The sequence below is a fragment of the Leptodactylus fuscus genome, chromosome 4 (assembly GCF_031893055.1).
Source record: "Leptodactylus fuscus isolate aLepFus1 chromosome 4, aLepFus1.hap2, whole genome shotgun sequence".
NCBI lineage: Eukaryota > Metazoa > Chordata > Amphibia > Anura > Leptodactylidae > Leptodactylus > Leptodactylus fuscus.
This window is the reverse complement of record NC_134268.1, coordinates 39,279,275-39,423,453: the sequence shown is the minus strand read 5'-3', so window position 1 is coordinate 39,423,453 and position 144,179 is coordinate 39,279,275. Positions and strand designations below refer to the sequence as shown.

The window sequence follows — 144,179 nt, the reverse complement described above, 5'->3', positions numbered from 1 at the left end:
GCTGTTTAGAGGCTCCCTCCACCATGAATTGGTCCAAACTGGGGTTTTTAGAGGCTCCCTCCACCATGAATTGGTCCAAACTGGGCTGGTTAGAGGCTCCCTCCACCATGAATTGGTCCAAACTGGGGTTTTTAGAGGCTCCTTCCACCATGAATTTGCCAAAACTGGGCTGTTTAGAGGCTCCCTCCACCATGAATTGGTCCAAATTGGGGTTTTTAGAGGCTCCCTCCACCATGAATTTGCCCAAACTGGGCTGGTTAGAGGCTCCCTCCACCATGAATTGGTCCAAACTGGGCTGGTTAGAGGCTCCCTCCACCATGAATTGGTCCAAATTGGGGTTTTTAGAGGCTCCCTCCACCATGAATTGGTCCAAACTGGGCTGTTTAGAGGCTCCCTCCACCATGAATTGGTCCAAACTGGGGTTTTTAGAGGCTCCCTCCACCATGAATTGGTCCAAACTGGGCTGGTTAGAGGCTCCCTCCACCATGAATTGGTCCAAACTGGGTTTTTTAGAGGCTCCCTCCACCATGAATTGGTCCAAACTGGGGTTTTTAGAGGCTCCCTCCACCATGAATTGGTCCAAACTGCGGTTTTTAGAGGCTCCCTCCACCATGAATTGGTCCAAACTGGGGTTTTTAGAGGCTCCCTCCACCATGAATTGGTCCAAACTGGGGTTTTTAGAGGCTCCCTCCACCATGAATTGGTCCAAACTGGGGTTTTTAGAGGCTCCCTCCACCATGAATTGGTCCAAACTGGGCTGGTTAGAGGCTCCCTCCACCATGAATTTGCCCAAACTGGGCTGTTTAGAGGCTCCCTCCACCATGAATTGGTCCAAACGGGGGTTTTTAGAGGCTCCCTCCACCATGAATTTGCCCAAACTGGGCTGGTTAGAGGCTCCCTCCACCATGAATTTGCCCAAACTGGGCTGTTTAGAGGCTCCCTCCACCATGAATTGGTCCAAACTGGGCTGTTTAGAGGCTCCCTCCACCATGAATTGGTCCAAACTGGGTTTTTTAGAGGCTCCCTCCACCATGAATTGGTCCAAACTGGGGTTTTTAGAGGCTCCCTCCACCATGAATTGGTCCAAACTGGGGTTTTTAGAGGCTCCCTCCACCATGAATTGGTCCAAACTGGGCTGGTTAGAGGCTCCCTCCACCATGAATTTGCCCAAACTGGGCTGTTTAGAGGCTCCCTCCACCATGAATTGGTCCAAACTGGGCTGGTTAGAGGCTCCCTCCACCATGAATTGGTCCAAACTGGGGTTTTTAGAGGCTCCCTCCACCATGAATTGGTCCAAACTGGGGTTTTTAGAGGCTCCCTCCACCATGAATTGGTCCAAACTGGGGTTTTCAGAGGCTCCCTCCACCATGAATTGGTTCAAACTGGGGTTTTTAGAGGCTCCCTCCACCATGAATTGGTCCAAACTGGGGTTTTTAGAGGCTCCCTCCACCATGAATTTGCCCAAACTCTGCTGGTTAGAGGCTCAATCCACCCTGATTTTCAAAACAAATGTTGGTGCCAACCTCAACTTACTACAAGGGCCAAATTCACTGCTGGTGACAAGCTCTCCTCACTGCAAGTGCCAAATACACATGTTTCAAGGTGTTTTCCTACTGTCAGAGAGGTGGTATTGAGTGTGTAAAGTGTGTAGTTGTTAGGCTGTGATGTTGGGGTAATAGAGGGTCTTTGGTGTGTTAGATGCCCCCAGACATGCTTCCCCTGCTGTCCCAGTGTCATTCCAGAGGTGTTGGCATCATTTCCTGGGGTGTCATAGTGGACTTGGTGACCCTCCAGACACGGATTTGGGTTTCCCCCTTAACGAGTATATGTTCCCCATAGACTATAATGGGGTTCGAAACCCGTTCGAACACACGAACAGTGAGCGGCTGTTCGATTCGAATTTCGAACCTCGAACATTTTAGTGTTCGCTCATCTCTATTGCCTACCCCTGAAACGAGCATTCCCCCCCCCCCCATAGACTATAATAGGGTTCGATATTCGATTTGAGTAGTCGAACATTGAGGGGCTACTCGAAACGAATATCGAATCTCGAACATTTTACTGTTCGCTCATCTCTAGTGGCTAGCACTACTGCACCCACTATAGCCACATCATTGATCCCAAATCACTGATACCATCTACACCATTGTGTTTCATGATTTGCCATCCATTTCAATTATAATCTACTAATTTTACTGAAACAATAATATTACCAAGAAATTTTAACAGTCTCGGCTCAGTCTGAGACGGCAGAGAACGCGGACAGTTGCGTGAGCACTCGGCAGAGGTCTGACAGATCTGATTAAAGAGTTGAGACTCAGTTCAGATGAAAGGTGAAGTAAATGATTTAAGGAAAGTGCGAGATTACAACAATATTACTTTAGTCTCATTCCTTTTCATGTGCTTTGAAGTAGTGAGGTGCACTGTGGAGAGATGAATCTGGAGACGCAGATCTCATTTATTTGTTGGTTTACCTCACACAAGGACACGGATCTGAGTCACGCTAACAGACGGCGCCGCTCGCTGTCAGAGAATTAGCTGACAATATTTGGCTCACGTTTACATAAAAGACACCCTTCTGGACTAAACAAATGGGGAAAGGAATGAGGCATTACCAACGTGAATATCACAGCAGATGTATTTATTGTAATGGTGTCTCAGGAACCGCAAGGTATCTAGACATCCACTTCCATCTGTATATTAGGATGTGTAATCCTGACATGCCACAGGACAAGGTACGCCACATTGCTATGTACAGTATATAGTAAATGGTCAGTGCAGTACACCTAGTTCTTGTATTTATTAGGGAAAACCCTTCAAGGCTAAGGCTACACGTTTTATGTTTGTATAGGGGACATCATACAACAGGCCGCACTACTTACACTAGGACAACATGAACGATGTAGTAGGGTTCTGTTCACAATATGGATTACCGTATATACTCGAGTATAAGCCGGATTTTTAAGCACGGTTTTTGTGCTGAAAAAGCCCCCCTCGGCTTATACTCGAGTCAAGCAAAAAAAAGAAAAAAAATTGTTTTGGGTTTTTTTTCAATGAACAGCCACAATAGTAATGTATAGAATCTCCCATAAAATAGTGAAAAAAAGAAGCTTTAAAAAATATAATAAAAAAATAAAATAAAAGTTGTAAATCCCTCCTTTCCCTAAATACATATAAAAGTAGAAAATGACTGTGACCCACATACACATTAGGTATCCCTGTGTCTGACAGTGCCTGGTCTACTGAATATAGGGTAGCTGCAGTGCTCCTGTTCCGTCGGGAAGGGGTTAATAGGAGCACTGCAGATCCCCTATATTCAGCCAGGCTGAATACCAAGTGGGGGGGAAAAAACTCAGTCCTCAAGCTCAGGGAAGGGGCAGACAGACAACCAAAACACCCCCTCCCCTTCCCCAGCACCCAGCAACTACTGCACCCAAAAACTCCAACCATTTTAATTTTTGAAATTTTACAGTAGCTGCTGCATTTCCCCCCTCGGCTTATACTCGAGTCAGTAGGTTTTCCCAGTTTTTTGTGGTAAAATTAGGGGCCTCGGCTTATATTCGGGTCGGCTTATACTCGAGTATATACGGATTAGTATCATGAGTTTTTAGATTTAACAGTGAAGTCCAGACATTTTAGAAGCGCAGAGAAGGTCCCTCTTGCTTTCTATGTCCGATGGAGTGAAATGAAGGTGAGAAAGCTTTTAGGCATAGCGACGGAAAGGTTATCTTAGAACAGCAGGACGGACTGTGTGGCATCAGGGTCATTCATCCATTTCCAGCCGGCCCATCACTCACCGAAGATAAATAAAATCCTACTGTAAAAAAAAGGTCATTGAAAGATAATGAGAATAAAACTGTGAAAATGTAGATACTTCCCTACTGCAAATCTCCCTGAGCAAGACTCCGGCTAGAAATACATCTGGTGCAACAAGATATTAGGAATATTTCCTTAACGCATTTTCACCGCCCTTCAGTCCGTGAAAAATATGAAAACCATTTCCTAGTAGCAATATATTTTGGAAAAGTCTTCAATTTACATAATCTACCATAGAGGGGATCCTTGAGATTAGAGATGAGCGAACACTGTTCGGATCAGCCGATCTGAACAGCACGCACCCATAGAAATGAATGGAAGCACCTGTGACGCCGGTCGGCCGCCGGCAAAGTCAGCGTCACAGGTGCTTCCATTCATTTCTATGGGTGCGTGCTGTTCGGATCGGCTGATCCGAACAGTGTTCGCTCATCTCTACTTGAGATGGGACGGCCCCTTTAAAAATGGGAGCAGGACTTAATGTGACACAAAAAGGAACAAAAATGTTGTTGTATTTTTTGTTGGAACCAAAGTCAAATAATAATTAGCTTAAAGTGAAGACGATACTTTCTTAAAGAGTGTCATATATTACATATTTTATAACAACATACACTTTGAGAAATCTGGCAGAGTTTAAGGCTGTCTAGTCAAGCTTGCACCATCTAAAACTTATAGTATTAGTCTATCTGCCCCATTGTGAGGATTTATACCATTATCTACATTCAGGGAGATTAAAAGGTTAAACATGGGGCAGGGAAAGGTGAAAAAAATAAGTAAAAAAAACCCAATATTCACCTCTCCCCGGTGCTCCCGTGTCTTCACGGTCCAGTCCTGCTGCTTTGGTGTGTTCTCCCAAAGGAAGTCCCCGCTGCACTTGACACTGAGGCCATGCAGCATCCTAAGGAAAGGAACAAGGACATCACCTGTCATGTCACCTTTCTTTATGGTATTACACATGGCTGCCTCTTCATCTCAGCTGGATAGATTCAATGAATAGCTAAAGAAAACACATGCACAATAATTATACAAACTATTCACACGCATACCTATAGGGGGCGCAGCGGTAGGAGTCACTACTGGGACATGGCTGGACTCCATTACAGATTTTGTACCAGGGCTCAGGAGAGGGATTTGCTAGCTTGTTGTGATATGTATTGAATCAGCTTTATGAGATATTGGAATCCTTAACCAACACTACGGATTGTTTCCCCATGTCCTGTACTGAATATCTGACACAGCAGTCTAAGAAAACTTCCATTGAGTTATTACTTTTATATATTGTCATTTCCCACATAGATCCACATTCACTCAGTGTGCTATTTTTTCATCTTCCTATTCTGTTTACAGCATGGTAGTTCAGTTATATAGCAAAAAATATAATATTCACAAAGCGCAATCCTACAGTACAATGTGTTGAGAACATGATTCGATAAAGGTGGTGTACATTGCATCATGGTGGGAGTCAAAGGGTGCAACATGGTGGCAGGTATCAATGGGCCCCACAACTATGAAGGCCAATATCGACTCACGCATACAAAGTATGTATTTTTTCACTTATATACTTGAGTATAAGCCAAATTTTTTAGCACAGTTTTTGTGCTGAAAAATCCCCCCTCGACTTATACTCGAGTCAAGCAAAAAAAAAAAAAAAGTGGGGTTTTTTTGGGGGAGGGGAAGTCTATGACCAGCTGCAATAGTAATGTATAGAATCTCCCATAAAATAGTGAAAAAAAAATATATAAAAAAATAAAGTAAATAAAAGTTGTAAATCCCTCCTTTCCCTAGAATACATATAAAAGTAGAAAATGACTGTGAAACACAAACACATTAGGTATCCCTGTGTCTGACAGTGCCCGGTCTACTGAATATAGGGGATCTGCAGTGCTCCTGTTCTGTCAGGAAGGGGTTAATAGGAGCACTATAGATACCCTATATTCAGCCAGGCTGAATTCCAAGTGGGGGAAAAAAAACCCAGTCCTCAAGCTCAGGGAAGGGGCAGACAGACAACCAAAACACCCCCTCCCCTTCTCCAGCACCCAGCAACTACTGCACCCAAAAACTCCGACCATTTTAATTTTTGAAATTGTCCAGTAGCTGCTGCATTTTCCCCCCTCGGCTTATACTCGAGTCAATAAGTTTTCCCAGTTTTTTGTGGTAAAATTAGGGGGGTTGGCTTATATTTAGGTCAGCTTATACTCGAGTATATACGGTACATAGAGAAAAGACTCACGATTCCACAGTTAAAAATTGATATACTGCATTTTTCAAAAACATACGTGTTTTTGAAGACGCAGCTTCTCTGCAACCTTTTTTTTCTACAATGTGCAAATGAGATTAAGCAAAATGCTGGTAGGATGTTTTATCATTAGGTCAGATCATCAGTTGAGGATCGGTGGGTGTCCTGCCATGACGCCAGCAATTCCTGGCCATGACGCCACTTTGCAGGTACTGTAAAATTGGCATTTCCGCCGCAGCCAAAACGCTACATTTTCACAACAAGGATCCCCGGCCTTAAACAACTAATCCATGGGGGTCATGTGTGTCGAGCCCTTGCTGATCTTTAAGCCCCATGTAGCACATGGACCCAGTTTGGCGTAATGTGGAGCCATCGACCTTCCATCTTCCACTGGATGGAATCCAGAGATATTCTTCCCTTGAAGTAAATGCACTTGATAAACTTTGATGAACATTTCTTACTTAGCAACTTCCATTACTTTCCTGCCCATTAATAAATATTTCACAGGGCATGAATTGATAACCGCCGAAACCCAATGCAAACCTCAGCGTAATACACAATAGAGACACGAGAAGAATTTATAAATGAACGCACAAATTAGTTCCCGGTATCGACTCCGCAAGCAGCTAGGCCCCCAGAGCAAACACATTGGCAAATTGCTGACATTTTGGTGATTTATAGAATCTTCCATATTGTTCAGGGTAATTCTGAGACAAAGATTTCCTTTTCCAGGAGGAAATAATATGAGTAATTAACATTTTCAGGCTGACTTGCTTTCCCATTTTTCTCCGGTTTCCTAAATGACTTTTTGTGTGGCTGTGGTTGCAATTTTTACCTTTCTCCTGAAAGACAGATATACTTTTGTGAAATGTCAGTGGAGTTAAATGGCATCATTTATTCCATCTGATAAGGATAATTCATTCCGTAGCGTCGGCTTTCTTTAAGTTTGATTGCTGTCGCAGTTAAATGTGCTGAACCAGTAAATCATTCGCCGGAGCAAATACTTCGTTTGCATTCTTGATTATTTCACTTCAAAAATAGCAACTGGAAGTAGAAAAGCCATTATGAGGTAATCAAATCATGATTGCCGGTGATTAAGATCCACTAAACGGACAAGTTCCCGGCATTTATCACTCTTTCTAAACTTTCCAACGCTTCTTCGTAATTGTCGGTGTATTATACGCGCCGCCATGTCGCTGTAACTATAGGCTGAGCGGTTTAACGACAGCTCTGCTCGTGGTTCCCAATCTGCAGAAGAGACTAGCTTAGGCCAAAAGACAAAATGAGTTTCTCCCTGTAAAAAATAGAAGTGCTCATTTGGGGACACTAAGAAAATGCTGAAAGGAAGACAAGAAAGAAGTAAACAAAATCGGGTAAAAGAAAGTCGTGGCAATGAAAAATGGGCAGAATTAAAATAGTGGAAGACCCCTGCACACGACTGTATGAATGGTCAGTGTGCTATCTGGGTTTTTACCGGATAGACCCATTCATTGGTATGGGCCCGTACATAGGACTGTGTATTACACGGTGCCATGTGCGGGCCAACAGTCCGGGACACAAAATATAGAACAGGGCCTATTCCTGTCCAATCTTGCGGCCATGGCGCCAATAGTGACATCTCTGTGTCCCCCGTACGCAGCTCATACTGTTTCAACAGTTTCCAGTTATCACTGGGGTTGAGCCGATCTTGACTTTTCAGGATCGATGTTAAAATCCAATTTCCGATCATTTTTCATTCAAACCTGATCTCGATCCCAATTCCGATCCCAATGCAAGTCAATGGGATTTTTTTATTAATCGGAGATCGGATTTTAAAAGCAATCCTATTCACTATACAGCATGGAATCTAACAATTGAACTCTTTAATTGTTAGAATCCACGCTATGTAGTGAATCACTAAGTAGCCAGAGGATTTTTTTTTAATCCTCTGGCTACTTAGTCCCCCCTGGTGTCCACTTACCTCCAGAGATGGCTGCTCCGGTGTTCTTCTTCGCCTCACTGCCGCTCCACACTGCTCTTCTCGCCTCGCTGCCCCCTGCCTCCCAGATTAGGAGAGTGTGGGCGGGTTAGGAGAGTGTGGGCGGGTACTGGGCGGTGAGACGTCACGTCTCCCCGCCCTGTACCCACCCACACTCTCCTAAGCCACAAGCCCCGCCTTCCTAGCTCTTTAAACATTAACCTGGGAGGCGGTGGCAGCGAGGCGAGAAGAGCAGCGTGGAGCGGCAGCGAGGCGAAGATGAAGGAGTACACCGGGCACCGGAGCAGCCATCTCTGGAGGTAAGTAGCTACTAGAGATGTTAGTTTAGTCTCCCATTAGAATGAATGGAGGCAGTCGGTGAGCAGGGGGTTAAGGCTGTGTGCCGGCTGCTTCCATTCATTCCTGTGGAACCGCCTTCACACTGAGTATACACTCCACTCAGAATGAGCAGAGCATATACTCAGTGTGAAGGCTAAGCAAAGCATTGTGGGAAATAGTACCGATCTCGATCCCACCTAAAAAGATCGTGTTCGGAATTCCGATCGCGATTGTGAAATTTTCTCGATCGCCGATTGGAATCCGATCTTTTCCTAACACGATCGCTCAACCCTAGTTAACACATGGTTGTGTGCATCCGGCTTTAGGCTTTTTCCCTATAGATTTATTAGAGGAAGAGAAAAACCAGCAAGAAACACAACAAAAACTCCATGAAAAATATTGCAGGAGAAACACACCATGTTTTCGTTATGTTTTTTTCCACTACGTTTCACCTTTAGCCTTAAACAAATTTAGTAATGTAGTACAATATACACGAGGGACATTTCTGAGTATACAACAACTGCTTCATCTATTCACCAGAGAGAAGCTCACATCTCCGGGAGAGATTATTTCTCCTAAGAACCTGTTATTACAAAAATCCAAAAATTCTTTGCCAGCCGCTCAGACTTGCACGTTCCCAGGCATTCCAGGACACCTACGTCAGCAGATGGCATATTGAGGGATGTGGAGTTGGAGCCGGACAGTTTTGGGTGGAACTGGATTTTGTTTGACCTGAAACAAATCTTGGTCCCAAAGCAAAAAAAAAAAAAACCTTGAGAAGTTTGCCCATTTTTTATGAAACAGTGGTCCCTGAAGTTCCCATAAATTAAAGAGAATCTATTAGGTCCCAAATGTTCCCCAGTGCTGAGACAACTATCTTTTTATGGACATGTCTGCAAGTGCATCAGAGGTGGGGCCTGATTTACCAGATTTTCTTAGACACAGCGGTAAGTGCCCTAGTTCTCCTCCCAAATCACCGCCTAACACTGCCCCTTTAGCTATAAGGGAAATTTTCAGCCATAGCCTGAGTTACTTCTGTCTGAAAAGAAATCTGGTAAATCCGGTCCCACCCCCAGTGCACTTGCAGGATTATCTCTGCAACACTTTCTCGCTTATGGCCACAGAGATATGTTTCTGCTCCTATTAAAGGCCCCTACTTGGCACTCTTATTAATTTGGGGGGCATTGCAGATATCATAGATTTCTTTTAATGTATTTTGGACGACCATTGTAAGTTACAAAAATATTGTAACTTGCAACTATAACTCTATGGAAAATCAATAACTGGTTCCAAAGTTGCTAAAATATCGACCCAAAATAAGATAAAAGACAAAGAGACAACTAATACAGGAAAAACTCTGCGCGAAAACCCACAATACATTGCCACCGTGGTTTTCCCCACAATACATTTTCGCTGTGGCTCGTTACAGGGGGCCTTATCCTAAATTACTTTCTGTGTTGAGGAGAGGAGGTTCTTCATGGTCATGTACAGTACATATAGTACACATATCTGCCTATTCAATGCATCAGGAAAGTGCTGGAAAGTAGAGATGAGCGAACAGTAAAATGTTCGAGGTTCGATATTCGTTTCGAGTAGCCCCTCAATATTTGACTACTCGAATCGAATATCGAATCCTATTACAGTCTATGGGAGGAAAATGCTCGTTTCAGGGGTAGGCAACATTCGATCAAATTATACTTACCAAGTCCACGAGTGAGGGTCGGGCTGGATCCTCCGAGAAGTCTTCTCCTTGCAGCGTCCCCACGGCGTCTTCCGGCTCTTCATTCACTCTGCCAGGCATCGGGCCTGGGCAGAGCCGACTGCGCATACCCGCACTACAAGCGGACATGCGCAATTGGCTCTGCCCAGGCCCGATGCCTGGCAGAGTGAATGAAGAGCCGGAAGACGCCACGGGGAAGCTGCACGGAGAAGACTTCTAAAGGTAGGAGAAGAACCAGCATTGACTGGCCGACTGTATAGCATTCGGCCAATCAATGCTGGTTCTGCATCGAACTTTTACATTCGAACAGTGAGTGGTACTCGATCGAGTACGAGTATTTCGAATACTGTAGTATTCGATCGAATACCTACTCGATCGAGTACTACTCGCTCATCTCTACTGGAAAGGACCAATTGGGGGATACCACGCGGTGGTTTAGGCCATCTTCTTCTGCCACCTCTAGGATCTATCTCTGTCCCCGCCATCTCTTCTTTCCTTTCCATGATCATTTTATACCGCACTTTAAGACCTTGTGTTTGCTTTTTTTTGCTTTTCCTTTTCTGCCAGTTCATTGCACACCGCACATTATCATCATTTCCTTCTTTATTGCAGAACGATATGAGCTATCCACACAATTACATTCAGTTTTCTTTTTCGGATGAGATTTCACGTCTTTAGGATAACTTTCCCTTTTTTTGCTTTTATTCTTTTAACTAGGCTGCAAAATTCTTCTGCAAACCCAATGTCTCTGTAATAGGCATATTAGATCTAAATCTTAGGACTTCTGTTCTATAAATGCAATTCTGGAACGTTGGCTCAAAGATGGCAAAATTTCCTAAGCAGTTTAGGTCTCTTTTTGTTCTAGTATCAGGAACAGTGCTGTCAAAACTATTGTCACCAGTCCTTGCCCTAGTGCAAGATGTTATGTGCTAGTAACAAAGCTGTTGTATCCCAGCTTTGTGTTTTCTCCAGGCAAGATCCTCCAGACCATGACTGACAATTATGGAGAAGTTCCTGCTACGGTTCTGTTTGCTGATTATTTTGGATTGTGCCTCAAGCCGCCTTGTTCCAAGTCATTGTTCCTAGATCCTTGTAGTACTACCTGCCTGGTTTCCATATATCTTATCTGTTCCTAGTATTCATGTTCTTCTTCCATGCTCCATGTCTTGACTTTTGCTGGTCCTATCATTGCTACTATGTCCACCAGCCAAATGGTTTTCATTCTGTTGATCTTTTTGCAACAAATTCCATTCATCTTTATGGGGGATAAGACCAGGACAACTCTTAGACTATACCTCAGTCTTGCCAGAATAAAAACCTGTTGAAGCTACACAGATCCATTATCTTGAGAACAGAACATCTAGTTCTTCCTATTATGGAAGCCAGATGTTGACTTAGCTTCTTCCATAAACTTGCATGGGTGTTGGAAAAATGGGAGCTTACTTTTGGCATTGAAATGTATCTCTGTCTGCATTCCTTGAGACACATGATTTAAAAGGGTTGTCCATTATTTTTTATTTATGGCCTATTTTTAGAATAGGCCCTAAATATTCGATGGAGCAGGTTCCACATGATTCAGCTCTGTGCCCTGTATAGTGCCCTGGTGCTGGTTCTGCAACTAAGCTTCCATTGAAATCAACTGCTTCTGACTCTGTGTACTGTATATCAGTAATAAATAACTCTGATGATCAAACATGTTGCAAATCAGTGAAGAATTATTATTGAAAATCCATAAATGGTCTTTCAAGACCATCCTCAAACATCAGATTGCCTCAAGAGCTTAGAATGGAGGCCAGGATGTAAAAGTGGCAAGTAGTTGGTGGTAGCACCTCTAGGTAGGTAGTGCTTTCATGTGCTGTTTCATTAGAAGCTACTATGTAAGGGGGCATTCACACGGAGTAACGCCGGGCGTGTATTACAGCCATACATGCCGGCACTACAGCAGACTGCCGAATACTTCCCATTCACTTCAATGGGAGCGCTCGTAAACGCCGCTGTGTACCCCCAAACAGATGATCCAAACAGGGACTGGCTATCTACTCTCTACTGATTAGATATTCATGGCCTATCCAATACATAAGTCATAAATAGAAAAAATATGGACAATCCCTTTAATTTCCATTCCCAGAATTAGCTTTAGGTAAAGAATGGTTCACGTTCCGTGCCACATTATGGCAATGGGGAGTCTTTTCAAAGGCTTATCTTGAAACTGGGCCTCAATGCAAAATCTATAATGAAGCCCCCACTTACCATGTGCTATATGTAACTAGTGAGGCCATTGGGCCCCCTCAGGCTCCAGGGTCCAGTAGTGCTGCCCCCTATTTCTCAGCCACAAGGACATAGGTAGAACACTTGTCGGGATCAGAACAACGACAGGTCAGAACCCTATCCTGAATAACTCATATCCATATGTTTCATCCTTAGTTACATATAACAGGTCGCGTATTCACCATACTGTCTTATACAGCAGTAAAATGACTAAGACTCCTGTATGAGTTGGCTGTAAAAAAACGCCAGTCTGGGAAGTGTCTTTGCTTATGTGTCAAATGCATTCTTGGAAAGCATATCACTTTCTGCACAATGTGCACATCTCTTCTGTGATATTGGTATACTGTGGATAATTTAGTATGCACACATCATATAGTAAGATAATTTAGTCACATAAATCACATAGGAAACATCTTTAAATTAGCAAGCGTGAACCAGGCTGCTGCACTATATCACGGTTTATTTTAGCTTTGCCCCAGGAGAGATATTTCTAGTGAACCAATTACAAATGAGAAATCTAATCGGAGCGAATGCTGCAGTCTTTACCACAGTATATACAGTCGCCAGCAGGTGCAAGGAGTGCGGAGTAAGGGAATATGTCAGCTTTCATATCTGTAAAATATGCAGCTAACCTCCGAATTGTGCATTGTATACTGTATATACACTATATACAATAACTCAGTGTTATAAGAAGGCACAGTGCATTGTATCAGCCTCAGCGAGGCAACAGCTACACAATCTCCCCAACTCTGGCTTTGGGAATTTCATCAGCTGATTCAAGGAATGGACCTCCTTGTCAGATGCCGCATCCTCCACCATCACTTGTAAATGCCAAAGGAGATCGCAGATCTTTCTTTATGAGATTCCAGTCACCTTATAAAGCTTTGTTGCAATTATTCTCAAGTTACTTTCTGCCCCAGTACCATAAGGGTACCATCCAAACTCTACGGGATATAACACATAACTAGTTTCCTATACTTGCCAATTCTCCCAAAACTCCTGAGAGGCCTCTAAAAAAAAGACTAGACCTCCTGGACTTCCCGGATCTCCCAAGTCAAAAAGGTCGCTCCCATATTTGTTGTCACGAATCATCAAAATATAGGATATAGGTAATGCTTCATTTTTGGCTGATTTCATAGATACTGTCCATACACTAAAATGTATGGGGGATCCATGAAAATGGGTGCCCCTTGGGTGCAAGACGACCATAAAAAATGGCCAATTTTCATGGCCATTTTGCACTTATTTCCTCTGACGCTAGGTTCACACTAGCATTCAGTCTCCGTTCTGTGGTTTCCACCTTCTGCATACAGAGGACGGAAACCTGTCAGATCGGGTCCGGCCGTGAGCGCCGGTGAGCGTTTTATGCTCTCCGCCGCGAAACCGTTTCTTTTAAACCGGACACAGAGTACTGCATGTCCGACTCTGTGTCCGATTTTTAAAAAAAACGGTTTCGCGGCAGAGAGCATAAAAGGCTCACCACCGCTCACGGCCGGACATCTTTCAAACCCATTCAAATTAATGAGTGAGAAAGAGTCCTGCAGGTTTCCGTCTCCTGCCTCTGTTTTGTGCAGGAAACGGAAACCTGCAGAACGGAGACCGGGCGCAGATGTGAACGAGCCCTGAATCTATCCTAATTTACCCCACGTGGCATCCCACAGCAAAAAATTGCTGTGGGAAAAACAATGGCGACAGCACATCGTGGCTCTTTAGACCTAAAGTTCGCATTAGTTTCCTCTGCTGGCTTTCTGTTTCAATTATACCTATGGGGAAACTGCCGGCATTTCCGTTGATATAATTGACATGCTATGATTTCCAAAACCCGCCGGTTTTGGAAATCTTCACATGTCTGCATCACGGTTTTTAACACAAGGGATTCGCTAGTCACTTTGCTCTGACTGTAAAATGCTGCAATATTTTACGCAGCATTACTGCTGCGGACAAATCGCGGCATTTACACAATGTGGGGCCCCAGCCTTAATGTGGGGGTCTTGTTCTGAAAGGGGTGTGGTGAACACATTACTTGCTAACATCTCCAAAAAGAATGGGTGTGACACTGAACACTAGGGACAGGGACAGGGCCATGGCCAAAATTCTCCCGCAATCCACCACCAAATGTTGGCAAATATGCTGTCATATGATGTGACCTATAGTGGTTTTATTATAGAAGTAGTTTTTGTCATGTATATAAGCCCTACATAGCGTGATGATATCATATAAGGGAATATGGGTCCACTGCCTGTAGTACGCCCAGGAGCAAACTTTCCCCTTAGGCCCCAAAGCTCCAAGCCATCCCTCTGTTGTGGTATCACAGCGCCGAGTTTTCCTTTACTCTTTATTTCACTGTGACCTTTAGATACCTTGGTTTCTTGTGATCCATGAATGCCCAAAGGAAATTTTGAAAGCAGAAATAAAGGATCTACTTTCCAAAGTTTATGTAGCATGCCAAATCCAAACAGACAGATATGTGTAAAGCAAAAAAACTATTCAGGTTCATTAAGCAATGCAAGAAGTAGCCAATTCCAATATGAAACCTCGGCTCCTGCAATCCCAATATGTGCTATGATTCACTTGTTCTGCAATGGAGCTGTAGCAGCCATCAGTGGAAGGCAATGTAGCAGACGCCGGAACATTTACTTTCCATTGAAACGTGTCAGCAAAAATAAAATACTCTCATTGCATGCCAAAGATAAAAGACCTACTACGTTTTATATAGGACACATGACATTGCAAATTCCGTAAAATTGAATTCTTTCTGAACGGATTAGTCATTTACTTTTCACGACCCATGTCATGCTGTATATGCTGGCTTTGTGAAAAATGAAATACCCGCATAGAAGCGTTACGGGGAATAAATTGTTCCGATGGAGTAAGGAGATGTACCTCTGTCCTCTGGAGCAGAGCACATTGTTTCTTTGCAGTTATTTTAACTTGCGCTCGGCCAAAAGTTCTTTGGCAGGAAGGGTAAGATGTGGAAGTGCCAAGTACAGCAATGTTTTATCAGTTGCTGCCACCTAGGGATTTATAGACATCGAGGTGATTAGTAAAATATCTGACTTTGCAAAATGTTTTATAGTATGTAAGATTAGGACATGAATTTTCTGGTTATGTCCATGGCACGGCCTATTTAAAGAACAAAAGCTCTTGGGAACATTTAAATACCGCTGAATTATTGCAGAGTAGAGATAAAAGACCTGACAATGGCCGCTGCTCGGATGTTGGAGACAGCAGGATGTCTAGCTCCAGTTTCACTGCCCTTGTCAAAAGGAGTGCGTCAAGGAGTGTATACACTGGTTGGACATAGGGTACCTCGGGGGTGTGGTCATGTCACTTAGACATGTATCATAGGGCCAACCCATGAGGTTACTATGGGACTAGAGGGAACCAAATTAGGCTAGGCTTACTGAACCTAAATTTTCTTCTGGGTGTGTTCACCTGTAGGGCAATCCCTCTCTACAGCTATATAGAAAAATTAAAAAACTATGAGAGGGGTAAGAAGCCAATAAAGGGAATCAGTCAGGTCGATTTGGGACACTAAACCGCCCACAGGTCCTTATGAACCAGGGGTTTAGTGTCCCAAATAACCCTTTGTAAAGCTGTCCACACCAGCATTGAAAAAAAATTCTTTATACTTACCTAGTGTCTGTACTTCCAGCGCCTGCGCAGTGGTTCCGTGAATCTAGGGAAACAGCAGCTTTCGAAATTGCCATAGACGTGACTGAATCACATAATGCACTTGGATTTCACGCTGAGTGTTATACGACTGCAACCCCTTATTCAGATGTAGATTACACTCAGTCGTGTGCCCAGACACTTGATATTGGTCCTCAGCATGGTCCCCCTCCTTGACCCAACATAACTACCCCTCTCATTACTGACTCCCCTCTCATTCTTAAACCCCAGCATGGCTCCCATTTGTTTCACTGCTAGTCTTGACCATACTTGCTGACATTTCAAAGGCCATAATCTGAATTTTAAAGCACCAATGAGAACATCCCAAGAATGCGTTATTTGTGGCATCCCTTTTGTGGCCCAGTTCTCTCTCCTCCAGGATGACACTGGTGTTTCTGTCCCTTACTCCCTGCTGTCCGGTGATGCGGTACAGCTCAATGTTGCATCCATATTGGTCTCGCATTGTAAGTAGATTTAAAGGGAGCCTTCTTAAAGGGTTTCAACTTAAAAAAATGTGAAAAAAAATGTCTTTGGCTGGAAAAGGTTAAAGTGTAACTTCCATAGAGTATACCGGGAGCAAATTAGTCACTGAAAAAAATCGGTCTTTAATGGGGGAGGGTCTTCCCAATGGAGGTTCTTCCATGTAAATGGGGTTGAGCTGATCTTGAGATTTCAGGATCGATTTTAAAATCTGATTTCCGATCATTTTACAGCCGATCCCGATCGTGAAATTTGCTCGATCGCTGATCGGGATCCGATATTTCCTGATCGCTCAACCCTAATTGTACATTATATATATAGTAGGGTTGGCCAATCTTGAGATTTCAAAATCCGATTTTCAATCATTTTCCTGCCAATCCTGATCCCGATTGTGAAATTTGCTCAATCGCCGATCGGGATCCGATCTTTCCCGATCGCTCAACCCAACCTGTAAATGAATGAACAATATAGACAGATAATGGCATGTATCATCACCCTCCTTTATTCTACTCTATGTCCATCCTTGTTGTAATGACAGCTGATATCGCTAATCTCACCACCGGGCCCCCATGAAAAAGTGCTGCAGAGTACCCAGCAAAAACGGGCAGTAGCTAGTAATCCTTATGGGCTCCTGATTTTAGCCAAGCAACGGCACTCCTGGGAAGAGGTGCGGAGAAAGGGGCTCAACCCGTTCTTCAAGTACGCAATGAATCTCGCACACTAATGATGGATTAAATGGACATATTAATATGCAGCAACGATGTGACATTTCGATCATTGACCTCAGTGAGGAACAGATTCTTCAGGGCTCTCAGACACATAAGAAGAGAAGGGTTTCCACTTTCCACTGTGACTTTGCCGCCTTCTCCTCTTATGTGTCCGAGATTCCCGCAGTATCTGTTCCAGACTAAGGTCGATGACCGAAACGTCACATCTTTGCTGTCTATTAACATAATAAATTAATATCAAATTAAAGTAATCCATCACAAATGTGTGAGATTCTTTCCTTTTTGGTTCTATAAGATTCCTTACTTGTGGCTCCATTTATCAGCCCTGTACAAAGTTTTTCCCAAGCAGCCGACGCCTCTAGGACCCTATAAGAATTTCTTTGCTGTATTGCGCTGTATTCAGTTAAAAATGATTCCGTCTCGTATCATTCCTGGCAGCTATTACCTGTAAGCTGCTGTGCTGTGCGCTGATCATCAGTCAGCCATGTTTGCCATATCTCATATATTATTAATTATGTTCAGAACGGATTTCTTCTAGATTATAATTCTACGTGTCGGCACCTCTGCCGTTCCCGCAGTGCCCCCTTGGAGACAGGAGAGGAATGACTTAGCTAATAATTCAACATAAGTTATCATCATACACCTGTATAAATGATAAATGCAACATCTAAACCATCCTAGTCCCCAGTTGTGTCCTCGCACATTTTTAATTTGCATCTGCCAGATGTAGCAGTGCTGAGTTTGTCATATATCATCCAGATCTAGAAATGTGCTTGCCTTTCACATATAGGATTTTACAGAAAATGCAGGGTTTTCTCCATTTCTTAAATCCAGAAGGGGATCCAGGCGGTTCCTTTGCAGTATTGTGCAAAGATTTTAGGCAGATGTGGAAAAAGTTTGCCAAACTAACAACAAATAAAAATTGATGACTGTGAGGATACAATGCGTTGCCACTGGCTGCAGAACACTGCGGCTTTATGGAACGCTTTCGGGACTTTTCCATCCAAAGATACAGACCCTGAGAGCATGAACTCCGGTATACACTCGCCACGTTGGCAGCATATGGACTGCAGTTGTATGATGTACTGATGGATGCCTATGTCTATAAATGGACTGCGGACAGGAAATCTCGCACACTTGTAGTGAGTTAAGAGTTATTAATAATAATAATAATAATAATAATAATAATAATAATAATTCTTAATAATAATTAATCAATTAATTAATATTAATAATAACAATTAATTATGATAATAATAATAACAACTGTATATTACAACATATTCCGCAAAGGAAACATGAACAGACAGTATTTGACATTACAATGTGACAAAGAATTAACATATGAAACAATAGGAGTGAGGGTCCTGCTCACAAGAGCTTACAATCTATGAGGAAGTAGGGGGATACCAGAGGTCAGAGGGCTTGTTCAGTACAATGGTCCAGTTATGTATTAATAAATAAGGTCATATAACTGAAGCTGTATGAGCCATCACCAGCCAATATCTGCAAATATACAGATACGAAGTGTATGGAGTGCAGAGTAACTCCTAGAGATGGAGGGGTCAGGATCTGAGGAATAGAGGAAGAAGGATGGTATAGGATAAGAAATGTTAGAGTAGTGTGATACAATGTGATCAGGTCACGTGATAAGCCTACCTAAATGAATGTAATGTTAGGGCAATTCTGAAGCTGCTGTAGTTGGGGATTAATCGGATTGTCCGGGGTAAAGCATTCCAGAGCAGCGGTGCATCTCAAGAAAAGTCTTGGAGATGGGAGTGGGATATTCAGATAACAGAGGATGCATTTTTAAGTTCACTGGCAGAACAAAGAGGACGGTTAGGGCACTAGACAGTGATGATAGAGGACATATAGACAGGTGCAGCACTATGGCAGGATTTGTTGGGGTGTGTGATAATTGTATATAGTATACTGTGATGGATAGGCAACTAGTGCAGCGACTGACACAAGGTATATACATCTGTGTACCTGAGTGACAGAAACATCTGGCGGCTGCAGTCAGGACAGATTGTGGAGGGGAGAATTTAGTAAGAGGAAGCCTAATAAGAAGAGAATTGTAATAGACAAAACAATAGTGTTTTTGATGTTTCCGCAGTGAGAAAACATTGCATTCTAGAGATGTTTTTGAGGTGCAGGTGGCAAGAGCATGCAAGTGTCTGAATATGTGGGGTAAAGGTAAGATCCGAGTCAAATACAACCCCCAGACAGCGGGGTATACTGCCTGGTGTAATAGAAAGGTCACAGACAGAAAGGGAGACATCTAGGTCCCTTTGGAGGACAAGTCCTGGAAGTGATGATATGGCCCCTGCAGAGCCCTAATCTCAACATCATCCAGTCTGGCTGAGATTACATGAAGAGACAGTAGGATTTGAACAAGGCTACATCATAGATGTTTGGAACTGGGGTGAGGGTCAGTATTCGGCACACCCAGGCAGATGGCGGAGCCACAAAGAACTAAAAATATCAGTTTAATTAACATAATAGTTATGGCAGTCTCTTTCCTTCCCATCTTTGCTGTCATCTGTCTGCCCCCCATCCCGTCAGCCCCATGTCTCTCTCTCTCTCTCTCTCTCTCTCTCTCTATATATATATATATATATGGTCTGCTAATTGTTTGCTGATCAGGGCTGAGACAGAGAGTCCATTACCTCTGTATGTAACACAGACCTAAAGTGGAGTTTATTGCAAGCTGACCCTTGGTCCTGTAGCACGTAAATTTGGGGTTCTCATCACCTAGCAAATCCAGCTCTGCTACATCGGCTTTATATTGTGCATCTTCCAGTGATACTGCACTAATTTATTTGGTAGTAGCTATTCTAACGGGAATGCAGACAGGATACACAACGTACCGCTGCTTCATATGTGAATGGGACAGCAGAGATAGGAAGCAACACTACATGAAGAAGAATTGGCCAACCAGAGACAGAATGCAGCCAGGAAATAATAACGTTCTTCATCCACCGTTGGTTGATCATGACGAGATTCCCATGCCACCGCTACATCAATGATTTGGATATTCAAAATCAGCATGTTCAAATTGACTAAGATCGATTATTGTATACCAAGATATCCGCGGAAAGTTTTTTTTTTGTTGCCCAGTGTAAGGGCTAGTTCACACGGAGTTAACGCGCGCGCATTCTGGCACGTATACACGTGTCAGAATGTGAGTGCTCAAAACATATCCCATTCATTTCAATGTGTCGGCTTATGGGCATATAATGTGCGTAATTTTGCTCCCACACGTGTAAATTGTGGCAAAATGCGTGGAGCGTTACTCCGTGTGAAGGCTAAAAGCCTCCCATTGATTTCAATGTCTAGTGCCCGTAAGACAAGGTGTGATTTCCTTAGTCCTTCATGTTGATTTGCTTTGTCCAGCTGACCAGGCCCTTCTCCTTAGGCCTAACTCTCATCTGCGTTGGTAATTCATTCGGGGAGTCCGCATGGGGATACCCCCCGAATGGACTACCGAACGCTTTGGTAAGCGGTGTGCAGTGAAAGCACACAGACCCCATAGACTATAATGGGGTCCGTGTGCTCTCTGCATGGTCTCCGCACGTGTCATGCAGACAGGAAAGTAGATCTTCTTTTCTGTCCGCATGTTCTGTGCGGAGATCATGGCGAAAGCACACGGACCTCATTATAGGATGGAAACCCGGCGGAGTGACACAGGATGCACAGGGACGCAAGTGTGAACACCCCCATGAATTCCTGTGCTGAAATTCACTGTCTGTCACTTCTGTGTTTCTCTGTCGCCAGCAGGAATCCTCTTACTGGATTTCGGGTGGGCGAGCTCATTAATAATTCAGGGGACCTGCGGCTGAAGCTTTATACAGTTATATCTCCACCGTTATAAAACCTAGAACAGTGTTTCTGGTGTCATATGAAAGAGGAGATTGAAGTTGAAGACACAGCATGGATACGGAAAGTGGAGAATCTTATCTTTCATAGGACACCAAACAACTGTTCTAGGTTTTGTAATTCCTAAGATAAAACAGTTTGAAGACGTTTTTTTCCTTTCATTATAAAATCTTCTGCAACAAATCCCAAAAATAGGGAAGGACGAAGCAAACACTTTATAATGGACATGTGACAGAAATACCGATAATTGTGACGTATGTGCACATCAGAGTTTAAGAAACAAATATTTTCAAAAAAGTTGGTGTAAAGACGCAAACTGTAACCCATCCCCCTGTGATCTATATATCTACAGCGTGAGAATGATTCCCTGCCATCTGCAAGCAGTATACAGAGGAAATCTCTCATGGTTGTCGGATTAGTATTGCCTGAGTTTTTATTAATGTCTAGTACAAACAAATGTTTTGGTAAATTGCTTTCCCAATGTGGCTCCGTCTAAGGAAACAATTAAGGAAATAGCGGGACATAGATTTTGATATATTTCACAGTGGGAAATATTATATTTATCACAATGAAGAAATGAAGGAAAAAGAGGCAGAATAATTCAGAATAAGACACTGCATGTCACGTGTGTATGTATCAATCTGCTCATCTCATGCTGCTCTATAACATGCTGACTGCAGATCCCTGATAACAGATTACCTATATAGGCATCTGTATAGTGCATGTATATTAGCACAGTCTCCAAGGAAAAGATATCATATGGCAAGGTGATATTACTAAGAAATTAATATTAAGATTTGTCACTGTTCTGTTCCAACAGCGTCCCTCTGCTCTTTGATCAGTTGCCAAATATATAGACTACAAGAATTCATTTTTATAAGATAGAGAGATATGCAATACACTGTCTACCAAGAAGTATTAGGACACCCATGGAAATGAAGATATCTGTGGCTGTGATGTACGTCGCACCTTCTGCCATTACATAGGAAACAGCATTGGCATTAGTCGCATGCAAGATGCCACAAAGTGCAGAGCTGTCCGACTTCGAGAAAGGGGTAATTGTGGGGTACCACAGAAATGGTCAATCCTTAAGGGACATAGCAAGTGAACTGAATTACCCAAAATCAACAGTGGCCTATGTAATTACGAAGGGGAACAGTGATTGTTGGAATGTGCCCCGAGTCGGCAGACCCCCGAAACTGGGAGATAGAGACTGACGAGTGCTGGCCAGAGAGACCGCACCCAACCGATGGCTCACATACACCAGGAGTGTCACCAGGCATCCGGGAGTATTGTGTCGCTCAATCCCATCCATAAGGAAGCGTCTGCTGGGGTCTAACAACTATTGGATAGGAATAAATGTTGTTTTTCTATTCTACCGCAGGCGTCCAAATACTTATTGGTAGACAATGTATACAGATTAAAGGTAATCTGCCACTGGAAATCTGCTGTGCAATCGCAGTCAGCATGTTATAGAGCAGGATAAGATAAGCAAATTGATGTATAGATTTGAGGGAAGATAGTCTGCATAATTTATATTTTTTCATTGAAATCTTTGCTGTAATGCCATAAAGATGGACCATTCAGTGATTGACAATCATCTCTGTACGCACAGTTGTAGAGGGGAGGCTATCAGTCACTGATCGGTCCGTCCCCTTGACTTCTCAGCAGACAAAGCAGAGATCTCAATAAATACATGACAAGAATATTTTCCCTGCACACCTATATATTAGGGGTTACAGCTCCTTCTGCTGCCTGTAGGTTACACTGGATATAGTGCAGGTTCTCGAAACCACCTACAGGTCTGTGAAACTGGTGGATAATTGTCCCAAATGTTTATATAGAAAGCCTGTCTTTATTGGGGGGTTTTCTTTTTAATGCCTTTATACTTACTCAGTACTAGGGTTGAGCGATCGTGTTCGGAAAAGATCGGACTCCGATCGGTCATCGAGACAATTTCATGATCGCGATCGGAATTCCGAACACGATCTTTTTATGTGGGATCGAGATTGGTGATCTTTTCCCACAATGCTTTACTTAGCCTTCACACTGAGTATACACTGTATACTCAGTGTGAAGGCTCCGCTGCAGTTCCATAGGAATGAATGGAAGCAGCCGACACACAGCCTTAACCCCCTGCACGCCAGCTGCCTCCATTCATTCGAATGGGAGGCTAAACTAAACATCTCTAGCAGCTACTTACCTCTAGAGATGGCTGCTCCGGTGCCCTCCTTCTTCTTGCCTCGCTGCCCCGCCTCTCAGGTTAGTGTTTAAAGCGCTAGGTAGGCGGGGCTTGTGGCTTAGGAGAGTGTGGGCGGGTACAGGGCGGGGAGACGTGACGTCTCCCCTCCCAGTACCCGCCCACCCTCTCCTAACCTGCCCACACTCTCCTAACCTGGCAGCGAGGGGGCAGCGAAGGGAGAAGACTGCAGCATGGAGTGGCAGCGAGGACAAGAAGGAAGGCACCGGAGCAGCCATCTCTGGAGGTAAGTGGACACCAGGGGGGACTAAGTAGCCAGAGGATTTTTTTAGTGATTCACTACACAGCGTGGATTCTAACATTTGTTAGATTCCATGCTGTATAGTGAATAGGATTGCTTTTAAAATCCGATCTCCCATTAATAAAAAAATCCCATTGACTTGCATTGGGATCGGAATTGGGATTGAGATCGGGTTCGAATGAAAAATGATGGGAAATCGGATTTTAAAATCGATCCTGAAAAGTCAAGATCGACTCAACCCTACTCAGTACACATTAGCTTCACTATGCATGCACCAGAGGTCAGGTGTATTGCCTCTGCTTCATTGCAGAATTGTACCAGCAACAGGATTAGTTATCATTAGGTAAGTATAGCTTGTTTTTGTAGGGTTTTTTTTATTAATCTGGGCCTCGACAGACTTCCTATAGAGATATTTAGGACACCAAACCTCTAGCCCATAAACCGAAGCTGAAATCTATACTACCGGGACCCGCTGGTGGTTTAGTGTCCCAGATTCACCTGACCTCCTTAACACCGACACAGTTCAGCAAACTTTAACTTAACTTTTTGAAAGCCTTTTGGTTCTGTCTGGTATGGTGTGTGTTACTGTCCATCCTTATCAATAAGATGGGACTATTTTACATGTTTATTTGGAATGCGTCAAGTGTACAAAAAAAACCACAATATCACAACTTCGGCATTGAATGAGGCAAAGACTGGCGTGTAGTATTCCAGTCTTCAAAAGTGAGACTCATAGTCTTAATAATTCTGCACCTCTTGGGTGGTCCGTGCACCTGAAGCTAAAGATCTACACATGCTAGTGTACTGTATATTTCAGCCATTATAGGCACCAGTTTTCACGTATTTTGCCTACAACTTGTCCACATCTTAGAAAAGTGGTGAGCATGGAGCAAACAACCAAAATTTTTGGAGCAGATACAACTGGGTGCCAAAAATGGTGCTACTTATCATACACTGGCATAAAATGTGTGATAAAGTTCCCCCAATATCTCTGCATTGAGCTTAGCCGGCATTCACACATACAGTACATGTGATAAAAGACCATTTTTGAGGTGACATATGCTTTATTAACTCTACCATATCCTTAGCCTAATAAATGGCGGTTCAGGACATAAACTCTGCAAATGACGCCAACTCTCTGCTGAATTCAGGCGGTTACAGAAAGTCTACTGATGGAGGGAAAACGTAGCCATGTTTGTTTCTAAAACAAACAAATGAGATCCTGCAAATCACCAGCCCCATATCATTTACTTTTATTGGTCGTTTCTGATGAGATTATGGAGCAGTAATGTTCTGCCTTTTATCAGAAGTCTCAAGACTTCCCACAAATGCGATATCTACTAAAGACGCACCAATAGTTAAAGCAGCCTGAGGAATAGAGCGTATCCTCCGAGCATTCAGACGAGAGAAAATGAACAAAAAGCAAATAACTACTGAGCCCACAGGGTGGTATGAATCTTACAAAGTACGTGTGTTCAGCACTTTCCGCAATGAGTTGTCATTCCTCTAATTAAACCAAGATTGTGCGCACTTATGCCAAGATTCATTAACATTTGCATGGACATTCTTCACGTGGCGTCTTCATGGACGCAAGAACGTCAATAGAAAGTGTAAGAAAGGACAGGAGATGAGAGTGTGGGAGAGATAGCAGGGAATGTGCACGGATGGATGGATTAGATAGATAGATAGATAGATAGATAGATAGATAGATAGATAGATAGATGATAGAGAGAGCGATAGATAGATAGATAGATAGATAGATAGATAGATAGATAGATAGATAGATAGATAGATAGATAGATAGGAGATAGAGAGAGATAGATAGATGATAGATAGATAGATAGATAGATAGATAGATAGATAGATAGATAGATAGATGATAGATAGATAGATGATAGAGAGAGCGATAGTTAGATAGATAGATAGATAGATAGATAGATATTAGATGATTGATAGATAGATAGATACAGTGGCGTAACTAGGAATGGCGGGGCCCCGTGGCGAACTTTTGACATGGGGCCCCCCCTCCCCAAAACCGATGCCAAAGACCTCGACTGACCCCCTCCTCTGCACTCTATTATGTCCCTTAGTAAGCCCTGCACACAGTATTATCCCCAATAGTGTCCCCTGCACACACAGTATTAACCCCCTATAGTGTCCCCTGCACACACAGTATTAACCCCTATAGTGTCCCCTGCACACACAGTATTAACCCCTATAGTGTCCCCTGCACACACAGTATTAACCCCTATAGTGTCCCCTGCACACACAGTATTAACCCCTATAGTGTCCCCTGCACACACAGTATTAACCCCTATAGTGTCCCCTGCACACACAGTATTAACCCCTATAGTGTCCCCTGCACACACAGTATTAACCCCTATAGTGTCCCCTGCACACACAGTATTAACCCCTATAGTGTCCAATGCACACACAGTATTAACCCCTATAGTGTCCAATGCACACACAGTATTATTAACCCCTATAGTGTCCAATGCACACAGTATTATCCCCCATAGTGTCCCCTGCACACACAGTATTATTAACCCCTATAGTGTCCAATGCACACACAGTATTAACCCCTATAGTGTCCAATGCACACAGTATTATCCCCCATAGTGTCCCCTGCACACACAGTATTATTAACCCCTATAGTGTCCAATGCACACACAGTATTAACCCCTATAGTGTCCAATGCACACACAGTATTATTAACCCCTATAGTGTCCCCTACACACAGTATTAACCCCTATAGTGTTCAATGCACACAGTATTATTAACCCCTATAGTGCCCCTGCACACACAGTATTATTAACCCCTATAGTGTCCCCTACACACAGTATTAACCCCTATAGTGTTCAATGCACACAGTATTATTAACCCCTATAGTGCCCCTGCACACACAGTATTATTAACCCCTATAGTGTCCCCTACACACAGTATTAACCCCTATAGTGTTCAATGCACACAGTATTATTAACCCCTATAGTGCCCCTGCACACACAGTATTATCCCCCATAGTGTCCCCTACACACACAGTATTAACCCCTATAGTGTCCCCATATGTCCCACTGTGGACACCTATAAACATTTATTATACTCTGGGGTCTGAAAAGACCCCAGAGTATAATAATCGGAGACCCGGGGGATTAAAACCATTAAAAGAACAGAGACAGTTGCTTACCTGTTTCTGTCGGCTGTCCTGTCCGCTCTTGTCCAGCTTTAATGACGTCAGACGTCACATGACCCGGGAAGCTGGCCTGGGTCATGTGACGTCAGAGACGTCAGACACAAATGACGGAGGCCTGGCAGGATCGTGGAGAGGTAAGTAACACTGTTTTTTATGTTACCTTACCCCTCCCGGTGCGCCGATCATTATACTCGGGGGTCTGCAAAGACCCCCGAGTATAATGATAGCCTCTGTGGGCCCCGCGGTGTCACTTGCCGATCCCGGCCCAGCCAGGATCGGCAAGTGAATGGGGCCCGTAACGGACTTTTAAAAAAAAAAAACGCAGCGGTAGCGGCTGTCACCGGGCCCCCTAATGGCCCGGGCCCTGTGGCAGCTGCTACTGCTGCTACCACGGTAGTTACGCCCCTGGATAGATAGATAGATAGATAGATAGATAGATAGATAGATAGATAGATATTAGATGATTGATAGATAGATAGATAGATAGATAGATAGATAGATAGACAGACAGACAGATAGATAGATATTAGATGATTGATAGATAGATAGATAGATAGATAGATAGATAGATAGATAGACAGACAGACAGACAGACAGACAGACAGACAGATAGATAGATAGATAGATAGATAGATAGGAGATAGATATGAAAAGTAAATGATATACTGTAAATAATATAGATACAAATTACAGATAACTATGATTTAGATATAAATAGACAGGCGTAGGTGGATATGGAGGTAGCTAAATAGATGGAAAGATACATAATTAGATATGAATTCAATTAAATTCAATATATGAAATGAAATTAGAGAAATTATATAGAAATAGAAAGAGCAGATGTCATAGATATAAATATTAGATAGCTATGAAGTTATATAATGATATATAGATAAAGCAGATACTGTAGTGTTAGAAAAACCTCCTCTCCCCCCCCCCCCCCCCAGCATGATGCTGCCCCCTATGTGTCACAGCGGGGATGGTGTGCTCAGGGTGATCAGCAGTGTTACCTTTCTACCACACATAACACTTTGCATTTAGGCCAAAAAGCTCAACTTTGGTCTCATCTGACAGAGCACCTTCTCCCACATGTATGCTGTGTCTATTATATGACTTGTTGTGGCAAACTGCAAACAGCACTTCTTATGTCTCTCTTTCAACAATGGCTTTCTTCTTGCCACTATTCCATAAAGGCCAGATTTGTGGAGTGCACGACTTATAGTTGTCCTGTGGACGGATTCCCCTCCTAAGCTGTGGAGTTCTGCAGCTCCTCCGGAGTGACCTTGGACCTCTTGGCTCCTTCTCTGACCAGTGCTCTCCTTCCTCAGTCTGTAGTTTATATGTAGTTTATGTTTTCAGATTTTTTTGATTACACTTTTGAAGACCATGTATGATTTTAGTTCCATTTCACAATTATCTGCTACTTTGTGTTGGTCGATCACTTAAAATCTCAAACGATATGTCCAGGTAGGTAGATATGAAATGATATCTAGATACAGTAGCTATAAATGAGATGGCCATGAATTAGATATAAAATTATGGGCACAACTTGAGGGTGCCGGAGGCTTAAGAGGCTCCTAAGGTGTCTCATCCTAATATAAGGAGACCAGTCCTATAAACTATACATTATAGTGGAGGTGGCCTGATATAGGTGGTGCATTGGGACCCTGGAGCAGATAACACACCTAGGTAAACTTGTTGGACAGCTGATTCTACAATCCTGGGTTTAATACAGAGTTGGGCCCCTTGTGAGGCTATGACAGTCTCTATTCTTCTGTGACGCTTTTTTACAAGGAAATGGCCTTCCAAAAACAGTTGATGCAAACCTGGAAGTATACAATCATCTGCAATGTGAGTATACAATCATCTGCAATGTGAGTATACAATCATCTACAATGTGAGTATACAATCATCTACAATGTGAGTATACAATCATCTACAATGTGAGTATACAATCATCTACAAAGTGAGTATACAATCATCTACAATGTGAGTATACAATCATCTACAATGTGAGTATACAATGTTACCTTACCCCTCCCGGTGCGCCGATCATTATACTCGGGGGTCTGCAAAGACCCCCGAGTATAATGATAGCCTCTGTGGGCCCCGCGGTGTCACTTGCCGATCCCGGCCCAGCCAGGATCGGCAAGTGAATGGGGCCCGTAACGGACTTTTAAAAAAAAAAAACGCAGCGGTAGCGGCTGTCACCGGGCCCCCTAATGGCCCGGGCCCTGTGGCAGCTGCTACTGCTGCTACCACGGTAGTTACGCCCCTGGATAGATAGATAGATAGATAGATAGATAGATAGATAGATAGATAGATAGATATTAGATGATTGATAGATAGATAGATAGATAGATAGATAGATAGACAGACAGACAGATAGATAGATATTAGATGATTGATAGATAGATAGATAGATAGATAGATAGATAGATAGATAGATAGACAGACAGACAGACAGACAGACAGATAGATAGATAGATAGATAGATAGATAGATAGGAGATAGATATGAAAAGTAAATGATATACTGTAAATAATATAGATACAAATTACAGATAACTATGATTTAGATATAAATAGACAGGCGTAGGTGGATATGGAGGTAGCTAAATAGATGGAAAGATACATAATTAGATATGAATTCAATTAAATTCAATATATGAAATGAAATTAGAGAAATTATATAGAAATAGAAAGAGCAGATGTCATAGATATAAATATTAGATAGCTATGAAGTTATATAATGATATATAGATAAAGCAGATACTGTAGTGTTAGAAAAACCTCCTCTCCCCCCCCCCCCCCCAGCATGATGCTGCCCCCTATGTGTCACAGCGGGGATGGTGTGCTCAGGGTGATCAGCAGTGTTACCTTTCTACCACACATAACACTTTGCATTTAGGCCAAAAAGCTCAACTTTGGTCTCATCTGACAGAGCACCTTCTCCCACATGTATGCTGTGTCTATTATATGACTTGTTGTGGCAAACTGCAAACAGCACTTCTTATGTCTCTCTTTCAACAATGGCTTTCTTCTTGCCACTATTCCATAAAGGCCAGATTTGTGGAGTGCACGACTTATAGTTGTCCTGTGGACGGATTCCCCTCCTAAGCTGTGGAGTTCTGCAGCTCCTCCGGAGTGACCTTGGACCTCTTGGCTCCTTCTCTGACCAGTGCTCTCCTTCCTCAGTCTGTAGTTTATATGTAGTTTATGTTTTCAGATTTTTTTGATTACACTTTTGAAGACCATGTATGATTTTAGTTCCATTTCACAATTATCTGCTACTTTGTGTTGGTCGATCACTTAAAATCTCAAACGATATGTCCAGGTAGGTAGATATGAAATGATATCTAGATACAGTAGCTATAAATGAGATGGCCATGAATTAGATATAAAATTATGGGCACAACTTGAGGGTGCCGGAGGCTTAAGAGGCTCCTAAGGTGTCTCATCCTAATATAAGGAGACCAGTCCTATAAACTATACATTATAGTGGAGGTGGCCTGATATAGGTGGTGCATTGGGACCCTGGAGCAGATAACACACCTAGGTAAACTTGTTGGACAGCTGATTCTACAATCCTGGGTTTAATACAGAGTTGGGCCCCTTGTGAGGCTATGACAGTCTCTATTCTTCTGTGACGCTTTTTTACAAGGAAATGGCCTTCCAAAAACAGTTGATGCAAACCTGGAAGTATACAATCATCTGCAATGTGAGTATACAATCATCTGCAATGTGAGTATACAATCATCTACAATGTGAGTATACAATCATCTACAATGTGAGTATACAATCATCTACAATGTGAGTATACAATCATCTACAAAGTGAGTATACAATCATCTACAATGTGAGTATACAATCATCTACAATGTGAGTATACAATCATCTACAATGTGAGTATACAATCATCTACAATGTGAGTATACAATCATCTACAATGTGAGTATACAATCATCTACAATGTGAGTATACAATCATCTACAATGTGAGTATACAATCATCTGCAATGTGAGTATACAATCGTCTGCAATGTGAGTATACAATCGTCTACAATGTGAGTATACAATCGTCTACAATGTGAGTATACAATCGTTTACAATGTGAGTATACAATCGTCTACAATGTGAGTATACAATCGTCTACAATGTGAGTATACAATCGTCTACAATGTGAGTATACAATCGTCTACAATGTGAGTATACAATCGTCTACAATGTGAGTATACAATCGTCTACAATGTGAGTATACAATCGTCTACAATGTGAGTATACAATCGTCTACAATGTGAGTATACAATCGTCTACAATGTGAGTATACAATCGTCTACAATGTGAGTATACAATTGTCTACAATGTGAGTATACAATCGTCTACAATGTGAGTATACAATCGTCTACAATGTGAGTATACAATCGTCTACAATGTGAGTATACAATCGTCTACAATGTGAGTATACAATCATCTACAATGTGAGTATACAATCATCTACAATGTGAGTATACAATCATCTACAATGTGAGTATACAATCATCTACAATGTGCTCGATTAATTGTAACTTTACCTTAGCTCAAATTTTGGTAAGGGATTCAAAAGTCATCAAGACAGGTCATCAATCGAAGATCCTTGGGTGTCAAACACCCAGGAGCCCGGTGGATCAGCTGTTTGAAGCATCGGTACTCTGAGAGCTGCTCCCCTTTACAAGCCATGTGATATCATATTTACTGGTTACATGGCCTGATCGCAGCTCAGTCCCATTCAAGTGAATAAGTTAAACTGCAACACTTTTCAGACTCCAGAGTATAATGATTAGAGGACTAGGAGAGGTGAAGGAACATAAAAAACACCGTTACTTACCTCTCCTGCGCTCCGGCAGCCTCCGGGCCTGTTTGATGACATCACAACCGTCACGTGGCAAAGCTGGTGTCATTATGTGCCATGACGCAGGCCTGGCTCACATAACGTCTGGTCCAATATTGAAGATGGCCGAAAGTAGCAGGGAGTGCGCCGGAGCCAGGGAGAGGTAAGTAGCATTGTTTTTATGTTTGTTTCTTCCCCTTGGTCTCTGATCATTATAATCTGGGGTCTGAAAAGGTAATAATTGTTGATGGGTGGGCCACAATGAGGCATAATACTTTGTGCAGGGGCCACTATGGGGCATAATAAGGTGTTCAGAGGCCACTATGGGGTATAATACTGTGTGCAGGGGCCACTATGGAGCATAATAGTGTGTGTAGGGGCCACTATGGAGCATAATACTGTGTGCAGGGGCCACTAAGGGACATAATACTGTGTACAGGGACCACTATAGGGCATAATACTGTGTGCAGGGGCCACTATGGAGCATAATACTGTGTGCAGGAGCCACTATGGGGCATAATACTGTGTGCAGGAGCCACTATGGGGCATAATACTGTGTGCAGGGGCCACTATGGGGCATAATACTGTGTGCAGGGGCCACTAAGGGACATAATACTGTGTACAGGGACCACTATAGGGCATAATACTGTGTGCAGGGGGCACTATGGAGCATAATACTGTGTGCAGGAGCCACTATGGGGCATAATACTGTGTGCAGGGGCCACTATGGGACATAATACTGTGTGCAGGGACCACTATGGGACATAATACTATGTTCAGGGACCACTATGGGGGATAATACTGTGTGCAGGGGCCACTATGGGGCATAATAGTGTGTGAGGGACCACTATAGGGCATACTCTGCAGACCCCAGAGTATGATGATCGCAGCCCAGGGGAGGTGAGCGAACATAATAAACAGTGTTACTTACCTCTGCTCTGATACGACCTCATACTATCTTCGGCCTTCTTCAATGACCTCATGTAAGTCAGGCCATCATTGTGACGTATAACGACACCAGCGTGACCCACATCTTTTCCATCATCGAAGAGGACTGAAGACTGAACAGGGAGTGATGCTAGAGCTCGGGAAAGGTAAGTGGTGGTTTTTTTTGTTTGTCACCTCCTCTGGGCTGCCGATCATTATATTCTGGGGTCTGAACAGGCCCCCAGAGTATAATAATACTTTGTGGGTTGTGAATCCCAAAAAATTATGGTCCTGAAAAAACTGAAATGTTTCCATTATTTGCAACGAACACCCTAGGGGACACTACAGGACATAATACTTTGTAGACGGGCCACTCTAGGACATTATTCCTTGTAAAGGGGCTGCAATGGGCCATTGTACCTTCTGAAGGGGCTGCTATAGGATATTATACTGTGTGGAGGCCACATAGTGTGATTAAATGGAGCATTAAATACTATGTGGTGGCCAGAAAAGGGGGAGCTATGCTATGGGGATCTACTTTTATAGAATGGACTGTATTACACTCCACTTCAGTAGGCATCAGCAAAAGGTGCCTAATTTCAGTAGAATTTCCCAATATAAAAATTCAATTTGTAATTTACATAAAACTATAAATATATTACATTGAGATCTAAATCTTTTTTTATTCTTTACAAATCTCACCAAACTGCATTTTGTAAAATTTCCACTAGATGGCAGTGGAAGACTAGAACATTGGTGAGTTATCGCTCTGGTCTAGTCCTCAGTGCAGGACTTTTCTCTTGGCGATTTTAAGCGCAATCTGCGGTGAAGTCGACTCCATCGTAGATGTGAACTTAGCCATAGGGGACTTGAACTTATGATCGCTTACATAATACATTGCATTACCTACATAGTACTATATATTATACTGTCTCATGCAATCTAACAATGGCGGTGTATTACTGATATATTCCCGGGTACCAGGTAAAGGCATTGGCATCCGGTGAGCGTGTTTATAGTGGTACCGATGCCTAGTGGAGGGAGCCCTTGCATCAAAAAACATTTAAAGGCCACAGTCGCTATTGACTGCAGCATCTAAAGGGTTAAGCACTCAAGGATTGTGCCAGGTTGTGAATACGCACAATGCAGGAGACATGTCAGGTTAAACGTTGCTTCATGTGTATCATGTAGGCTTACCTATGTATGTGTTAAAAGGGTTGTCCATGGTGTATTTCTCTTTAAAAACTTGTTGATAGATTGTATGTGATATTGCTTCATTCACTTCAATACAGCTGAGCTGCAATACCAGCCACAACCTATGCACAGGTGTGGCACTGTTTCTGGAAGACTTGTTATTTTGGACAACTTGTTTGGATATTGCAAAATTGTTTAACTTTCCATTATACACTGACCTTTAAGGATAGGGCTATAAGCTATGCATGTCGCGAGATAAAACGTTGCACAGAATTCTCACAATCGACCTGTAATTTGGCTGTGAAGACAAAGTCAAGTCATAGACATGGTTTGGATTTTCTGTGACTGTCGTGTCACAGCCGCATGATGTCAGATGTCGCAATCTGAAGCCATAGAGATACACTAAGATTATTATTGTGCGACTTTGTGTGTGACTACACATGTCACTGTGCAGTCCTAGGCTAATGATTTCAAAGATTGCGTGGTAATACCGTTTATAGTAAAAAGAATGAGCTGTATACATGCACCTATAAATATATTAGCTGCAAGAGATTATGAAGCAATGCAAAAAACCTGGGTGTAGTCAGGCAAGAAAATCCCAGGGGAACTACCTGGCAGACACTTATTTAATACTTTGTTTACTCTGAATAGCTGCAGGTCAGACAGGGCAGAACATGACGCAATGATAAGCACATTGTCATCCGTGGTATGTGCATATAGATATTAGTTGTTTCTCAGTCACTTCCAGCTATAAGTTTTATTACATGGACATGGAAGGAATGACTAAGATGAACCCTCAAAATACACTCTCCTAAAAATACACCGTACATGAAATACACCTCTGAAACTATACAGCTTGTGACCATGTTTGCGGATTCTCAGAAATCCCCTAGAAGTGAATAGGGACGGGTGTGATCTCTCCACTCTCTGTGGTCACAAGGTGGGGGGTCAAGTCCCATCTATAGGACATCCACAGAATCTGCCACTAAGGTCTCAGATGGGAAAACTTTTGCATTAAGCCACTAGCTGCTATAGTATCTATCTATCTATCTATCTATCTATCTATCTATCTATTATCTATCTATCTATCTATCTATCTATCTATCTATCTATTATCTATCTCCTATCTATCTGTCTATCAGCTATTTATCTATCTATCTATCTATCTATCTCTTATCTATCTATCTATCCATCTATCTCCTATCTATCTATCCATCTATCTCCTATCTATCTATCTATCTATCTATCTATCTATCTATCTCCTATCTATCTATCTATCTCTTATCTATCTATCTATCTATCTATCTATCTATCTCTTATCTATCTATCTATTATCTATCTGTCTATCTCATATCAATCTCCTATCTATCTATCTATCTATCTATCTATCTATCTATCTATCTGTCTATCTGTCTATCTGCTATCTATCTATCTATCTATCTATCTATCTCTTATCTATCTATCTATCTCCTATCTATCTATCTATCTATCTATCTGTCTGTCTATCTCATATCTATCTCCTATCTATCTATCTGTCTATCAGCTATCTATCAGCTATATATCTATCTCTTATCTATCTATCTATCTATCTATCTATCTATCTATTTATCTATCTCCTATCTATCTATCTATCTATCTATCTATCTGTCTATCATCTATCTATCTATCTATCTATCTATCTATCTCTTATCTATCTATCTATCTATCATCTATCTATATATCTATCTATCTACAGTATCTATCTAATATCTACTTATCTGTCTGTCTATCTATCTATCTACAGTATCTATCTATCTATCTATCTATCTATCTATCATCTATCTATCTATCTATCTATCTATCTATCTATCTATCTACAGTATCTATCTAATATCTATTTATCTGTCTGTCTATCTATCTACATTATCTATCTATCGTGGGGGAAGTTAGCTTGGTAGAAGTAGTGGTGCGGACCCAAACAATCAAGACATGGACACAAAAGGTGCAGCAAACTGGTTTATTTACAAAAAAAACCCTCCCAACGTATTATTATTTTCCTGTTTTTTTGTAAATAAACCAGTTTATTTATTTTATAAACCAGTACATATATATATATATATATATATATATATATATATATATATATATATATACCCATTTTATTGCCTACACCCCCCAATAACCCCCTCCCACAATAAGGGCAGCAGTGCACAGTGAAGTGCTGTGCCCCTTTGTTACTGGTCACAGTGCCAGTCATCCTGTAGTGGCTGTGCCTGGTACTTCACACAGTTTTGTCTGCTTCAATTGAAAGGAACAGAACTGTAGTAAGCTGCAGTACCGAGTATAGCAGCTACAGAGTGGATGGCGCTGTGCCTGGTAAACAGTAGGAATGCTGTGCGGCCACTCCAAACAGCTGATTGGTGGAGATGCAGAGAGCCAGACCCCCACCAACCTGACAATGATGACCTTTTCTTAAGATAGGTCACCAATATTACAGCCACTTCCACTGTAAGTGGTAGCACAAGCAGGAGATGGTAGGAGTCTGAGTGGCAAGAGCAGTGCTCCAGGGAGCTGAAGGCCCGCCCCCAGTGCACCAACTGCCTCATTTGCATAAGACTTCAAAGCTGTTTTTCTCTAATTCTACAAACATGACATGAATAACAGATGTATATCATGTATCACTGTAATGTTCTGTGTAACATGGTGGTGACAGCTGAATATGTTGGGGGAGGTGATAGACTTCCTTTAAAGGGATTCTACCATTAAAAAACTTTTTTTTCTAGGTAACACGTCGGAATAGCCTTTAGAAAGGCTATTCGTCTCCTACCTTTGGAAGTGATCTCCGTTCGTTCAAAATACCGGTTTGTACCGGTATGCTAATTAGTTCTCTCGCAGCGATGGGGGCGTCCCCATTGCTGCTCGAAAACCGACTCCAGCGCCGTCTCTGTCTTCTTCTGCATCCGCCCCTTCCTTCTTCGTCTTGACGTCGGCCGCCTGCGCAGTACGCTTTGTTCGGCGAACTTCGCCAAACGTACTGCGCATGCCCACGGACATAGTGCCGACACCGCAATTTCGCGCATGCGCAGTACGTTCGGTGAAGTTCGCCGAACAGAGCGTACTGCGCAGGTGTCCGACGGCGCAGCAGAGATCACTTTTCAAAGGTAGGAGACGAATAGCCTTTCTAAAGGCTATTCTGACGTGTTACCTAGAAAAAAAAGTTTTTTAATGGTAGAATCCCTTTAAGGATCCTGGGGACCCTGTTACACATTTTACATTGGACCCCAGAATCTCTGATGTCAGACAGATTTTATAGATTCTCTTTTTGTTTTTCCTATGACCACTTTATCAGGAACCAGTGGAAAGTTACTCAAACACTTTATGTCAGCCGTCCTACACAATCTGGGAACTTCCCAAATATTTAGCCTGGGCTATAACCTAGAGTAAGGGGATTACCTGACGGCCGCTCCCGCTGTGACATACTGCACTATAGGCCAGCAGTGAGTACCCTATATACTCCGCCGGACGCACACCTGACTACTATAGGTGCTATAAGATTAACCCTCTGAACTGAATGCACCGGGGGCTACAACTATCCTACTGAACCCTGGAATTATATGTCCTGGAGTTATTAGATGACTTGTTTGGTCAGTACGTGACCAGTGCACAACAGGAATTGCTGGTTTCTTTCACTTTCACCTTGTAGGCTGCTGTATTACTACGTGAGAGCTTGGGAGGGAGGGAACTAAAAAGCTTCCAGGAAGAAGAGCAGATTTATATGTAGACTACAGGACCTGAGACACCGGATTGTGGCCGGGAGCAGTAAGACCCCACAATGATAGGCAGCAGCGGCAGCAGCGCCAGCACCAGCAGCAGTCAGGAGCTGGGCCCTTTAAGTCCAGCACAATATACAGATGAGAACTTATATACCAGGACCTCATGTATCAGCAGCAACCTACAAGTCATACCCTATCACAAGCTTGTCGAGCTCAAGTTTATCAACAAGGGAGCCTATGGGACTGTGCACAGCGCCTTACATTCAGATTGGAGGACGCGGGTCGCTGTAAAGTTCTTCCCAACAGAGCGCCATCTAGTGGACAGGTGAGTGTCATGCAAGGCTTTATTATTTGACAATAAAAGCTCTAAACCAGGGGGTTCACTAACTTATGAAACTAGGCTTTAGCCTCTAAACCAGGAGTGTCAAACTCATTATCACCCAGGGCCACATCAGCCTTAGGGAGGTCTTCAAAGGCCTTTTCGTGATTCTGTGACTGTATAAATCTGGCTATGCCCATGAGGTGTGGTTGTATTTATAGCCCCTGGAAGGCAGCCATGAGGCTCGTGCTACCATATTGTTAATATACATAGGTAATATTGTCCTAATGATCTGCCCCTTGCAGGTAACTGTCCTCCATAGGTAATTGTGTCTTGATTATTCCCCCTACAAGTAACAGTCCCCATAGGTGACAGTCCCTCCATAGGAAATAGTGCCCTCATTAGGTAATAATGCCCAAATTATCTCCCTCTACAGATAACACAGATAAAAGTCCCCCCATAAATAATAGTCCACCCAATAGGTAATAGTGCCCTAATTATCTCCCTTTACGGATAACAGTCCTCCCATAGGTAGTAGTGTCCTATTTATTTCCTCCCTACAGATAACAGTCCCCCATAGGTAATAATGTCCCCATAGGTAATAGTGTCCAAATTATAGCCCCCCCCCCCTAACAGATGACAGTCCCCCCATAGGTAATAGCCCCCAACATAGATAATAGTGTCCTAAGTATCTCTCCCTACAGATAACTGTCCAGGCCAGCCATCGCTGTCACCACCAGAGCACGCTGTACATGACCTTGAAGAACGCCAGGACGTAAGGTCCCGGAGTTCTTCAGCGTCACAATGTAATGTGGAGCGCCACCTACAGGTGGCAGTGGAGGCCAGCCTGGATGGCAGCGTGGATGGAGTGAGCCGCTACCTGTTATAATAATCCAATAGATAGCAGCCTAACATAGCACTGCGTGCGGGCCAAATACAGTGTGAAGGCCAATCTAGAAAGTGTTAGTTGTACCCACCTATGCACAGGAACAACATATACAACAATACAGCGTTACAGGGAGTGTGGGACATAGCAAGTAGCTAAAAGATCCAAACGTGCATAGAAGGAAAAATGAAGTTTATAGAGCAGTAAATATAAATTGTGTACAGAGTTACAATGAGCATATAGCATAAGCAATGGAGATGAGCGAGTAGTATTCGATCGAGTAGGTATTCAAAGAAATACTACGGTATTCGAAATACTCGTACTTGTTCGAATACTATCGCTATTCGCAGTAAAGATTTTCTCATAGGAATGCACTGACCAGCGTTAATTGGCCAGTGTACAGCATTCAGCAGTCTCCATTGTGGTCTGATCTTAGACTCCACCTCCTCACAGATGAGCCTCCAGCAGAACCAGCATTGATTGGCCGAATGCTGTACACTGGCCAATCAACGCTGGTCAATGCATTCCTATGAGAAAAAGTCATCTCTCTCTTGTAACAGCAAGCTGCCAGCTCTCCCAACTAGCAAGGACGAGTAAGGGCCGGTTCACATTAGTGCTTGCCTCTCGTCCAGAAGGAGTCCGCAGGAGGACCCCCTGAAAGGAATATCAGTGCAACTGCAAGCGCTGTGCAGTTAAAGAGCACGGACCCCATAGACTATAATGGGATCCGTGCGATTTAACTGCACAGCGCTCCTCCTAAACACTCTCCTCCTGCTACTCGTGGACTTGGTGAATAGTAGTCGAATAGTGAGGCTCTACTCGAAACGAATATCGACTCTGGAATATTTCACTACTCACTCATCTCTAATAAGCAACTGTAGGAGTAAATATAGACAACACTGGCCCATATGTAGGATGCATTAGTAGCCTGCACATGGCCCCACATTTCTTGCTGGCACCTTGGAAGAGGCGTCTGCACTGGATGCATCTGTGTAATCTTAAAATCATGACATAATACAATAGATACTCTGGCACTTTGCTGAAGGTCTGCCAAGGTGAGCCTGTTCTACAAGTTCTGCCTGTTTTCACATAATGCTACAATGATATCGAATGTTATAATGCTTTGTAATGTTTGCAATGGCTTAGCTACATATGAGCACATAGAGAGAGATTCATTCATTCATTCTGGCAGTTACTTTCCTAGAATATACAACCAACCAGTTTTGTCCCATATTTTCCAAAAGTTTGACGTTTTTGTTGGTTTTTCACCCACAAACCACTATTACACTCTGGGTTCTTATAAGTAGGAGCCCGGGGAAGGTGTGGTAACATAATAAACACTTAGACTCTCCTTCCTTCGCTTATCCTGGGCATCCTTTAAGCATCCCATGCTCTCTTGGGGTCTTCTTCCTGCCTCTTCTGGTCACATGGGACATGCCGATGTCATGGACCTTAGGGTGCATGATATCACCCAAGAGGGAGTGTCAGACATTGCGCAGGAGTATAATTGTTTGTTATATTCCTGCATCTCCACTTTTTATGTTCTGTAGTACAATAATATACTTCCAGTTTGGACGGACAAACCTTGCAAGCTCCACCCATCGCTACTTACAATGTAAGAGGATATAGGGGTGACGCAAGATTAGAGGGCTTGTTTGGTACAAGGGTCCAGCCATCTTTTAATAAATAAGCAATATGAGCCGGTCACTAGTTGGTATCTACGAGTGTACATATATTAAGTGCATGGAGTGCGGATGTGGATATAGGGGTCGGGTTCTGGGGAATAATGTAGAAAGGATAGGTAGTATAGTATAGTATAGTATAGTATAAGATAATCTTGAAATGTGTTATCAATTAATAATCCAGCCCAGAAAATTGGGGCACATTTGAAACCGCAGATATTGGGTATTAATGTGATTGTCTCGGGTAGAGCATTCCAGAGCACTGGTGAAGCTTGAGAGAAGTCTTCTAATAATAATCTGCCATAGTCACCAATACTAGCTCAGTTTTTCAATCAGGCCATCTTTTTACAATAGATCAGAGTGCGTCAGAAATGTGTTGCAAGGATTTATCAATATGCTATGGATATCAAAGTACATCCGGTGATTGTATATTCTATAATAGCTTATATTTTTTTATATTGTTGAGTGACTTGGGCCATTTTATACTACCAAATTGCTATCTCTAACAAACATGTTTTTTGCCCGATTTCATCACATGGTAAGTGAATACATTATAGAATTTTTTCCAGGAAACATGAGTAAATGTGGTTAAAGATCAGGGAGGAAGAAGATGATGTGACGCAATCTGCGACTCCGTCAGACACAATCCTTAGTGTGCAGCTGGTCCTTTGTGGTCAATACAAAGGCGTTATGATATCTTTAATGCACTCGCTCATTCCATCTATATAGTGAAACCAGTCAGATGACAAAGCCTGATGATCAGGTTTACATTTCATTCATTCACTTTTTACTTTTTTCTTAACCCCTTCCTGTAGGTGTCATTTTCCGATTTTCGTTTTTACTCCCCGCCGCCCAAACCCAATAGCTTAGTTATTTTTTGCATGCACAGAGACATATGAGGCTTAATGGTTCTTCATAATGGTATCATTTATTATTCTGTACAATGTGCTGGGAAGCTGGAAAAAAATTCAGAATGGGGGGGAATTGGAGAAAAAGTGCATTTGTTCAACTTTCTTGCGGGCTATGTTTTTACGACATTTATTCTGAAGCCAAAATGACATGTCACCTGTATTATATGTTTCGGTACAATTACGGGGATACTAAATTTATATAGTTTTATTTACATTTTACCCATTTAACAAATCTAAAACTTTCCCCCAAATTTTTTTTTCGAAAACTCGCCATATTCTGATACCCGTAACTTTTTTATATTTCTGTGTACAGGGAAGCAGCATAGGGCATCTTATATCGTGGAAATGCAAATTTTGGGGGATACCTATTGCTTTGATCACCTTTTTTCCCATTTTTAGGCAGAACAGCAAATATACAGCAGTTCTGCAATTTGAATTTTTTTTCCCCGCTATGGTGGGGGAAGTGGTACGCATCCAAGAGGGGCCTGTATATTATCTGGGGAAGTCAGTAAAAGGGACATCACGCTATTTGGAGGCTAATAAAGGGGGGTGTATACAGTGTTTGGTTCAATAAAGGTGCAATATACTGTGTGGGGAGTCAGTAAAAGTGGCATTACACCAGTGGGGTCCAATAAAGGGGGCCATATGCAGTGTGGGGGACAATAAAGGGGTGATATGCTGTGTGGGGTACCAATAAAGAAGGAATCTACTATGTGGGGGCCAATATACCACGTGAAGGGTCAGTAAAGGGACCAATATATACCATACGGGGGCCAGAAAAGGGAACATTATACTGTGTAGCGGCCAGGAAATGGGATGTCATATCATGTGGGGAGTAGTAAAAGGTGGCATTACAGCACGTGGTAACCAGGGTATCCAGTCAAAAGCTTTCCTAGTTACACCCCTGAAAAACTCCATAGACTTCAATCAATGGAAATGCTAATAGATACAGAAATGTGCAAGCTAAAAGCCAAAATGGTGCAGTTCTAGGTAAAGAACAAGGGGCCGATGTTGAGATCCTAATAAAGCTCAATGGTTACTGACAGAAAGAATATAAAAAGGGAGCTACAGATAATCATGTGAAATGCTGCCCCTGGGCAAGTGTATTGTATGGTATACTGCGGCATGAGAACCTCTAGGCACTATATATACTGTATATACTCTGGTTAGATAATGTAATAACTAACAGTGTCGGAGTGTTGCAATCTGAAATCTGTAAGGGTTCTCAGGGTTCACAAAAATTATGCAAATCATTTATGACCCCTGACACTTCCTGAATTAAGTGCAGTAGTTCACCAATCCAGCAGGAGTGACAAAAACAATGGCTGAAATACAGGGCAAAGTGCAGACAAGTGAGGGAGGCCAGATAGAGACGATAATCTAGGAATGGTCATGGCTGACAATAATAACACTACAATGTAATAATTATACATAGAACTAATGCGTAATAAACTTTTATCATAGAGTTAGATCCTGTAAAATAATTCCACATGTACTCAAGATCTTGAAACTTATAGCTATGGATTAATGGAGTTGTCCAAGACTACATATTGACGTTCCATCCTTAGCATAGGTCATCCATATCATGATGGGGGACTCGAAAGACCCTGACCGCCCACTTAAAAAGTGGCTACCAGTGGAAATCCCTGAACCCCAATGGAAACTCCAACGCAGATGTGAATCCAGCTTTAGTATAGCAAGTGGTGCTGGTGTAGTTGCCCCATCTGGGTGAATAAGCTCTTACAGATGTATTGCTTGTTTCCTGCAGAGAAAGAAGTAAAATTCTAAAAGAAGCAGAAATTTTGCACAAAGCCAGATTCAGCTTTATACTTCCAATTTTGGGAATCTGTACTGAAGAAGAGAACATTGGCATTGTGACAGAATACATGCCGAGTGGATCCCTGAACCAGCTGTTACATGAGGTAGGTCTATGTGTACAGGATCCTGTGCTAACAAAGTATTATTATTTAGCTAATAAATTATTGCAGCCCCATCAAGATTACCGCTGTGCCGTGTATTAGAGGAGCACATGTGATGGTTGCATTCTTCCCGAAACAGCGCCACTCCTGTCCATGGGCTGTGTATGGTATTGCAGGTCAACTACATTGAAGGAAAGAAAACTACAATACCAGGTATGGCCTATGAATCAGAGTGGCACTGTATTGGGGAAAAAGTGACCCTCATTAGAATACCACTTAGTCTCAAACTAAATCCATTCCACTAAATGTTATATGCAATGTCCACTCCCATAGAGTATAACAAGTTTATGTATAAACCTTCATTGGATTTTCCAAAATCCTTATGTTTATGGGTAATTATCAACAGCAGATCATGGGAAATGGAGGCTCTGTACCCCTTCCAGTCAGCTGTTTTAAGGGACTACATTGGTTGCCCCCATAGTTCCTCCACACAGTATAATGTCCCCTTTAGTGTCCCAATACAGTAAAAAGCCATCTTAGTGCCCCATACAGTATGTTGTCCCCTCACTTCTCTCACCCATTGCTCCTTGTGGTCCCCACACAGTATAATGTCTCCTTGGTGCCCCCATAAAGTATAATGCCTCTTTGTGGCCCTCACATGATATAATGACTCCTTATACCCCACACAGTAAAATGAATAAAAAGTAATACTCACCTTACTCCATTCCCCTGGAGCTGTCTATCAGTCCACTCCTAGAACCTCTGCTCTCAATGGCTAGGAACAGCATGTACGAGGACTACATTGTGCCTGCCTGAATCTGCCAGCAGCAGTGATAGGGGGTGAATGGTGGAGCAGTTTGCAGACAGCTTCCTGCTTTACCATTCTATTCAACTCTTTCTGCATCCTGAGGACACACATATAGTTTAGGTAGGGACATATTGCCTGCAACCAGAACATTGGGACAACACCTGAAATCTGGGACTGTCCCACTGAAATTGAAGGATTGGGAGGTATGATCAGCAATGCAGGATATTGCAGTTTCATCGTTACAATATTCCGTACCTCCCCTATTAAGTAGTCAATATGAAGATAGACAGGTGGGTCTGTTGGACTCTAACCGCTATTTAAGTTGTCCGCCTATCCCTTGTTCTAGTCCTCTGACAGACCTGATGGATAGACCAACACTAGTGTGAACCTGCCGTCACAAGAAATTGAAAGAATTTTGCAATATTTGGCATAAATCTTCACCTTTCAGAGCATGCATAGATTTTAAATAACTTTGCACAGATCATTTCAATTATCATTTTGATAGTAATGGAAATCCAACATAACCCATTATAGCCACTGGGGTCTAATGGGAGCCATCAGTGTCCGATACATGACAGATCCAGCACTATCATCATTGTTGTTGGTCTGGTTCCATGAACAATGTGAATAGAGCCAAAATGCATTTGTTTGCTACTACTATTATACTATTGTATTGTATTTAGGGTTGAACAATCGGGATCAGAAAAGATCAGATTCCGATCAGTGATTGAGTAAATTTCACAATCACGATCGGAATTCCAACCCGATCTTTTCCAGCGGGATCAAGGTCAGAGATTATTTCAAGATCAGCTCAACCCTTAAGTGACTTTTCCCATAGAGAAGCATTGACTAGGGTTGAGGATCGGGATCGGAAAAGATTGGATCCCGATCGAGCAAATTTCACAATTGCAATCGGGATCGGCTGGAAAATGATCGGAAATTCGGATTTTGAAATCGATCCTGAAATCTCAAGATCGTCTCAACCCTAATTGTATTGTATATTATTATTTCAGGACAACCCCTTTCCAGAGATTGTGTGGCCCTTAAGATTTCGCATGCTTTACGAGATTGCATTGGGAGTTAATTTCCTACATAATATGAGCCCTCCCCTGCTCCACCATGACTTGAAGACGCCTAATATTCTGCTGGATAGCGAACTCCATGTCAAGGTAAATTTAATTACATCCTGAAGTCTCCCCGATGATTTCCAAAATGACGGCAAAAGAACACTAAAATTGCATACAAAACAAAAATTCTGCAATAAAAGGAGCCAAATGACAAATTTAAAGTGCAAAAAAAATCGGAATTTTTGTCCATTTCCCATAATTAATGCCAAAAAAAATTTCCATTTTGAAGCTATGAAAATTTTGGTAGACATGGGATTTACTTTAACAATGAATTATTCCAAAACTAAAAATTTACTCTTGGCACTGAAAGGGTAGATGATGAAAAATAAAAAATCCAAATTTAATATAGTGTATAAAGTGGAATTTCTTTATTAGCTGCACCGTCTGTATGGCGGTCTTATAGAGTGGTTTCCTTCCTTTAAGCAAAAAGGGGAAAGATTCGATGTTATTTCCCGGTGCCCACACAAAAGTGAGCGTTGGTGAAATTTTCTTTAGAAGTTTGTGGCAGTCATCTTCAGTGTTAGTCATAGTCACATGTAGAGAATATGGAAGTAGAGGCGACTCTGAATAGCCAGGGTATTAGCAGCGCAGCCAACTTCTGTATGCTCATGAAGCTGCCGGTAAGACCGTATTCACGCGTTGTATTTGCCTTACACTTGCATTTCAAATAATTCCAAAAAGAGATTTGTTCCCCGGTTCTCCATCAGGATTATTCTCATACAGATATACAATAGGGATTTTTGGGGAAGTTTCAAGATGGTTTTCTAGCGTTCGGTGATCCTGCAATAAAGCTTACGGGCAGCGATCCCAATTATGGCTTCACACACAGTTATGGATTGCTCTCAACTGGATAACAAAAAGAGATAAGACTTCAAGTTGTACATTCCTTAAGGTAATTATTAACAAGATGCTGAACTGTCGGTAAAATGAAAGTGTCACTGCCATGGGAGAATAGGACATCACAGGCCAGGTCCATCTTTACCACCCTCTGAAGTACTAGGTAAGGCCTCAGGCATACTGACAGATTTTTTGTTCATGTGCCGTCCATTTTTTTAATGGATAGCACAAAGACCCATTTATTTCTGTGACCCACGTAATTGTGATTTTCACAAGTCCTTATGTAGGCCATAGGATTGAGCCGAATAACTGAGCACAAGTCTTTTTCTTCTTTGTTTTCCACCTCGGTCTCTTATATATAAATGATAGAGAACATGAAAAAACACTCTATAGCTTTTAAAGAGGTCATGTCATGATTGGTGGTAGTCCAACCATGGAGACCCCCAACGATCCTGAGAATGGGGTGTTGTCCATTCTGAATGTAATATGAATTTAATAAAGTCAATAGCAAAGAAATGTCACAGCCCGAATTGGCCTGTTGATAAGTGTGATCTTAAATGTCCGAAAACATACTGATATCAGATTAAATACAATGTCCAAGATGTGTAGATCACTCACTCATCAGAAGCGTGTTGGGAAATCGCAGCGAAGCTCCTTGGTTCCTCCGGCTTGGAACACGGATACAAAGGACATGGAAAAAGACGTGGAGTCCAGCGAAATCCTCGTAGATAAAAACTATATGCTTTATTTAATCCATAATAAAAAATACATGCATCTCCATATTAAGTGCACGTCTCAAAGTGTATGGACGACTGAGACCACAGCAGATGTCAACGACAGACTTAGACTGACCAGCTGACGCGTTTCGAAACAAATCGTTTCTTAATCATAGCATGGTATGTCTAACAAACCTACACCCTTACATGGCGGAAGGGGCAGTACGTAATGTCAGGTGAAACCTAAACAGAGTAGATTACATGCCTCTGTTGATCAAAACCATACAAAGTCCAAGACAAACAAAACATAACAAAACACATTAAATACAAACACTAATGAAATAAAATGAGATAAAAACAAACAGTAAATCTGTTGTGACATAAGTAGCAGATGAAATGCTGTTGTGGCTAACAATGTATCATGATGCTGTATGCATGCATATATCCAACCATGTCACGAAACATTCCCAATGATGAAACACTAACTGTAATCATGATGAACTGACCACATACAGGCACATACAGGCATTTATACATGTATGTGGTCAGTTCATCATGATTACAGTTAGTGTTTCATCATTGGGAATGTTTCGTGACATGGTTGGATATATGCATGCATACAGCATCATGATACATTGTTAGCCACAACAGCATTTCATCTGCTACTTATGTCACAACAGATTTACTGTTTGTTTTTATCTCATTTTATTTCATTAGTGTTTGTATTTAATGTGTTTTGTTATGTTTTGTTTGTCTTGGACTTTGTATGGTTTTGATCAACAGAGGCATGTAATCTACTCTGTTTAGGTTTCACCTGACATTACGTACTGCCCCTTCCGCCATGTAAGGGTGTAGGTTTGTTAGACATACCATGCTATGATTAAGAAACAATTTGTTTCGAAACGCGTCAGCTGGTCAGTCTAAGTCTGTCGTTGACATCTGCTGTGGTCTCAGTCGTCCATACACTTTGAGACGTGCACTTAATATGGAGATGCATGTATTTTTTATTATGGATTAAATAAAGCATATAGTTTTTATCTACGAGGATTTCGCTGGACTCCACGTCTTTTTCCATGTCCATATGAATTTAATGGTGGTGCTCCATTCATTCCATTGGGAGTGCCGACTACAGCTATTTCCAGGGCTCCCAGTGATATATAAGCATATAAGATAAAATAATCCTTTATTAGTCCCACCATGGGGAAATTCAGTGTGTTATAGCAGCACAGATATACCAATAATAATATAAAATACAAAGTACGAGTACAAAAAGCTCCATGGTATAGGCGTTACAGGGACAGTAGCTACAGATAAAAAGATATATATTCACAGTGGGGGTAAATCTAACACCCATTCTTAGGATCATTGGGGTTCTCAGTGGTCAGACCCCACCAATCAGTAATTTCTGCTCTATCCTATGGATACAGGATATATTTTTTCCTGGCATAACCTTTTTAAAGGGGATTTATAACCTCCCCTCTATTCAGGTGCCATCACTATGTTACATTACAGTGATATGAACATTATACCCTTGCTATGTGTAACACGCTTTTAAATTGGGGAAAAATATATTTGAAGTCTTATGCAAATGAGGTCGTTGGTGCACTGGGGGCGGTCCTTCAGCTTCCTTAAGTATAGATCTTTTCACTCAGACCCCTACCATCTCCGGCCTGCACCACCCCATAAAGTGAGAGTTGATCCTCCGATGGCTATGACATCATCCATCCTACGTTAGCACCAAGAGCAGTGCCCCAGGGCTGAAGTCCCACCCCCGAAGTACCAAGTGCTTCAAAATTATCCTCCTCCAAATCTACAAAAGTGATATATATAACAAGTGTACAATGTTTACTATGAATACGCAATGCTCATATTTTAAGAATTTTTTTAGATGTTATAAAGTTCCATCTCGGTGATTACATCCATATAACCATATTACACACCAAGTTCTTTTTCTCTTCTCCTATTATAGATTGCTGACTTTGGTCTTTCCAAATGGCGCATGTTGTCACAGTCATTAAGTGACCAAAATCCCCCGGGGGGGACAATTATTTATATGCCTCCAGAGATGTATGAGCCGAGTATCAAAACCAGCAGAGGAAGTGTTAAGCATGATATGTACAGGTATGATCAGAATGAATATAGAATGTTATTTATAGCCAAAAAGAGGATCCATTCAGACGAAATGGAAGAAGTGAAAGGAGACTTAAGAAAATATACACACAATAATATTTCCATATGAAACTATACAATTTATTTTCTCTTTGGTAGCACGTTACATGACTGCAGGGACTAAACCAAGTTGTAGTTGAGGATGAGGTTTGCGCACATGTCAGGAGGTATTTTGGTCCGCACCTCTTAACAGATCATCTCTAAATCATTAAGATTTTGAGGCTGTTGTTTGGCCACTAGGAGTTTCAGCTCCCTCCATAGGTTTTCTATGGGATTAAGGTCTGGAGACTGGCTGGGCCACTCCATGATCTTAATGTGCTTCTTTTTTTTCTTAATATATATTATATAATATGGTGCTTATAAATATTCTACAACTGTGTTTGTTTTCCCTTCTAGCTATGCTATTATTATGTGGGAAGTTCTTTCAAGAAAGCAGCCATATGAAGGTAATAAACAAGCAGAACATGTCTAGTATGTAGGAGTAACACAAGTGCCAAGCCGCTGGTTGTCATACTGTACATGTCTGAAATATGGTTCATCCTAAGATTTGCACATTAAAGGGGACAGCGTCTTTCCTGGTAATGTTTACATCACGGGAGCCATGTTGCTCACTTGCTATACGATGTGTAGTGGCAGCTTTAGGTACTACAGCGCTGTTCCATAGACTTCGTTGGGGCAGAGCTGAAGTTCCTAAAATCACCACTACACTTTATATGGCAAGTGAGCAATGCTGTTCCCACTATGTAAACTTTACCAGGAGTCATGCTGTCCCCAAACAGCTTATCTGTGGGGGTTGTGGCTATTGGACCTTGCAGCTCTAATATTGATGGCCTATCCTAAGAATTGGCCATCAATATTACAAAGTAGATACCTCCCTTAATGGAGTATTCCATAACTTTTATATTCATGGTCTATATTTTGGATAGGTCATCAATAACACATTCGTGGGATTGTGGGACCTGACACCCCCCCCCCCCCCCCCAATGAGTTGAGGCCCCACATTGTAGCAATGTTGCTTTTTTTGTTGCAAATTTTGCTGCATTTTTTTGTGCCAAAGCCAGGGATGGATTTAACATAAGGAAACGTCTAAGAACTTCCTATATATTTTCCATTCCTTTTCAAGCCACTCCTGACTTTGGCTCAAAAAAACTGCAACAACATCTGCAACAAAAAAATGCTTCATTTCCACATTGTAGGGCCCCGGCCTTAAAGAGTTTAATACGTGAAAATGCAAGAGAAATCGAAATCCCATTCATCTGATCAGTTTGTAAAAATCCATGTACTGCACATGCTGCAAAAACAAAACCCTCAAATCTATTGAATTGAATTTCAGTCTCAGAAATTTCTGTGTTAAACCTGCTGCGTGTGAATGTAATCTAAGATTGCTCTATAGGTAGACCAGCACCTATAGTAAAAAAAAAGTCAGTAGAAACAGTCAGTAGAAACAGAAATCCCTTGCTATGCGGGGTGTGTACACAACTATGTAAACCTGGCAGCAATATCAGCAAACTAATTCACTTTGTATCAAGATAAAGCAGCACATGATGATAAGACACTGTTCACATTATGTTTATAGCTTAAATTTATGACACAGCATGTGTCTGGAAAAGCTCCTGATTTAGCCTAGAATCACACGACGAGCGAGTTTCACCTACTTAAAAAGATGAGAGGTGTCTGTAATTTACATCATAGGTAGACCTCAACTATGAGAGACAAAATGAGAAAACAAATCCAGAAAATCACATTGTCTGATTTTGTAAGAATTTATTTGTAAATTATGGTGGAAAATAAGTATTTGGTCAGTAACAAAATTTCATCCCAATACTTCGTTATATATCCTTTGTTGGCAGTGACAGAGGTCAAACGTTTTCTGTAAGTCTTCACAAGGTTGGCACACACTGTTGTTGGTATGTTGGCCCATTCCTCCATGCAGATCTCCTCTAGAGCAGTGATGTTTTGGGGCTGTCGCTTGGCAACACGGACTTTCAACTCCCTCCAAAGGTTTTCTATAGGGTTGAGATCTGGAGACTGGCTAGGCCACTCCAGGACCTTGAAATGCTTCTTACAAAGCCACTCCTTCGTTGCCCTGGCGGTGTGCTTTGGATCATTGTCATGTTGAAAGACCCAGCCACGTTTCATCTTCAATGCCCTTGCTGATGGAAGGAGGTTTGCACTCAAAATCTCACGATACATGGCCCCATTCATTCTTTCATGTACCCGGATCAGTTGTCCTGGCCCCTTTGCAGAGAAACAGCCCCAAAGCATGATGTTTCCACCCCCATGCTTTACAGTAGGTATGGTGTTTGATGGATGCAACTCAGTATTCTTTTTCCTCCAAACACGTAAAGTTGTGTTTCTACCAAACAGTTCCAGTTTGGTTTCATCAGACCATAGGACATTCTCCCAAAACTCTTCTGGATCATCCAAATGCTCCCTAGCAAACTTCAGAAGGGCCTGGACATGTACTGGCTTAAGCAGTGGGACACGTCTGGCACTGCAGGATCTGAGTCCCTGGCGGCGTACTGTGTTACTGATGGTAGGCTTTGTTACATTGGTCCCAGCTCTCTGCAGTTCATTCACTAGGTCCCCCCGCGTGGTTCTGGGTTTTTTGCTCACCGTTCTTGTGATCATTTTGACCCCATGGGGTGAGATTTTGCGTGGAGCCCCAGATCGAGGGAGATTATCAGTGGTCTTGTATGTCTTCCATTTTCTAATTATTGCTCCCACAGTTGATTTCTTCAATCCAAGCTGGTTGCCTATTGCAGATTCAGTCTTCCCAGCCTGGTGCAGGGCTACAATTTTGTTTCTGGTGTCCTTTGACAGCTCTTTGGTCTTCACCATAGTGGAGTTTGGAGTCTGGCTGTTTGAGGGCGTGCACAGGTGTCTTTTTATACTGATAACAAGTTTAAATAGGTGCCATTACTACAGGTAATGAGTGGAGGAAAGAGGAGACTCTTAAAGAAGAAGTTACAGGTCTGTGAGAGCCAAAAATCTTGATTGTTTGTAGGTGACCAAATACTTATTTTCCACCATAATTTGCAAATAAATTCTTACAAAATCAGACAATGTGATTTTCTGGATTTGTTTTCTCATTTTGTCTCTCATAGTTGAGGTCTACCTATGATGTAAATTACAGACGCCTCTCCTCTTTTTAAGTGGTGGAACTTGCATTATTGGTGACTGACTAAATACTTTTTTGCCCCACTGTATGTGTGTGTCGGATTTCCTGGCCTGAACAGTATGCTGGGAGAGGGACTGCTAGCAGCAGTGGCGTAACTACTGAGATAGCAGCGGTAGCAGCTGCCACAGGGCCCGGGACATTAGGGGCCCGGTGACAGCCGCTACCGCTGCGTGTTTTTTCTTTTCAGCCGGTAACAGGCCCTATTTACTGGGAATCTGGTAGGGGTCGGGATCGGTAATTGACGCCGCAGGCCCCACACACACTATTATTATACTCGGGGGTCTTTTCTGGCCCCCAAGTATAATGATCGGAGGCCCGGGAGAGGTAAGGGAACATAAAAAACATTGCTACTTACCTCTCCGGGCTCCAGACAGGCTTCGGGCCTACTTCTGTGATGTCCAGGACGTCACAAGATCAGGGCCTGCATCCCAGGTCATGTGACATCCCGGACGTCATTGAAGATGGCCGCCATCAGCCAGGAGTGCAGTGGAGCCAGGGATAGGTAAGGAACAGTGTTTTTTATGTTGGTATATCCCCCTCGGTCTCCGATTATTATACTCTAGGGTCTGAAGTTTTTATCCACAAAGCAAGACCTGCTCTGTCATAAACAGGAGGACAAAAAAAAGCCTTGGTGCTTCTTTGAGATAGGTCATTACCAAATAAATTGGTTGAGTCCGACACCCAGCATCACCACAAATTCATGTCTTGAATAGGATACGGCATATAAAGCACAAGGTATACAACGTACAGCTCAGGATGCAGGCCTTGAGCATCGCCTGTGTTGTCAGAGCTCAGACCTCATACATCTTATATCAATGACCTATCCTAAGGGTCATTCATCAAGATCATCATCCAAATGCAGCAAACTGGAATATATAATAACAACTATGAATGGTTATGTATTCTAGAGCGCTTAGTAACATCTTCTAGAGCATTCATGATCATTATTATATATAACTTATTGCATTCTTCACAGGGTCTTATATGAAGGACTGTCACCCTTTTGTTAATACATTTTCATGTGATTATCCCAACAGGTGCCACAAACCCAATGCAGATCATGTTCAGTGTGGCAAAAGGCAACAGACCAGACACGAGCGAGGAAAGTCTGCCCTCCGATATCCCCCACAGGGAATTATTTGTGGATTTAATGCAGAGTGGATGGGCCGCTGACCCCAATGATAGACCTGCATTTCAAAGTGAGTAGTATAACCCGGAGACCGGGCAGAGATAGGCAGCTTTTAGGTTAAGGCGGTTTCTTGAACCAAACCTAGGAGTGGCTACAAAAGGAAAGGGAAATATAAAGGAAGCTGAGCTGAGAATATTGATATGTGGTTTTGTGGGACCATAATTCCATAATTTGTCATTTATTAATTTCTATCTCTGCTCCTTCTGGGCCTAGGAGTCCATTGGGCAGACCAACTCAATGATTGACAGCCATCTCTGTAACCACTAGTCATACAGAGAAGGCTGTTAGTCACTGAAAGGGGTTGACTAGGCTCTGGGATATACTATATGACTGTTGTCTTCCAGAAAAAGCATCACGCCTGTCCACAGATTGTGTTGGTACAACATCTCAACACCAATCACTTCAATAGAGCTGAACTGCAATACCAGACACGAACAGGTTCTGGAAAAAGCAACCTTATCCTCCTAATCCTGGACATCCCTGACTTCACCTTTTGAAGGTGTTTTATGGGACTATTATATTGATACTTCATCTTTAGGACCCCCACCGATCAGCTGTGCTTGCGGCATTTGAGTGAGATCCATATAACATGACATTCATTGGTGGGGTCCATGAATACCAAGCACAACCACTATACAATGTATGGCGCTGTACTTGGTAAGCAGTATAGAGGCCACAGCACTTGTCCAAATACCACAGTCCCTTCATTCAGATGATCGGTGAGGGTTCCAGGTTTTGAACCCCCACTGATCTCATATTACTAATGTATCCAAAAGTCAGGTGATTAATCTCATAGTCATGGACAACCACTTTAATGCTTCATAAGTGAATGTTGTGTTATTTTTACCATTGTTTTATATTAGTATAAGTATTGCCCATTTTGGGGTCCATCACAAAGGGGAGTCTCACAAAGTTGGGACTGTTGGCAAGGAAGAAATTTTATTGTAAGGCTCTCGGATGTGACAAAATGCTAAAGTTACTCTGTGTGCGTTTCACTATCATGTTCTTAACACATTTTCTGCTGTTTTATTGTCTTGTATTTCAGAATGTCTCCTGGAGCTCGAGCCAGTGATTAGAAGATACGACGACATCTCAATGCTGGAAGGGTTACTGCAAATAAAAAGAGTAAGACACCACTTTATATTATAGTATATAGAGATATCTTGATGTTGTTCCTTTTATACCTATTTATCAGTGCCGCAAGCATACAGTATGCCAATAGGCATGAAAGGCCGAAATCTGACTTGGTTATGACTTACTGACATACTGTTGCCTAAGGCTGAGTATATATCTGCGTTGGGTGGGTTGACTGTATTCCAGCGGACAGAAATCCCAAACACAAAAGTCCTGCACGCCTGACTTTTTCAGGAGAAAAACCCGATAGACCCCATTATAGTCAATGGGATCTTTTCGTGACGGACCATTTTTACATAATGTTAACCCTGCAATGGAGCAGAGCACTGGACAAACCCTTTCCAGATTGTAACAAAATATATGATGTGCCATGCATGGTATAAAGAAATAACCCATAGTCCAGCACTGCCGCTCCAGTAGTCCCCACTAATCCTGCAGCAATGACATCACCGACCCACATAATCATTGCAGCCAATCACTGGCAAAGGCCATTGGAGTAGGCCGGGATTTAATGGATGAATATAGGTTATATGTCTTTTATATGATTCGCTGCTCATGGCCAGTCTTCCTAAAATCTTAACAAAGATTGATGGCGGACGATGCCATGCTGGGTTACCTGAACATGTATGAATATTACTATGTGAATATATAATCTTTTTTTCCCAGGCAAAAAACAATATCACCACTATCTCGACACCAAGTCAACCCATGGAAGACTATATACATCCAAGTAACCCCAGGCGGAGTATTGGTTCGGTAGGCGATAATGTGAATTTATTTTTCTGTGTAACGAAAATAGTTCCCTGGATTACAAAATTTTCGGGACTTCTTTCGCCATTAGAAATGTATTTATGGGATAATAATCCCATCAAGGTAATGATAAAATTCCTCCTACTACCACTAGAAGGAGCGACATAAGAATTTATCATTGAGTCTATAACAGCTGTACAAATCTCTATGTAGTAAGCACTCGGTATTGGAGTATTAATTCACTGGTGGTATCAATGGAATTGGATGGGAAATAAAAAAGCTATGAGGTCTGACCTGTGTATATGTGTAATAAAATTATAATATATTGCGGAGACAAAAGCCCTGCTTGCAGGAACGAGAGCGCTGGTGTGAATCCAGCCTTAGCTGTTAACCACCCAAATTTACCATCCAACGATACCACCATGTACCCCATCATCATTAAAGATATACCAGTTATTACTCCCTAGACTACTGTAAGACTACCAAGACTAAGAACACTAACCTGTAAGCTACCCTATACAAATATGTATGATATAATTCACATAGAACACCACCAAAGTCACTATGGCATTTGTTGCCCCATGTTACTTATCCAAAAATAGTCCAAAGTTTTCCCAAATTCCCATCACCCCGACACTAGACCTTATGGCTCCGATTCTAGCACTATACCTGGATGAGTATATCTGAGTTTTTCTACTTTCCACACTATACAGAACTTGACATTTTTATCACTTCCTGGAAAGAACTTTCTTTCGACACAAAAGGACAGGAAAAAACTACATGACAAATCCCCAAGAAATACGTGACCAAGAATTACACAACAAATCTCGTGAAGTTTTGTTTGACTAATAGAGCTAATAATAGTCAGATGGATGTAGTGAAAGGAAACATGGGGATGAGACTGGGTGGTCCAATGGTATGGAGATGACGGAATACATGGAAACCGGTGGTTGGGAATCGCATGTGAAAATCTTGGAACCAAGTTGATCTTTTCAAATGGGACATGTGATATATGTATCTTATAGAGATTTGGTGACAGGTTTTCCATTAAAGGGGTTATGTCATGAAAAAAAATTATCCTAAAGATAGAGAATGAATTACTGATCAGTGGCTGCCACCGATCCTAAGAACGGGGGGTGTTTTACCGCTATTGTGAATGTAGCCCAATGAATGCCGATAGATTCAGAGAATCCCCCACTCCTTTCACTTTAATGGAAGTGCCGGAGATATATGAAGTACAGTACTCGCCTGTCTCCAGCACTCCCCATGTAGTGATCGAAGTGGGGGTGGACATGCTTTCTCGGGATCTTGGCGGTCTCAGTGGTCAAACCCCCACGATCAGTAACTTACCTGTGGAAACAGGATAAATATCTTTCATACAACTCCTTAAATCATTTCAGTATAAAAACTATGAAATAACAAATCTTTCAAATGAATGTCTCAGATTTTTTTTTCTCTCTTGTTTGCATTAGGATACAAGCCATGATGGTGCTAGATTTACCTATAGTCCAGAAGGTATGTATTTCAGTATTTCATAGTAATTCCTATGTTCACTTTTAACGCCATCTTTAATACCAGCACAGTGTTCCTCATCCAGTGACTCAGGAGCCACACTTGGCTTTCGGGCCCCTTGCAGGTGGTTCCCCGGCTGTTGGTTTATTGTACACGAGGATTATCAAGGATGTCATAGCATTACTAAAATGTAGTTGTTACAAGAGCAGGAGCCATCACTTGATTCTAGCTTTCATAGACGTGTTCCTTTTTAATAGTCATATTTTAAGGTAGTCTAGTGGCCGTGCAGAGTGTGAGGCCCGTTGGAAGAAGAAGTTCAGGAGGAGAACCAAATTTCTGGGTTTGAAGAACATCATCCAGTTGTTGAGGACCATTATTACTATTTATTGCCCGCTGAAGGATAGGCCTCATGCATATAACCGAGTCTACAGCTGGAGGCTTTTCCAATGCTCCATTCTGTTCCAATACTCTATAGGACATGCTCTATAAATATCACAATGGAACAGAGCATTGAGCATAAGTCAGAAGAGCCTTGGACTGCACAATCGCTGTGCTTGAGGCCTAAGGAGGGCATTTAGAGGTCAAATGTGTGGAGGGTCTCACATCCATGTCAGTAGGGGACCACTGTTTCTAGTTTGTAGACAGGTTTCTGTTTGGTAAACCGAATCTTAGGCCCGGTTCACATCTACGTTTGCGATTCCGTTCGAGGGAGTCTGCTTGGGGACCCACCGAAAGCAAACCTATACACATAGAAAAGCAATGTAGGATGAAAGGAAGGGAAAGGTTTGCAACACTCCTTGGGTCTTTAAAAATCCACTTTAATTCAATCCATTAAAACCAGGGATAAACAATGAAAAAAGGTGCAAGAAAAACACAACAGGGAGGTGCGTTAAAAGAAACCGCTAACGCGTTTCGGAGACATCTCTGCCCCTTAGTCATAGCGAGGCTATCCCTGGTTTTCTTGCACCTTTTTTCATTGTTTATCCCTGGTTTTAATGGATTGAATTAAAGTGGATTTTTAAAGACCCAAGGAGTGTTGCAAACCTTTCCCTTCCTTTCATCCTACATTGTTGTGCAGCCCTCCATTAGTCCAGAGGACAGGTTTAGCACCTCCAAAGATACTACTCTCATTTTTGTCTACATATGCGGTAAGGAGACAATGTCAAACACTTTCTCTTTACATAGAAAAGCAGTTTCCTGGGAAAACACGCGGACACATGCTGCAAGCAGGAATTTTCGTGAGGAAATCAAATGGACCCCATTACAGTCGATGGTGTCCGTGTGTTTTCCCAGGAAACCACTTTTCTATGCATATAGGTTTCTGTTTGGGAGTCCTCAAATAGACTTCCCAAACGGAATCGCAAACGTAGATGTGAACCGGGCCTAAGCCATGTTGCCCTAGTATGACTCAGTTTAATAGTAGTGGGTGAATTAACTCCTCTCTTAGGCATCCTCGCAGGGTCCAATGTTCCCTCAGAGTCCTCTCCTGGGTGATGTCACATGCTCTGCGGTCAATGCTGAAGCCTGCAATTGAGCACAAGCCCTATGTCATTGGTGCGTTCTGTGATTGAGCCTCAGGGGTCACATTGGATGCGCTGACGTCATGACGCTTTAATAGAAGAGACCCCAGAGTATAATACTGGTTTAAGGGTGAAAATATGGCTCCATTAGAACCTGTTTGCCCACAATGGGACATCACTGCACCCCATGTGACTATAAAAGCTACTCAGCAGTCACATGTGGTTCACGGACATCATGTCACTTTAACAGAAGAGACTTCAGAATATAATATTGGTTCATGGTGACATACCTCCAAAGAGTCAGGTTTGGGTCGTACCTAAAAATTTTGGAAAATTCGGTTAAATCCAGTTTGATTCAAACCAGTTTGTTGATCTCAGTTTTACAGGCAAGTTTGGTTGCATTATTTCAGTATATGGTAGTAGTTTTGTGACACCAGTGCGCAATATGTACCTTTCCTGCGGTGTGGCTGTTTCGCGCGGCTAGCTGCGACGGGAGGCCGATGCAGAGCATTGGCATCCCATTGTGGCATCCCGCTCCTGATTTGCCCCAGATGAATGGGCCTAGTCAGGAGGGACTCCGCCTGCAAAAAACTCTGTGTGGACATACCCTTAGTGTAAGTTGTGTAAGCCGGGGAGCTGAATCTTTACCATCAATGTTTCACTGTTTGAACTGAAAAGCCCCAAACTGTAGGGACATAAGATTTTTACTCTTATAACTTTTTCTTTTCAACGATGACAAGTTTGTTTTTTGCTCTTTTCATGTTGTAGATAAAAAAAGTCCAAGCTGGGAACCAAAGGATGAGTACCAACCAGTAATAGAGTTCAAGCACAGTTGTATGTATATACGTGACTGGTGTATATAATATATAGTAATGGATTTATTCTAATACTTTGTAGAATATTATTCTGTAACATTTTTAAAATTTTAAATAGAATTTACTTGTGAAATTTATTTAGAAATCAGATTTTTTTTTCATAGAAACCAAAGTGCTGCCCTATAGCAACCACTGTAGGTGCAAAGCACTAAAAACACTGCGGCCAGATGTTACATAAAAGCCACTACACACAGTACATAAAGTTTTGGTGCGTGGAATTTGGGGGTTTAATGGCATAAGGCATCATGCTTCTCCCTCTATATAAAAAAAACAGATGAAAAATTATATATTATTATTTTAAAAATGTTTCTAACATTCTACAAAATTGCCATGGATAAGGCCTTATGCACATGGTCGTGCCGTTTTTCACGGATGTAATAACCATGATAATTGGTCATGTGTATCTGCGCAACTACATGGACTTCCCTTATTCACATGACTAGTGAATAATGGCCATGCGACGGTTGTATTTGAAACCGCCATCACGTGCCCATTATAGAACCCGTAATTTACAATGGGTCCATTCATATGCCACTATCTATATCTGATTTCACCGACAAAGATAGAGCATGTTCGATTTTTTGATGGTCATGATGGACATGTGAATAGGTCCATTGATTTCAGTGTATTTTCAAAACGAATGTGGAAAAACGTTGCCTAAACAGCTATCACGCACTGATTTTTTGCGACCATGTGAATAAGCCCTGACTCACTGACCTTTTTGAAAATTGAAGCCCATATTACTTTCTGGATTTTATGTGTTTTATTTGTGTTTTTTACTTTATTGGGGAGACTTTACTATTCCTTATAAGCCAGTTTTCTATTGTAGTAGGCATAAAAAGTGGCAATATTTCAGTGCGAATCAGGTTTTTGTGCAAAAATTTTCAACTTTTTACACTGTCCTTACCGTGGACAAACATGGCTAGAAACACAGGCCTCACCAGATTTGTGATCAGTTTATGACTAAAATCTACCAAAGCTCTGAGCTACTGTAGATTTACGTGAAGGCCTACACCCCATCCTAAATGAGGCGCCACATCCTCCCTCACCATATGAAGACTGATCTTGAACATACCAGTCTTTATAAATCTTCCTCATTGTGTCTTACATGATCATGTATGGTATATAGATTGCATTTCTCATCATAATGTGTCTTTGTAGATCCTGAACAGGAGTCACGTTCTACGGCGCTAATGTGGGTCCAGCAGAAGCGAAATCAAATCATAGAACAGATGACGGACGCCTGCCTGAACCAGTGCCTGGACGCCCTCATCTCACACATGATCATTTTCAAGGAAGATTATGAACTGATAAAGTCACAGAGTACGAGGAGCTCAAAAGTCCGAAGTCTTATCGACACCTGTGACTTGAAAGGAGAAATGTTTGCCAGAATTATTGTAAAAAAACTGGAAGACAATAGGCAAAGTGATCTCAAACCGTTTCCCGAAGTGTGAGGAAATTGTCGGATCCAGTTTTCTTTATTTAAATGTAAATGTCCTGTAAATAGAAACGTCAGAAGATATTACGGAGCAAGGAAAGTCTCTACTGGAAGGCAAAGGGTTTCCCCACCAAAAGACCGGAGCCCATTCCCTGAGTGTGGTGTAGTGCACCGTTACTCTCCATCAAACTGAGTAGGTGACACAGAGACACCCCGAGGTGTCCGAACTCAGAGGAGTAACATGCAAAATCCGTAACCGTACTGTACTGGTCTCCTCATATTGGGAAGAGACACCTTAAGGGCCCTGTAAGGCTCTGGGTATCCGGGTGCGACCACACCCTCTGTACCCCCTCAAGTTAAATCAAGTTAAACCCCTATTTGTATTAGAAGGACTCCAGGCAAGTTGATACACAATGATGACTTCTGACTTTGGCATTCCATGTCATGCAGCGCCCCCTAAGCCCTGTACTAAGCATTGCACAATGTCCATTTTAACCAGATTGTTTAATAAAGCTAGTTTTTTTTATTGGGTTTTATATTATACACAAGGAAGCTCGATATCTTATTTATTCACACGCTAGCTATTGTATGAACACCCATCACGCAACCCTCATAGACTTTAACACGACCATTGTTTGAACAGTCCATGTAAAAAATAGCACATGCCACACGTGTATGAGGGACCCGTGAAAACAGATTACCCTCAGGTGTACACTCAGCCGTGAATGAGGCCTTAACGTTGATGTTGGTGCCATTATACAGAGGACCATATGGATGTCATGGTTTATGGGGGAGTTTTAGAGCATCTGTAGGTCAACGGGGTAGAATATTGGTAGCCAGAAGTCATAGCTATATCTACATCCCTCTAATATTCTGACATTTGTGCTTATATAAGTCATGATACAGGGATAAGGCAAAGACAAGGAGAACTAGAAATACTAGATGTGCTGCATACTGCGGATACTTGTGCGAAACTTCAGTGACATCCACTCAACACTGTTTCGACAGGTAGATTTACATGATGGCAAAAAAAATGTGCTTTGTATTTGGGGAAATGTCCAAGATATCGATGCAGAGCTCTAATATGGAGTCTATGGAGCTATATCTACTGCCATAGACTTTCAATTGCATATGAAAGCAACAGGTTAAAAAAATCATGATATGTTGTAGTACTGATGTCTATAATACAGAGGTGTATGGTGGCAGTAGATGGCAGCACACAAATACTCTAGTTGTAAGGGAATTGCTAGGACAGCAATTCCTCAGTAACTGTTAAAACCCTGGGGCGGGGCACAAGAGACAGTGAGCCCTAAGCTGAAGCCCCCAACTTTCCCTTCCTATTGCCAGACCCTATTCTAGGTAATAGGCGACAACCACGAAGACAGTCCCTCCCTGAATATGTGAAACACAAAACGCAGACAAGACGAACAACAACAACGGAAGGTCAGCTAGCCAGGGTTCGGTAACAGTCGAGCGATGCAGTGCCAAATCGGAGTCAAGAGAATAGTCAATGAGGAAAGCCAAAGGTCAAGGATAACAGTGTAAGCAAAACAGGGACAGTAAAGAGCAAGTATTCACGCGGCAATAGCAAGCACTGGTGTGAATGGGAGCCAAGGCTAAATAGGGAGGAAGAACCCACCCATGGAGTTGACAGGAAGGCAGCTGTCAATCAACGGCAAGACAAATTGACCACTTAATGGACAGGTGTCACAGAAAACGGGTGTGGTGCAAATGCAATCACAGAACTAGAGCCGAGTTCACACAGTGCGACCAAAAACTTTAATCCAAGAACCAAACTGCACCCGCCTCCTGCGCCACAGCACGCGAGCAGAGGGTGGTGCAGTGACCCGAACAGGCAGAGATGTTACACTAGTGCATAGCATTAAAGACTATTTGCCATAGATAGATAGATAGATAGATAGATAGATAGATAGATAGATAGATAGCAAATGACAGACTGTGGCCTCATATGACCGTGAAGTCAGTAGTCGGACTGGAAATGGGTGGGACCGACTTGGGACTTGTTTTAAGCCAGTTGTTTTAGTAGACATATGCTAGCTTCTAGCCATGATGGAATGGCACAGGCGATATAAAGATGTCATCCATGTGCCGCTTATGTGCTTGCCATGCTTCCACGGCTCCATTCATTCAATGAATAGGAGCTACGGAAACACAGACGCAAAACCAGACAGATATAGGACCTGTGCTGAGTTTTGAGGCCCGGACAGAGACTTAGCTAGCACATAGATATGCCACAGTTGACTGCAAGAGGTCTAAATGTGATATGATATCTTGCTTTTATTCAATTTTTTCAATAAGTCTGACAACCCCTTATTCACTTTTACAGGAACTTTATAATTTTTTTGAGGTTTCATTGAAGTTGTCCAGCTAAAAACACAATGTAACAAATTTTCTGCTATATTTGCTTTGAAAAAATTGAAATTCTGGCTGAAACTCCAATTTTCTTTATTAGTAGTTGTCAGGAAAAGGAAGCGGAGATCTTCAGGATGCGTTCAGTGCTTACAAAAGGTGCTTTTGTAGAGATTCAGTATGTGTGTCGTACTCCACAAGATGGAGTATGCAATATGGATGCAATATGGTGCACGTTACATTGAAAAAACATCCAGAGTGCTGTACGCCAATAATGCTAACTGTGCCCCAATGGGCTAATGAAGCTTATGTACTAAGATGTACTGCCATTATTTCTTTACGGTAAAAATATATCATATGTATATAAATGAGTAAGCATTTCATAGTCATAGCTAGAAAGTAGGATGTAGGCAGTGGCGTAACTACCGGGGAAGCAGCGGAGGCAGCTGCCACAGGGCCCGGGACATTAGGGGGCCCGGCGACAGCCGCTACCGCTGCGTTTTTTTTGTTTTTTTTTAATAGACCCCCAAGTATAATATTCGAAGGCCCGGGAGAGGTAAGCGAACATAGCATACAGTTTTACTTACCTCTCCACGTTCCGCGAAGGCTTTGGGGCATACCTGTGTGACGTCTCAGACCTCACATGACGTCATTGAAGATAGCTGACAGCGGGGAGCGCAGGGATAGGTAAGGAACAGGTAAGTAACAGTGTTTATGTTTGTATCCCCCTCTCAGTCTACGATTATTATACTCTGGGGTCTGAAAAGACCACGGAGTATGATAATTGTTAATGGGTGTCCACTATGGGGCAACTATGGGGCATAATAGTGCGAGAAGGGGAATGCGGGGGGGGGGGGGGTTGGTTGGGGTCTTCAGCGTCGGTCGGGGAGGGGGCCCATGTCAAAGGTTCGCCACGGGGCCCCGCCATTCCTAGTTACACCACTGCATGCAGCTCATAGGATGGGAGTAGTAGTAGTAATTGTCAAATATGGCCAAGAGCCCTTAACCTTCCTCCAGTCCGCCTCCTGGTTGGGGCAGTGTTGGGTGCTGGTAGTTCCCCTGTGGGACTTCCATTTGTGAGGATTTTCTACTCTTACTTTGCACGGTGATGGTGGTTAGAAGGGCCCTGATGGTAAGTGCAGGAGGCAAGAATTTCGGTAGAACCAAATGATGAAACTTTACTGAGAGCGTAGCTTCCAGTTGGGTGCCCTAGTGGTATGGGTCTTCCACTATAGAACATGGTACTGAGCCCAGTAACAGTTTTTACAGGAAGGGGATACTCTATATTAGAAGTTAGTCTAGAGCCTAATACCTAATAATACTTCTGCCTCCTCACTGTATATGGGGCTGATGTAAGACCAAATGGCACTCCGACTGCTGACTGTGCTGCAGGGCCCGGGCCGGAGGCTCTGGTAAACCTCAACTTCTCCTTCAACTTGGCACTCTCTTTCCTCTCAGGATGCTGACAGCAGATTTCTTCCCTGTCTCAGGACTGCAGAAATCCTTAACCCCTTAAGGGCGAGGGGTAGTTTGGACACAAATCTTTTCATATTTTCCCTTCCCGCCTTCCAAAATTCATAAGTTTTTTTATTTTTCTGTCCACATAGGTATGTGAGGGCGTATTCTTTGTACTTTTATTTGCTGCCATTTTGGGGTACCTGTGATATTTTGACCAGGTTTTATTTAGGTTTTGGGGGTCCATGTGGAATAACACACAATTCTATCATCATTTTTTTGCAGGTGTTTTTACAATGTTCACTCTACATTATACATGTAAGTCATTACGATTACAGCAATACCATATTTATATTGGTTTTTATTACATTTTAACGCACATATGGGTATACGTAACATGTTTGTTTGTTTACTTTATGTAGGGTTTTTTTTAAAACTTTTTATTATTTGTTTATTTGTATCTTCTTTTTTTATTTTTTACTTGTCCCATAAGGGAACTTGAACCTGGGATCTCTGATCCTTATTGCAATGTACTGCAATACAATGCATTATAGCACATTCCACATAGGCTCCCTATACAGGGGATCTGGTGAGGGGTGATGATCATGCCATGATTGCTATTGATATCAGAATCCAAGGGGTTAATATACCGGAAATTACACGCTCAGTGCAATGTAACAGTACGGCGCAGAGCGGGAAGGGGTTAAGGGTTTTTACAAGATACTTCCCTCATCTGGGGTTTCTGAAGTTACAATGGGCTCTCTACCATTACTACTATCCAGTGGCGTAACAAGGAATGGCGGGGCCCCGTGGCCGACCCTGTGACCTCGACCGACCCCCCCTCCTCCGCACTGTATTATGTCCTTAGTAAGCCCTGCACACAGTATTATGTCCCATAGTGGCCCCTGCACACAGTATTATATCCATTAGTGTCTCCTGCACATAGTATTATGTCCCTTACTGGCCCCTGCACACAGTATTATGCCCCATAGTAGCCCCTGCACACAGTATTATGCCCCATAGTGGCCCCTGCACACAGTATTATCCCCCATAGTGGCCCCTGCACACAGTATTATCCCCAATAGTGGCCCCTGCACACAGTATTATCCCCCATAGTGGCCCCTGCACACAGTATTATCCCCAATAGTGGCCCCTGCACACAGTATTATCCCCCCATAGTGGCCCCTGCTCACAGTATTATCCCCCCATAGTGGCCCCTGCTCACAGTATTATCCCCCATAGTGTCCCCTGCACACAGTATTATCCCCCATAGTGGCCCCTGCACACAATATTATGCCCCATAGTGGCCCCTGCACACAGTATTATACCCCATAGTGGCCCCTGCACACAGTATTATACCCCATAGTGGCCCCTGCACACAGTATTATACCCCATAGTGGCCCCTGCACACAGTATTATGCCCCATAGTGGCCCTTGCACACAGTATTATGTCCCATAGTGGCCCCTGCACACAGTATTGTGTCCCTTACTGGCCCCTGCACACAGTATTATGCCCCATAGTGGCCCCTGCACACAGTATTATCCCCCATAGTGGCCCCTGCACACAGTATTATCCCCAATAGTGGCCCCTGCACACAGTATTATCCCCCATAGTGGCCCCTGCACACAGTATTATCCCCAATAGTGGCCCCTGCAAACAGTATTATCCCCCCATAGTGGCCCCTGCTCACAGAATTATCCCCCCATAGTGGCCCCTGCTCACAGTATTATCCCCCATAGTGTCCCCTGCACACAGTATTATCCCCCATACTGGCCCCTGCACACAGTATTATCCCCCATACTGGCCCCTGCACACAGTATTATCCCCCATACTGGCCCCTGCACACAATATTATGCTCCACTGTGGACACCCATAAACAATTATTATACTCTGGGGTCTTTTCAGACCCCAGAGTATAATAATCGGAGACCTGGGGGAATAAAAACATAAAAAAATTACTGTTGCTTACCTGTCTCTGGCTCCTACGCTGGCGTCCTTCTGAAATGACGTCAGACGTCACATGACTCGGGACGCAGGCCGGGTTCATGTGACGTCAGAGACGTCAGAAAGGAGGCCTGGCAAGATCGTGGAGAGGTAAGTAACACTGTTTATGTTCCCTTACCTCTCCCGGTCCGCCGATCATTATACTTGGGGTTTGCAAAGACCCCCGAGTATAATGATAGTATTTGTGGGGCCCACGGTGTCACTTGCCGATCCCGGCCCAGCCAGGATCGGCAAGTGAATAGGGCCCGTAACGGCCTATTTTTTTTAAAAACGCAGCGGTAGCGGCTGTTACCGGGCCCCCTAATGGCCCGGGCCCTGTGGCAGCCGCCTCCACTGCATATATGGTAGTTACACCCCTGCTACTATCCTACAATGCTACTTACAGAATACATTATAAGCGGGGTCCATTGGGATGTTGCACAGTCATAGCAAATATCGACGTGACTTAAACTTCCCTCTCCTTCATTCATTTTATTTCGCTGATTGACAAAAATAAACATCATTGGTCCACACCTGCCTAAAACATTTGCACAAAGCTGTATATATACTGTATATATACAGTCCTATGAAAAAGTTTGGGCACCCCTATTAATCTTAATCATTTTTAGTTCTAAATATTTTGGTGTTTGCAGCAGCCATTTCAGTTTGATATATCTAATAACTGATGGACACAGTAATATTTCAGGATTGAAATGAGGTTTATTGTACTAACAGAAAATGCGCAATATGCATTAAACCAAAATTTGACCGGTGCAAAAATATGGGCACCTCAACAGAAAAGTGACATTAATATTTAGTAGATCCTCCTTTTGCAAAGATAACAGCCTCTAGTCGCTTCCTGTAGCTTTTAATCAGTTCCTGGATCCTGGATGAAGGTATTTTGGACCATTTCTTTCTACAAAACAATTCAAGTTCAGTTAAGTTTGATGGTCGCCGAACATGGACAGCCCGCTCTCAAATGATCTGAAAACAAAGATTGTTCAACATAGTTGTTCAGGGGAAGGATACAAAACGTTGTCTCAGAGATTTAACCTGTCAGTTTCCACTGTGAGGAACATAGTAAGGAAATGGAAGACCACAGGGACAGTTCTTGTTAAGCCCAGAAGTGGCAGGCCAAGAAAAATATCAGAAAGGCAGAGAAGAAGAATGGTGAGAACAGTCAAGGACAATCCACAGACCACCTCCAAAGAGCTGCAGGATCATCTTGCTGCAGATGGTGTCACTGTGCATCGGTCAACTATACAGCGCACTTTGCACAAATAGAAGCTGTATGGGAGAGTGATGAGAAAGAAGCCGTTTCTGCACGTACGCCACAAATAGAGTTGCCTGAGGTATGAAAAAGCACATTTGGACAAGGCAGCTTCATTTTGGAAACAAAAATTGAGTTGTTTGGTTATAAAAAAAGGCGTTATGCATGGCGTCCAAAAAGAAACAGCATTCCAAGAAATACACATGCTACCCACTGTAAAATTTGGTGGAGGTTCCATCATGCTTTGGGGCTGTGTGGCCAATGCCGGCATCGGGAATCTTGTTAAAGTTGAGAGTCGCATGGATTCCACTCAGTATCAGCAGATTCTTGAGAATAATGTTCAAGAATCAGTGACGAAGTTGAAGTTACGCCGGGGATGGATATTTCAGCAAGACAATGATCCAAAACACCGCTCCAAATCCTCAGGCATTCATGCAGAGGAACAATTACAATATTCTGGAATGGCCATCCCAGTCCCCAGACCTGAATATCATTGAACATCTGTGGGATGATTTGAAGCGGGCTGTCCATGCTCGGCAACCATCTAACTTAACTGAACTTGAATTGTTTGTCCAAAATACCTTTATCCAGGATCCAGGAACTGATTAAAAGCTACAGGAAGCGACTAGAGGCTGTTATCTTTGCAAAAGGAGGATCTACTAAATATTAATGTCACTTTTCTGTTGAGGTGCCCATACTTTTGCACCGGTCAAATTTTGGTTTAATGCATATTGCACATTTTCTGTTAGTACAATAAACCTCATTTCAATCCTGAAATATTACTGTGTCCATCAGTTATTAGATATATCAAACTGAAATGGCTGTTGCAAACACCAAAATATTTAGAACTAAAAATGATTAAGATTAATAGGGGTGCCCAAACTTTTTCATAGGACTGTATATATATGTATTGCATAATAGGAGGTATGTCAGTATCATTCGCTGTGCTGTTGTTGGTCAGATCCCACAGTACACGCTGTACACTGAAAATAAACCTGAGAGCTTATGGCATCCTGACAAGACGCGACGCCGTATCATTTACCCTCAGCTGTTTGTCTCGGTTCATGATGCTTGTTATTCAAAAGCCAAACTTCCACCTCCTCTCCTCACACAGGGAGACGGCGTTGTTCTCACATAGAGCCACTAGAACAATGACCATTAAGGTAAGAAGTATCTCTATATCTCAGCTACTAGCAGTATATAGCCTCCTCCGAACACGTGACTGTGTAGACTTATACAAATTCGTAATATTTTTGTTGCAATAGATGTTCATGTTATTGAATTAATAGAAGGTAAAATTGACCGGTCATTGTTGCCACATTTTATGTTTGAGGGGTCCATATAAGGATAAGCCATATATGTGGAGCAAATTGGAATTGGAATTTAGCAAGTCATGGCAGTTGCTGGAGGAGGAAACTACTGTATCTAAAAGTTACATTGTTACAACATTACAGTCCCTCCTGCATTCATAAGTATATAATAGATGCGGAGTAGTAGAAGTATTGGAGGTAACTTGTAAATTTAGGGCCTTTCTATTGCTGATTGCTACTGTAAATGCGTAGTGTCCCCTTTGTCCCTGCTGAGTGGGCAGAGTCTTCCCGAGTGATGTCAGCGCTGTGCTTTACTGCTGAGTAGGCGGACTCTCCCTGCAGTGACATCAGCGCTGTGAACCAATCAGATATCTCCTTCCAGTAGCTTACCTTTATGCTAAGTTAGAATTTGCAGTTTTTTGGGGACTTAGGATATTTTCTAACATTTATAGAGAGCCTATGGACAGTGGAAGGGACAACTGACCTGTGCAATTATATTAGTAACTAGGAGGACCCGGCTTCACTCGGGTATATTTCATTTTTTGTTTGTGTAGTGGCCCCATAAGAATTGCCCAGTTTGCACTTGTGTATTTTGTATGTCATTTGTGTATGTGTCCATAAGCGTCATGTGATCATGTGTATGTCAGTTTGGATATCAGTTTAAAAAAAAACTGCAATTGGTTGTAATGGTTACCTGGAGTAAAACTGTGTGTATGTGACCTTGTGTAACAGTGTCATCCACAGAACCCTGCCCCCTTAAAGCTGACCTACACCCATGAAGAAATATGGGTGGGTTGTTAGGGAAATCTGGAGTAAAACTCTGATGTGTGGTAGTGTGTGCTGAGCTGTGTATCTAATCCCTTGATGTATGATGGTGAGTGCTGAGCTGTGTTTCTAATCCTCTGATGTGTAATACTGTGTCCTGAGCTGTGTATCTAATCCCCTTATTTGTGGTAGTGTGTGCTGAGATGTGCATCTAATCTCCTGATGTGTGAAGGTGTATGCTGAGCTGTGTATCTAATCCTATAGTATATATAAAAGATTACAATGCTGATATGAGATCAAGCTGTCAATCATTGATAGGACCGCACTCTGGACTCCTAAGCAAAGAATGAGCAGATGTATAAATAAGTGACATGCTATACTAAATATTTTCCCATAAACCTATATATCCATCTGCTCAGCTCCTCCTGCTCTATGGCATGCTGATGTCAGAGCAGATTGTTTTTTTTACTTGATATTTTCGCTTTAACATCGTTTGGACTGTTTGATAAGGAAATCTGGAAAAAGTACATACGTGCATTACAAGTGTATTACATAGGTTGTCCAGGAATATTTTTATGGCCTATCGATAGTGGGGTACAGAAGACGTCATGTCAATACTTGTAAATCTAACAAACCAGATGCGCCCCATTAGTGATATATGTGATTTTCTTTATACTGTGATTATTTTTCTGATATTTTTTATACGTAAACTTCAGCTGTTACAGTCAGGAATGTCCAGCACGTGGGTGTCTGCAGGATGACATTTACCAGCGAAACATCTGGCCTGTAGGGAACAATCACAGCCAGTCTCATGGATAAGAATGAATGCAGCCAATGACATTACACCTTACATTCTAGAAATCTGTTCTAAAAGAATGTCTGGAATCTGAATAGTTACTGCCGGAGACACAGACAGCTTGTGTCTGCACTGGGTGTAATGGCTGAGATTGTAGGGATTAAGTGGTGCAAATGGATAGAAATGGAAAGATAAAGATAAAATATGAAATAAATATGAATATGAAATCTACAAGGGGATTAAACAACATGGAGGAAAAGACACGGCCTGTAACTAAAGAAACATCAGTGGTAAATGGTCAGGGACTGACAGCGCTGCGGAATATGTTGGCGCTATATAAATAAAATTTATTATTATTATTATTATTATTAATCATAGCAACCAATCACATCTCATAGAAACTAATCACAGCCCATAGCATCCAATCACAAACCAAAGCAATCGATCACTTCCCATAGAAACCAATCACAGCCCATAGTAATCTTTCACATCTCATAGTTTACTAATCTCAGCCCATAGCAACCACTCACAGTAGAACTTCCATTTTTCAAGAGCCAAATGTGCTTACATAGTGTGAAATAAGAAGGTCACATTTTGCACGTTGACCTTTGCAAGAAAGGTGTTTGTTGTGACAGTAAAGTGAAACTTTCAAATTTGGTAAATGTGACCACATACAAATTGTATTTGACATTCTATGAAGCAATTGTAAACCACTGAGAGATTATGTCATGGGAAAAACCTGGGCCGCCCTAAAACTTCAGAAGAGACAGTAAACAGAATTCGAGCTGAAGCCAGATGACAGACAGACGTGCAGGACTTTTACAGTAACTTGTAGAGGCCTATTGGAAGAGGTTGATGTTATGCAACAAGAAGACCTTTCACCTCATTGGGAAGATCAATCACCACAATATTAGAATCTTCGGCTCAGAAAAATCATTATTGAGCACCTAAGGGCGGGTTCACACCTGCGCCCGGTCTTCCCTTTGCAGGTTTTGATCTTCTGCTCAAGAAACTGGACAGGAGATGGAAACCTGGCAGTCAGTTTTCAAACCCATTCACTTGAATGGGTTTGCAAAGTGAGGCCCCTCTTTTGCCTCTCCACGGCGAAATCGGGTTTTTTCAACCGGACACAAAGTCAGACATGCAGGACTTTGTGTCCGGTTAAAAAAAAAACGGTTTCGCTGAGGAGAGGCACAAGACGCTTTGCAAACCCATTCCAGTGAACGGGTTTCAAAAACTGACTGCCAGGTTTCCATCTCCTGTTCAGTTTCTTGGGCAAAAGACGGAAACTTGAAAAGCAGAGCAAAGCACAGGTTTGAACCCGTTGTAAGCGACACAACCAAAGTAAATGTGCTCTGTGCAATGAGCAGCCTACAGTCCTATGGCTGAGGATATTGTCACTACCTACTCCTATAAACAGAATGGTGGAACTACACATTTCCATTTGGATGTTCATTGATACTTAAGTGTAACTCTGCCAGAATATTGGATCAACAATTCCAGGAATAATAATTCACCAATGGTGTGCTGACCCCCGTGACCACTAGACCTAGCATGCTGCAACTTCTTTCTGTGGGGCAATATCAAGTATCTGTCCTCCAACAACAGGATCTGAATGAGACCTGCATCACATCTGTGTTCAGTATTCTGTTCGGGGAGTCTGCTTGGGTGACCCCCTGAACAGAATACTGAACGGATTAAAAAAAGGTTAGCAGAGAAACCACACGGATCCCATAAACTACAATGGGGTCCGTGTGTCATCTGTGCGGTGTCCGCAGGAATCATGTGGAGAGAAAAGTGATGCTTGAAGTGCACTAATAAACCTCATAAAATTCCCTTTTAATTCTGTTTTATCCTTTTGCCTATTTTGCATCATCATTTAATGTCTTAAGTGTATTCCAAGAACTGCTCACAGCTGCTACTAGAATTCAGAGCTGAGATCTTCTCCCTGTTCATCGAGGGTCATGTTGCTCGGGGCGTTCTGATAGACTCGTTCTGTTTACAGACACCTCTGTATGTGAATAATATTCTATTTTATCCTCTGCCAGGTAAAGCTGTGAAGATTTTCCACTATGGCATCTCCGTGGACTTTATTTTGCTCGAATAAAAATACTGAAAAAAAAGAAATAATGGAGGTAGATCCAAGTAAAAGAACTGTGGGAAATATGGACGACAAAATGAAGATGAAGCAAGAAATCACTCTGTTTAATGGAGTCACCTTAATAGTTGGAAACATGATTGGATCCGGGATCTTTGTGTCCCCCAAGGGTGTCTTAATGTACAGTGAGTCGTTCGGACTGTCTCTGATTATCTGGACGCTAGGTGGGATCTTCTCCACGTTCGGGGCTTTGTGTTACGCAGAACTTGGGACAGCTATTATAAAGTCTGGGGCGAGCTATGCTTATATACTGGAGGCCTTCGGAGGATTCATCGCCTTCATCAGACTTTGGTCTTCATTATTGATCATAGAGCCCACCGCACAGGCGGTCATTGCAATCACTTTCGCTAACTATATTGTACAGCCCATGTTCCCGTACTGTGAACCTCCATATGCAGCAGTCCGGCTCATTGCAGCAGCCTGTATATGTAAGTAGTAATGTCAGCAAATGCATGTGCGTCTTCAGAAATTGTGGTGAAAACACCGCGGTTTGGCTGCAGCGCAAACGCAGCAGCAAAAATTTAGACATTTTACAGTCACTACAAAGCGGATGGAATTCTAGAGACTCTCACCCACACATTGCAGAAAAATACCCATAACAAAAATACTGCGATTCCCAAAACTGTCACATTTTTGGAAATCGCAGCATGTCAATTATTCCTACGTAAATGCTGGAGGTTTCCCTATAGGTATAACAGAAGTAGAAAGTCCGCATAGGAAACCTCTGTGAGCTTTCTGTGAAAAGTGCTGCGGGAAAAAAACGTGTGTTTCCGCCACAATTTTTTTCTTTAAGTGCAAAAATACAGGGTGATCTGCAGAAATCAAAAAAGGACACCCCCTAGGTATGCACTAAAAAATTCTGGCTGAAAAAGATCCCATAAATGTGGAAGGGATCTCAGGTGCATGAGACAGATAAGTGTTCCCTCAACTATTTATTGCATAAATTGGTGTAGTAACATCCCCAAGGAGATGCGTCCTAAAAAGAGCAGACCGCCGTCTACTAGTCTAAAAAGAACTTAAAGGTTGGCTAGAGGTTGGTCAGAAGAACCACACGCATAAGAGTCTCAGCTATTCTCCATACAGGAGCTGTGATATAGTGACATCTCATTGGAGACGTGCCCTAACAAGGGTATAGCACAGTCCTATATATTAGCTGATGGCTAACAGATCTAAATAGAGCTAGTTGGAAGTTGAGCATGGAACCATAAATATAGGTTCCTGACGTGGATATGTTTCCCTGATCCTATATGAATCAAATCACCAAGGGAAGAGGAGAGAGCTGCAGCAAGTGCTGCTACTAGCAGTCAATGAGACAAGTGCTGGGGCCCTAAGCGACTGAAGGGGCCTACTCAGCAGTAGCGTAGGGTGTGGGACCCACAGCCAGCTGGAAATGGCCACCATTATAGTGGTTAGGGAAAATCTGGTTCTCCAAACACTATTCATACTGCTAATGGAGAGGACCCTGGTGATCATTCATAGATGCAATGCCAGGGAGATGATTAAAAATAAAAAAAATAATTATACTCACCTGTCCTGCGCTCAGTATCCCCTCCGGAGCCCTGCCGTGGTGACTGAGGTCCTGCTCCTCAGTCCTCATTTCTGGGGCCTGTGTTTGGGCCCTAGTGGTCATGTGGAGTATTCTGGCGTAATGACCACTGAGGCCCAATCACATGTCTTCTAAGGTTTTTTTTTAAGACTAGAAGACGGTGGTCTGCTCTTTTTAGAGCGTCTCCTTGGGGATGTTACTACGCCACCGCTCTTATGCAATAAATATTTGAGAGAACACTTATCTGTCTCATGTACCTGAGATCCCTTCCACAGTTATAAGATCTTTTTCAGCCAGCATTGTTTAGTGGATACCTAGGATTCCCTAAATTAGACATGGACATTATATTTCACAGTTCACGATACACAGATATTGTGTTATACCCTATGAGACTAATTATATTCAGTGAGAAGGGCTCCATACATATCTCTTACACTATATTATCTAGTGTTAGTGCATGATTATAAGAGGAACAGTATAATATTTGTGCCATATTATAATCCTTATATTACACTAGATTTATTGGTGTATGTCATGTAGGGGGTGCAGATGTATAACTTATAAGATAAGATAAGATATTCCTTTAATAGTCCCACAATGGGGAAATTTCAGTGATACAGTTTCATAGATGGTACAGTAGTATATAACAAGAGAGAAACACATAGAAGCTCATGGCAGATAGAGAAATCCTAGGAATCATAGCAACTAAAAAAGAAAGAAACACAGACACACTGCAGGATCATTTAGTTCTCTGTGCAGATTGATGTTAATAATAATAATTATAATAATAATAATAATAATAATAATACAGCCGAATGTGGTTGTAGGACACGAGGAGGGGGGTCACAGCATGTGGATATAACAAGCAGAAATTTTTGCAGAGGTGGGGGACATATGCAGCTATCATGATAACATGTGGCAGTTCCTTTGGTAGGTGGTGAGATCTCCTGCTCACAGCTGATAGTTCGGTATCTTGCATCAGCACTATTGTCCTTTTAACCACAAAAAATGCCCCAAATGTCCTTCATCACAAGCCCTCCTCCTCCTCCTTACCACAGTGTTCTACTGCCCCAAGGAAGTCAGAGACCATCTAGGTATACATGGTGCTGCTCTCTTGCCAAGCTTCCATAACTCCTTGGGTAGGTGGGTGATGGTAGGTTCCCAGGTTGTAACAGTGTTCCATGTGTCCACAGTAATAGAAAGAAATACCAGTCAGCTGTAGCATCTTCACACATCAGCAATTGACGCCAGAAATCATCTCCTTGAACGAAGAAGTCCGCATTTCCATGTAGGTTTCTCTTCCATGCCGCATGTTGAGCCATGCTGTCCTAGCTGGGGGGATGGTAACAGGCACATGTGGAAACCAGCTGAACCAGGTCTTGAGTCCATGCTTTACAATGGAAACAAAAGGAACAAAAAACTCCACAGGGTCTTCCATTCGATTTATAGTTGCTAAATTCATAGTGCTAGATTGCTTGGTTACCGGATTCTTGAAGATACAGAGAAAAAGAGTGAAAAAGGAAAGAAAAGTTTGCTCCCAGCTTGGAGCACTGCATCAAGGCAGCCAGCCTCTCAGGGGGCGGCGCCTAAAAAAAAAAAAAAAAAAAAAACACCAGTGGCATAACTAAAGTCTTGTGGGCCCCATTGCCATCTTTTTCTGCCCCCCCCCCTTCATCCCTACAGAGGATTCTTGATAGTGATGGTTACAGGTGCAAAGGAGTTATACAACCTTAGTCTGGATAGGGTAATCTGTGGGTCTCCTAGGCTTATGAGCCATATGGAAGCTGCAATCTCAATACCTATGCCAGTGCGTATGGCCCCCCTAAGGCTCCTGAGCCCCGGTGCGACTGCACCCTCTTCACCCCCTCAAGTTACGCCCCTAGGAAACCTATAATTATATACTTGTGGGTGTATATTGAAAACGTTACATGACCTATGATCGTATGTTCATTGCACAAACACTATATGCATTTATTGTGGATTATTGAAGCCTTTTTATTAGCATCTAAGAATAAAAGTTAGTTCTTGCTAGGTTGTGATTTTCTTCTTCTGTGATGACTCACGGTGAGACATTTCCATAGACTGCTCTCATGCAAGTGTATTCTTCATTAGTATTCTGTGTTTTGCATCCATAATATGAAGTTAAAGATGCAGAACAAGCAAAAAATGTCTCTGATACCTATTTGTAAATGAATCTGTGTGGTAATGAAGTTATGTGCTCCCCTCTGTAGAACTAGACTCCTCTCTGCTCTGCACAAAGCACATCCAGTATGAACGGTAGGTAAACTTGCATAGCAAGCATATGGGATCCTTGTCCCATAGCCCTACATTGATAGTTTGACCTTCTGTTCATGCAGGAAACACTGTGTGCATCAGAGAAGAAGACACGAGGTCAGAGAGGAGCACAATGCAATGCAGGCAGGTCTTGGCTGCTCAGAACCTAGGTTGCAACCCCAGAACAAGGCGCCAGAAAATAAATGCTCTTGATGGCTGAGGACCAAACCACAAATCCTATGGTGGGCCGACAGTGTAAGGCTGTGGTCAATTGTGGGGGGCTCTGTCCCCCATTCTGCTTAAAATATGCAAAATATGCCGATTTGGGGTGAAATCCAGGTGGACCCCTCAGGGGAGAGAGAGCATGATTTTTACAATACATAGGAATACTTGGTGCAGTGCTATATAGTTATAACAATCCAATAAAATAGAATCTCTTACTTCACCTGTAAATCATCTACTCTTAATAGTAAGCTAGTGGGTCACACTTAAAGGGATTTTAAGATCTCAGACATTTAAAGCATAACCACAGAATAGGTCATAAATGCTGGACAAACGTGGGTCCCGCATCCAACTTGATGCCATGATGGATGTGCCCCTCAGGTTTCATAGCTCTGTTCACAGATAGGAAACAGGGACCCCCTATCCATTAACACTATCCTGTGGATCCCACCGACTTGACTGTTCACTAGCATTGGGCACAAAAACTATTGACATTAATTGTGGGCAAATGGTGGAGACTAGAAGAAAAAGACAAAAATAGCATCTGCATCAGTAAAGATGTGGCTGGTATTGTCTGTAGCCAGATCGACATCTCCTAGGATGGGACAGGTTGTTAATTATATTATCAAGACTGTAGTAATGTGCAAAAATGGATTCACTCGAGTATAAGCCGAATTTCTCAGCACAGTTTTTGTGCTGAAAAAGCTCCCCTCAGTTTATACTTGAGTCAGCAAAAAAAAAATTATTTATTTATTTTTAGGAGGGGGGGGTCTATGACCAGCCGCAATATCAATGTATAGAATCTCCCATAAAATAGTGGGGGGGGGGGGAAAGAAGCTTGAAAAAAAATAAAAATAAATAAAAGTTGTAAATCCCTCCTTTCCCTAAAATACATATAAAAGTGGAAAATTACTATGAAACACATACACATTAGGTATTCGACAGTGCCTGGTCTACCGAATATAAGATCTTCAGTGCTCCTCTTCCGTCGGGAGGGGTTAATAGGAGCACTGCAGATCCCCTATATTCAGCCAGACTGAGTTCCAAGTGGGGAAAAAAAAATCAGTTCTCAAGCTCAGGGAAGGGGCAGACAGACAACCAAAACAACCCCTCCCCTTCCCCAGCACCCAGCAACTACTGCACCCAAAAACTCCGACCATTTTAATTTTTGAAATTTTTCAGTAGCTGCTGCATTCCCCTCCCCCCCTATACTTATAAGTCAATAAGTTTTCCAAGTTTTTTGTGGTAAAATTAGGGGCCTCGGCTTATATTCGGGTCGGCTTATACTCGAGTATATACGGTAATTTATTTTAATATAAATATTTATATATAGTATCTTATAAACTATACATCATTTATTTCATGTATCCATTTGGTTTCACATTTAGGCACTTTAACATTCATTAATTGTGTCGATGTGAAATGGGGAACAAGAGTTCAAGATGTCTTCACATATGCCAAGATCCTGGCTCTCATCATGGTCATCTCAGTAGGTCTTGTGAAGATCGGCCAAGGTACGGCTATTTGTTCTGTAAATAAATTCTTGATGTGAAATATGACTGGATGGCTTCATATGGTTATTAATGGTTGAACCTTCCGTTAACAAACTGGACCCCTCGTGAGTCTGGTGCCTTAGTAAAAGACAACTCTTGACCTGTGTATTTGCTATAGATTATTTGCTTCACCTTTAAAGCCGATCTTGTATGTTTATATGCTACCCTATATAAGGGCAGTATATTTTAACTACAGCCATAGTCCTGGTAGATAAAATGAGAGACAAAATAATGTTGTGTGGTCTGATAATATACTGGTCCCATAGCTTCAGTCCATAGCACTAAATTCAGCTCCCCCTCATATTAGAGAATATCAGGCTGGTGTGTATAAGATCATACATAGCACCCAGTCAGTCACTGACTGCCCACAAACAAGCACTGTGCTCATGAATATAGACAGACTCAAGCTATGAGACCAGTGTATTCTTAGAGGAAACCAAACCACACACCAACCTAAATTTCACAATACAAAACGTTGCAACATATTGTATATTTACTGTTGCCACAGAGATGACAAAGGGGACACATTCATATTCGCTGCTGTTTTCACAGGTGAAATTGGAAATATACAAGCTCCATTTCAAGGCTCCACCACTAATGTAGGATTTATGGCTCTGGCCCTCTATTCTGCTCTCTATTCTTATTCTGGATGGGACACGCTGAACTTTGTCACAGAGGAAATGAAGAATCCACAAAGGTTTGTTGATCTGTGCCTGTTGGTAGATAGTTTATTCAGTATTTATATATTATTTTGTTTTGTGTAATATTGTTACATTTTATACCACGTATGACTATGTTCACATCTGTGCCGGGGTCTCTTTTGGAGACTCTCTCGCAGTGGCCACCAAAAATTGTCTACCGGCTTCAGTTTGAAAGACAGACCCCCATTATAGTTAATAGGGTCCTTCGGACTCTCAACCATGTAGGGTACTGTTTATACATTGGGGTGAAATTTCACAAGTCAATATTCAAGTGTATAAAGAGGGTAGAGAACCCAGTTAAGATCTATGAAAATGCCATGCAAATATTGACATGATCAGATACAATAGGTACAGGTAATGCAGGCAAGACAACAATCTTAACCAATGAGAATCTACAATGACATGATCCCAATTTGTCATGAAGCCTAGTTAATAAAATATTGCTATGCACTAGTTTCAAAACAACCAATGGATGGCCACACAAAGACACATCTAGGATATCATATCACTTTGTGACGCAATATCACAAAACCCTATTATCTTGAAAAGCTGGTCATCTGGCAACACACATATCTATGTAGAAGGAAAGGTAAGAAAGGACAAATCTGTAATATAATTATGGGAAATTCTCAATTTACCCCAAATTGATACTATAAGATTGATACAGGTAAGCTAGGTTCACGACTGCGTCAGAGTATCTGTAGGAGAGAAAAGTCCTGTATGGCGGTAGTCTAGGAGTGTTCGTGGGTAACCGTATTTTTTAGCAGACAGACTCTCCATCTTTGGGTACCCATGTGGACCCAAATAACTAATGTGAACCTGGCGTAACAGTAAAAAAAACAATACTTACATTCACTGTTCCAGGCAACATCAGTAGAAGCCACTTAAGGTTAAGGTATTTTGTCATCTATCTTTAGCATACAGTTCATATTATATCTCATAAATATTCTCTGTAATTTTATTTCTTCCAGGAACCTCCCCCTTGCTATTGCCATTTCAATGCCGATCGTTACCATAATCTATCTGCTGACCAATCTTGCATACTATGTGGTTCTGGATATGGCAGCCGTTCTCACAAGTGATGCCGTGGCTGTGGTAATTCCTCATAAGCATAGTGGCAAAAAATAATTGTGATTCTTAACACTATTATCAGCAGGTAAATGCATTATGACTTATTATTATTGTTTCTACAGACATTTGGAAATGAAGTGCTCGGCCACGCCAAATGGCTTATCCCAATAGCAGTGGCCATGTCTTGTTATGGTGGATTAAACTCATCTATAATTGCCGCTTCAAGGTAAGAAGATATCAAGTGAAGTCATGAGTAATAGTTCTAGCTCTTAAGTCTTAAAGGGAATGTGTCAGCAGAACTCAGCATATCAATCCTGCCCAACAGATAGATAGGTTAGCTCACCTGAATGATAGTGTTTTCCCCATGTAAATTGCTGCCTCCAATGCCAAGATATCGCCATTTTTGTCAATGTGCAAACAAGTTCTTTAGAGCAATGGAAACGCATATGCATATTGGCAAAAATGGTGATATCTCAGCAATGGAAGCACCAATGGATTTGGGAAAGACACCAATTGACCCAGATGACTCTAACCTATCTATCTGCTGGCTGGGTTGATATGCTGGGTTTTGGTGACACTAACCTATCTATCTGTGGGATGGGTTAATATGCTGGGGTCTGGTGAACGTAACCTATCTATCTGAGGGATGGGTTGATATACTGAGGTCTGGAGACCCTATTCTATCTATCTGCTTGCTGGGGTGATATGCTGGTTCTGGTGATACTAACCTATCTATCTGCTTGCTGGGGTGATATGCTGGTTCTGGTGATACTAACCTATCTATCTGCTTGCTGGGGTGATATGCTGGTTCTGGTGATACTAACCTATCTATCTGCAGGACTGGGTTGATATGCTGGGTCTGGTGACAATAACCTATCTATCTGTAGGGCTGGGGTGATATGCTGGTTCTGGTGATACTAACCTATCTATCAGCAGGACCGGGTTGATATACTGGTTCTGGTGATAGTAACCTATCTATCTGCGGGATGGTAACCGACTCCTTTTAAAGAGGACCTTTCATCAGATCGGGCACAGGCAGTTCTATATACTGCTGGAAAGCTGACAGTGCTCTGAATTCAGCGCACTGTCGGCTTTCCCGATCTGTGCCCGGTGTAAAGCGCTATCAGTCCCGGTACCGTAGCGCTTTAGTGACAGAAGGGCGTTTATGACAGTTAGCCAGGGACGCCCTTCTGCCCAGCAGCGCCTATCGCGCTGTACAGTGTGAGCGGGGAGGAACGCCCCCTCCTCTGCTCACAGTGATCGTCCATAGAGGAGTATTATCAGGAGGGGAGGGGGAGTTCCTCCCCACTCCACAGTACAGCGCGATAGGCGCTGCTGGGCAGAAGGGCATCCCTGGCTAACTGTCAGAAACGCCCTTCTGACTGTAAAGCCCTACGGTACTGGGACCGATAGCGCTTTACACCGGGCAAAGATCGGGAAAGCCGACAGTGCGCTGAATTCAGCACAATGTCAGCTTTCCAGCAGTATATAGAACTGCCTGTGCCCAATCTGATGAAAGGTCCTCTTTAAGGGCTCAGTACCAAATTCCATTTGTACATAGAAGTAATAGAGCATACATGTGTACTGTAAGGGTGCATATGGCATTACTATACCATGTTATATCTCCAATCATATATACAGGCATACGGAAGTGTTTTCTTATGCTGGAATCCATACAGATTAGACAGAAATAACATGGTGACATTCTTCGAATGCTGAACTCTAGAGTCATTCTTTCCTAGACGTATGGTTTGTAATAGAGATTCCCCCTACGCCCAACAGCAGCACAACTGGGGTAATCCTGCCCCTATGAGCTGTTAGGACAGGTGGAATATTTAATTACCTAACAGCAATTAACCCCTATAAGAGGTCAGAGGACCAACTCCCCTTTGTGTTTTTTTCTGTCCTGTGGGACAGGACAGGTGGACGGGGGAGAGGTGCTTTGGCCTCCTATAGGGGTCCCCTCTCCCCCCCTAAAGATTGTACCTTGCTGCGTGGCTCTCTCCCTGCGCCGGTCCGGGTTCCCTGCTGGAGCAAGTGGGTGTCACCTGATGGTCCCCGGGATCTTCTGCTTCCAGTATCCTGGGTGATGACCATTGTATCTAATCCTCCGCTCTGCAGGCGGCATCGCGGACGTCCGGGCGCTGCAGGTTCCGGCAGGTAGGAACCTTTTGTCTGCCGGCGGGGGCTAGGAACTACTTCTCAGCTCCCAGGTTCCGTCCGAGCCGGGGACTGCTTCCGGGGAAACCACGCATGCGCAGGCCGCGCGACTAAGGTATGTGCCGCGGCAGGCTGCGCAGGATCATAGGAAACAATGAACAGCAGGTAAGCAACTGCTGTTAGTGTGTCTACCCTCCCCCCCCCCGCTTGCTCGAAGGGGGGGGCGAGTTGTTATGAAATTAGGTGGAGCTCGGACCCAGGTGAAGGGGGCGTGGCTCCTCCCCTGTCCCTCCCCCAGCCGACCTATTTAAACCCCCCCTCCACCACAGTATGGTACCTGTCGCTCCGGTTGCAGGTACTTCTGAAGCATTGCTGCCTCAGGAGAAGCTCAAGAGCTGGAAGTTCAACTGCGTGTTATCAAGGTTGGTGGTGGTGGTGCTGGGGGGAGGGGCTGCTGCTGTTGTGGCTACTGTTGTTGCTGAGGTCCGGATTTTCTGTTTTATGCTGCTTCTTTCCTCCTAGTATGTCCTCCTCATCCTCTTCGACCCTCCCTCGGAGGAAAACCACTGCGAAGAGGAGACATCTGTCTTGTGCCCGATGTAATATCCCCCTCCCTGACGCCTGTGAATACAGGTACTGCCAGGGATGTAGAGCACCTCCCTCCGAAGCTACCCCAATCAGAGAGATGGTCTCCTGGGTTAAGGACTTCGTGTCCCAGTCCATGAGGAAAGTGGATGAGACCATTTCCCACCTCGCCAAGAGGCCTCGGTTGGAGCCTTCTGAGCCCTCCCTCCCGCCCCTAGAACGCCTTCACATCGGGGAGGTTGAGTCTTCAGAGGAAGACCCGGTGGTGGTGGAGAAGGAGGTGTTTCCCCTCGAAAAGATGGGTAGAATTTTCAGAGTCCTCAGATCATGTGATCGGGAGGCAGGGGAAGGGCCAAGCAGGAGGGCAAAGTCCTTTAAAGCTAGTGCGGACCTGGTCCAGGTAATGGAAGGCGAGTGGAGGCGTCCCGAGAAAGCATTTACACCTTCCGCTAGGTTCAGGGCACTTTTTCCTATATCTGAGTCCCAGCAGGGGGCCTGGGGACCACCGCCAAAAGTAGACGTGGCAGTTGCCAAACTATCCCGCCGCACAGTCCTGCCAGCCGAGGACGGCTCAAGTCTGCAGGACCCGTTGGACCGCCGCGTAGAGGGGTCCCTGAGGCGGGCATACTCTGTCGCCTCGTCGCAGGCCTCCGTGGCCATATCGGCTAATGAGGTGGTCTCTGCCCTACAGGCCGAACTATCTTCCCTTGCTAGGGATATAGACACGGGGGTCCACCGGGACGACCTCCTATCGGCTATGTCCGATATTAATTTATTGGTGGACCACTTGGCTGAATCCTCCAGGTCGCAACTAAGACTCGCCTCCAAATCTATGGCCCTCACCACTGTGGCCAGGCGACCGTTGTGGGTTAAACCATGGAGGGTGGACAACTCCTCCAGACTAGGGCTTTGTACCCTGCCCTTTGAGCCCGGTAGGCTCTTTGGCAAAGCCCTGGACAAAATCATGGAGGATCTGGCGGACACTAAAACTAAAAATCTGCCGCAGCCGCCAGAAAGGAGAAGAACTGCCTTTCGAGGCCGAGGGTCCTCCACCAGAGGTTTCAGGGGGCGTGGACGCTCCGCTCCCCAGGGCCGAGGTAGAGGACGCGGTACTTTCCGTGACCGTAAGAAGGATCCCTGACCCATTAGTGGTCTGCCATCCTGGGAGAAAGCGGGCCCGTCCATCTAGGGCCCCGACGCAAAGGTCCCAGGGTCCTTGGCTACATCTAGGCTCCACCGGCCGAGAGAACATCTTGCCCTTTTTAGGGCCCCAAACAACTTCATCTTTGAGTACCCGTCCAGAAGGAGCTCCCTCCAGGCTTCGTGGTTTCCAGAATCTTGGGCGAAGGACTCAGGTTCATCTTCGACATAGACCGCTTCCGTCTCGGGATGCGGCTTCCTTAGGGAACCTTCAGGCCAGGTACACTCGCAGGATCTCTCATAGCTCGGCCCAGGACCTTAGATCAATGGGACGAACACCCAGATGGAAAACCTTGTCTTCAAGTTTCCACCCTCCCAGATGGCAGAATTTCAGCCCCCCCTATCTCCAGGGGAGTAGTATCCACGGGTCTTCCCCCAGCTCCCTAGTAGGGCTGGGGAGCCCTTTAGGGGGACAGAAGGCCTCTCAGAGCCAGGATCAAAGAAGACCCGTTAAGATTTTTCACGATTCCATCAAATCGAATCCAGTTCCGGGGATTCGCCAGGGACTCTCCTACCTGGAGGCACCTTCTCTATGTCAAGAAGCTGCGAGTCCGGAATCGCTGTCCCTAGGGACTAAAAGAGCCTATCCAGTGAACCATCAGTGCCCGGCCATGATTGGCCCGGCAGACCCATCTTCACGATGGCAGGTCCTCGGTCAGATTTACCTAGACCCTGTTGACCACAGATGCCTCCCGGTCCAGGGGAGCTCATCTGGGGGAGACCCTGGTACAGAGCACCTGGCGTTACCTGAAGAGAACGCGCTTACCCAGCTGGCAAGAAATTACCAGAGCTCAGGTGAAGCTTCTGACATGGACTCCACAAATTCGGGAGTAAAGAACCAGGACGGACAGCCTGTTCACAGCCGTTTACGGTCATCCCGGACAGAGGACGAGAACCCTCTCCACGTCACCAGACGCCAGGATCCTCATCTATTTGGATCTATGTATTCCCCAGCGGCCAGCGGTTCAAATTCCAGGTTACAGTCGGTGGGACTGACTCACCAAAATGCGGAGGACCTTAGCCAGGTCATCCCCAGACCAGGATGCTCTCCACTATCCTATCAAAGGATGAGGTCTCCCCGAGGTGGATCTGATGGCCACCTCAAACGGCGCTGCAATATAGGAACGTCGCTCCCCAGTTCGGGAAGACAATCCTCCAGCGCTGTATGCCCTGTCAATACCAGGGAGGATCAGACGGAAGTGCGTCTACCCTCGTCAACTGAGGATTCGGAAGGTATTGACAAAACGCAGGCAGAACCGGAACTTGGCAAGGAAATCGCCATTCTGGTTAAAAAGGGCATGGTTCACCGTCCTCACTCTCATGAGACGGAGGAACACCTGGAGGCTTCCACCAGTGTAAACTCTGGTAACCCGGAACAGCCGGCCCTATCAAGGCCTGAACAGATGCAACCTCACTGCCTGGAGGTCAGCCAGCCTTTAGCTGGCAGAAGAGGATTATCCCAGGGAGTGCTAAGAACTTTGGCGCACTCAAGAGCAGAGTCAACTAACCAGAGCTACCAGAGGGTCGCCCGAATCTTTCAGAACTGGTGTTCGAGTAACCAGCGCGACCCTGATAGGAATGCAGTCTTGGAGTTCCTACAAGACGGCCTGGAGAAGGGGCTAGCACCTGCTACCTTGAAAGTCCAAGTCTCAGCTCTGTCCGCACTCCTGGAGACCCGGGTAGCACTAGATCCTCTGATTAAGCAATTTTTAAGAGGGGCTACTAGACTCCGTCCTCAGGTGCAGCCACCGGTCCCGATCTGGGACCTGGCCGCAGTTTTGCAAGGGCTCTGTGCGCCCCCCTTTGAGCCCCTATCTGAGGTGGATTTGAAGTACCTAGCATACAAGATAACTTTCCTGTTGGCAATAACCTCCGCCAAGAGGGTCGGTGAGCTACAAGCCCTAGCGGCCTCTGAGCCATTTATAACCTTCTTTCCAGACAGAGTGCAACTGAGGTTTGTCCCAGGATTCTTGCCAAAGGTACCCACGCCTCAGAATGTTAACCAGGCAATCGTCTTACCAGCGTTTTTTCCCTCTCCCACCTCTGAGTGGGAGGAAAGGATGCACAAGTTGGACTTGGTGAGAGCATTGCAGATTTATCTAGAGCGGACTGCGTCCTTTCGGAAGTCAGAGAATTTGCTGATCAATGTGTTTGGCCACACCAAAGGGACCAAAGCATCCAAACCAACTCTATCAAGATGGATTAGAGAAGCCATTATCTGCTCCCTACGTGCTCAGGACCTCCCGGTACCAGACCTTATCCGTGCCCATGCCACCCGAGCAGTGGCGACATCATGGGCCGAGAGACGTTTTCTTTCCTTGGAACAGATATGTGCAGCGGCTTCTTGGAGTTCTCAGCTAACTTTCGCCAAACATTATAGACTTGAGTGGCGAACAAGGGAGTCCACAGCATTTGGACATTCGGTATTGGCATCAGCTTGCCAGAATCACCCGCCCTAAGGGAAAGCGATACTTGCTAAATCCCCAGTTGTGCTGCTGTTGGGCGTAGGGGGAACGAAAGATTGTGAATGACAATCTGTTTTCCCTTAGCCCAAACAGCAGCACAAGGCTCCCTCCCTATGCTGTAATTGTACTATTTGTTTGGATGTCATATTACTTCTGTTAAATAGATGTCTAAAACTTTACTTGCTACTAACACAAAGGGGAGTTGGTCCTCTGACCTCTTATAGGGGTTAATTGCTGTTAGGTAATTAAATATTCCACCTGTCCTAACAGCTCATAGGGGCAGGATTACCCCAGTTGTGCTGCTGTTTGGGCTAAGGGAAAACAGATTGTCATTCACAATCTTTCGATATCTCCTACATGTGGAACCTGGTGGTGCATGGTATAGCAGTTCACAGTCCCCGCCACTCTGTACTATGCTACCATGTGCATGAAACAGGACCTCTTACATTTGTCATCAAGGACCTCACCAGCAGGCCAAAAGAAGGCCATATAAATGTGCTGTGGTTACCGCTCCGTCATAGGTTGTGTTACACGATTCTATAAATTGGAAAAAATGTATATCGTTATACAAAACTTAAACCTAGCATTTGCTGTGTGAATCAGTATATTAGAGCATGCACTATTCTATTATACTAATCTGATATGTAGGACTATATTTTTATCCTCCTAGGCTTTTTTATGTTGGAGCACGTGAAGGTCACCTACCAACAAGCCTGAGCCTCATTCACCTGCAGAATTTTACTCCTGTACCTGCCCTTCTCTTCAATGTAAGTGACACCGAGCATTCTCCATGTTTAACCCCTTCCTGCTCTGCGCCATACTATTATATAGCTTTGAGCCTATAGTTAGCGCTCAGCGTCATAATAGCACGGCGCTGTAATGCCACAGGTGTTACACAACCAAGAACTGGGACCAGCCACCAGATTTAGAAAATACTCCAACTCCAGATTATTAGCGATAATGGTGCCTGGTGGCTTGAAGACAAGATCAGCCCCACGACCCCCAGGATCCCTCGTGATGAGATTGCCTTTCCCTACTTCACATAAGAAGCCTATATGTTAGGTATCCTCATCTGCCTATAAATCCACACTATCCAAAAATAGTATTTTTTTATCCCGTACTGGGGGGGGGGGGAGGAGAAATAAATGTATTTTGGTCACCTATTTGGTAATTTCCCCCAAAAAAATAGCAATAAAAATTGACCAAAAAGTCCTACAGTTCAAAAATTGACACCGATAAAAAAACTACTATTGCTCCGCAAATAAAGAGCCCTTAATTATCTCCATCAACAAAACAGTAAAAAAGTTATTCAGTGACCCCAGTAAAAAAAAAAATTCAATCATTCATTTTCAATAACTTACGTTTTATTAGTAAACGTAGTAAAACATAGAATAGTTTTTCTTTTAAATCTTAATTCATTTTCTTATATTAATATATAAAAATGTCCAATAGGACAAATATAGCATCATGAAGAACAATTTGTCCCAGGAAGGGGTTAAAGAAGTATTTTGCCCTCATCTCCTTTTTACTCAAGGTATTCACTCCTTCCTGTTCCAGATTGTTTTGAGCTGAAGTCGGCTCCTCCATTCCTGGAAGGGAAGACTGTAGACAATATTGCAATAATATACGTTTCGCTAACAGGAGGGTCACCACCACCATCAAGGATAGGGTACCCAATGGGGGGGCAATATAAAATAGTAATGGGCTGGGTCAAGGGGGATATCAATATTTTAGGTATCAATAATATATTTGAGTATAGATCGCCAAGACAGTTGCACAGTGCCGCAATCCCACATACAGTGTATCAAATCCGCCAGCACTTCAGGCAAGATATCAAACAAGAAGGCGCTTTATGATGAGGAGGAATTGGGTTTCCTTCATCGATCATTGATCACGGTTCACCTCACTCACAACATTCCCTCCATAACCTGAGTGGAAGGATCAGAGCACCGAAGAGACTGGCCAGAGAACGCAGAATCCGTAATACATAGCAAGTAAACCTGCATAAGCCCCTATACATCATATAGACTGATCCCTTACCACCCCACCCATCAAAAGCATTGCGGTATATTTTTGACCTGACATTCTATAGGGAGCCTTCACACGGAGTATACGCTCCGCTCATTCTGAACGTAAAAGTCGTTCAGAATGAGCACGTAAAAACCAACTCCCATTGATTTATATGGGTGCCGGCATGTGTGCTCCCCATTGAAATAAATGGGAGGCTTTTTTTCCCTATTGCTTTCAATGTGATACGCGCGTATCACATTGAAAGCAATAGGGAAAAAAGCCTCCCATTGATTTCAACGGGTAGCGCGCGTATGCCGGCACCCATTCAAGTCAATGGGAGCTGGTTTTTACGTGCTCATTCTGAACGAATTTTACGTTCAGAATGAGCGGAGCGTTTACTCCGTGTGAGGGCTCCCTTTACAGTTTCATTTACAAAAAGGACAGTACATAAGGCAGAAACATGTCCCAAATTTGTCCCAGAACTCAGTAACATTAACCATCTCCTTTCCTCCTATAGTCACAGGTCTCCTAGATTAATAACCCCTTTTTCCTTCCACTTATGTAAGAGTTTGTTTTCACCCCCTTTGGGAAACCACGATGACCCATTGTGGGGTTTTTTTTTTCACAAACACCCTCAAAAATGTTAATAAAAGCTAATCAAAACCTTATATGTAACCCAAAATGGTGAAACGACTCAACATGCAAAAAATAATCAAATGAAAAGATCCTCCGGCAACTCTCCGATTAATAATAAAATGTAACTTTCAATATAATATAATAAAATGACAAAAAAATGAAAAGAAAAAATCAAAAAGAAAAAATAATCCCCTTAAAAAACGCAGACACGTTTGGGATCCATCCTGTTCTTTCCTCAGAGCGTGTTGTTACTGGTCTACGCTGAAGTTATATATATAAACATATATAGAGACATATATATGCAAAAAATAAGCCCTCACATCATTATGTCAACCAAAAAATTTAAAAAAGTTATGAATTCTGGAAGAGGAAATGGAAAATATGAAAATAAGCCGAGCATAAACGTCCAAACTACCCTGCGTCATTGATGAGTTAAATCTAGAGGAAAGTCAATCCGTCACAACTAATATACCTGGAGGCTCAGCATTCTCCAGCCTCTCCTATATGTAACACTAACCTGTCTGGTCTGACCTGGATACAGAAGATGGTGCTTCATAGGGAAAGTCACAGGAGGCAGCGCCACCTACAGGATACACCTGATTTCACCCACTCCATTCTAGCATCTAGAAAGGAGATTGAGTAGATCTAGAACTGCTCCATTCTAGGCTCAAGCATGGACACTGCACTGATAATGCAAGGCTGGCATGATCAGTGGTGTTTCTGCTTTAGAGTCTTTGCCCGCACCTACTAGCAGCACCACTACAGTGCCCATAGGGGTTATAACTGATCTCCACCAAGCCCCGTGATATATAATCGTGCATAGTAACGCCAAGTGTTGTTCCACAACAACACTGAGTTATACATCAGAAAAGTTACTGTAGACTTTTGCATTCCAGGGATTGATGGCCCTATTATACCTGCTCGTAGAAGATATTTTCCAGCTGATCAACTACTACAGCTTCAGTTACTGGTTGTTTGTTGGACTATCTGTCGCTGGACTAATAGTACTGAGGATCACCCAACCACAGAGGTCACGTCCCGTGAAGGTAAGATTTTACTCATAGGGAATCAGAGCAGAAAGCCATAGAAATCTATCTACTGTATCTATCTATCTATCTATCTATCTATCTATCTATCTAATATCTATCTATCTAATATCTAACTATCTAATATCTATCTATCATCTACTGTATCTATCTATCTATCTATCTATCTATCTATCTACTGTATCTATCTATCTACTGTATCTATCTATCTGTCTATCTACAGTCCTATGAAAAAGTTTGTGCCCCCCTATTAATCTTAATCATTTTTAGTTCTAAATATTTTGGTGTTTGCAGCAGCCATGTCAGTTTGATATATCTAATAACTGATGGACACAGTAATATTTCAGGATTGAAATGAGGTTTATTGTACTAACAGAAAATGTGCAATATGCATTAAACCAAAATTTGACTGGTGCAAAAGTATGGGCACCTCAACAGAAAAGTGACATTAATATTTAGTAGATCCTCCTTTTGCCTCTAGTCGCTTCCTGTAGCTTTTAATCAGTTCCTGGATCCTGGATGAAGGGATTTTGGACCATTCCTCTTTACAAAACAATTCAAGTTCAGTTAAGTCTGATGGTCGCCGAGCATGGACAGCCCACTCTCAAATGGTCTGAAAACAAAGATTGTTCAACATAGTTGTTCAGGGGAAGGATACAAAAAGTTGTCTCAGAGATTTAACATGTCAGTTTCCACTGTGAGGAACATAGTAAGGAAATGGAAGACCACAGGGACAGTTCTTGTTAAGCCCAGAAGTGGCAGGCCAAGAAAAATATCAGAAAGGCAGAGAAGAAGAATGGTGAGAACAGTCAAGGACAATCCACAGACCACCTCCAAAGAGCTGCAGCATCATCTTGCTGCAGATGGTGTCACTGTGCATCGGTAACAATACAGCGCACTTTGCACAAGGAGAAGCTGTATGGGAGAGTGATGAGAAAGAAGCCGTTTCTGCAAGCACTCCACAAACAGTCGCCTGAGGTATGCAAAAGCACATTTGGATAAGCCAGCTTCATTTTGGAAGAAGGTCCTGTGGACTGATAAAACAAAGATTGAGTTGTTTGGTCATACAAAAAGGCGTTATGCATGGCGTCCAAAAAAAACAACATTCCAAGAAAAACACTTGCTACCCACTGTAAAATTTGGTGGAGGTTCCATCATGCTTTGGGGCTGTGTGGCCAATGTCGGCACTGGGAATCTTGTTAAAGTTGAGGGTCGCATGGATTCCACTCAGTATCAGCAGATTCTTGAGAATAATGTTCAAGAATCAGTGACAAAGTTGAAGTTACGCCGGGGATGGATATTTCAGCAAGACAATGATCCAAAACACCGCTCCAAATCCTCAGGCATTCATGCAGAGGAACAATTACAGTGTTCTGGAATGGCCATCCCAGTCCCCAGACCTGAATATCATTGAACATCTGTGGGATGATTTGAAGAGGCTGTCCATGCTCGGCGACCATCAAACTTAACTGAACTTGAATTGTTTTGTAAAGAGGAATGGTCCAAAATACCTTTCTTCCCGGATCCAGGAACTGATTAAAAGCTACAGGAAGTGACTAGAGGCAAAAGGAGGATCTACTAAATATTAATGTCACTTTTCTGTTGAGGTGCCCATACTTTTGCACCGGTCAAATTTTGGTTTAATGCATATTGCACATTTTCTGTTAGTACAGTAAACCTCATTTCAATCCTGAAATATTACTGTGTCCATCAGTTATTAGATATATCAGACTGACATGGCTGCTGCAAACACCAAAATATTTAGAACTAAAAATGATTAAGATTAATAGGGGGGCACAAACTTTTTCATAGGACTGTATCTATCTATCTTCAAGTGGCCGCGGCTAAAAACTGCCATGAGAAACAGGCAAATGTCCTATTTTTTCATGGTCATTTTGTATCCATCGGGGACCTGTTTTTATAGATCCATCATAAACTTGAGTCTATTGATGGATCCATGAAATAGACTTATTTTTTAAGAGAAAAATGGACCATCCAAAAAATAGATCCGTGAAAAGTTTTATAAAGACTCTGCTCCAGTGTAAAATGGCAAAAGAAGACGAGAATGGGGAATGTTTGGGACAAAAAATACACCAAATATGAGCAGAAAACTGGCATAGATGCGTTGATGTATTCACCCGCTGTCTTCTAAAAACATCCATTTTTGACATTCATGTAAATAAGGTCTAAGCTGATAGTCACGGAGGACCTTTCTAACAGAAAATTGTAAGAGGGGTTCCCTAGAATGACGCTTATGTTACAATGGAACAAATTGCTTTAGTAAGTGGCTCGACCCTTCGTAGCAGTCCATGAACCAAGATCTGTAAACTCAGTCCTGAAAGTTCCAACCTAGTCAGGAACTGATTCATTTCAGCTCCATTATGATTGACTACGGATCCATGATAGTGCGACCACCGCCGCTATTATCCTGCTAAGACAGAAGAACCACTGCAATAGCGGGACCACCGATGATAATAGCAGCAATGGTCCTGCTATCATCTACTCATGGCGGCTATTTTAGTTTTTACAAGATGAATCCTTATTTGTTCGGTTTGTTAAAAAAAAAACAAAGCTGTGTGTATGGAGCCATACGAAAGATTGTTCCAGTGTGATATCCATTAAAAAATAGCACACTGACCAAAAATATGGTCATGAGGCCTAAGATAAAGTACATTGTTTTATGTATATTCTGATACATGATGTATGGCTTGCTTACAGGTCAGTCTCTTCTTCCCGGTTGTGTATTGCCTCTGTAGCCTTTTCCTTGTTATCGTCCCACTCTATTGTGATGCCATTAATTCGCTGATCGGCGTAGGGATCGCACTGTCTGGAATTCCGGCCTACTTCTTAGGAGTTTACCTGCCCCTTCACAAGGGACAAAAGCTGCTTACATGTATTAGCGGTGAGTATGAACCCTACTGTGTGCATGGAGGTGACACTATCTCCCTCTAGTTATAAAAATGAATTTCTGTCTGTCTGTCTGTCTGTCTGTCTGTCTGTCTGTGCTCTAATGCGAACCAAACGACTGGACCGATCTTCACCAAATTTGGTACAGAGATACTTCAGATATCCGGGAAGGTTTAAGACGAGACTCCAACTCGCTTGGACATACCGTTGCTGAGATACAGCATTTCAAACACAATGCCCCCCCTTAGCCAATACAAACCTGCAAGTCATTCACTCATATTCCAACTGCAATACACATGGTCACTCCACATGCACAATACAACACTGATATCCAAACTGAGATACACGCATCAGAGGATTAGATACACAGATCAGCACACAGTATCACACACCAGAGGATTAGATACACGGGTCTGCACACAGTCCCACAAACCAGAGAATTAAATACGCACTTCTGCACACAGTTCCACACACTGAAGGATTTGATACACGCGTCTGCACACGGTTCCACATACCGAAGGATTAGATACAGGCGCTACACACAGTTCCACACTCCAGAGGATTAGATACGCGCGTCTTCACACATTTGTACACGCCATAGGATTAGATACACGCGTCTTCACACAGTTCCACACTCCAGAGGATTAGATACGCACGTCTGCACACAGTTGTACACGCCATAGGATTAGATACACGCATCTTCACACAGTACCACATGCAGTAGGATTAGATACGTGCGTCTACACACAGTTCCACACGCCGAAGGATTAGATACGCGCCTCTTCACACAATACCACACAGGGAAAGATTAGATACGTGTGTGTGCACACAGTACCACACTTTGGAGGATGAGATACATGCCTCTGCACACAGTACCACAAGCCAGAGAATTAGATACGCGTCTCAGCACACAATACCACACGGGGGAGGATTAGTTAGACACATCTGCACACAGTACCACACGCCATAAGATTAGATACGCGCGTCTGCACATAGTACCACATGCCGTAAGATTAGATATGCACGTCTGCACTCAGTTTAACTTACTGGAGGATTAGATACATGCCTCTTCACACAATACCACACAGGGAGGATTAGATACACACATCTGCACACAGCACCACACGCCAGAAGATTAGATACGTGCGTCTGCACATAGTACCACATTCCGTAAGATTAGATATGCACTTCTGCACTCAGTTTCACTTACCGGAGGATTAGATACATGCCTCTTCACACAATACCACACGGGGGAGGATTAGATACACACATCTGCACACAGTACCACACGCCAGAAGATTAGATATGTGCATCTGCACACAGTACCACACCAACAAGGATTAGATACTTGAGTCTAAACACAGTACTACACGGGGAAGGATTAGATACAGCTTTACTCCAGGTATCCATAACAACTGATCACAGGTTTTTCACTGATATCCAAAATGAGATACACATAATCACATGACGCTTATGGACATACACACAACAACATACAAAATACACCAGTGCAAAACTGGACAATTCTTATGGGGCCACTACACAAACATAAAATGTATTATACCCGTGCGAAGCCGGGTCCTCCCTCTAGTATCAAATATATCTTGGGGTGGTGACGGATTATCCATAGTCTTTTATATTTGTGATCCAATGAACATTACTATGTACTAAATGCTGGTAAGGGAAACAATATAAGGGAGCGTTCACACTACCGTCGGTGTCCGACAGCTAGTGTCCAATGCTAATGTCTGCGCAAAATCTTCCGAACAGCACGCTCCCATAGAAATGAATGGACGTAGCCGGCACGCGGGGGGTTAAGCGACCGGCCACCGGCAAAGTGTACGTGCCAGCTGCTTCCATTCATTTCTATGGGAGCGTGCTGTTCAGAACGGCTGATCCGAACAGTGTTCGTTCATCTCTAGTTAAGAGACTTTTGCCCATTCTTCATTGGGGATCCCATTAGTCTGACCTCCATTAGTCAGGCCAAGGGCCTGGGCCCTGTCACTGGCTGCCTGAGCCCTTTTCCATTAAATGCCAGCCCAGGGGAGGTGTGTGTATATATATATATATATATATATATATATATATATATACACTTATACTCATCTGTCCAGGGCTGAACATCCGCTCTGGGGCTCTTCTTGTGGTAGATGCTAAATCCTAGTGGGCTAAAGGTCCTGTTATGATGGTTTATCTACATACGTTATATAATGTTATATAATGGTAGATCTCAGGATGCAGCTTGTTACATGTATCCCCTATTTGTGTTAACTTTTTTAGCCTGGATGACGAAATACATACAGATTCTTTGTAACTGCTGCCTGACAGACCTGGATGAAGACAAGAAATGCTAAGGTCCAATGCTACCGAATCCCGATGTCCCGACCTGCTCCGGGCCATGGATTATTATAATGTTATGCACTGACGATTATTTTGTGTACAGATCTTATTGTAATTAGAAAATTATTTTATCATTTTTGTTTTGAATAAAATTTACTTATGCTATATTTCTGTATTACTTTTAGTCAGGGGTGAAACTGTATGAAGTAGTAGTCACACCTGGACCCTGGAATCTGAGAGGGGCCCAAATATGAGAGGGACCTGGTACAGATTTTACATTGGATCACAGAAGTTTCAATTTACACCTCTGATTTCATGTCTATTTATGATGTCATATGATTTCAGAGGGAACAGTAGAGGAAAAAAATTTTCCAAGGTCCATGGTCACAGATGACTATGAAAGGAGAGGTCTCCATCTGAAGCCTCCAGAACATGCCCTATGGTCCCTACATGAAGATAAGATAATCCTTTAACCCCTTCCCGCCGATGGCATTTTTTGATTTTTGTTTTTCGTTTTTGACCCCCCTCCCTCTAAACCCCATAACTTTTTTATTTCTCTGCTCCCAGAGCCATATGAGGTCTTAATTTTTGCGGGACAAATTTTTCTTCATGATGCTACCATTAATTATTCTATATAATGTACTGGGAAGCAGGAAAAAAATTCAGAATGGGGTGGATTTGAAGAAAAAATGCATTTCTGCGACTTTCTTACGGGCTTTGGTTTTACGGCGTTCACTGTGCAGCCAAAATGATATGTCCCCTATATTCTGTGTTTCGGTACGGTTCCAGGGATACCAAATTTATATGGTTTTATTTACATTTTGACCCCTAAGAAAAATTCCAAAACTGTGTTAAAAAATTTTTTTTCTAAAAGTCGCCATATTCCGACGGCCGTAACTTTTTTTATACGTAAGTGTACGGGGATGTATAGGGCGTCTTTTTTTGCTGGGCCGGGTGTACTTTTTAGTTCTACCATTTTCGGGAAATGTTATTGCTTTGATCACTTTTTATTCAAATTTTTATCAGAATCAAAACAGTGAGAAAACGGCGGTTTGGCACTTTCGACTATTTTTCCCGCTACGACGTTTACCGAACAGGAAAAATATTTTTATAGATTTGTAGAGCGGGCGATTTCAGACGCGGGGATACCTAACATGTGTATGTTTCACAGTTTTTAACTACTTTTATATGTGTTCTAGGGAAAGGGGGGTGATTTGAACTTTTAATTCTTTTTATATTTTTTTATATTTTTTTTAACTTTTTTTTTTATTTTTTTTTTGCATTTATTAGACCCCCTAGGGGTGTTGAACCCCAGGGGGTCTGATCACTAATGCAATGCATTACAATGCTAATGCATTGCAATGCATTGCAAAAAAGCATCCTTTCTTTTGCAGGCTGCATAGACCAGCCTGCAAAAGAGACACTTTGCAGACAAGCCTGGGAGCCTGTCCGGGGACCAATCGGAGGCATTAGAGCCGGTTGTCTACTGCTTAAAGCAGTAGACACCCGGCGACTATGGCGGCCGCCCGGCTCCCGGGTGGTCGCCATAGTTACAGACCCGACATGCGCCGTACTATTACGGCGCATGTCGGGAAGGGGTTAATAGTCCCAGCATGGGGAAATTCAGTGTGTTAAATAAATACAGTAATAGTACAAGAGAAAACACATACCAAGCTCAGACTAGAAGATAAAAAGATAGTAACAAAAAGAAACAAGACTTTAGGATCATTTAGTTCTCTGTGCGGAGTGATCTTCGCTTGGCCTGATGTTGATTATACAGCCTAATCGCGGTTGGGAGGAAGGGTCTCCGATAGCGCTCCTTCTCACACTTGGGGTGAAGTAGTCGGTATTGACAGTACTGCCCAGTGCTATCACGGTCTCATACATGGGATGGGAGTTGTTCTCCAGCATGGAGCTCCCCACGGACCGTATCCTTCTGTCACCCACAACCTGTACTGCGATGGAGAGAGATGGGTCCTGGTGGGTTAAGTCCGACACAAGGAGGTAACCTGTATTGGATGTCATGCTAGTAGAGGAGATCTATACTCATACCAGTGTGGAAATGCATTGCAGAGGGCTGTTGCATTCCCGACATGGGTGGAACCTAAGTAACAGATTTCAAGGGGATTTTTTTTTGCAAAAGGGTGAAAGGTGCAGCTCTAGTAGGAAGGAACAGACCTTTCACAAATGTCTGTATAGTAACAGCAGTAGACTAGGCTTTTGGCCATACATTGTGTCACAGACTTTTCTTCTGTAATTGATAGAGTTGCAGGGAACCAGGTACTCCATTACAGACATGACAATCTTTATAGGGCTAAGATCGCATGGTGGAATTTGGAAAGGGATTTGAGATGGTCTACCGCCTCAGGACCCTCTCCATTTTCTAGCTCTGTGGATCCCATGGCAGGTTGACCTGCTGATTAGCCTTAGACACAAGGGGACTGATCAGCAGTAGCACAAGGGGACTGATCAGCGGGACTACAAGGGGACTGATCAGCGGGACTACAAGGGGATTGATCAGCGGGACTACAAGGGGACTGATCAGCAGTAGCACAAGGGGACTGATCAGCGGGACTACAAGGGGACTGATCAGCGGGACTACAAGGGGATTGATCAGCGGGACTACAAGGGGACTGATCAGCAGGAGTACAAGGGAACTGATCAGCGGTAGTACAAGGGAACTGATCAGCAGTAGTACAAGGGGACTGATCAGCAGTAGTACAAGGGGACTGATAAGCAGTATTACAAGGGGATTGATCAGCGGGACTACAAGGGGACTGATCAGCAGTAGTACAAGGGGATTGATCAGCGGGACTACAAGGGGACTGATCAGCTGGAGTACAAGGGGACTGATCAGCAGGAGTACAAGGGGACTGATCAGCAGGAGTACAAGGGAACTGATCAGTGGTAGTACAAGGGGACTGATCAGCGGGACTACAAGGGGAATGACCAGCAGGAGTACAAGGGGATTGATCAGCAGGATTACAAGGGGACTGATCAGCGGGACTACAAGGGGACTGATCAGCTGGAGTACAAGGGGACTGATCAGCAGGAGTACAAGGGAACTGATCAGTGGTAGTACAAGGGGACTGATCAGCGGGACTACAAGGGGAATGACCAGCAGGAGTACAAGGGGATTGATCAGCAGGATTACAAGGGGACTGATCAGCGGGACTACAAGGGGACTGATCAGCTGGAGTACAAGGGGACTGATCAACGGGAGTCTCAAATCATGGGTTCTGAGACAAAATCAGAAGATCAAGCAAAATGTGTCTTTTTTTCAAAATCACGACCAAAAAAAAAAGAAGTGTACATTCCCGCTTCCCATAGGAATCCACCTCAAAATCAGTTTCAAATTACGCCTGTGAGCCTAGTCTAGTACTAGCTCGGATAGTGTTTACTTTCACTCATAAGCCAAGAATCTATCTCAATGTTTGGAAACAAGCAAACTTACCGCTAGAATTGCAAAATGTTCTTAGCCCCTAAAAACTATCGTTTATTTCAGAAATATTGCTTTCCTTTTTTTAATGAAAATACCAAGAAAAACATCAAAGCAAAAATATCAAAAGCATTTTATCAGTATAAACACAACTTTGGAATGAGCGGAGACAAGTATAGAATACTGCAGGACATGTGATAACATCTGATAACAGTAAGGAGATACATATACACCGGACTGTCATGGTAGTGTTTGCGCTTGCAGTATTGCTGCGGACTACAATCATTGTAAACCATTGCAAAAAACTAAAATTATACAGTGTGTTGTTGGTGTGTGACGCAGCACCATCATCATCCCAGGTGAATGTACCCTAAAGGTAATCTACACATAGCAGATATTATGAACTTTATTCACAAGCAGCTTGATAGTATGTTCTGGCAGATGAGACAAATTTCTATCAAATAAAATTTACGTATTGTGATTGTGAGGCAAAATCTGAAATGTAATTGTTCTACATTACCTAAGTGCATATACGATACAATATGGCGATTAGGATGTGTTTGGGATTAACGTTCCCTACAGCAGACTTGGAAGGGATGGGGGCTGAAGTTGAAGGTGAACACAGGATCGTGTCTGGGATACGGCTCATCATCTGGAATGTGGAACTCGAAACGTTGTAGTAATGATGTAAATAAGATGAAGAGATCCATTCTTGCCAGCTGCTCTCCCACACAGATTCGGCGGCCTAAACATAAATAAGAGGAATGTGATGACAACTACAGTTTAAAGGGGTTGTCCAGCCTCAATGTAGGTCTGCCCAATTATTTGAACAGGAGTAGAGCTGATTCTATCTCTGGCTACTGCAATAGCTTCTGGTGTCTGGAGGCAGCAGGGTCAGCTGATCAGTGCAGGATCTACCGTAGGTGTTGGTCCATCACTGGTCAGATACTGATAGCTTATCCTCAGTGGCGTATCTAGGAATCATAGAGCCCCAAGGTGAACATTTGAGATGTGGCCCCTAGAGTATAATAATCGTAGACCCATACATAAAAAAAAAAAAAAAACAATGCTACTTACCTCTCCTGGGCTCCGGTGCATTTCCTGCTGATGTCATCCATCTTTAATGATGGACCAGACATTACTTGAGCCGGACCTGCATCATGATGCAGTATGACACAGGACTGGCCCACGTGACATCTGGGATGTCACCAAATAGGCCCAAAGCCTACCAGAGCCCAGGAGTTTATGATAGTGGTGTTTGTAGGGTTCACAGGCCTGCGGCCTCACTTACCAATCCCAGGTCCTGATCACATTTGCCTCTGCTGAAGGCCGTGAGCAGGATCGGTAAGTAAATAAGACCAGTTACCTGCTGTAGTTTAAAAAAAATTCTGCCTGGCAAGTATCGAATTTGCAAATTTCGCAGCAGATCCCCCAGTTTCATGGTGAAATTTGGTCAAGCAGGAAAATTCAGCTTCAAAATCCTGAAGCTGAGTGTTTCAGCTTGTATATATTATGCTGTGTGAACATGCTCTAAGTGCCAAACGAAAATCTGCTAAATAAATGCATATCACATAAACAGACTCTATGAACGAATTAAAAAAGAACAAAACTGACATTGGTCCAAGAAAGAACATCAGAACAATGGTGACCACCACAAAACACGGGCAGGCCACTCTATCGGAAAGCCACCCCCAGCCACTTCATACAAATTACGGGCGTCCTACCCATAGGATACGACAAAAATATTGTAGTTTTCGCAAGTCTCACATAGATGTTTGTCCTAAAAGAATTGGCGGTATTCCTGACCAGAGCGATGTCTAGTTGTATCTGTTCATTATACCAGTACCTGCAGAGAATGGGATGAATGCCTCATTCTTTACAAACTTTCCTTCCGAGTCCAAGAAATGTTCTGGATAAAACTGATACGGCTTCTTCCAAATGTTCTTATCCTTTAAAACGGATGTCAAGTTGGGGATGATTGTGGTGCCCTAAAACGATGAAGAAAAAAACAAAACCATAATGTATTGTGTGGTTTTATTTCTGCATTTATACACATTTCTTGTGTTCATGCAGAGGCATTTGTGCTGATCTGGAGTCAAATTCAGCCCTGAATCTGCCTCACATTGTTATCAATGGAAGCCGAAATCCAAGGACACTGAAGACAATAAGATGACATGGAATCCTTGGCAAGATTGAGCAGAATGGTCAACCACAAAATCCACAGTCCAAGACACCCAGCTGACAAGTCTCATTTATCTGGGGCTAGTCAGCGCATGGCAGAAAACCAGAGAGCTGGAAAATGGAAAGGAATCTAAGGCAGAAGCCCGACTCAATATCTCATCATTTCCTACCGTATGAACAGCCTAGGTAGTACTGTAGTATGGAGGGACAAACTTGGCCCTTTCTGTCAGTCATCATTGAAATACAGGGCTCATGCCGGCCAGGTATAACAGGCTTCCTCACTTTTGGGCAATGGAGACGTTCTCCAAGCAATACAAGGCTTCTTTCTGCAAGCTATAGGGCAGCCTGTCTTGGCCTACCCAACTAACTAAAGCACTGAAGGTGTATTCTGAAACTACACTACAATACCCTAAGTATAACAAGCCCAAAGCAAGGGATGGGGATTGTTAAGGGGGCATTCACACTACCTTTGTTAATGTCCATTGCTGTCTTCCATCATAGGATGACGGCAACGGACATTAAACTGTCACAGAGAATGGTCACAGACTGATTATGTGTCCATTTCCATTGACACTAATGCAAACAACAGATAGAAATGGGAAGGAAAAGCAATCACCATGTATTTTTTTTACGTCATATGAATAATGAATTGCTGAGGTTTTCATTTTCTACTTTTGTCTTTATTTTTTTACTTAAAAAATAAAATATACTGAACCTTGGGGATGTCAAATCCTTGGATATTGGTGTTTCTGTAGGTCATATGTAGCAAAGCAATAGGCAAGATATTTCCAAATCTCTGGACTTCATGGATGACTGCAGTGGTGTACGGCATTTTAGGCTGGTCTTCTATGGTGGGTAGTCTGTCCCGGCCAATCACACGATCGACCTCTTCATGGACCTTCTCTGGGAAGGTGAAAATTTAGTTAGAACACAATGTAGTTTCTTCTAGCTATGTTCAACTTTGACGTCTAGAAATTGCATGAAATCTTTAAGGGACATAGAGTAAGATTATGACAACCCCACAGCTATCTACTTACTCTGGATTTGCGGATGAAGAAGCATCATAAGAAGAGACCAGCGCAAAGTGTTGGATGTTGTGTCGGTCCCAGCTACAAAGAGATCCGCCATGACAATGAGAAGAGTCTCCTCTGAGAAGCTGCTGGCAGGATTATCTTTATTCTGAGAGCACAGAAATAATAGTTATTATGGAAGTCTTCAATAGCCGTGCCTCCCCTGATCTTCCTGCTCCGCTTTCTTACAAAATAAAGCATTCAAAACAATAATTTACCCAAGCACACAACAGTATTTTTGGTCAGGGTGCTATGCATTGAGTGTAAGCGTGGATAGTATGGAAATAGCAGAAAGCAAGGACAGAAGGTGAGAGGAGAATGTGAGTAGTACTATATTGGGGATAGGGGCTGTACAATATTGGGGTTTGGTTAATATCATTGTCCAATAATATATAGCAGGGGTGTAACTTGAGGGGGTGCAGAGGGTGCAGTCACATCGGGGCCCAGGAGCCTTAGGGAGCCCATAAGCATTGGCATCAGTATTGAGATTGCAGCTTCCATCTGGCCCATAAACCAAGGAGACCCACAGATTACCCCTAACCACACTAAGGTGGATTAAACTCCTTAGCACCCATAACCATCACTATCAAGAATTCACTGTAAGGATGAGGTAGGGGGACAAAATACTGTAGTTACACCACTGCATACACCTATACATACAGTGTACAGTAGACATTTGCTTACTTTTTCAATTTCCTCAAAAAAGGCATCAATGAAGTCCCTCCTGACCGCAGGATCCCAAGTGTCTCTGTGTTTTTGGATGATGGTCCTTAGGAAGTCTAGATAAGTACGTTGGATACTGAATAGCTTCTGATGGGGTCCGGGCACCTTCATGAGCCAGGGGAAGAGTTTGTACAACTAAAGAGAGGACATGTAATATATCCCTTATGAATCAATACAGTAGATAGCTTGAAGTTTTAATTATTATTGAACATTACATTTCATACAATAATATACAATATTTTAGCATAGCCATACAATAGAAGCCTTGTAAGGGTTAACTAACGTCTCCTGACTGGGGTCTTCAATCAGCTGAAGGTCTGAGATGAACAAGTCTAGTATTCACATATGATAAGATATTCCTCCTAGCCATGCCGATGTCTCCTTTAAACCCAACCAGACCCTTTGTGCCCTATACCTAGGTGTAATATCCAATAATAAGGCCCCCCATGGTGCTCACACACAGTATCCTCCGACCAACAGAGTATAATGCCTTCTTATTGGCTACCACATTGTTTAATGCCCCATTGGTGCCCCCACAAGGTATAATGCCCCCAAAGAGTATGATGGCTCCTTCATTGTCCCCACACATTATATTGCCCTTCACACACAGTATAATGCCCCATAAGTGCTCTCACACAGTATAATGCCCCATAAGTGCTCTCACACAGTATAATGCCCCATAAGTGCTCTCACACAGTATAATGCCCCATAAGTGCTCTCACACAGTATAATGCCCCATAAGTGCTCTCACACAGTATAATGCCCCATAAGTGCTCTCACACAGTATAATGCCCCATAGGTGCTCTCACACAGTATAATACCCCATAAGTGCTCTCACACAGTATAATGCCCCATAGGTGCTCTCACACAGTATAATGCCCCATAAGTGCTCTCACACAGTATAATGCCCCATAAGTGCTCACACAGTATAATGCCCCATAAGTGCTCTAACACAGTATAATGCCCCATAAGTGTTCTCACACAGTATAATACCCCATAAGTGCTCTCACACAGTATAATGCCCCATAGGTGCTCTCACACAGTATAATGCCCCATAAGTGCTCTCACACAGTATAATGGCCCATAAGTGCTCTCACACAGTATAATGCCCCATAAGTGCTCTCACACAGTATAATGCCCCATAAGTGCTCTCACACAGTATAATGCCCCATAAGTGCTCTCACAGTATAATGCCCCATAAGTGCTCTGACACAGTATAATGCCCCATAGGTGCTCTCACACAGTATAATGCCCCATAAGTGCTCTCACACAGTATAATGGCCCATAAGTGCTCTCACACAGTATAATGCCCCATAAGTGCTCTCACACAGTATAATGCCCCATAAGTGCTCTCACACAGTATAATGCCCCATAAGTGCTCTCACACAGTATAATGCCCCATAAGTGCTCTCACACAGTATAATGGCACTTTTTTGCTATACTTATACATTTGGTTAGATTTTTTGGAGGGGCACTGCCCATGTTTTCTATAGATAGATACTCACCTGAGTGATGGGCTTTGTCTGAAGCTCGGCCAATTCCTTTAATAGGTAAATCATTCTCTGAAATGATGAATCGCTGTATTCAAAGCGGTCTCCAAATGTGATGGAGCAGATGACATTGCTGACTGCATTAGTAAGCACCATAAAGGGATCAAAGGGACGGCCTAGAAACCAACAGAAATAACTAATACAGTCCTACCAGAAAAAAAATCTCCTCCAGATGGAAAAATCTTTATTGGGAACAACGGCACACAACATATTGACCCTCACTGGGATCTTCATCATGTGCCACACATTTTTATTTTATTTACCATTATTGGCCTGAAAAGCAGCACAGAGGTATCCAGCTTCTTCTCGTATACGCTCTTCCATTGATTTCTTTCCCATTCCAAAGTTTCTTAAAGTTTGTAGGGCAAATCGTCTTTGCTCCTTCCAATGTTGACCATATCCGGTGAATGCAATCCCTGAAGGACAATGGTTTATGAACATAAGGAATGGACACAGAACATATCCGCTATGTTAGATAAGAAGTCTTTATAGGGAACCTGTCACATGGAAAGTGCAGAGCAATCTGCAGGCAGCATGTTATAGAACAGGAGACCGATCTATAGGTTTGTGGAGAAATATTCAACATAAGTTTGGTTCACATTACATTTGTTTTTCTATATAGCTCATATATCTGTGTATGCCAAAAAATGGATTCTACTGGATAGATATGGATGGGAGCTCATTTCCATTGGTTTTACGCAGACTTAAATGTAAAGAAGAAAAAAAAGGGTATACGTCTATGGCCCCTTTTTTTTTTGCAATGCAGGTAAGTATAATCTGCCATGTTTTCCGGTTCTGCAAAAAACAGATGGTTAGAAGAGGCTTCAGTTAGGTGCAGGTGCTGGCTTGTCCTCTCCCCTGTCCTGCTGAACTGAAATCTCTGCTCTGAACATCTGAAGATAGCTCATATGTTACATGTATCAGGTTAGATATATCTATAGAAGTCTATGGAGAGGGGGGGAGGAGCAGATGTTGAGTCAGAAAGAAGGAGAGACAGGGGGGCTTAGGCTGATTTTGGAACTAAATAGACATATTCACAGATCAAGTAATTCATTCACATCAGTGCACGTCAGTACTTCTCTATATATGTCCTGCACAATCCTGGGGCTGTTTCTGAATGAGAAACAGAAGTTCATTATTCACTGTAGTGTGAATAAAGCTTAAGGCAGAGTCTCGGCCCACCAGCTCAGAGAGAACTGCAAACTACTCACAAAACGGCTTAGTAATGCTAAATATAGGAAACATAAAAAGTCATATAATGGCCGTATACAGGGGCGTAACTACCATAGAGGCAGCGGAGGCGGCTGCCACAGGGACCGGGCCATTAGGGGGCCCGGTGACAGCTGCTACCGCTGCGTTTTGGGTTTTTGGGTTTTTTTTTTGTTTTTGATAGGCCGTTACAGGCCCTATTCACTTGCCGATCCTGGCTGGGCTGGGATCGGTAAGTGACACCGCGGGCCCCACATACAGTCCTATGAAAAAGTTTGGGCACCCCTATTAATCTTAATCATTTTTAGTTCTAAATATTTTGGTGTTTGCCGCAGCCATTTCAGTTTGATATATCTAATAACTGATGGACACAGTAATATTTCAGGAGTGAAATGAGGTTTATTGTACTAACAGAAAATGTGCAATATGCATTAAACCAAAATTTGACCGGTGCAAAAGTATGGGCACCCTTATCATTTTATTGATTTGAATTCCCCTAACTACTTTTTACTGACTTACTGAAGCACAAAATTGGTTTTGTAACCTCAGTGAGCTTTGAACTTCATAGCCAGATGTATCCAATCATAAGAAAAGGTATTTAAGGTGGCCAATTGCAAGTTGATCTCCTATTTGAATCTCCTCTGAAGAGTGGCATCATGGGCTACTCAAAACAACTCTCAAATGATCTGAAAACAAAGATTGTTCAACATAGTTGTTCAGGGGAAGGATACAAAAAGTTGTCTCAGAGATTTAACCTGTCAGTTTCCACTGTGAGGAACATAGTAAGGAAATGGAAGACCACAGGGACAGTTCTTGTTAAGCCCAGAAGTGGCAGGCCAAGAATAATATCAGAAAGGCAGAGAAGAAGAATGGTGAGAACAGTGAAGGACAATCCACAGACCACCTCCAAAGAGCTGCAGCATCATCTTTCTGCAGATGGTGTCACTGTGCATCGGTCAACAATACAGCGCACTTTGCACAAATAGAAGCTGTATGGGAGAGTGATGAGAAAGAAGCCGTTTCTGCACGTACGCCACAAATAGAGTTGCCTGAGGTATGAAAAAGCACATTTGGTCAAGGCAGCTTCATTTTGGAAACAAAAATTGAGTTGTTTGGTTATAAAAAAAGGCGTTATGCATGGCGTCCAAAAAGAAACAGCATTCCAAGAAAAACACTTGCTACCCACTGTAAAATTTGGTGGAGGTTCCATCATGCTTTGGGGCTGTGTGGCCAATGCCGGCATCGGGAATCTTGTTAAAGTTGAGAGTCGCATGGATTCCACTCAGTATCAGCAGATTCTTGAGAATAATGTTCAAGAATCAGTGACGAAGTTGAAGTTACGCCGGGGATGGATATTTCAGCAAGACAATGATCCAAAACACCGCTCCAAATCCTCAGGCATTCATGCAGAGGAACAATTACAATGTTCTGGAATGGCCATCCCAGTCCCCAGACCTGAATATCATTGAACATCTGTGGGATGATTTGAAGCGGGCTGTCCATGCTCGGCGACCATCTAACTTAACTGAACTTGAATTGTTTGTCCAAAATACCTTAATCCAGGATCCAGGAACTGATTAAAAGCTACAGGAAGCGACTAGAGGCTGTTATCTTTGCAAAAGGAGGATGTACTAAATATTAATGTCACTTTTCTGTTGAGGTGCCCATACTTTTGCACCGGTCAAATTTTGGTTTAATGCATATTGCACATTTTCTGTTAGTACAATAAACCTCATTTCAATCCTGAAATATTACTGTGTCCATCAGTTATTAGATATATCAAACTGAAATGGCTGTTATAAACACCAAAATATTTAGAACTAAAAATGATTAAGATTAATAGGGGTGCCCAAACTTTTTCATAGGACTGTATACTATCATTATACTGTATAATGAACAGTGAACCGGGAGAGGTAATAAACATAAAAAACACTGTTACTTACCTCTCCACGATCCTACCAGGCCTCTGTCCTGACGTCATTCCTGACGTCACATGAACCCGGCCTGCATCCCGGGTCATGTGACGTCCGACGTCTTTGAAGAAGGACGGCAGCGTAGGAGCCGGAGGACAGGTAAGAAACAGTAGTTTTTTATGTTTTTATTCCCCCGGGTCTCCGATTATTATACTCTGGGGTCTGAAAAGACCCCAGAGTATAATAATTGTTTATGGGTGTCCACTATGGGGTATAATACTGTGTGCAGGGGACACAATAGGGGATAATACTGTGTGCAGGGGACACTATTGGGGATAATACTGTGTGAAGGGGCAACTATGGGGCATAATACTGTGTGCAGGGGCCACTATGGGACATAATAGTGTGTGCAGGGGCCAGTAAGGGACATAATACTGTGTGCAGGGGCCACCATGGGCTATAATACTGTGTACAGGGGCCAGTAAGGGATATAATACTGTGTGCAGGGGCCAGTAAGGGACATAATAGTGTGTGCAGGGGCCAATATTGGGGATAATACTGTGTGCAGGGGCCACTAAGGGACATAATAGAGTGCGGAGGAGGGGGCCGGTCGAGGTCTTCGACATCGGCGTCAGTTGGGGGGCCCCATGTCAAAAGTTTGCCACGGGGCCCCGCCATTCCTAGTTACGCCACTGGCCATATATAATGTCACACCTCATGTATACGCAGGCCATATATTACTGACAGCATTTTACTGATGTCACAGGTGAATACCTGAACAGTGAAATAATATATCAGATAATATTGCTTTATATCCACGCACTGAACTTTGTGCTGAAAAATATCCGATGACATAATGTTTGCTATTCTCTGCCTCCTCTGCTGACTAAGGAGAGGCCAAAACAGGAGTATGAGCTAAAGGTTGGTCAGAAGGTGAAAAAGGTGAAGATCTAACAAGTCCGGTCTGTGTATTGTACAGAAGAAAAAACACATAAACCAAGCAATAAACCAAGAGAACACGCAACGTTATCTAAAAAAAAAGACATTATGAAAACTTTGAGACTTTCCCTTTTTTTTTTTTTAAGTTTGCTTTGCATAGTGTAAGAGACTCTTGCAGTTTGGAGACTGTCAACAAGTAGGCTAGCTGTTATTGATGGGTCTTTGATATGTGCTACAGATATCTTTACATTTGTGAGTTTGTATTTATGCCAGTAAAGGATTGGCAAAGTCTGAGGATAAGGACACACCTTTAGGTTTTAGGTATTTATCATGGAGGGTGAGGACCTGAAGGGATAGTTCACACGGGGGAAAGAAGGCGGATTTTGACAGCGGAATTCGCCTCAAAATCTGCCTCCATATAAAGGTGCTCTATGGAGACCACTAGCGTTCTTTTTTCCGCTAGCAGCGGTTTCCGCCTGGCGGCAGCAACCTCCAGGGTTGTCCCATTCATTTGAGCCGCCTCCGGAGGGGGAAGCCGCGACGGTCGTGGCAAGCGGGTTTTGACCCGAGAGTGAGGCGGTGCCAAAATCCGCCCCACCGACCCCCATGTGAATGAGCCCTAAGAGCAGGTTCACATCTGCGCCCGGTCTCTGGTTTAGCCAATCCGGTCGGTTTCCATCTTCTGACCCACGAAAATGGACAGGGGACGGAAACCCGGCGGTCAGTTTTCAAACCCATTCACTTGCTCAGTTTTGGGCTGGATTTTTAGGAATGGCAGGTAGGTTGGTATTGGGACCTGTCATTCCACCCCCCTCCAGTCCACACTTTGTGGCTGCTATGAGTTCTCTTCATCAAGGAGGCTTAAGAGGTCGCTCCAGCAGCAGAGCTTGGCTGGAGAGCCAACAGGAAGGTCGCACTATTGGAGCTGTGTCCTGGATGATTCAACTTGCTATTGATTCTGTTATTCTAGGTGAGGTAACCTATTCTATGTTCAGTTAGAGCCCAGCCGGGCAGGGATTTATTTTTGTATTGTTTCTTTTGTTGCTGCACTGTTTTTGGAGTGAAAATAAAACTCTATCATTTTTTTGGACTAATAATCTGGACGTGTGTGTCTATGCCACCCCACCTAGCAACCCCAGACCCTGACAATAATTATTTTTTTTTTTTTTTATCATTTACTTTATTTTTAGGTTACTTTATATTGTTATCATTGTCACATTGTTATCTGCACCCATAAAGTGATGTAATGCGGATACAATGTGTCAGTATTACATCATTCTGCAAATACTACATGTGAAATAGGATTGCAAAACACATTTACAGGACAAACCAACAACAAACTTAGGTGGGTCAGAGTGATGAGATAGCTGTTGGCTGAAATGTTGTTCTCCGACAGCTACTGTATAATGCCTGAGCCATCAGCCAAGCACCCATGTCAGTGGGGTAACTAGGAATGTCGGGGTGAACTTTTGACATGGGGGCACCCCCCTGCATTCCTGCACACTCTATTACACCCATAGTGACCCCTGCACATACTATTACGCCCCATAGTGGCCCCTATACACAATATTTTGCCCCATCTGTATTTAGTGCCCTAGCATAATTTCTAAATGCCCTGGAATGGGACCTTTTGACTTATTTTTCGACAAGTACCAAACCATGGTCTTCAATCTGTAGCTCTGGTGTGAAACGACAACTCCTACACATAAGTATTGAGACCTACCATTGTGCAATCCGAGATGCTCGAACATTGGGATGGAGGGTCTGTCAGCGGTGTCCTCCGATTTTGTGACCAATCCTTCTTTTATAGCCTCATACCCATTTAGCACAACCGAACGCTCAAAGAATATCGAGAGGCTGTAAACGTTTCCATACTGTTTCCCCAACTGTAATAAAAAGATGAGCAACGTATACAAAAATGCAAAACTACAAAGACTGATCACAAAGACTGACTCATTTTTCAAAAATTTCTGTATTTTATAAAATTATAACATAGAAAGAAAGCAGAACTTGTGTTTATAAGGTCGCCCCTGAGCTTTATTTAGAACAGAGGCGCATCTATTGGTATTAACCAAGGGCAAGTAAACCAAAAAATTCTGGTTACAATTTCTGTATGAATCCGTTACAGAATAACTGGGCAGGGTTCATATCCATTATAAAACATTATACGCATGCCCAATATTACTCAAAGTTTACAAGCGTCCCAAATTTTCTATAGCAATGACAAATTTTTGGAAATAACCCCAGTAAACTAGTTACGTACTGGGCCTGGCTTACAGAAACTCTGCCGAAAGTGGGTTTTGGGGCTTCTCCAAAAATACATTATGCTAGGACTACCCGGTGATTGGCCACGACTACTGTTGCACGAACAAAGAAAACCTAAAGTCTCAAAAAAGTCGAGCAATGTTCAAATTGAAGTCACGGTCATGGTACATCAGGGGTTGTAATGCAAGGCCAGTCATGAATATTAGTGATGGGGTCACAGGACAACCCAGCAATGGGAGTCGCACCCAAATTTGCTGTATAGCCTAACCCAAGATTCGCACAACCAAATTCCACCCAGGAAACTTAGTCTGGGTGTTTGCTGGATTTATTGATCTGCACAGTATTCCTGCAGTATAGTTATCTATGATGTTAGGAGTCCCGGCCTCCTAGCGACATACTGTCCTGTACTGGTTATAATATTGGACAGTATGGGAGACAGGGAACCCTAGCCACTAGGCTTGAGCGATTGGGATCGGAAAAGATTGGATTCCGATCGGCGATCAAGTAAATTTCACGATCGCGATCGGAAATCCAACCTGATCTTTTCCAGCGGGATCGAGATCGGAGGTTATCTCAAGATCGGCTCAATCCCAAAAGTGACTTTTCCCATAGAAAAGCATTGACTAGGGTTGAGGATCGGGATCGGAAAAGATTGGATTCCGATCGGCGATCGAGCAAATTTCACGATCGAGATCAGGATCGAGATCAGCTGGAAAATGATCGGAAATCGGATTTTAAAATCGATCTTGAAATCTCAAGATCGGCTCAACCCTACTAGCCACATAAATAACTATACAGCATAGTGTTCAGATCAATAAATATGGCGCACACGGACCAAGTTTCGTGGGTAAAACTCGGTGGTGTGACTCTAGGCTTAGCCATAGGCGGCTGCTGTAACTCCCCCGCCCTTGCTCAGGTGCAGACATTGGCAATCTTACAGACGCTTTACCTGGGATAAGCTTTCAGGTAAGTTGTTGAAATCCAGTTGGAAGGTGTTTCCCACCAAGGGCAGGGGATAGGGTCCTGGGGGGTACTTATGTCCTTTTTTGTTCTTCACCCAGTGAATGAGTATACAGAGCACAACGACAGCGAGGCCTATACACGTAGCATTCCCAACAGGCAGCAAGGAGGATGGGACAGAGGGAAGCTCCATGTCCAGTCGGGGCCCAGCTCTGATGCTTCTGTCTGGTACTTGGTGGTATTGTAGGTAACACAGCTGAGAGTTGTTGCAGATCTCCCAATTTCTTTGCTGCCACTTATTGTCTGCCTTGCATTTTATCAGCTACATAATGACGTACAAGGCAGCTCTGTTCTTCCTTTCTGGCCATGCTCCCAGTCCAGCCCTTTCACCCTGGATCACATTTCCCAGCCGGTTACTCAGTGGTGAAATCCCTAGAAGTCAGATACTGTTAATCCAGATTAGGGCTATTGCTTCTCATTGAGGAGACTTCATGCAAAGCTCCATGGGAGTAAGTATGTAAATGAGATCATATTAGTCAAACCAGCGGCTCCTATCTATAGACTGATCAGAACTGTCATTCTCAGCTATGAGGCAAAGTTCTTATACAATACCTCAAGAAGGGCGCCCTCATTTCCACAGGTTGTTTGTTGCATTGCAGCTCATTATCAATCAAGTAACTGAATTTCAGTTGCAATACTGGTCACAGCCTGTTAACAGGAGGGGCGCTATTTAAGCACATACTATTTTGTAATCCTGAATAATGACTCTACTTAGGGGGAAGAAACCCACATATATAGAAAGTGTGTTTTCATTGCTCACCGCTCTTTAATGCATTCAGTATTTCATTCAGGGGGTCCCCAAGGGAACTCCCTGAACGGAATACTGAACGCAGATGGGAACCGGTCCTAAGGCTATTTCTACATCAGATGGGATTTTACTTTCTTACACATAATTAAACTGGCTTTGCTGCTAGTTGTAGGGCGGTGTCCATGTGCTCAGGGGCTGTCATTGTTAGTCTAGGACGCACAGAGCAAACTCACTGCAGGGCTTGCAGCACTAAGGCCGCATTCACACAACCAAGCTTCAGCTGTAAAACTCGGCCAGATTTACCAAACTGATTGGTATGATGGCAGAGCGACTACTTTCTTCTTCTCAGGAAGTGGCATCACGTTCTTGATCACATGACCATGTTGAAGTTCAGTCACCTTAATCCCAGTGGGTTGAGCGATAACCATACCTCCCAAACGTCCCGGATTCTTGGGATTTCAATGGGATTTTATCTTGTGTCCGTTAGTGTCCATTTGTGTCCATATACACCCAATCCATCAGAAGTCCGTTTTTTTCCAGCGGACACAATATACTACTTGCAGGACTTTTGCGTCTGTTTTTTTCTGCAAAAGTAGAAACAGAACAAACAAAAAAAAATGGAGAGTATAAAAAAATGGATCAGTTATAAAAAAAACCAAAAAACGTTCATATTAAGATTAGTTGGTGTCTGTTAATGTCCGTTATGATAGGTGTCCATTTTGGGGGGCCGGGGCCTCACGGGCCAGACACGCCGCGATCTGCCCGCTGCGGAAAGGCCGCTGGAAAAATTGCAGCATTTTACAGTACTTGCAAAGTGGATGGGATTCCCATCCCCACTTTGCAGAGAAAATTGCAGCGCGGACACACTGCGATTTCCAAAACCGTTGCAGCATGTCAATTATATCTATGGAAACACTGGCGGCTTTCCCATAGATATAATCATACCTCCCAACCGTCCCAATTTCCGCGGGACAGTCACGATTTGGGTGACATGTCCCGCAGTCCCGGTTGGAGGGAGGTATGTCCCGATTTCAACTCAGATCTGCGTCCAGAGGACGCAGATCTGAGTTGAACACATATGCGGCTGAAGCAAGGAGCTGACACAGGTCAGCTCCTCGCTTCGCCGCTGCCCGCCTCTCTCCCTGACACAAGCGGCTGAAGCTGCTCGCGTGCTCGCTTCGCCGCTGCGTCTCTCTCTCGCTGACACATGCGGCTGAAGTGAGGAGCTGACCTGTGTCAGCTCCTCGCTTCGCCGCTGCCGCCGGCTCCTGGCTTGTAACGCGATGTACAAGCCAGGAGCCGGCGGCAGCGGCGAAGCAGAGCTCCTCGCTTCAGCCGCATGTGTCAGGGAGAGAGGCAGGCAGCGGCGAAGCGAGGAGCTGACCCGTGTCAGCTCCTTCCTTCAGCCGCATGTGTCAGCGAGAGAGGCGGGCAGAGAGCGGCGAGGGAGCGGAGGAGAAGGTAAGTTTAATGTGGAGGTGGAACGTGAATTTGGGGGCAGATGAAGGAGAGGACAGCATGACACTGGGGGCAGAGATGGAGAGGACGGCATGACACTGGGGGCAGAGATGTGGGGACATGAATCTGGGGGCAGAGATGGAGAGGACATGAATCTGGGGGCAGAGATGGAGGGACAGGAATCTGGGGGCAGAGATGGAGAGGACATGAATCTGGGGGCAGAGATGGGGGACATGAAACTGGGGGCAGAGATGGAGAGGACATGAATCTGGGGGCAGAGATGGGGGGACATGAAACTGGGGGCAGAGATGGGGGGACATGAATCTGGGGGCAGAGATGGAGTGGACATGAAACTGGGGGCAGAGATGTGGGGACATGACTCTGGGGGCAGAGATGGGGGGGCATGAATCTGGGGGCAGAGATGGAGAGGACATGAATCTGGGGGCAGAGATGGGGGGACATGAATCTGGGGGCAGAGATGGAGTGGACATGAAACTGGGGGCAGAGATGTGGGGACATGAATCTAGGGGCAGAGATGGGGGGGCATGAATCTGGGGGCAGAGATGGAGAGGACATGAATCTGGGGGCAGAGATGGGGGACATGAATCTGGGGGCAGAGATGGAGAGGACATGAATCTGGGGGCAGAGATGGAGGGACATGAATCTGGGGGCAGAGATGGAGGGACATGAATCTGGGGGCAGAGATGGGGGGACATGAATCTGGGGGCAGAGATGGAGGGACATGAATCTGGGGGCAGAAATGGAAGAGGGACATGAAACTGGGGGCAGATGAAGGGTGTATATGAAACTGGGGGAGAGATAGAGGGGGGACATATAATTTACGGGTGACTGTAGGAGGATTATACTGTGTGCGGGCACATGAAAAATTAACGAGTGGGCGGAGTCAACACAAAAGTGGGCGGGGCTAAATTTGCCGCGGCGCGCTACGCGCGCCACACGTTTTGTCCCTCTTTCAATTCTTCAAAAGTTGGGAGGTATGGATATAATGGTAAGAGAAAGTCTGTGGAGGAAAACTCCATGAACTTTCTCTTAAAAGCACTGCAGAAAGAACCGCAATGCGTTCATGCTGCGGTTCTTCTCACGGCGCTTTAGCGCTGCGTTTACGGCCAGTGGGGCCTTAGCCTTATAACGGAATTCAATGGTAGTCTGAACCCTCCCTATGGGACCACAGGCAAAAACATGTGCTGCAGCAGGCATGTCCACCCCCCCAGTGCACTGATCGGCTCATTGGCGCACAGATTAAAAGTTGATTTTCTGGGCACAAAGTCTGCAATTTGACACAAGAAAGGTATATTCACAATAGGGGCATAAGTATAGGGGGTGTGGCAGTAGCAGTCGCTGCCAGACTCTGGGCCCTAAGGAGCCCCAGAGGTCCCTCTGCCACATAAAATATATCACTATGTTAAATAGCACAAGATAAGGAGGGGCCCATTTACAGATTTTGCATTTGGACCATAAACCCTCAAATTATGACCTCGGAACTAAGCATTAGAGATGAGCGAACACTAAAATGTTCGAGGTTCGAAATTCGATTCGAACAGCCGCTCAATGTTCGTGTGTTCGAATGGGTTTCGAACCCCATTATAGTCTATGGGGAACAGATACTCGTTAAGGGGGAAACCCAAATCCGTGTCTGGAGGGTCACCAAGTCCACTATGACACCCCAGGAAATGATGCCAACACCTCTGGAATGACACTGGGACAGCAGGGGAAGCATGTCTGGGGGCATCTAACACACCAAAGACCCTCTATTACCCCAACATCACAGCCTAACAACTACACACTTTACACACTCAATACCACCTCTCTGACAGTAGGAAAACACCTTGAAACATGTGTATTTGGCACTTGCAGTGAGGAGAGCTTGTCACCAGCAGTGAATTTGGCCCTTGTAGTAAGTTGAGGTTGGCACCAACATTTGTTTTGAAAATCAGGGTGGATTGAGCCTCTAACCAGCAGAGTTTGGGCAAATTCATGGTGGAGGGAGCCTCTAACCAGCCCAGTTTGGGCAAATTCATGGTGGAGGGAGCCTCTAAACAGCCCAGTTTGGACCAATTCATGGTGGAGGGAGCCTCTAAAAAACCCAGTTTGGACCAATTCATGGTGGAGGGAGCCTCTAAAAAGCCCAGTTTGGGCAAATTCATGGTGGAGGGAGCCTCTAACCAGCCCAGTTTGGACCAATTAATGGTGGAGGGAGCCTCTAAACAGCCAAGTTTTGGGAAATTCATGGTGGAGGGAGCCTCTAACCAGCCCAGTTTGGACCAATTCATGGTGGAGGGAGCCTCTAAACAGCCCAGTTTGGGCAAATTCATGGTGGAGGGAGCCTCTAAAAAACCCAGTTTGGACCAATTCATGGTGGAGGGAGCCTCTAACCAGCCCAGTTTGGACCAATTAATGGTGGAGGGAGCCTCTAAACAGCCAAGTTTGGACCAATTCATGGTGGAGGGAGCCTCTAAAAACCCCAGTTTGGACCAATTCATGGTGGAGGGAGCCTCTAACCAGCCCAGTTTGGGCAAATTCATGGTGGAGGGAGCCTCTAAACAGCCCAGTTTGGGCAAATTCATGGTGGAGGGAGCCTCTAACCAGCCCAGTTTGGACCAATTAATGGTGGAGGGAGCCGCTAAACAGCCCAGTTTGGACCAATTCATGGTGGAGGGAGCCTCTAAAAACCCCAGTTTGGACCAATTCATGGTGGAAGGAGCCTCTAAAAAACCCAGTTTGGACCAATTCATGGTGGAGGGAGCCTCTAACCAGCCCAGTTTGGACCAATTAATGGTGGAGGGAGCCTCTAAACAGCCAAGTTTGGACCAATTCATGGTGGAGGGAGCCTCTAAAAACCCCAGTTTGGACCAATTCATGGTGGAGGGAGCCTCTAACCAGCCCAGTTTGGGCAAATTCATGGTGGAGGGAGCCTCTAAACAGCCCAGTTTGGGCAAATTCATGGTGGAAGGAGCCTCTAACCAGCCCAGTTTGGACCAATTAATGGTGGAGGGAGCCGCTAAACAGCCCAGTTTGGACCAATTCATGGTGGAGGGAGCCTCTAACCAGCCCAGTTTGGACCAATTAATGGTGGAGGGAGCCGCTAAACAGCCCAGTTTGGACCAATTCATGGTGGAGGGAGCCTCTAAAAACCCCAGTTTGGACCAATTCATGGTGGAGGGAGCCTCTAAAAAACCCAGTTTGGACCAATTCATGGTGGAGGGAGCCTCTAACCAGCCCAGTTTGGACCAATTAATGGTGGAGGGAGCCTCTAAACAGCCAAGTTTGGACCAATTCATGGTGGAGGGAGCCTCTAAAAACCCCAGTTTGGACCAATTCATGGTGGAGGGAGCCTCTAACCAGCCCAGTTTGGGCAAATTCATGGTGGAGGGAGCCTCTAAACAGCCCAGTTTGGGCAAATTCATGGTGGAGGGAGCCTCTAACCAGCCCAGTTTGGACCAATTAATGGTGGAGGGAGCCGCTAAACAGCCCAGTTTGGACCAATTCATGGTGGAGGGAGCCTCTAAAAACCCCAGTTTGGGCAAATTCATGGTGGAGGGAGCCTCTAAACAGCCCAGTTTGGGCAAATTCATGGTGGAGGGAGCCTCTAACCAGCAGAGTTGGTGGAAATCAGGGTGGAGGGAGCCTCTAACCAGCAGAGTTGGGGGAAATCAGGGTGGAGGGAGCCTAGTATTAGCAGAATTGTGCAACGCTTATGGTGGATGAGTATGAGGATGCGGAGGAATTGGAGAGGTTGAGTACAGACATGGAGTTTCATGTTGGGGTGCTTTACACAGGTGGGCACAAAAATGACGGCTCTACCCAGTGGTGGTTCATTTTTATCAAAGTGAGCCGGTCGGCACTCTCAGCTGACAGACGGGTGCGCTTGTCAGTGATGATGCCACCGGCTGCACTGAACACCCTCTCAGATAGGACGCTGGCGGCAGGACAGGACAGCACCTCCAAGGCATATAGGGCAAGTTCAAGCCACAGGTCCAACTTCGACACCCAATACGTGTAGGGCGCAGAGGGGTCGGAGAGGACAGGGCTGTGGTCGGAAAGGTATTCCCGCAACATGCGCCTATACTTCTCACGCCTGGTGACACTAGGACCCTCCGTGGCGGCACTTTGGCGAGGGGGTGCCATCAAGGTGTCCCAGACCTTAGACAGTGTGCCCCTCGTTTGTGTGGACCGGTGAGAACTTGGTTGCCTACTGGAGGAACTGCCCTCCCTGCCGCCAACGTCACATGCTGGAAACATCTCCATCATATTCTGCACCAATTGCCTGTGGCAAGCATTGATGCGATTGGCCCTCCCCTCTACCGGAATAAAAGACGAGATGTTGTTTTTATACCGGGGGTCAAGGATAGCAAAGATCCAGTACTGGTTGTCCTCCATGATTTTGACAATACGCTTGTCGGTTGTAAAGCACCCCAACATGAACTCAGCCATGTCTGCCACAGTGTTAGTTGGCATGACTCCTCTGGCCCCACCGGAAAGTTCAATCTCCATTTCCTCCTCATCCTCCATGTCTACCCATCCGCGCTGCAACAATGGGACGATTCGAAGTTGCCCGGAAGCCTCCTGTATCACCATCACATCATCGGACAACTCTTCTTCCTCCTCCTCCTCCTCCTCCTCCTCCTCCTCCATTAAACGCAGTGAAGCGGACAGATGTGTGGACCTACTCTCCAGCTGTGACGAATCGGATGCTATCCCTAACTCCTCTGTGTGATCTGAGTTATCCCTGATGTCAATCAGGGATTCTCTCAGAACACACAAGAGCGGGATTGTAAGGCTCACCATCGCATCCTCAGAGCTCACCCTCCTTGTGGACTCCTCAAAGACCCGTAGGATGTCACAAAGGTCTCTCATCCATGGCCACTCATGGATGTGAAACTGAGGCAGCTGACTTTGTGGCACCCTAGGGTTTTGTAGCTGGTATTCCATCAAAGGTCTCTGCTGCTCAACCACTCTATTCAACATCTGAAACGTTGAGTTCCAGCGTGTGGGGACGTCGCACAAATGCCGGTGTTGTGGCACATGCAGGCGTTGCTGGAGAGATTTTAAGCTAGCAGCGGCTACTGTCGACTTGCGAAAGTGGGCGCACATGCGCCGCACTTTCACCAGTAGCTCTGGAACATTGGGGTAGCTCTTTAGGAAACGTTGCACCACTAGGTTGAAGACGTGGGCCAGGCATGGAACATGTTGGAGTCCGGCAAGCTCCAGAGCTGCTACCAGGTTCCGGCCGTTATCACAAACGACCATGCCTGGGCCCAGGTGCAGCGGCTCAAACCATATTGCCGTCTCATCGAGGAGGGCATCCCTCACCTCGGAGACAGTGTGCTGTCTGTCCCCCAAGCTGATCAGCTTCAGCACAGCCTGCTGACGTCTACCAACGCCAGTGCTGCAACGTTTCCAACTCGTAGCTGGGGTCAATCTAACAGCGGAGGAGGAGGCGGCGGAGGAGGAGGCGGTGGCGGAGGAGGAGGCGGTAGAGGAGGAGGAGGAGGGGGATGTTCTTCTCGTGTCCCTGCCAGGAATGTTAGGCGGGGAGACGAGGTACACCGGGCCAGTTTGGGAAGCAGTCCCAGCCTCAACTACATTCACCCAGTGTGCCGTCAGTGAAATGTAGCGTCCCTGTCCGCATGTACTTGTCCACGCGTCGGTGGTCAAGTGGACCTTTGTGCAAAGCGCGGAACTAAGGGCCCGCCTGATGTTGAGTGACACGTGCTGGTGCAAGGCGGGGACGGCACACCGGGAGAAGTAGTGACGGCTTGGGACGGCATAGCGAGGTGCCGCAGTTGCCATCAGGTCCAGGAAGGCGGGAGTTTCAACAAGCCGGAACGCCAACATCTCCTGGGCCAGCAGTTTAGCGATGTTGGCGTTCAAGGCTTGCGCGTGTGGGTGGTTAGCAGTGTATTTCTGCCGCCGCTCCAATGTCTGAGAGATGGTGGGTTGTTGTAAAGAAACGCCTGATGGTGCCTTTGATGGTGCAGGAGAAGGAGATAAGACAGGACCAGGGGAGGATGAGGTAGAAGTCAACAAAGTGGCGGAGGCAGATGAAGTGGTGTCCTGGCTCGTCCTCTGGAGTGCATCGCCAGCACAGTCAGCAGTGGCAGTGGCAGAGGCAGAGGCAGTGGCAGAGGCAGTGGCAGTGGCGTGAACGGCAGGCGGCCTTTGTCCTGCCGTTGCTGCCTGCCACTGATTCCAGTGCTTGGATTCCAAATGACGGCGCATTGAAGTGGTGGACAGGTTGCTCTTCTCAGAGCCCCTAATCAATTTCGAGAGGCAAATTGTGCAGACAACACTATATCTGTCCTCGGCGCATTCCTTGAAAAAACTCCACACCTTCGAGAAACGTGCCCTCGAGGTGGGAGTTTTTCGGGGCTGGGTACGAACTGGAACATCTTGGGAGATTCCGGGTGTGGCCTGGCTTCGCCTAAGCTGCTGACCTCTGCCTCTGCCTCTAGCTACCCTTTTTGGTGCTGCACCTGCCTCAACATCCACACTACTTTCCCCGCTTGACATCCCCCCTGTCCAGGTCGGGTCAGTGTCCTCATCATCCACCACTTCCTCTTCCAACTCCTGTCTCATCTCCTCCTCCCGCACAATGCGCCGGTCAACTGGATGCCCTGACGGCAACTGCGTCACATCATCGTCGATGAGGGTGGGTTGCTGGTCATCCACCACCAAATCGAACGGAGATGGAGGAGACTCTAGTGTTTGAGCATCTGGACACAGATGCTCCTCTGTTAGGTTCGTGGAATCGTGACGTGGAGAGGCAGGTTGAGGGACAATGAAAGGAGCGGAGAACAGCTCTGGGGAGCAGGGACAGTTTGGGTTATTGTTCTGTAAAGCTTCGGAATTTTGGGAGGAAGGAAGACAAGACTGTTGGGTAATAGGAGGAGAGGAGGCAGAGTCTGACTGGCTGCTGGACAATGTGCTGTAAGCGTTCTCTGACAGCCATTGCAAGACCTGTTCCTGGTTCTCGGGCCTACTAAGGTTTGTACCCTGCAGTTTAGTTAATGTGGCAAGCAACCCTGGCACTGTGGAGTGGCGCAATGCTTGCTGCCCCACAGGAGTAGGCACGGGACGCCCTGTGGCTTCACTGCTACCTTGCTCCCCAGAACCATTCCCCCGACCTCGCCCACGGCCTCGTCCACGTCCCTTTCCGGGAGCCTTGCGCATTTTGAATTCCTAGTTAGAAATTGGCACTGTATACCAGTAGTAAAAATTGTGGGTGCACGTAACCCCAATATATTCTTTGAATTACCAGTCAGAAACTGGCACTATATGGCAGTAGCAAGAAATGAGGGTATTTGTATTCCCAATATATTCTTTGAATTCCCAGTCAGACAATGGCACTGTATACCAGTAGTAAAAATTGTGGGTGCACGTAACCCCAATATATTCTTTGAATTCCCAGTCAGAAACTGGCACTATATGGCAGTAGCAAGAAATGAGGGTATTTATAACCCCAATATATTCTTTGAATTCCCAGTCAGACAATGGCACTGTATACCAGTAGTAAAAATTGTGGGTGCACGTAACCCCAATATATTCTTTGAATTACCAGTCAGAAACTGGCACTATATGGCAGTAGCAAGAAATGAGGGTATTTGTATTCCCAATATATTCTTTGAATTCCCAGTCAGACAATGGCACTGTATACCAGTAGTAAAAATTGTGGGTGCACGTAACCCCAATATATTCTTTGAATTCCCAGTCAGACACTGGCACTATATGGCAGTAGCAAGAAATGAGGGTATTTGTATTCCCAATATATTCTTTGAATTCCCAGTCAGACAATGGCACTGTATACCAGTAGTAAAAATTGTGGGTGCACGTAACCCCAATATATTCTTTGAATTCCCAGTCAGACACTGGCACTATATGGCAGTAGCAAGAAATGAGGGTATTTGTATTCCCAATATATTCTTTGAATTCCCAGTCAGACAATGGCACTGTATACCAGTAGTAAAAATTGTGGGTGCACGTAACCCCAATATATTCTTTGAATTACCAGTCAGAAACTGGCACTATATGGCAGTAGCAAGAAATGAGGGTATTTATAACCCCAATATATTCTTTGAATTCCCAGTCAGACAATGGCACTGTATACCAGTAGTAAAAATTGTGGGTGCACGTAACCCCAATATATTCTTTGAATTCCCAGTCAGACACTGGCACTATATGGCAGTAGCAAGAAATGAGGGTATTTGTATTCCCAATATATTCTTTGAATTCCCAGTCAGACAATGGCACTGTATACCAGTAGTAAAAATTGTGGGTGCACGTAACCCCAATATATTCTTTGAATTACCAGTCAGAAACTGGCACTATATGGCAGTAGCAAGAAATGAGGGTATTTGTATTCCCAATATATTCTTTGAATTCCCAGTCAGACAATGGCACTGTATACCAGTAGTAAAAATTGTGGGTGTATATAGCCCCAATTCTATTGCTAGGGGACTTGCAGGGTATTTCTGGGGTGAAGGTGGGGGGGCACACCGTTGGAACGGGTATCGGGGGTACATATCGGGTATACGGGAATACACTGACAGTGTTTTCCATTCAGGATCCTGGGAAAGCTGGGTTGCGGCGATTGAGCCCGTCAGTGCCACGTTACACTGACAAGCTTCTCCCTGGAATTTAGCTCTTACAAGAGCTGTTGTGGTTGTCTTCTCCTTCCTATCCTAGCCTGTCCCTGCCTACCCAGAATCTAAGCCCTAGCTAGCTGGACGGAAACCTCCGTCCTCGGTGAATTGCAAGCTCAGAATGACGCGAACCTGGGCGGCGCTGTTCTTTTAAATTAGAGGTCACATGTTTTCGGCAGCCAATGGGTTTTGCCTACTTTTCTCAACGTCACCGGTGTCGTAGTTCCTGTCCCACCTACCCTGCGCTGTTATTGGAGCAAAAAAGGCGCCAGGGAAGGTGGGAGGGGAATCGAGTAATGGCGCACTTTACCACGCGGTGTTCGATTCGATTCGAACATGCCGAACAGCCTAATATCCGATCGAACATGAGTTCGATAGAACACTGTTCGCTCATCTCTACTAAGCATCCTTTCAAGACCTTATAAATGATCTAGAAGTTATTTGGATGGTGGTAGACTCCATATGGCCGGGGCCCCACGGGCCGTAAAATCGCGGCGTTTTACATTACTTGCAAAGTGGATGGGATTCATGCAAATCCCATGTCCACTTTGCGGAAAAAATCGCAGCACAGACATAGTGCGATCTCCAAAACACTCGCGGTTTTGAAAATCGCAGCATGTCAATTATATCTACAGAAATGCCGGTGGCCTTCCTGTAGATATAATTGTAACAGAAAGTCGTCGGAGGAAAAGTCTGTGAACTTTCTGTTCAAAGTGCTGCAGGAAGAACCGCGATGCGTTCACGCCGCAGTTGTTTCCAGCCCGTGGGGCCTTAGCCTATAAAGGGTTTTCCAATCTGCACAACATCACATTGACAACGCTTGGGTGAGAGCCGATTCCTCTTCTCAAGCCATTGATGTTCCAGTTACTGGTTACCTGGCAATACTGCAGCTCAGCTGTTATACAATGTACACGACTGAACAGCACAGGGAAGACGGTGTCAGACTTATAATATCTCATATTAATGACCTATTGTAAGGATCAAAGGTCTTCAATATCAGTCCTAAAAAAAAAAAAAAAACAAAGCCGCCCTTAACAAATCTCCAATATACTGTAGAGCTCCTGTCTAACAACACAGGTGCAATCCTGACACCTAGTGGTAACATTTGATTATTACAATACAGTAATAGTAAAACACAAGAAATGTAATTTTTGCACAAAAACTTGTATTTTACAAGTTATTGCTACATGAATTTTAAACCTAAACATGAAGGTGGCTCTAGCTACTGAGATGATATATAACATACAGAATTATATGATAAACAAAAATTCAAGTTTGAAGTCTAATATCTGTAAAATATGTGCAAAACTACGTTAAACATGTTCATGGTGTAAATTTCTTGGCTGTGGACTTCCGCTTATACTGATGAGATGACAAATCATGCTGAAGTGTCCAACAGTAGTCTGACAACATCACTGTACTCCAACGACCCTGATAGCGCGACTCCATCACTGAAATGTCCTGGTGGAAGCGCTCGCCATGTTCATCGCTGACTGCGCCTAGGTTTTCTGGGAAGAAGTCCAGATGCGAGTTGAGTAAATTAATTTTCAGAGACATATTGCAGCCAAGATGTTTGTACGCACTAATGCATTTTTGTACAACATTCACCTAGTCAGCGCTTTTCTTATTTCCAAGGAAATTGATTATGACTGACTTGAATGCCACTCATGCATCTTTTTCAGCAGCACTTAGAATGTCTTGAAAGTGTCATCAGCCATGATTCCTTGTATTTGTGGACCTATGAATACAACTTCTTTTACATAACTCAACCCTGGGAACTTGTTGTGCAGATACCGAAATGCATCAGTGTCGCTGTCTAAGTTCTTGACAAAAGTTTTTCATAAGTCCCAACTTTATATGAAGCAGTAGCATGAGAATCTCATCATGATCAACCAACGGTGGATGAAGAACTTTATTATTTCCTGGCTGCATTCTGTCTCTGATTGGCCAATTCTTCTTCATGTAGTGTTGCTTCCTATCTCTGCTGTCCCATATGAAGCAGCAGTACGTTGTGTATCCTGTCTGCATTCCCGTTAGAATAGCTACTACTTTTAAGTCACTGCAAATACTCCAGTTGTACTTGCGATAACGTATTTTTTCCAGAAGTAGCGATGTGCACGATATGAAGCGGATGTAGCAGGGCTGGATTTGATAGGTAATGAGAATCCCAAATTTACATGCTACAGGACCAAGAGTCAGCTTGCAATAAACTCCACTTTAGGTCTGTGTTTACATACAGAGGTAATGGACTCCCTGTCTTAGCCCTTATCAGCAAAATTCAATTATCAGACCATATATATATATATATATATATATATATATATATATATATATATTTGATTGAGAATATATATATTTTATCATTTTGTATTCTGTCAGAAGCTTGTAGTCCTATTTAAGCAAAATAAAAACATTTATTTGACAATATCTTAACAAATTGACCTGACAGAGCAAAACGGTTTTCAGATTTGTAATCAGCATAAAAAAAACTGCTTAAAGGGGCTCTATCAGCAAAATTATGCTGTTAGAGCCCCACATATGCGTGAATAACCTTTAAAAAGGCCATTCAGGCACCAGTAAAGTTATATTAAACTACCCCCCCCCCTCCCATTTTAAAATAAAACCCTAAAACAGAATACGTTCAACATACCGAACATACACGGGGGGTGGGCATTCAGGGTCCGACGTCATCTTCAGCCACGCCTCCTCTTCCAGGGATGTCCTCGGGTTCCGTCTAACTAGCGAACTGACATTGATAAAAAATGGCACGGGTGCATGCGCAGTAGCATGCTGCTTCTCCTACTGCTACTGCGCATGTGCCTGCGCCATTTTTTTTTATCAATGTCAGTTCGCGAGTTAGACGGAACCCGAGGACATCGCTTGAAGAGGAGGTCGGAGGTTGAAGATGACGTCGGACCCTGAATGCCCAACCACCACCGACCCACCCCCACCCCCCCGTGCACGTTCGGTAAGTTGAACATATTCTGTTTTAGGGTTTTATTTTAAAATGGGGGGGGGGGGGGTAGTTTAATATAACTTTACCGGTGAATGAATAGACTTTTTAAAGGCTATTCACGCATATGTGGGGCTCTAGCAGCATAATTTTGCTGATAGAGCCCCTTTCAGAAACACTTAATGATATTTAAGATATCCACAGTGTGTTTTCCAGTGTTATCCAATATTGAAAATCAAGAGTTTCCAGAGGGTGCTTGGGCAAAAAAAAATATTTTTAAAGTCAGCCAGCGGGAGTGGAAAAAACACAAATCAGTGCTCTAATGTCCTTCCCAGCACAGTCCGGTCCTGCTGCTCCAGTGTCTTCCAGAAGTGAAACTCCTCATCCGTTGTGACGTCCCAGATTCCTTCCACTGAAGCCACCAATTGGCCTTTTCCCTTATTAATCTATAGGGGAAATGTTGGCGTTTCCACAGCTACTATTGCCATGCTGCATTTTTTCATAAAGGGACGTGTTTTTGAAGGCGCAGATTTTCTTCTGCATTTTTTTCTGCGCTATGTGAATGAATGTATTCACTTTGCAGGTACAGTAAAATGCAGCATTTGCTCCGGTTGCGTTTCTGCATTGTGAGGCCTTAGACTGAAGGCCCTGAAGATATTACAAAGTGATACGCTGTCTATGCTATGGGTCTGTGTGGCCACCTAGTGGCTGTGTTGTGAGATGCAGCCTTTCAAGGGATTTCTTATGTTGCAATATTGTATTCATATAAATTTGATATCGCAGTTATCATACTGGACAGCAGAATAAAAGGTAACATATATACTGTAGTGTAAAAAAACAAAACCCCAAACAGTGATGGCAATGTCTTTACTTCCCATGTTAACCCACAACTAAGGATTTTTTACCATTTGAAATACATTAGATGAAAAACTTAATCAGTAGCTCAAGTTCTATTAAAACACAGTGTACGGATCTAAAAGCAGACAGCGCCATCAATTATGTAGTGGCAGTTAGTGGTTACTGCAGCTCAAATCAATAGATGCTTAGCTGCAGTAATCCCTAGCTGCCACTACACAGTGGATGGCGCTGTTTGATCCTGCTCTGTGCACTGCTTCAATAGCACCGCAGTTACTGATATCAGTTTTCTGGTAGGAAAGGTATGCTGTATGTCAGACCCCCACCAATCTGATATTCATGACCTATCCTAAGGATATTGCCTGGAAATCTATTGCCTGGAAAACCCCTTTAGCCTCTGTAGCCTTTAAATATGTTAAAGGTAATAATAAGGTTCAGAAGGGAAGTGTATCCTGCATAAGTGTGCAATGTATTGTTCTCATCCATGCAGAAAGCCCCTGCTAAAGCCCAAGCACAAGGTACAGTAGCCTGCTGAGGTGGTGCCCACAATAAGGTCAACACTTTTGAGGTCAAAGACCTAAAGTCAATCATTTTGGATATAATGGATTTGTGCAGCTCCTGGACACTGTAATGACATCTAAGTAGGATCTGGAACCAATGGCGTAAGTAGAAATGGCGGGGTCCCAATGCAAACATTTGATATGGTCCCCCCCTCCCTGACAGACCCGACTCAACCCCCGACAAACTGCATTCTTGCACACACCACTATGCCCCATAGTGGCCCCTGCACACAGTATTCTGCCCTATAGTGGTCAGGGCACACATTATTATGCCCCATAGTGGCCCATACACTAGTATTACGCTCCATTTTCCTGTGGCCGACGGACACTTGAAACTGGAAAATCGCTAACAGACATGTGCAGTTGGCTCTTTTGGCTGAAGACGTGGCCAATGATGCCACAAAGAGGCAGTAAGGAGAACAAGATGGAGGTGTCGCTAGAGAGTCTACTGACAGCACAAGAGGTTCCCCCATTGCTTTCTGAAGACTCATTTGCATACGGTAAAAAATAATAATAATAACACCGGAACGGCAGTGCAGATCAGAATAATAAAAGGTAAGAGAAGAATAGCCTTTGTTAAGGCTATTCCAACATGGTCTTAGTTCAGATGGGGTTCTAATTATAGAATCCCTTTAAGGGAGTGTTCACACTACCGTCGGTGTCCGACATGTAGTGTCCGCTCCTAGTGTCCGCTCAAAATCTGTCACGGACACTAGGAGAGGACACTAGCTGTGTCCGTGACACCTGTCATTTATTTCAATGGGCATCGGGTGCGTTCTTTTGCACTCCGTGCTCGTCCTTTCCTGTCCGCAAGTGAAGATGTCCGACTTCACAAGCGGACAGAGGAACCCTGCAGGAGGCATTAAACTAAGGGTGGGGGACATTAATGTCCTTCCCTAGTTGCCCAAGTTTAATGTCCCCCTCCAGCTTCCCCCATGGTTTAAACTAAGGGTGGGGGACATTAATGTCCTTCTCTAGTTGCCCAAGTTTAATGTCCCTCTCCAGTTTAATGTCTCCCTCTAGTTGTTTTCTAAAATTATTAAAAATTGTATTAAAATTGTATTAAGAAGCAATAACCATTTCTGGAGTGCGGTCTACTTCCTCTAGTTGACGTGATTTTATGGGGTCGGCCTCCCACAGAACCTGCACTCATCACCTTCCAACAACCTGTGTGCTGCCTATACACAAATCCTTAGAGGAAGTCTTCAGTGGTTGCGGTTTTCTAGCAATGATCCTACATATTATTATTATTATAGTCGCAGGGTTCCCCGCTGTTCTCTTACTTGCACTGTTTCCATCTAGCAATGCGATCTGCGTGATCTGTTTACACTCGGCTTCTGTCTCATCTTTATGAATTGGCGGCTATTTCCAGAAGCCTGTTGGACAGAATAATGACTACTAAGCTCCAAACATCTGATTCTGTTTTGGACAAAAACACGTTTAATTCCAAAGACTGAAGCTGTCACATAGCAGCTGCACAGGACATAAAGATCTTTGTGTTAGTAATCTAGAGATCTCTGTTCCAGGGCTTCAGTCCGAGCAGCAGATAATGATGTGTTTATTGGTGTTTGGGTACGCCCAGCTAGATCAGCAGATACCAAGCATGTTGTTGTGCGAATATGTGTACACAGATACTTGGATTAATATTGTGGTGGGGACACGACAAGCAAGTGGTGCTCAGATAAAATACACCTAATACTATATATCAAGACAGAAACCCAGCCAATAAAAAAAAAACCTCTCAGGCTGAGGCCCCACATTGTACCAAAGCAACTTTTTTTGTTGCAGATTTTGCAGCCGTTTTTAAGCCAAAGTCAGGAGTGGATTGAGTAGAAGGTAGAAGTATAAGAACTTCCTGTATATTTCCCATTCCTTTAGTAACCATTCTTGGCTTTGGCTCAAAAAACCGCAGCAAAATCTGCAACTAAAGAAAGCTGTAATTCTGCAACGTCTGGCCTTAGCCGCAAGATTGCAAGATGCTAAAGTGCTGCGGAAAGAACCGCTGCGTGAACGCATTGCGGTTCTTTCCGCAGCGCTTTTAAGAGAAAGTTCACATAGTTTTCCTCTGTGGACTTTCTCTTCCCATTATATCTATGGGAAAGCCGCCGGCGTTTCCGTAGATATAATTGACATGCTGCGATTTGCAAAGCCGCAGCGGCTTTGCAAATCGCAGCGTGTCTGCACTGCATTTTTTTTCCGCAAAGTGGGCATGGGATTCGCATGAATCCCATCCCCTTTGCTTGCACTGTAAAAAGCCGCCATTTACGTCCTGTGGGGCCCCTAAGGGAGCCTTCACACTGAGTTTACACTCGCTCATTCTGAACCTAAAACTCGTTCAGAGTGAGCAGCGCAAAAAACAGATCCTATTGACTTGAATGGGTGCCATTTGCCATGATTTCAATGGGGAGTGCGCGTATGCCAGCACCCATTCAAGTCAATTAGATCTGGTTTTTGCGCCGCTCACTCTGAACGAGTTTTACGTTTAGAATGAGCAAGCATAAACTCCGTGTGAAGGCTCCCTAATTCTGCAACGTCTGGCCTTGGCCTCAAGATCGCAACATCACCTGCAAAGTCATTTTTGTTCTACCCCTGGTACGACACTTTACTGTGTTATCTAGGCATACCACTGAGGCCTGGTTCACATCTGCGTTCAGGTATCTGTTTGGAGAGTCCGCTTGGGGACACTCCGAATGGAAACCAATACACATAAAAAAGCGGTTACCTAAGGAAACCTATGGACCCCATAGACTATAATGGGGTCCGTGTACACAGCAGCAGCAAGCAGCACTTTTCTCTCCGCATGTTTCATTTGCCGAAATCACACGGACCCCATTATAGTTATGGGGTCTGCGGGTTTCCTTAGGTAACCATTTTTCTTTTTTATGTGTATAGGTTTCCATTCATGGGGTCCCCAAGTCAACTCCCCAAACAGAAACCTGAACACAGATGTGAACTGGGCCTAACAATCTGAAATTCAAAATAGACATCTATTGGAATTTTACTTAAAGGGATTTTCCATCCCCCAAATGGGGGTTTCCTGATGATGTCCTATCCTTTGGATAGACCATTAGTATGTGAAAATAATTTTTAAACAATTTTTAGTCATTGTCTGTGTGACTCTACAAATGACGTAGAAATACCGTTGGTGAATACTGGGGGATAATTGCTCCCCAAACCGTGATCATAAGATTTGGTTATGTAAAAGTGTTAGGGCCCCTTCACACAGAGTAAACGCACGCTCATTTTGGCAAAATACGTGTGTAAAAATAAGACTCCCATTGACTTCAATGACATTTTTTACACGTGTAAAAAACGCGCCAGAAAACACGAGGCGTAAAATATGTCATTGAAGTCAATGGGAGTCTTATTTTTACACGCGTATTTTGCCAAAATGAGCGCGCATTACGTGTGAATGGACCCTTAAAGAAATGTTGGTTTCCTTCAAAGACCTGGCACATGACTAATTGATTAATTACCAAAATCTCCCACAATGTTCAGTCATACATGACAACGTGTGAGTCATTTTACAGAAATTCTCATGTTTGTTCTATTATTGTCTTGGTGGAGGCCGCTTGCCAACTCAATATCCAATCATGTGGAATTAATTCACTACAGTGATTTTTCCCACGCTGTTTCCCATTCCTTCCACCTTAAGAACATACAAATGGTAACCCTTCTTCCAGTAACAGTATTTATCTGGCATGTCAGTAACTGCGGTCACGTTAACCTGTTTCCAGCCTCTGTCTACACCTCGAGGTGTGATTTATGCTCAATGGCTTCTGATATTCGCACAATTGTTCCACAGATGTTTTTGAGAATGAGAATTCTTTTGGAGAGTTCCGGGCCGGCAAATGGAGTTTATCTGCCAGCAAGCAAGTTCTGACAAATCCAAAGTAGCAGAACATTTGGCAGTAATCCTTGTCAGAATTTTGGAAACAAATGCCATAAATATATGGAATACGTTGCAGCAGTGGCGTAACTAGGAATGGCGGGGCCCTGTGGCGAACTTTTGACATGGCCCCCCCTCCCTCCCGACACCGAAGACCTCGACCGACCCCCTACTACTCATTCCTGCGCGTTCTATTATCCCCCATAGTGGGCCCTGCACACACTATTATGTCCCACTGTGGACACCCATAAACAATTACTATACTCTGGGGTCTTTTCAGACCCAAGAGTATAATAATCGGAGACCCGGGGGAATAAAAACATAAAAAACTACTGTTTCTTACCTGTCCCCCGGCTCCTACGCTGTCGGCCTCCACTGCCATCCTTCTGCAATGACGTCGGACGTCACATGACCCGGGACGCAGGCCGGATTCATGTGACATCAGAGACGTCAGACAACAAGGAAGGAGGCCTGGCCAGGATCGTGGAGAGGTAAGTAACAGTGTTTTTTTTTTATGTTTCTTACCTCTCCCGGGCCTCCGATCATTATACTCGGGGGTCCAAAAAGACCCACGAGTATAATGATAGCAGCAGTAGGAGCTGTCACCGGGCCCCTAATGTCCCGGGCCCTGAGGCAGCTGTCTCTGCTGCTATGGCGGTAGTTACGCCACTGCGTTGGAGTGATATAAGCAAGCAAAATTAGTTAAAAATAAAGCTGCATTTACATCTGCATTCTATGAACATTCAGGGATTCCGACCTCTTTCCGCTTGAAAAATGCATAGACTTTTTCCTCCATATTTTTCTGGCGGAAACCGACGGACCCCATTATAGTGTATGGCGTCCGTGGGTTTTCGTGGGGAACTGCTTTTTAAGCGGACTGGGTTTACATTTTTCGCGTCCCCAAGTGGACCCAAAGAATGGCGATCCAGGGCCACACGGTGGCTCAGTGGTTAGCACTGCAGCCTTGCAGCGCTGGAGTCCTGTTATTCAAATCCTGCCAAGGGCAAAAAAACATCTGCATGGAGTTTGTATTTTCTCCCCGTGTTTGCATGGATTTCCATCCCATATTCCAAAGACATACTGATAGGGAGTAAAAAAAAAATTAAAATTGTGAGCTCTATGTGGGGCTCACAATCTACATTAAAAAAAAGAAAGAAAAAGAATGGAGATCCGAACGCTAGTGTGACCCTAACGTAAGAGAGGTAAAAAAGAAATTACATATATCAAGAGTAAGCAAGCAAATATAAGAAACTTCACAGAAAAATGCTTCTTTCTCCACTTACCTGTAGACACATCTGGTATAGCAGGTCCGTCCCTGATGTCCTTGAGTCTGATTTACATATCCATAAAAAGATGATCATTTCTGCATTATTTTATCAGTTTCTGGCCACAAAGGTATATTTCTGCTATTAAAGGCCTCTATGGCACTATTACAGATTTGGGGGAAGCTTTTTTTTCAATATTGTGTGGATGAGATTAAAGGGGCTCTATCAGCAAAATCATGCTGATAGAGCCCCACATATGCGTGAATAGCCTTTAACCCCTTCCCGCCGATGGCATTTTTTGATTTTCGTTTTTCGTTTTTGACTCCCCTCCTTCTAAACCCCATAACTTTTTTATTTCTCCGCTCCCAGAGCCATATGAGGTCTTAAGTTTTGCGGGACAAATTTTTCTTGATGATGCTACTGTGATGTTGTTATAAGTAAGTACTGTATGTTCTGTTCTGCTTACTTATTCTGCTTTGTCTGCCTAGCAACAGTGAGGTAGTAATGGAGGAGGAGCTGAGCTTAGGGGGAGGAGTTGTTATACAGGGAGCCATGATGGAGCATGGAATAAAGTGTTCTGATCTACAAGAGTAACCATCTCATAGTGGACTTATTCCAGAAGACCTGCATCCTCACTACAACACTACAATTGGCGACGAGGATTAAGAATCATCAGCTAAAGGTATTTCACTGCTACAGAAAACTGTGTACAAGACTGCAATCCTAGCACCAGCCATGGCCTGCTTACCCTCCTTTGCTGTATTTGATGTGCACCAGCCCCAAGCAAACTTAGCAGCATGCTGGAATAAATGGCTGAAACGCTTTGAGATATTCCTGCAAGCAATGAACATTACTGATAATTAGAGATGAGCGAACAGTGTTCTATCGAACACATGTTCGATCGGATATCAGGGTGTTCGCCATGTTCGAATCGAATCGAACACCACGTGGTAAAGTGCGCCAAAATTCGATTCCCCTCCCACCTTCCCTGGCGCCTTTTTTGCACCAATAACAGCGCAGGGGAGGTGGGACAGGAACTACGACACCGGGGGCATTGAAAAAAATTGGAAAAAGTCATTGGCTGCCGAAATCAGGTGACCTCCATTTTAGACGAATAGTGGATTTCAAATCCGGGTCATATGAGAATGTGAACTTTGTGACTATGAGACAGGGATAGCTGTACAGGCAGGGATAGCTAGGGATAACCTTTATTTAGGGGGGAATGTTATTAAAAATAACTTTTTGGGGCTCTATCGGGTGTGTAATTGTGATTTTTGTGAGATAAACTTTTTCCCATAGGGATGCATTGGCCAGCGCTGATTGGCCGAATTCCGTACTCTGGCCAATCAGTGCTGGCCAATGCATTCTATTAGCTTGATGAAGCAGAGTGTGCACAAGGGTTCAAGCGCACCCTCGGCTCTGATGTAGCAGAGCCGAGGCTGCACAAGGGTTCAAGCGCACCCTCGGCTCTGATGTAGGAGAGCCGAGGGTGCACTTGAACCCTTGTGCAGCCTCGGCTCTGCTACATCAGAGCCGAGGGTGCGCTTGAACCCTTGTGCACACTCTGCTTCATCAAGCTAATAGAATGCATTGGCCAGCGCTGATTGGCCAATGTATTCTATTAGCCTGATGAAGTAGAGCTGAATGTGTGTGCTAAGCACACACATTCAGCTCTACTTCATCGGGCTAATAGAATGCATTGGCCAGCGCTGATTGGCCAGAGTACGGAACTCGACCAATCAGCGCTGGCTCTGCTGGAGGAGGCGGAGTCTAAGATCGCTCCACACCAGTCTCCATTCAGGTCCGACCTTAGACTCCGCCTCCTCCGGCAGAGCCAGCGCTGATTGGCCGAAGGCTGGCCAATGCATTCCTATGCGAATGCAGAGACTTAGCAGTGCTGAGTCAGTTTTGCTCAACTACACATCTGATGCACACTCGGCACTGCTACATCAGATGTAGCAATCTGATGTAGCAGAGCCGAGGGTGCACTAGAACCCCTGTGCAAACTCAGTTCACGCTAATAGAATGCATTGGCCAGCGCTGATTGGCCAATGCATTCTATTAGCCCGATGAAGTAGAGCTGAATGTGTGTGCTAAGCACACACATTCAGCACTGCTTCATCACGCCAATACAATGCATTAGCCAGTGCTGATTGGCCAGAGTACGGAATTCGGCCAATCAGCGCTGGCTCTGCTGGAGGAGGCGGAGTCTAAGGTCGGACCTGAATGGAGACTGGTGTGGAGCGATCTTAGACTCCGCCTCCTCCAGCAGAGCCAGCGCTGATTGGTCGAGTTCCGTACTCTGGCCAATCAGCGCTGGCCAATGCATTCTATTAGCCCGATGAAGTAGAGCTGAATGTGTGTGCTTAGCACACACATTCAGCTCTACTTCATCAGGCTAATAGAATACATTGGCCAATCAGCGCTGGCCAATGCATTCTATTAGCTTGATTAAGCAGAGTGTGCACAAGGGTTCAAGCGCACCCTCGGCTCTGATGTAGCAGAGCCGAGGCTGCACAAGGGTTCAAGTGCACCCTCGGCTCTCCTACATCAGAGCCGAGGGTGCGCTTGAACCCTTGTGCAGCCTCGGCTCTGCTACATCAGAGCCGAGGGTGCGCTTGAACCCTTGTGCACACTCTGCTTCATCAAGCTAATAGAATGCATTGGCCAGCACTGATTGGCCAGAGTACGGAATTCGGCCAATCAGCGCTGGCCAATGCATTCTATTAGCCCGATGAAGTAGAGCTGAATGTGTGTGCTAAGCACACACATTCAGCACTGCTTCATCACGCCAATACAATGCATTAGCCAGTGCTGATTGGCCAGAGTACGGAATTCGGCCAATCAGCGCTGGCTCTGCTGGAGGAGGCGGAGTCTAAGATCGCTCCACACCAGTCTCCATTCAGGTCCGACCTTAGACTCCGCCTCCTCCAGCAGAGCCAGCGCTGATTGGCCGAATTCCGTACTCTGGCCAATCAGCACTGGCTAATGCATTGTATTGGCTTGATGAAGCAGTGCTGAATGTGTGTGCTTAGCACACACATTCAGCTCTACTTCATCGGGCTAATAGAATGCATTGGCCAATCAGCGCTGGCCAATGCATTCTATTAGCGTGAACTGAGTTTGCACAGGGGTTCTAGTGCACCCTCGGCTCTGCTACATCAGATTGCTACATCTGATGTAGCAGTGCCGAGTGTGCATCAGATGTGTAGTTGAGCAAAACTGACTCAGCACTGCTAAGTCTGCATTCGCATAGGAATGCATTGGCCAGCCTTCGGCCAATCAGCGCTGGCTCTGCCGGAGGAGGCGGAGTCTAAGGTCGGACCTGAATGGAGACTGGTGTGGAGCGACCTTAGACTCCGCCTCCTCCAGCAGAGCCAGCGCTGATTGGCCGAATTCCGTACTCTGGCCAATCAGCACTGGCTAATGCATTGTATTGGCTTGATGAAGCAGTGCTGAATGTGTGTGCTTAGCACACACATTCAGCTCTACTTCATCGGGCTAATAGAATGCATTGGCCAGCGCTGATTGGCCGAATTCCGTACTCTGGCCAATCAGCACTGGCTAATGCATTGTATTGGCTTGATGAAGCAGTGCTGAATGTGTGTGCTTAGCACACACATTCAGCTCTACTTCATCGGGCTAATAGAATGCATTGGCCAATCAGCGCTGGCCAATGCATTCTATTAGCGTGAACTGAGTTTGCACAGGGGTTCTAGTGCACCCTCGGCTCTGCTACATCAGATTGCTACATCTGATGTAGCAGTGCCGAGTGTGCATCAGATGTGTAGTTGAGCAAAACTGACTCAGCACTGCTAAGTCTGCATTCGCATAGGAATGCATTGGCCAGCCTTCGGCCAATCAGCGCTGGCTCTGCCGGAGGAGGCGGAGTCTAAGGTCGGACCTGAATGGAGACTGGTGTGGAGCTATCTTAGACTCCGCCTCCTCCAGCAGAGCCAGCGCTGATTGGTCGAGTTCCGTACTCTGGCCAATCAGCACTGGCCAATGCATTTCTATGGGGAAAAGTTAGCTTGCGAAAATCGCAAACTGACAGGGATTTCCATGAAATAAAGTGACTTTTATGCCCCCAGACATGCTTCCCCTGCTGTCCCAGTGTCATTCCAGGGTGTTGGTATCATTTCCTGGGGTGTCATAGTGGACTTGGTGACCCTCCAGACACGAATTTGGGTTTCCCCCTTAACGAGTTTATGTTCCCCATAGACTATAATGGGGTTCGAAACCCATTCGAACACTCGAACAGTGAGCGGCTGTTCGAATCGAATTTCGAACCTCGAACATTTTAGTGTTCGCTCATCTCTACTGATAATGCAAGAAAGAAAGCCATGTTATTGCACTATGCAGGGGAGCAAGTCTATGATATCTTCACAACTCTGCCCAATACAGGGGAGGACAGTGACTATGAGCTAAGCAAAGCAGCACTAACTAAGCATTTCTCTCCATACATAAATGCAGCTTTTGAAATTTTCAAGTTTAGACAGTCAAAACAGTCAGCAACAGAAACCATTGATGAATATCATGTCCGCTTAAGACAACTTGCAGCTTACTGTGAATTTGCAGATATAGACAAGGAAATTCTGATGCAAATCATACAAGGTTGTGTGTCCTCTAAGTTAAGGAGACAAGCACTCAGAGATCCCACCATGACTTTAGCAAAGCTACTGGACGTTGCACGTATTCATGATGCAGCAGAGAATCAAGCTAAACTTATAGAGAACACAGACTGTATACCAGAGCAGCCATCTTCTGTAGCAAAGCTCACTCAGAAGCCACATGTGCCTCACACACAGGCTGCAACCTGCTACAACTGTGGAGGTCCTTATCCTCATCAGAAACCATGCCCAGCAAAGGGAGTAACTTGTCATAACTGTGGGAAACAAAATCACTTTGCAAAAGTCTGCAGATCAAAATCACAATCTTCTCTCTCTGCTAAACAAGTGATGCCACAGAAAGTCCAGGCAGTGCAGTCAGTGTCCCCTGCTGATGAGCCCAGCAGCACCTACTTATTCTCAGTGACTGAGGGGTCTCGCAATGTGCATGCAATGTCTAATCCCAAACAAGTCATCTTAATACATGGCAATCCGGTGGAGACACTGGTAGACACAGGGGCGTCTGTCAATGTTATTAGTCATGCCACTTATAGCCAGCTAAAGAACAAACCTGCTTTGCAATGTACTAACCTGAAGATATATCCTTATGGTTCAGCTACTGCATTACCCCTATGTGGCAAATTTCAGGCATTACTAACGGCTGAAGGGAAATCCATCACGGACACTTTCTATGTAGTGGAGTGTTCTGCAGACACTCTTCTCAGCTGCAATAGTGCGGTATCTCTGGGCCTAGTGAAACTGGCAAACAGCGTAACACACTCTTCTGTCCAAACTATTATGCAAAAATATCCTCAACTCTTTCAAGGCATAGGAAAGCTGAAAGACTTTCAAGTGAAATTACACATTGACCAGTCAGTCCAGCCGTCAGTTCAACCTCACAGGCGCATCCCATTCCATGTCCGCAAGCTAGTAGAGAAAGAGCTACAAGACCTTGAGACAGATGATGTTATTGAACGTGTCGAGGGCCCAACTCCCTGGGTCTCACCAATTGTTGTTGCGCCTAAACCTAAGCAGCCTGGTAAAATCAGGTTATGTGTGGATATGCGACATGCCAATCGAGCCATTCAAAGAGAAAGGCACATTACGCCTACCATTGATGATATTCTCACAGATCTAAATGGTGCAAAAGTATTCTCAAAAATTGATCTAAAATCTGGTTATCATCAGCTTGAATTGCATCCAGACTCCAGATATATCACAACTTTTAGCACTCATGTCGGTCTAAGAAGGTTCAAGAGGCTGAATTTTGGCATTTCATCGGCTGCAGAAATCTTTCAGAATGTTATCAGGCAGGTTCTTTCAGGAATACCTGGAGTCCTCAATGTTAGTGATGACATCCTTATCTTTGGCACAACCCAAGAGGAACATGACAATCACCTAGAACAAGTCTTTCAGAGACTGCAGACCTGCAATTTAACTGTTAATCCATCAAAATGCGAGTTCAACAAGACGTCATTGAATTTTTTTGGCTACATTTTTTCTGAAAATGGTGTTTCTGCAGACCCTGAGAAAGTAGCAGCCATAACCTCTGCTAGCCAGCCACAAAATGTCTCAGATGTTCGAAGTTTTCTTGGTCTGGTCACATACTGTGGACGATTCATACCTGATCTGGCTACTGTTTCTGAACCCCTACGACAACTCACTAAAAAGGATACTCCTTGGTCATGGACAGTTGAACATCAATCAGCATTTGACACACTAAAGTCCAGTCTTTCTAGTGACACGGTCATGGCCTATTTTGACCCACTAAAGTCTACTGAGCTCATTGTGGATGCCAGTCCTGTAGGCCTTGGTGCAATTTTAACTCAGGTGTCCAAAACTGGCAGTATCTCCACAGTCTCCTATGCGAGCAAGGCTTTAACAGAAACGGAACAGCGCTATTCTCAAACTGAGAGGGAAGCTCTCGCAGTTGTATGGGGATGCCTTCATTTTCATCTTTACCTCTTTGGTTGTCCATTCACAGTGGTCAGTGATCATAAACCACTCATTCCAATCTTCAATAAACATTCATCAAAGCCACCCCCACGACTTGAACGCTGGCTACTCCGCCTGCAGAACTATCGCTTTCACTTGAGATATGAGGCAGGAGCTGGGAACCCTGCAGACTATTTTTCAAGACACCCTTCACCACAGTCTACCAAAGATGACTTGCCTGCCACTGTCTTAGCTGAGGAGCATGTAAATTTCATTGTTACACACTCTGTGCCAAGAGCAATGACCCTCGAAGAAATTAAACATGCGGTGGATTCTGATCCCCAACTTCAGTTGGTAATTGACACTGTTCGGTCTAAGAACTGGAACTCTTTTCTAGCTGAGACTCGTCTTCAACCGCAGGGCCAAACAGCATATTTACAGGCCTTCTTTAATGCAAGACACTCTCTTTCTGTATCTGACTCAAACATACTACTACGTGACAACCGCCTGGTCATTCCTCAGAAACTTCAGAGTAGAGTGATCGATCTGGCCCATGAGGCCCATCAAGGTATAGTTAAAACAAAGCAATTACTTAGGGAGAAAGTATGGTTTCCTGGACTAGATAAACAAGTGGAAGCACTTATTGCCACATGTATACCTTGCCAAGCAACTACGGTGGACCATAGCCGAGCACCAGTACAAATGACACCTCTGCCAGACAATCCATGGACTGCTGTGAGTGTTGATTTCTGCACTTTGCCAGATCATTCCTATTTACTGGTTGTCATAGATGATTTTTCTAGGTTTCCAGTCATTGAACCCGTTTCCACCACCTCTGCAAGAGCTGTCATACCAAAACTGGACAAAATCTTCTCTGCATATGGCATACCTGAAACAGTGAAGACTGACAATGGGCCACCTTTCAATAGTGCAGATTTTCAGTCTTTTGCAACTTATCTTGGTTTTAACCACAGGAAAATAACTCCTTACTGGCCTCAAGCCAATGGTGAAGTGGAGCGCTTCATGCAATCAATCAACAAAACTCTTCGGATTGCTACCATGGAACACAAGGATTTGCAGCAAGAATTGTACAGATTCCTTAGACAGTACAGAGCCACCCCACACTCTACTACAGGAACTCCGCCAGCGACTGCACTTTTCGGCAGGCCTTTGCGCATTAAGCTTCCAAACATCCCAGTAGTTCATGTCCAGACTCCATTGGTCCTCAATGATTCCCTTGCCAAAGGCAGGATGAAAAGATATGCAGATAAGAGAAGTTGTTGCTTCAAACAGCTGGATGTGGGAGACTGGGTCCTTGTTAAAAGGCTGAGACCCAGTGACAAGTTATCATCCCCTTATCATCCAGAACCCTTTCAAGTCACACACGTCAAAGGTACCATGGTTACTGCTCAACGCCAGGGTCATCAAGTGACACGAAATGTCTCCCATTTTAAAAAGCTTTGTGACTACAACCCAGGAGCAAGTGCAGAGGAGACAGATGATGAGGACATTTCACCAGGTACAACTGGTTCAGCAACACCAACAAGAGATACTGAAAATTCACAGACTGTTTCTGATAACGAGATGTCTCAACGCTACCCGACAAGGATGGGTCGAAGGCCACCAACGCACCTCAGGGACTATGTTCTGCAGTAAAATTTTCTTTTCAGTTCGGACCTTTTATTTATTGTTCATTTATAATGTTTGCATTTTATTTTATTTTTTTTTATAAGAAGGGGAGAGATGTGATGTTGTTATAAGTAAGTACTGTATGTTCTGTTCTGCTTACTTATTCTGCTTTGTCTGCCTAGCAACAGTGAGGTAGTAATGGAGGAGGAGCTGAGCTGAGGGGGAGGAGTTGTTAGACAGGGAGCCATGATGGAGCATGGAATAAAGTGTTCTGATCTACAAGAGTAACCATCTCATAGTGGACTTATTCCAGAAGACCTGCATCCTCACTACAACACTACAGCTACCATTAATTATTCTATATAATGTACTGGGAAGAAGGAAAAAAATTCAGAATGGGGTGGATTTGAAGAAAAAATGCATTTCTGCGACATTCTTACGGGCTTTGGTTTTACGGCGTTCACTGTGCAGCCAAAATGACATGTCCCCTATATTCTGTGTTTCGGTACGGTTCCAGGGATACCAAATTTATATGGTTTTATTTACATTTTGACCCCTAAAAAAAATTCCAAAACGGTGTTAAGAAATTTTTTTTCTAAAAGTCGCCATATTCCGACGGCCGTAACTTTTTTATACATAGGTGTATGGGGATGGATAGGGCGTCTTTTTTTGCAGGGCCGGGTGTACTTTTTAGTTCTACCATTTTCGGGAAATGTTATTGCTTTGATCACTTTTTATTCAAATTTTTATCAGAATCAAAACAGTGAAAAAACGGCAGTTTGGCACTTTTGACTATTTTTCCTGCTACGGCGTTTACCGAACAGGAAAAATATTTTTATAGATTTGTAGAGCGGGCGATTTCGGACGCGGGGATACCTAACATGTATATGTTTCACAGTTTTTAACTACTTTTATATTTGTTCTAGGGAAAGGGGGGTGATTTGAACTTTTAATACTTTTTATATTTTTTTATATTTTTTTTTACTTTTTTTTTAATTTATTTTTTTGCATTTATTAGACCCCCTAGGGGTGTTGAACCCCAGGGGTCTGATCACTAATGCAATGCATTACAATGCTAATTGCAATGCATTGCAAAAAATCATCATCTCTTTTGCAGGCTGCATACACCAGCCTGCAAAAGAGAGAATTTGCAGACCGGCAGGGAGCCTTTAACAAGGCTCCCGGCTGTCATGGCAACATGACGTCGGCCCTGGAGCATGCTCCAGGAGCCGGCGATCCCTGCCAAAATGGCGGCGCCCATGCGCCGCCTGGAAAATGGCACCTCCGGCGCCTTTGACAGCAGCGCCAGAGGGGTTAATGCCTCCGATCGGTCCAGGGACCGGTCGGAGGCATTAGAGCCGGTTGTCTACTGCTTAAAGCAGTAGACACCCGGCGGCTATGGCGGCCGCCCGGCTCCCGGGCGGTCGCCATAGTTACAGACCCGACATGCGCCGTACTATTACGGCGCATGTCGGGAAGGGGTTAAAAAGGCTATTCAGGCACCGTAAATGTTATATTAAACTATCCCCCCCGGTTTTAAAATAATACCCTAAAAAAGAATGTGATCTACTTACGCATCGTGCACGCTGGGCGGGCATTCAGGGTGTGTCTTCTTCTTCATCCACGCCTCCTCCTCCTCCGATGTCCTCGGGTCCCGTCCTCCTCCGGCGCTCGCAAACTGACATTGATAAAAAAAAAATGGCCTGGGCGCATGCGCAGTAGCATGCGGCTTCTACTACGGCTACTGCGCATGCGCCCAGGCCATTTTTTTTAATCAATGTCAGTTTGCGAGCGCCGGAGGAAGACGGGACCCGAGGACATCGGAGGAAGAGGAGGCGTAGATGAAGAAGAAGACACGCCCTGAATGCTCGCCCAGCGTGCACGTTCAGTAAGTAGATCACATTCTTTTTTAGGGTATTATTTTAAAACGGGGGGGGGGAGTAGTTTAATATAACTTTTATGGTGCCTGAATAGCCTTTTTAAAGGCTATTCACGCATATGTGGGGCTCTATCAGCATGATTTTGCTGATAGAGCCCCTTTAAACAAAATTCCAGTAAATCCCTGTGTTTTTTCCACTGTGTTTCCATGATGTGAAGTCTTAACCTAAAGTGGTTTTTCCACTGTATACGGATATGGGGATAAGTGTCTGATCACTGGGGTCCAATCGGCCCTCAGCTATTATAAGGATGGGGTCACCAACTGATTCCAAGTGCTCCATGTGAATTTGCTGTTCAATTCACTATTATAGGGTTGCTAGAAATGGTTGTTCCAGGGGTCCCATAGTCGCCATACATGTCAACCATCACTCCAATCCCCTGCAGCTCTCAGGAAACTGCTGCTTCCCATTATCATGATCATTGGGAGTACCTGTAGTCAGACATCCTCCAGCATTGAGATACTTAATCTCTATCCTATAGATAAGTGTCTTTTTCGAGACCTCCCATTTAATCCTTTCCCGACATCCGCCGTAATAGTACTTGTATAGTACTGGTATTTTAATATGCCACCGGGCCTTTTCTATATTCTATAAAACATGGACGCCACCATTTTGGGTTGGATTACCACCACAAGTAATGTTTGTCAGGATAAATCTGCAATACGCAACGCCATTTTGGATTGGTTGCCACGTTTCGATCATATCACAAGCTTTTGTCAGGCCCAATCTGCAATACTTAAATGGAGATGGTGGAGACCTATTGGTAGCCCCAGAGACCACACAGGCACTGCTTGGGCAGGCTACGTGTATCTAAACCATATTGTGTGTATAGTTAGCATTCTTGCCTATATTAAGAAAAAATCTAGCGTGCCTGGGTGAATGAGAGCATCTCTCCATTGTCGTGTACACATAATCACTGTATGGAAAAACATTTCAGGCAGAAAATCTCATTAAACCCGCTAGATTACTTCAGGATACATTACACTCATGATCTTGGCTCCACGGTTGGGATTTTTAAGGTGTGGTTTACATTGGCTTTATGAATCGAGAAGTCTAATATATCCCTCACCCAAAGAATTCACAATAGAAATAATAAGCAAGTCTGCAATGTGAATGTGTCTGCTATGACAACAGGGAACCTGGCAGCTCATGAAAGTCTTATCTCAATTGCACGACATTAAAATCAAAAGTAAAAGATCCTACAAGACTCCACGAATGGCCAATAATAGGGAAGAATGGGCCTGTTACATCAAAACGTTACTGGACGTTGCTTCGAGCAATACATTCCAGTGAGACTAATATAATGCCCCATAATACCATCCAGAAAACATACCTCCCCCAGACTCTATCTCCGGGGAATTAAGAGATAAAACGTCTCAGCTATTCTAATACTCATTTTATTCTACAAGATGTTTGCAAGAGTCTCAGACAGACAATGCTAAAAGTGACTTTCTTTGCTTAAAGGGAGTCTGCCACCAGAACCCAGCCCCGCAGATACATAGGAGAGGCTCACCGGAATCAATGGCATTTCTGCTGCCTCTGTTGCCAAGATCTTGCTGTTTTTGTCGAATTGCTAATTATTTTTTTTGAGCAACAAGGTCGTTCCAGAAGAGGTACAAGTAAGTAGCAATGTCACTATATCTTGACAAGGGAGGCACAAGGGAAATACACAGTTTGACCAGTGACCCTGAGCTATCTGGTATGTCTGGTATTGTATATCTGGTGACAGACTCCCTGTAATGCCATTGTCTTATAAACAATTATTGTCTTGGGTTTCTGATTTTGCTAGTAGCAGTAGCCAGCGAGGAAGCCCATTCCTATGAATAGCCTTCATAATCCATACACAACCTGATTCCATCACAGAGAGACCCTGCTTCATAGAAGAAAACAAAGAGCGAGACACAATTTTACCACTCTTTTCTGGGTTAAAGGGGTTGTCCCATGAAAAGCATCCTATCTATACTGCTAGTTTATGTGGATTTAAGACTTTTCCTAAATACATTGCTTTATCAAAACTTCTTTGTTTGGCCGCTATCTTAATTTATTCACTTCA

General features: G+C 43.8%; 3 protein-coding genes across 3 annotated transcripts; 2 read left to right on the top strand and 1 right to left on the bottom strand.

Annotated features, from left to right (window-relative positions):
* The first annotated feature begins 37,571 nt into the window (after window positions 1-37,571).
* Window positions 37,572-60,626, top strand: RIPK2 (receptor interacting serine/threonine kinase 2). Its single transcript, XM_075270325.1, has 11 exons — window positions 37,572-37,849; window positions 43,091-43,244; window positions 45,063-45,218; window positions 48,699-48,850; window positions 49,295-49,344; window positions 53,117-53,278; window positions 54,314-54,393; window positions 55,069-55,158; window positions 56,625-56,667; window positions 58,953-59,018; window positions 60,221-60,626. Exons 1-11 carry the CDS (start codon window positions 37,584-37,586, stop codon window positions 60,511-60,513), a joined length of 1,512 nt encoding a protein of 503 aa, XP_075126426.1. The 5' UTR covers window positions 37,572-37,583; the 3' UTR covers window positions 60,514-60,626.
* An 8,010-nt stretch (window positions 60,627-68,636) lies between these two features.
* On the top strand, window positions 68,637-95,486 carry LOC142200163 (Y+L amino acid transporter 2-like). The gene is made up of 10 exons (XM_075270324.1): window positions 68,637-68,739; window positions 72,496-73,033; window positions 78,036-78,161; window positions 78,753-78,897; window positions 79,873-79,996; window positions 80,095-80,198; window positions 87,053-87,149; window positions 89,925-90,074; window positions 92,793-92,976; window positions 95,262-95,486. Exons 2-10 carry the CDS (start codon window positions 72,520-72,522, stop codon window positions 95,333-95,335), a joined length of 1,518 nt encoding a protein of 505 aa, XP_075126425.1. The 5' UTR covers window positions 68,637-68,739; window positions 72,496-72,519; the 3' UTR covers window positions 95,336-95,486.
* A 3,487-nt stretch (window positions 95,487-98,973) lies between these two features.
* On the bottom strand, window positions 98,974-111,853 carry LOC142200165 (cytochrome P450 2D15-like). The gene is made up of 9 exons (XM_075270327.1): window positions 111,560-111,853; window positions 110,069-110,231; window positions 104,548-104,700; window positions 104,240-104,400; window positions 102,696-102,869; window positions 101,979-102,120; window positions 101,657-101,844; window positions 100,607-100,748; window positions 98,974-99,505 (listed from the first exon to the last, which is right to left on the bottom strand). Exons 1-9 carry the CDS (start codon window positions 111,761-111,763, stop codon window positions 99,327-99,329), a joined length of 1,506 nt encoding a protein of 501 aa, XP_075126428.1. The 5' UTR covers window positions 111,764-111,853; the 3' UTR covers window positions 98,974-99,326.
* Between the last annotated feature and the right edge of the window lie 32,326 nt (window positions 111,854-144,179).

Coding starts and splice junctions, on each gene's coding strand:
- RIPK2 (XM_075270325.1), top strand. CDS start 37,584: ATGATAGGCAGCAGCGGCAGCAGCGCCAGCACCAGCAGCAGTCAGGAG. Junction 54,394..55,068: donor GGTTACTGCAAATAAAAAGA/GTAAGACACCAC, acceptor TTTTTTTCCCAG/GCAAAAAACAATATCACCAC. Junction 55,159..56,624: donor CCAGGCGGAGTATTGGTTCG/GTAGGCGATAAT, acceptor TGTTTGCATTAG/GATACAAGCCATGATGGTGC.
- LOC142200163 (XM_075270324.1), top strand. CDS start 72,520: ATGGCATCTCCGTGGACTTTATTTTGCTCGAATAAAAATACTGAAAAA. Junction 73,034..78,035: donor CATTGCAGCAGCCTGTATAT/GTAAGTAGTAAT, acceptor TTTCACATTTAG/GCACTTTAACATTCATTAAT. Junction 78,898..79,872: donor GAAATGAAGAATCCACAAAG/GTTTGTTGATCT, acceptor TATTTCTTCCAG/GAACCTCCCCCTTGCTATTG.
- LOC142200165 (XM_075270327.1), bottom strand. CDS start 111,763: ATGGAGCTTCCCTCTGTCCCATCCTCCTTGCTGCCTGTTGGGAATGCT. Junction 110,232..111,559: donor TACCTGAAAGCTTATCCCAG/GTAAAGCGTCTG, acceptor TTTTTATTACAG/TTGGGGAAACAGTATGGAAA. Junction 102,121..102,695: donor TTTTTGAGGAAATTGAAAAA/GTAAGCAAATGT, acceptor CTGTGCTCTCAG/AATAAAGATAATCCTGCCAG.